General features: G+C 40.2%; 3 protein-coding genes across 5 annotated transcripts; all 3 read right to left on the bottom strand.

Moving 5' to 3' along the window:
• Positions 1-22,041: 22,041 nt before the first annotated feature.
• Positions 22,042-60,444, bottom strand: LOC100566564 (hexokinase HKDC1). 2 transcript variants are annotated; one of them, XM_008115198.3, is made up of 18 exons: positions 60,151-60,443; positions 46,581-46,743; positions 46,154-46,302; positions 43,238-43,357; positions 42,704-42,799; positions 41,713-41,812; positions 37,504-37,687; positions 36,474-36,629; positions 34,713-34,946; positions 33,040-33,344; positions 31,334-31,482; positions 31,103-31,222; positions 29,368-29,463; positions 28,377-28,476; positions 26,986-27,169; positions 26,503-26,658; positions 24,666-24,899; positions 22,042-22,716 (listed from the first exon to the last, which is right to left on the bottom strand). In XM_008115198.3, the coding sequence occupies exons 1-18, from the start codon at positions 60,211-60,213 to the stop codon at positions 22,572-22,574; spliced, it is 2,754 nt and encodes a 917-aa protein (XP_008113405.2). In that variant the 5' UTR covers positions 60,214-60,443; the 3' UTR covers positions 22,042-22,571. The 2 variants fall into 2 exon arrangements, with proteins under 2 accessions (XP_008113405.2, XP_062832320.1); XM_062976250.1 differs by lacking the exon at positions 22,042-22,716 and having other exon boundaries at positions 24,741-24,904; positions 60,151-60,444.
• An 8,436-nt stretch (positions 60,445-68,880) lies between these two features.
• Positions 68,881-92,726, bottom strand: supv3l1 (Suv3 like RNA helicase). 2 transcript variants are annotated; one of them, XM_003223701.4, is made up of 15 exons: positions 92,406-92,726; positions 88,954-89,031; positions 88,518-88,625; positions 87,551-87,665; positions 84,596-84,764; positions 82,722-82,833; positions 81,494-81,571; positions 81,160-81,251; positions 79,332-79,512; positions 77,615-77,708; positions 76,614-76,833; positions 75,540-75,620; positions 74,050-74,226; positions 72,441-72,589; positions 68,881-69,493 (listed from the first exon to the last, which is right to left on the bottom strand). In XM_003223701.4, the coding sequence occupies exons 1-15, from the start codon at positions 92,659-92,661 to the stop codon at positions 69,016-69,018; spliced, it is 2,388 nt and encodes a 795-aa protein (XP_003223749.2). In that variant the 5' UTR covers positions 92,662-92,726; the 3' UTR covers positions 68,881-69,015. The 2 variants fall into 2 exon arrangements, with proteins under 2 accessions (XP_003223749.2, XP_062832321.1); XM_062976251.1 differs by lacking the exons at positions 87,551-87,665; positions 92,406-92,726.
• A 3,603-nt stretch (positions 92,727-96,329) lies between these two features.
• Positions 96,330-115,025, bottom strand: vps26a (VPS26 retromer complex component A). The gene is made up of 9 exons (XM_003223686.4): positions 114,870-115,025; positions 108,344-108,493; positions 106,821-106,896; positions 105,874-106,030; positions 104,510-104,674; positions 102,852-102,958; positions 102,048-102,116; positions 99,528-99,670; positions 96,330-98,026 (listed from the first exon to the last, which is right to left on the bottom strand). The coding sequence occupies exons 1-9, from the start codon at positions 114,870-114,872 to the stop codon at positions 97,913-97,915; spliced, it is 984 nt and encodes a 327-aa protein (XP_003223734.3). The 5' UTR covers positions 114,873-115,025; the 3' UTR covers positions 96,330-97,912.
• Between the last annotated feature and the right edge of the window lie 6,871 nt (positions 115,026-121,896).

The raw sequence follows: 121,896 nt of genomic DNA, 5'->3' as shown, positions 1-121,896 counted from the left end.
TTCTTCCTTTAGCAATTGTAACCATGATTATGATGCTTTTCATTTTAAGCTCTAAACCAGTGGTTCTCATCCTATGGGTACCCAGATGTTATAGTCTTCAACTCCCAGAAATCCTAACAGCTGGTAAACTGGCTGGGATTTGGGAGAGTTGTAAGCCAACCCACAGGTTGAGAATCACTTCTCTAAATCATGTATTTACTCACACTCTGATAAGTAGAAGAAAGATCAAAGGGGAGTTACTTGCCTATGAGATAGGAATCTGTCACTATATACATCTTCCAGATCTCTTCATTAAAATTGCTTATGCTGAAAATGCAGAGACCAGATTTAGTGCTTCTTTGTTCATGGTTCCCTTTTCCACCCTATGCCCTAATGAGGCGAGCAGGGGGAAAGCAGGAGAAAGTTCTCTTCCGTCTTTCCCCATCCCACAACCTTATCCATTTTTCCTCCATTTTCTCTCATCTTAAGGCTGTTTGGAGTCAGGTAACAGCTGAGTCTTGATGACGGGTGTAGGGCTCTGTTTCCATGCACTGTGGAACTGGAGCCCCACGGAGTCCCACCAGAAGTGCCCTTATGTCATGTGATGGCTTCTGTGGGACTTCTGTGGGGCTCTTTTTCCACAGTGCATGGAAACAGAGCCCTACACGCATCTGATGAGGTCCTTAATGCTGTGCTAAAGGCAGGATATAGAACCTTGGTGAGCCATCTCCATATTCCCAATTCCAGGGGACAATTTTCTCCAGTCCCGCAGAATTGGTGTATTCTCCAAGTGGTGGCTTTCTCCTCTCGAGCCTTCTGATGGAGCTATCAGCACAACTGCATTAGCCTGATGAAAAGTTCTGAAGAACTCGCAGGTTTGCAGAACTGTTTGTGATCTTTAAGTTGGCACACAAAGTCATAATGCAAATTAGAATCCTAGTGTTATTCCTTTAGCCAACTTTGCTATCTTTTCATTCAAAAGGGAGACAGCAGAAGGGAGAAGTGCAGGTAAAAAGGTGGAAAACCTAAACCAAGCATCCCTGGGAATTCTGTTTTATCTGCCAGTTCTAGCTATTTGCCTCAGTCAAATACCTCTTGCTTCTAATGTACATAAGTAGTCTGTTATTCCCCGCTTATCTCGCAGGGTGTGAAATACTGTACAGTGTTTGTTTAAGCCACAGTTATAGCTCTCTACTCTGAGCCATGGCAGGAAATAATGACAGGAGGAAAACATGGGATCATTGTATTTGGAGACAAAATACAACTTGAATCAGTTGTTCGGGTTGTATTCGCCCAACTTACTATTGTACACTGAGCTTGCTAAAGTTGGCACGTGGGAACTCCAAGCTTCTGACAACAACCAAAACAAAAAGTAAATTCAGAGATGATCAAAAAGCTTAGCAAAGCCTGACACTTTTCATATCGGGTTTTGTAATACAATACGAGCTCTGTATCCGTGAAGAAACAGGAAACCGTTAACATTAAATTTAAATTTACATTTCTTCACACAGATCACAAATACAGTATATCTAAACAAGTTTTTACAAAAATCACTCTGCCTTTCCCATTTGAAGACCACATAAAATGAAGAAAAGGTCTGTCTGGAAGATTAAACATGTCTAAGTTCATGTGAAACATATTATTCACTATTAAATGCCGACCTTAACTTCTAAATTCAAAACACGTGAACAGGAAAATAACACTAACAGTTATCTTATTCAGAAGTACAAAACACTGAGGGCCATATGAATCTGTGTATCGCCCGTTCTTTTGTTTTTGAATTAACCATCAAAAATTTAAAAACTAAAATATGTTATTTGATTTTGGATCAGATATAAAAAGCGAAAAAGGCTGTGTTTTTCGTTATTTCAATTTTAGTCTTGGATAAAAAAATACAAAATGGAAAAACGGGTTTGGAAAAACCAAATTTAATTTTAATATTTAATTTGTCGGGTTTACAAGATCTGGTTTGATTGTCAATTGAAAAGCAAAATAACAAATGATACATGGATTGAAAAGACTTAGTGCATATTCAAAACTATGGTTTTGATCATCTTCTGGTAAAATATAAAATAGCTTTTTTGTATGTTTTGTATTTATTCTGCGGTCAACAATGCTGGCGAGCCGCATATTATTGATTTTTATGACAGAGGCTGCGGGCCAGTGAAAATTCAAACATGGGCCGCAATTGGCCCCCAGGCTAGACTTTGGACATACCTGCTCTATGGTAATTTCCAGCGGAAACATACCATATAGTTACCTGGAGGAACCAGAAAAGTCCTAGGGAAGACATAAACTCCATCTACATTGCCATATAATACAGATTTAGAATGCAGATTAACTGTACTGAATTGGATTATCTGACAGCGTAAACTCATATCTTCTTTTTCTTCAGCATTTGTCCTGCTTGATGGCGGAGTCCGCTTTACTGATTTGTCGGTGCCATTTCACCCAGTTGTGCGCCTGATTACGGTTTATGTCTTCAGATAGTTGCGCAGTATGTTCAGCCAGCATTGTTTCGGTCATCCCTTTGGCCTATTGCCAGGCACTTCTATATAAAGAGCAATGTTACGAATGGACTCTTCTTCACCTCGGAAAGTATGAGAATACAATCTGAGGTGTGATTCTCATAATTTCTCAGCAATTGGAGCAACGCCAAAGCATTGCCAGATGTCATCATTCTGGATGTGGTCAAGGCGTGTGACACTGGCTGTAAGTTGTAGCGTAGACTCATATAATCCAGTTCAGTGCAGTTCAGTCTGCATTATATGAGTCTACACTGGCCATGATAATGCAGTTTAAACTGCATTATATGGCAGTGTAGATGAGGCCATAGTTTGTTGGATGCAGGTTGGTGAAACCTTGGGTATCAGTGTCATTTGTTACACTGCAAATCACAAATTTCCTATAATATGACCTCTCATCTACTAGCCGTGCTTCTATCTCCTTTTTCCTATGCTGTTTTGATTAAATTTTGCACTTGTGAAAAAAATTATTGATAAAAATATTTTTTTAAAAAAATTAAACCAGGGCATTCGAAGGCACTGTTCTATTATCCGGGCAAAGGCCACTAGGAAGTGCTAGAGAGAGAAGGATAATCCATTTTAAGAAGGGAAGGAGGTTGAAGGAGTAAAACCATTTTCCACCTGTTTTCCTATTATTCCTCCCATGCCATAGAAACAACCCTCATTTATGATATGCCAAGGAGGGGGGCGGAAACCAGCAAAAATGGGGGAAATGGTTTTCCTCCTTTAACTCCCCACCCCCAATGAAATTGACTATCCTTCTCTTTCTAGGCTCCCTTTTGGAGTCCGCCCAGATAATGGAACAGTATCCATTCAAATTCTATGAGAAGGAATCCAGCAGGATATAGACATGGTGCTCTTTTAGAGGTGCTCTCTAGCAGCAATAGTATGCCGTTTCAATTGTTGGTAAATCATCCAGCACTGACTAAGGCCCCATCTACACTAGCATATAATGCAGTTTAATGCAGATAAACTGCATTATGAAATGGCAATGTATGTCAGTGTAGGCAGAGCCCAAGCCATCTGGAACTGATGCATGCTGCAATCCAATCATATCACGAAATATGGAAGTCAGCTAGTCATTGGAACAGGGGCTAAAAAGCTGGCTATGCTCATTATCTAGTCACCTAGAACAGTGGTTCCCAACCTTTTTTTTTTTGACAAAAACACACTTTGATCAGGGGCCACTTGACCAGAGACCACTTGAACAGGCCCACTTGACCAGGGCCCATTTTGACCATTCTCCAACATTAGTACCAAAAGGGTTACCAATCAGTTTTTGGTCAACTTTAGATTTGATTTGGTTATTTGGGGCACTGATTCAGAAAATTGCATTAGATAGACCTCATCAGCTCTAGTTTCTGATACAGAACATATGCCATCCAGTAGTCACCATCTGCTTACCCACAGAAAACCATATTTAATCATCTAGAGCTGATGTGGTCTATCCAATGCAATGGTCAGCTCTGCAAAAAGGAATGGAAATAAAATAAATACAATAAAATAATAAAATAAAATAAAGAGGAAGGAGGTTCACGAACCGGATTTTTGTTCTTGCGGCCCACTGCTGGGCCACAGCCCACAGGTTGGGAACCTCTGACCTAGAAACTACTGGTGGAGGTAATATGGTTTGGGGATTCACAGGGCCCTTCCACACAGCCATATAACCCAGAATATCATGGCAGAAAGTCCCACAATATATACTTTGAACTGGGTTATCTGAGTCCATACTGCCATATATTCCGGTTCAAAGCAGATAATATGGGATTTTATTCAGCTGTGTGAAATGGGCCTCAGTGAAGTGTAAATGAGGAAGTGCCCATATAGATTTATGACAAAGAGATGAGAGTTCTACTGTTGTGACCACAGAATATTCTGGGGGGTTTTTTTCTTATTTTTCCATAAAACCTACTTGATTGCCATAGCCACATGTGTGTCTGCACATATGCACCTTTTTTTTAAAAAAAGGAACTTTTAATGTAGCACCGCCCTGGTAGTATGGTGTCACTTATTCATAGTACTAATACTGTAATGACAATAGAAATGAATCACTTTTATGTCAAGGGTATCATCTAACTGCTTAAATAGGTTTAGCCCACATCATTGAATTTGCAAACTAGTAACTGTAACACTCAATTAAAACAGATTTAGTGAATTGCTGGAAAGGAAACACCCTAGGATGCAGCCAAAGATTTGGAAACAGCACTTGTGCACCAGCATCCTCTAGTGGTCATAAGAAAGCAGCAGTGGGAGGGAAATTAGTGTTTTCAATAACACTATGTAACAAAATTTGAAAGAAAATTATGTTCCTGGTTTGAAAGTGTTATTTTCTATTTAATTGTGTGGTACTTACTTTGAAAGTAGTTGTTATACTCCAGAAACTTGGTTTTTGTGGCTGCCACAAACCATGTGGGATTGGTTGAGACTCAGTGAGCTATTCATTGAAAAACTATAGAAAAATGTGCTACAGGATGTCCGGCCAAAACAAAGTTTTGGCAGTTTAATCAACTTTTTCCATATTTTGAATGACATTTATAACCCAGGAATAAAAATCGTGTTACATAGTTCAATGTAATGAAACACAAGTAGTTTTTCTTTTACATTTCTGGACCAGCCACTTACTTTGTATCCTGAAGAGCTGTAGTCAGATCCACAAAGCTGCTCTTCTGTGGCCATGCCAGGAGTATTTCTTGCTTTGCTACATCATAGTCCCAGCGGTCTGTAAAATGCAAGAAGAATGAAGTATAAGTATGATGCATATTAATCAATGTTAATTATAAATATGGCAGTTTATCACTCACATATTTTTTGTCATTGACTTCTAAATGAAAATATATACAGTCTGACAGACAAAAAAGCTGTAACATAATCTTGCAAAGTCTTTCTGCTTAGTGTTTGAGTCAGTTTTGCCTTCCTCCAGTACATTCTTTTCAGTACCCCCACATAAACACATACTTTTTGTTTTTCTGTATCCTCCCCCAAACATTAGTCAGCATACTGTGGCCATTGAGCATGTTCTGGGTTTGTTTGTTTGTCCCATTGGGGCCTTTCCCATCAAATGGAGAAATTGTTCTCTGCTGAGCCTATGGAGCCTGCGCCCCTTTACTTGTAGGCAGTGTCACCGGGCTACATACAGTAGAGTCTCACTTATCCAAGCCTCGCTTATCCAAGCCTCTGGATAATCCAAGCCATTTTTGTAGTCAAGGTTTTCAATATATCGTGATATTTTGGTGCTAAATTCGTAAATACAGTAATTACGACATAACATTACTGCGTATTGAACTACTTTTTCTGTCCAATTTGTTGTATAACATGACGTTTTGGTGCTTAATTTGTAAAATCATAACCAAATTTGATGTTTAATAGGCTTTTCCTTAATCCCTCCTTATTATCCAAGATATTCGCTTATCCAAGCTTCTGCCGGCCCGTTTAGCTTGGATAAGTGAGACTCTACTGTACATCTTAGCCTTCACGAAAGAACATTATCAGAGAATTATAGAGTCGGAAGAGACCACATGGGCCATCTAGTTCAACCCCCTGCCATGCAGGAAAAGCACAACCAAAGCATCCCCTGATAGATGGCCATCCAGCCTCTGTTTAAAAGCCTCCAATAAAAGAGTTTCCACCACACTCCGAGGCAGAGAGTTCCATTGCTGAACAGTTCTTATGGTCAGGAATTTATTCCTAATGTTCAGGTGGTATCTCATTTCCTGTAGTTCGAACCCAATTTTTAATTTGAATTAAAAATAGAACAAATTGTAGCTCATATAAGTCAGAATTTGTAAAGTAAAGTTGTTCGTTTTCTGATAACAGGGGAACCACTGAAATCTATGTGGGGGAAATGTTATGTCCCATGTCTACTGTTTAGAATGAATCCAAGAACAGCTGCAAACACATAGACATGGATACACAGTGAATGCTTATCTTAAAACTGAGGTGAAGTAAATTCCTAGGCTTCTAATGATTCACCATCATTATTCTATTATAATAGTCAAGAGACTACTATTTTGGCATCTGATAAGGCTAGCTAACCTAATATGTATTAAGGTACATCCACACCAGTAGTTTTTAACCTGTGGGCTGCAGCCCACCAGTGGCCTGCGAGAACGAAAATCCGGTCCACAAACGTCCTTCCTCTTTATTTATTTTATTTTATTTATATTATTTCTGCTCCTTTCTGCAGAGCTGACCATTGCATTGGATAGACCACATCAGCTCTAGATTATTAAATATGTTTTTCTGTGGGCAAGCTGATGGCGACTACTGGATGGCATTATGCGGTGAATCAGAAACTAGAGCTGATGTGGTCTATCCAATGCAATTTTCTGAATTAGCACCCCAAATAGCCAAACCAAATCGAAAGTTCGCCAAAAACTGATTTGTAACCCTTTTGGTAAAAATGTTGGAGAGTGGTCCCTGCTCAAACTGCTATCAAAAATACTGAGGCCCCTTCCACACAGCTGTATAAAATCCACATTGATTTGGATTATATGGTTGATAATCCAGTTCAAATCAGATATTGTGGATTATCTGCCTTGATATTCTGGGTTATATGGCTGTGTGGAAGGGCCCTGAGTATCCTCAAAATAGCTACATCGTCTTGGATAGCTCTTTTAAAGTTTGGGTTAAATCCCATTCCACTGATAAGGGTCACTTACTATTGTAACTGTGGTGTGAATGTGCCCTATGACAAGGGAAAGAAAGATAAAACTTTAGCTGCCATAAAGCAGGATGGGGGAGAATTCCACATTTACCAAAACAAAAAAAGAATAGGAAAAATACAACGTTGGGTGCTTTGACCCTCAGATTGACCTGTGCACTAAATGCGGCTAAAGCCTCAAACAAAATTGGAGACTTCCTTCTGAGTCTCTACAGACAGAATCTTGATTGATGCTCAAATATTTCCATCTGCGTTCCAATTGGGTCGGCTAGGACAGCAGTTTTGTCAATTTTCGGGCACCAGAACATCAACTACTAGTAGCCTTAACCAACATGGGATATCGTAAAAAAACTCTGGGAGATGAAATCCAAAACATCTGGAGATACAAAGGTTAAGTATTACTTTGTTAGAGCATTTATGTCTATTTGTACCTTCCTGTTAAGAACAAGGCCCATGTGTGATTGCCTAAACCAATAGTTCTCAACCTTCCTAATGCCGTGACTCCTTAATACAGTTCCTCATGTTGTGGTGACCCCACACCATAAAATTATTTTGGTTGCTACTTCATAGCAGTCATTTTGCTACTGTCATGAATCATAATCTAAATATCTGATATGCAGGATGTATTTTCAATCACTGGACCAAATTTGGCACAAATACCCGATATACCCAAATTTGAATACTGGTGCGATTGGGAGGGGATTGATTTGGTCATTTGGGAGTTGTAGTTGCTGGGATTTATAGTTCACCTGAAATCAAAGAGCATTCTGAACTCCACCAATGATGGAATTGAACCAATCTTGGCACATAGAACTCCAGAAACACAGAAAACACTGGAAGGGTTTGGTGGGCATTGGCCTTGAGTTTTGGAGTTGTAGTTCACCTACATCCAGAGAGTACTGTGGACTCTAAACAATGATCGAGCTGGACCAAACTTGGCACAGATACTCAATGTGCCCAAATGTGAACACTGGTGGAGTCTGGGGAAAATAGTTCACCTACCATCAAAGAGCCTCTTGAACCCCACCAATGATAGACTTGGACCAAACTTCCCACACAGACCCCCCCCCCCATGACCAACAGAAAATACTGGAGGGATTTGGGTTCCTAAGACCATCAAAAATATGTGCTTTCTGATGGTCTTTGGCGACCCCTCTGAAACCTCCGTCTGAGACCTCAAGGGTCCTGACCCCTAGGTTGAGAAACTCTGGCCTCAACAATCAACACTCACCAAAAAATTCTGAGTTACTGAGAGAAAAACGTTTGTAGCATAAACTTTCATACATTCAGTTGACTCCATCCTTCTTTCACTCTCAATACATATAACTCATACAGTCTTTTGATTAATACTGTCAGTACAGATTGAGTGTCCCTACTCCAAAATAATCCAAATTATCCATTGTGCAGTACTTACTTACTTACAGTAACTTCATTTTTGTGGGTGCCACAAACAAAACTATAGCAAAATGTGCTGCAACACATCCCGCAAAATAATACTTTTACAGTTTACTAAACCTTTTCCATGTTTTTATGATAGAACCAATTAGGATATGACATTTACAATCCAGGTAAAACTAAAATAGCAACTTTCCTAACCATCACCTGATTCTTGTTCAATAAGAAATTTGTAAAACAAATTTGGGCAACACATAGATAATACCTGTTTTTGCTGCTGGTTGATGGGTATCCTCCTGAAGGGTCCTTGGTGGAGGCCCAAGCTCACAAATTGTGGATTTCGATTTATCTGCAAGAGAAACAAGCCAAGGCAATGTGGTTGACCCAAAGGATGCTTTCTCAAAGAGTGCTGAACTTAAATAGTCCTACATGTGTCCCCATGCTCAAAATGTTATCGCATCTGATTCTCGGCCATTAAGGTGTAACCTTGACTCTCTTGGGGAGAGATCAGCTGTGGATTTCTAGCTTCTGTATCCAAAAATCCTGCTCTGGTGAAAAAAAGCTTTGTTGGATAAAAACGTTACTTACTGCACACTCCCATCTGCTTTGCTGAATTAAAACCTCTTTGTCTGAAAACACATTCTTCTTAATCATTCAGGGACAAAGAAAAAAGACATTATAATTGTGAATTATGTTCTTCAGCAATGTAACTTTGCTGTGATGAATGAAGGCTTTGCTTTTGCTCTGATCGTGATAACATAGCAGCTGCTTTTTTAGAGTCAATTCCGTTTTTGTATAAAATTTAATGACCGTGCAATTATTTAAATTTCAGACTAACTGCCTGGGCTTTAGAAACAATGCTGCTCTGAAAATAACTCACTTGAAAGCAATGGAAAAGTTCCTGAAATGTCAGTAGTAAATAAATTTGATATAAATATACTGCATTTTTTTCTAAACCTGAGTAGTGTCTACAAACATTAAGGCTTCCCATAAATTTAAGTTTAAAGCAATTGATGTAAACAATCGTTCTCATGCAGCCACTTACTGCACAAAAGAAGTTACATCAATCAGTCACATGTGGGCAAAGCATCATCCGGGAAACATCATCCCCATCCTGTACACTGAAAGAAACCACTCTGGTTTCTAGATAATAATAATAATAATAATAATAATAATAATAATAATAATAATAATAATAATAATAATAATGGGATCTGCACGCATCATCCGAAAATACATCACACAGTCCTAGACACTTGGGAAGTGTTCGACTTGTGATTTTGTGAAACGAAATCCAGCATATCTATCTTGTTTGCTGTGTCATAATAAAATAATAATAATAATAAACTTTATTCTTATATCACGCCCCATCTCCCTGAAGGGACTAGGGGCAGCTCAAATGGGGACTAAGCTCAGCAATACACAATAAAATACAATCACATAAATATATTTAAAACATATAAACATAAAATCATAAAACATATAATACATTAAAACATACTAAAACATATTCCACTGGGGGCAAAGCAAATGTTGTCTGTGTCCAATATCTTATAAACCTCTACTGAATGGACCCGAAGGAGAGCAGTAACTGGGTCTAGGTGGAGGTAAGGCACAGTCATCAATTTATGCCAATTTATAGATTATAGATATTTTTGCCTGTCTAGATCTGTTGTCACATTAAACTATATGAGTACATGTTTACTGGCTTCTCCTTAGGCAGCATTTCTCAACCTGGGGATCGGGACCCCTGGGGGCATCGCGAGGGGGGTTCAGAGGGGTCCCCAAAGACCAGTATTTTCTGTTGGTCATGGGTGTTCTGTGTGGGAAGTTTTGCCCAATTCTATCATTGGTGGGGTTCAAGGGGCTCTGATTGTAGGTGAATCCCAGCACTACAACTGCCAAATGTCAAGGTCTATTTTCCCCAAACGCTACCAGTGTTCAAATGTGTGCATAATGAGTATTTGTGCTAAGTTTGGTCCAGATCCATCATTGTCTGGAGTCCACAGTGTTCCCTGGATGTAGGTGAGCTACAACTCCAGAACTCAAGGTCAATGCCCACCAAACCTTTCCAGTATTTTCTGTTAGTCGTGGGAGTTCTGTGTGCCAAGTTTGGTTCAGTTCCATCATTGGAGTTCAGAATGTTCTTTGATTGTAGGTGAACTATAAATCCCAGCAACTACAACTCCCAAATGACAAAATCACCCCCCCCCCCCCACCTCACCAGTATTTAAATTTGGGCATATCAGGTATTTATGCCAAATTTGGTCCAGTGAATGAAAATACATCATGCATATCAAATATTTACATTACGATTCATAACAGTAGCAAAATTACAGTTATAAAGTAGCAACGGAAGAAAAATGGGGGTCACCACAACATGAGGAACTGTATTAAGGGGTCATTAGGAAGGGTGAGAACCACTGTCCTAAGGCATGCTTGACTGTGACTAAATAGTGGTGGACTTCTTATACCTTAATCGTCTTCTCATTATCTCTCTCTTCAATCCTATTCCCTCCTTTCCAACACCTCCTTGACTTCCATGCCCTCCAGCCTTAAGCCTGACCATTATACATGCTTGATGAAAACCAAGTGAAACTCAGTGAAATGCAGACACTAAAATTGTTTGATAAAAGATGTATTATTCATAAGAAAAAGTTAATAAAATTGCATGTGGACACTGATGTTCCAACATGCTTTTGAACAATAAATCGGTGGTAATCACTACCGCCTAGTCCTTATTGCTTACTGCTCTGATCTCCGCACCCTGCTCCCTCCCTAATTCTTCTGTCTTGCGTTTTGCACATATCCCTCTCTTGCAATCTCTAATTGTCCCACTTTTAGCCATGATGCCTGCTGATGTTTTATGTTGTTTATTGTACTGTTTAACTGTTTTAATTATATTGTTGTGGTTTTAATTTTTATCTGTTGACCCCTAGGCTTGGTCCCCATGTAAGCTGCCCCGAGTCCCCTCGGGGAGATGGAGGTGGGTTATAAAAATAAAATTATTATTATTATTATTATTATTATTATTATTATTATTATTATTATTATTATTACTATATGTGTGTACATGTAGAAAATTGATCAGAAACAATATGTGAGTTATTGGCTTGGTCTATATAATCTGGGGAAAATATAAGGAAAAAGGAAGAGAGGCCGACCAAGGGCAAAATGGATGGATGGTATCCTTGAAGTGACTGGCTTGACCTTGAAGGAGCTGGGGGCGGTGACAGCTGACAGGGAGCTCTGGCGTGGACTGGTCCATGAGGTTACAAAGAGTCGGAAGCGTCTGTGTGATTGAAGAAGAAATATAATCTGCCATATAATCCAGATTATCAAAGCGGATAACCCACAGTATTTGCTTTGAACTGGATTATATGAGTCCACACTGCCATATAATCCAGTACAAAGCAGATAATCTGGATTTTATATGGCAGTGTAGTAAGGGCCATGGTTTCATGCACTATACCACAGTCCGATGTGCAAGGTGTAGGAACAAATTATTTCATCTAAAATAAAATAAAATAAAATACCAAGCACTTACATACCTGAACCCTATTGGTAATCCCATGGCAGTTCTACACAGACATTATAATCCAGTTTGGAAATGGATTAAAATGAACTGGTTTCACTATACAGCACCTACAAAAACACCCCAAGAACTGGTTTGAGGCTGGGATGGTGGCCACAATATCTCCTGAGTACAATTGGAACCAAATCCAGGGAAAACAGTATCTGTTGCTAGACAGCCACAGGAAAATGTGGTTCTTTTCCCTCACCCAGTTCACTGAGATGCACTGAGGTGCTTGGGATCAGCGCTGCACTATGGCAGGGCACAGGAAATTAGAAGAAAGGGGCAGAAAGCGAAAGTTCCTTTGTGTATGATAACTTTCCAGCGGGAATAGTTGTTTCTCTTCTGGTTAGCTCTGCATTTTCCCATCTCGATTTTGAGCCCGACATGAAATATATTATCTTGATTGGAGATGGAGAGGAGGAGGAGGTTGGATCTTGTTCTTCCCAGTAGATACAGGCAATAGGGGCTGCAGTTGCACAACAGGTTAAACCAGGGGTCCTCAAACTTTTAAAGCAGAGGGCCGGTCCACAATCTTTCAGACTGTGGAGGGGCTGAATTATCATTGGGGGAAAAAACCCGAACAAATTCCTATGCACACTGCACATGTCTTATTTGTAGGGCAAAACAACAACAACAATGAAAGAACAATACAATATTTAAAAATGAAAACAACTGTAACCAACATAAACCTATCAGGATTTCAATGGGAAGTGTGGGCTTGCTTCTGCCCAATGAGATAGTCAAGTTAATTAGGATTGTTGTTGTTGTGTGCCTTCAAGTCATTTCAGACTTTGTGTGAGCCTAAGTTTAAAATTATTTATTTAGTCATTTACTACATTTATTTATTACATTTATATTCCGCCCTTCTCACCCTGAAGGGGACTCAGAGCAGTTGTATGTACATCTATATATATATAAAAGAGTGATGGCATCAGGGCAGCAGACAAAACAACAAAACTACAGGCCCCCCAACCTCGAAATTTGACAACACAACCCATCATCCACGCCTCTAAGTTGATACAACAAAAAGAAAAGAAAAATAAAGTCCTAATTACAGGGAGAGGAATAATAGTTTTTATCCAATTGCTGCCAGTTTGAAGGCTAAGCTCCGCCCACTTGGTCTCCTAGCAACCTACTCAGCCCAGGGGACAGGCACAGTTAGGCCTCACTTAGGCCTCTTCCACAGATTATCAGATTTTAACTGGATTATATGGCAGTGTAGACTCAAGGCCCTTCCACACAGCTATATAACCATTTAGTATCTTATATTATCTGCTTTGAACTGGATTATCTTGACTCCACACTGCCATATAATCCACTTCAGTGTGCATACTAAACATAAAGACAACCATACAACAGACATTCAATACCACCACTACCTCAACAATTTCTCACCAACACCACCAAACAACGCCACAGCAACGCGTGGCCAGGCACAGCTAGTACAATATATTATATTATTAGCATAGCACAATTATATATTACTATATTGAACTATACCACTATACTGTAATATTATATGTAATATATAACATATAATTAATATTATTATATGGTATTATTATTAGTATTATATGTATATACAATATATTATATTATTAGCATTGCACAATATTAGCATTATATATTACTATATTGAACCATACCACTATACTGTAATATTATATGTAATATATAACATATAATTAATATTATTATATGGTATTATTATTAGTATTATATTGTATAAAATGATAATATTATCAATGTCATATGTATATACAATATATTATATTATTAAAACTGATATAAAAATATTATATTATAAATGAGGGCGGGGGCCAGGTAAATGACCTTGGAGGGCCGCATCCGGCCCCCGGGCCTTAGTTTGGGGACCCCTGGGTTAAACCATTGAATTGCTGAATCTGCTGACCTAAAGCTGGTAGTTTGAGCTCCCGCTGTTAACCCTAGCTCCTGCCAACCGAGCAGTCCGAAAACATGCAAATGTGAGAAGATCAATAGGTACCACTTCGACAGGAAGGTAATAAGGTGCCCATGCAGCCATGCTGACAACACAACTAGGAGGTGTCTATGGACAACAGGCTCCTCAGCTTGGAAATGGAACAAGAACACCTTGGCTCAACTCTGAGCACCGCCTCCAGAAAGCCGGAGATGAAAGAGGAAGCCTTTCCCTTTGTTCTGTGTATTTGTGTGTCATTGTTATTCCATGGTATTAAAGGCATTGAATGTTTGCCTATCTGTGTATGTTGTAATCCACTCTGAGTCCCTTCAGGGAGATAGAGTGGAATATAAATAAAGTGTATTATTATTATTATTATTATTATTATTATTATTATTATTATTATTATTACTATTATTATTAGAAAACTGCTGCCACCTCTCCTAATTTATGGGTCCTTCCTCTTTAAAAATATTTGCCATGTTGAACACTGTATATTGCTTGGCCACACATGTCCCAGTGTTTCATCTATGAAACATTAGGGGGTATGATTCAATAGGTGTAGCAAATGGATTTGGGACTTAGTTCCCTAGAACAGCTATGGACAGAAGGCAAATTGGACTCTAAAGACATACCAATCCCAGAGTGATTGGCAGTCAATGTTTCCATATTTCTGATTCCCAATTGTTTACAAATAGCAACCACTTTAAAGCTTTCCACAGTGCTGAAAAAGAACACTAGAAGAAAAAGTAGGAATGGATTTCTGCATGAAATATGTCTGAGTGTCATTTGGTGCTGGTCTGATTTCCAGGCTGAATATGTGCTCAGAAACCCTCACTAATTCTTAAACATGCCCCCCCCCCCCACATACACACACACCTTAGTCACTGTTTTGCACTTAGCATGTTAGTAGAAAACGGAGTATATTCCAGAATATAACCTGCTGCTCTCTTATAATTCTCATTTTACCAAGGCTCCCTTACCAGTCCACATGCCATGGCTACTAAGTTCTCCCTGTTCTGTATGTACTATGCAATTTTCCCCTTCAAATCAATGTTCATCTTCCTCCATAGACATCTTCCTACTGAATTATTTTGAATAGCCTAAACGGTCCATGGCATCCTTGCAGCTTATATGAAAGGCAGAGGAGTAGCTACATTTAGCATTTTTATCTTCATGAGTTTCTTATGCTTAATGGGATTTATGTAATACACACATTTACTTAAGCTGAAGGGATTTGAGGTGATTTCATCTTCTTGTAAGACAGTATTATTCGGCATTGATCCCACTTTATCCAGAGAAGTGACAGGGATACTGTTATGGTTGAGCCTTCGGGCTCCGATAATAGAAGAAGGGGGCATAAGACTCCTCGAGAGTCAGACTCTTTCGAGGAGCGTGAACGAAAACGGCTCCGGGATTTGTTTACAGACCCGACAGATGAGGACTCATTTGAGGGTTTTTCTGAGGGTTTGGAGGAAGAGATGGCCAGCTCGGAGGAGGATGACATGGAATGGACTCGTGTGAGGGAGGATTTGGGTGTTGGGGAAACAGGCAATGAAAGCATGGGAGGTGAGTGGCGGGTTGCAGGATCAGACCCATGGACTGGCTGGAGGGATGGAGCGGGATCCACAGCTGGGGATGCTGTGGGGCGTAGTCAAAGGTGCTTTAGCTCTGATGAGGATGATGAGTTTGGGGCGCCTGGAATTGGGATGGCAGCTGACAGCGATGATGAGCTTGAACTGGGATAAATTGGGGTTTGGAATCAATGTCTAATTGCGTTGGGCAAGGTAATCTGGACGGACGCTTGGGCTTTTGTTGGGGAACTTCCTGAAGACGGGTGTGATTCGTTGCTGGATACCTTGGACCTCCGTCGTCTTTTTGACGGGCAATACCTACTCACACTGGATTGACGCTGGACTGACTGACTTCGATTCTGGATTATCCCTTCTGCTGCTTATCGGTGAGACCTTGGGATTCCTAGACGACTACGTTTGGCTATTGACCTCTGGACCGGATTGGGACCCTGCTGACTGCCGTTTCCCTGACTGCTGAGCCTGGACCTGGATATCGTTGGCTGTTGAACCTTAAATTGAATCCTGACTACGACCACGTTTTCCTTCACTGCAGGGAGGAATAAACAAGCCTGGTTTAGTCTCCTGCTGTTTCTGAGTAGCAGAGAGGAATCTGCTACCAGTCTGTTGTTTACATTCTGACTCCTGTTGATCCTCCTTTGTTTGCATTGTTTGCCAGGCTGAAGTAAGCACTTTTGATTTAATCCGGATTATACTTCTGTTTAACCCGGTTTTTCCCTTTGAGTTGTTTAAGCTCAATCTGAGTTGTTTTTTGTTACCTATCACACTGAAGTCAAGTGTTTGCCCTGTTTTTTGTCTCCTACGGGCATTTTTAGTTCTGTAATCTCAATAAACTGAGTTTTGCTTTGCTCACTGGCGTTCTGTCTCTGACAGATACATTAAGATTATGTCGCAAGTTACACAACTTACAGTATACTATGTCAAATGTGGACTTGTACATTCTTAAATATTTTTCTTCTTAATTTCTTTTGGTTTTAGAGCTCTCTTGTGGTGAAGTGTGTTAAAGCACTGAACTGCTGAACTTGCAGACCGAAAGGCCCCAGGTTCAAACCCCGGGAGCGGCGTGAGCAGCAGCTGTTAGCTCCAGCTCCTGCCAACCTAGCAGTTCGAAAACATGCCAATGTGAGTAGATCAATAGGTACCGCTCCGGCGGGAAGGTCATGCCAGCCACATGACCTTGGAGGTGTCTATGGACAATGCTGGCTCTTCGGCTTAGCAATGGAGATGAGCACCAACCCCCAGAGTCGGACATGACTGGACTTAACGTCAAGGGAAACCTTTACCTTTACCTTGTAATAATCAGGCAACCTAAACTGGGCAGGGGGTTGTGAATGCCCACAAAGTACAATTTACCCCTTGACTCCTCCCAGTATCCTCAACCCAACTTCTAATTTGTCCAGCTAAAGATACATTAAACTGAGGCACATGTCAAATTATGATGCTGTTCGAAGATAAAGCTCCTCATAGCAGAAAAGCCCACAAAGTGACCAAGGATGACATAGCATTGCTTGTGGGCATCCCAATAATAATAATTATTATTATTATTATTATTATTATTATTATTATTATTATTATTCCCGGAGGGACTCAGAGCAGATTACAGTGCACATATAAGGCAAACATTCAATGCCTTTTTTACACAACAACAACATACAACACACATACATAAACAAAGGTAAGGGCCTTTCCCTTTTTCATCTCCGGCGCCTGGAGGCGACGCTCAACTCCAGCTATGGGGAAGTGCTCTTGTTTTTCCATGCCAAGGAGCCTGTTGTCCCTAGACATCTCCATTTTTCCATGCCAAGGAGCCTGTTGTCCCTAGACATCTCTAATCATGTTTTGCCTGCATGTCTACCAGGGGTGCCCTTTTCACCTTCCTGCCGACGCAGTACCTGTTGATCTACTCTCATGGCATGCTTTCGAACTGCTAGATTGTCAAAAGCTAGGGCTAACAGTCGGGAACTCACCCCAACTCGTGGCTTCGAACTGCCAACCCTCCTGTCAGCAGATTTCCTGCTGCTAGCAGTTTAACCCATTGCGCTACCGCAGCCCCTTATCCCAAATAGAGATAAAAGAAACCCAGTCCTCTGGAGTTTCTAAAGAGCCCTGAATTGTGTGGTGAAGCACTTTGAACCTGGAACCCTGAGCCCCATCTCTGTCCTAAACTGTATAGATGACCTGACTTGCACAAAAATCAAGCATTAGACAGTGGAAACATTCATTTTGTATACCTATTCTCAGTCACCATAATGTAATTGTATCTGTTTATTTTCAGATTTATGTGTGTTGGCATCAAATTGTTGCCTGCTGTAAAGCTGCCCTGAGTCCCCTTCGGGGTGAGAAGGGCAGGGTACAAATGTGGGGAATAAATAAATAAATAAATAAACAAATAAATAAACAAAATACTTAGCTAAGAAGCAAAGAAGTTAAGAAACCCTGTTAGTGAATTGCATAGATATTTATTATAATACTAGGGCCAAGTGAGCATCAATGCCCAATGTGCCACAGTCTTGTTACTTTGCCGGCTCTGCTACATGGTAACATAACAGTTGAGTCTACACTGCCATATCATCCAGTTCAAAGCAGATAATCTGCATTTTATATGGCAGTGTAGGAGGGGCCATATAACCCAGTTCAAAGCAGATAATGTGGATTATCTGCTTTGATAATCCGGATTATATGATAGTGTAGAAAGGGCTTGAGTCATCATCTGATTTCTTGACTGCAGTCTCCATTCTGATTAATAACTGAGCCAACATATTAAAAATCTTGAATGATTTCGATAGCAGTATGATCCCTGGTGCCTCTTCCTATTCTGAACCCAGCTTGAACATCTGGACTGGATGATCATTGTGATCTTTTCCAAATCTATGATTCCAAGAAGTCCTGTTTAGTATGAGACCCATTTCCTCCTGAACTCCGGCACAGAATCTTCCTCTTCTGTTTCTGTAGATGGAGCATAAGAATGCATTATGGTTAAATGGGTGGGTTTTCCGTGAAGTCTCATTGACATGATTCAGTCAGATTTTCATGTACATCATTTGATGGCTTTTGCTGTTAATTCCATAATTAATGTCTTCTTAGATTTTCATTTTTTAAGCAAAACACTGTGCCGTTATCTGATTCAAAATGTCCCATTCATATCCAGCTCAGTTCACCTACCCCAATGTTTATACATTTCATATTTTGTTTAGTTTCCCCTGATTCATGCTTCTCTCACTGATATGTGCTATGCAGTTTTAGACTTTTCTTTCACCTCTGAGCATGTGCCCTTTTGACTGTTGCATCATCATTAAACATAGTGCTATTCATATTTGTCCTCTGCTATATCCCGATAGCTTATTGAGCACCTTCTCACCTGGGAGTTTCTTCATCTGGCACTGTTCTTTGTTTCATTTTGGATTATCTCGTCATAGGGCTTTCATAGTAAAAGACATTCAAAAGAATTGTATTATGCCTCTTTCTGCACAGTACTAACAAGTTTTTGTTGTGGTGCCTTTGATGTTGTCTCAGAGAGATCCTCCGCCAGCACTATGCTACTGCCTAGCAGCTGTTTGGCACATTTAGACTGGCTTCTCAGCAAAAGCCTGTCCAACAAGGGCGAACCTACTAGCAGCACTGCTGATGCCAGCATAGCCTCTTGCCTCACAGGAGCATACAGTCCTACAACTATTGAAAGGTAGTGCCGTGGTGAGATAGTACAAAGGCCACAGCAACAGTGGAGGGGACTCAACTGGGAAGTCTAATGGGGATTGTCAAGGCGTTCAAACCATTTTGATGACCTAGGAATAGGCAAAGGGCACCTCTTCCCCCACTCACATGATGTAGTACTCAAAGCCAATCTACTTATTTGTGTGCCTGAGGAAGAAAATCCCATTTTTTATCATGTCAGAAGCCCCGACACGATAAATGCGCTGTTGTTTATACTTACATCATTGTATTTATACTTGTGTATTGTTGTTTATATACGGCACTTGGGGTGTTTCTGTGAGCCACCCCAAGTCCCTTCAGGGAGATGGTGGTAGGGTACAAATAAAGATTATTATTATTATTATTATTATTATTATTATTATTATTTATTTATTATTATTATTATTATTATTATAGAAGCCACTTCTGGTGTGAGAGACTTGGTCGTCTACAGAGACCTTGCCCAGGGGACGCCTGGATGTGTAAGCTGAGAGGCTTTTCTCATGTCCCCGCAAGCTAGAGCTGACAGACGGGAGCTCACCCTGTCTTGCAGATTCGAATCAGCAACCTTCAGGTCAGCAACCCAACCTTCAGTTTAGCAGTTCAGCCAGCACAAAGATTTAACCCACTGTGCCACCTCGACTCCACTAGAAAATATTATTTATTTTTTATTATAAATATTATTTATTTTTTATTATAAATATTATTTATTTTTTATTAAATAAATATTATTTATTTTTATTACAGCATTTCTATCCCGCCCTTCTCACTCCCTACTGAGTATACACCCCAACCAAGTATAAAAACAAGTGTATAAAAACCACTGCAATTACATTCAACAATAATAATAATTAAAATTAATTAAGTTAAAACATCCATATAAATATACATTCAGAGGCTCATGCAAAATCCCATAAGCTCCTCACTTCCCCACTGTAGAAAATAATTAATAGAGGCAGACACGAAGGATTACATGAATGTTTTTGGCCTTCAACTACCAGAAATCCTATCAGCTGATAAACTGCCTGGGATTTCTGGGAGTTGTAGGTCAAAAACATCTGGGGACCCCAGGTTGAGAACCACAGGGTTAGATGATCCCTCTTATCCCTCATGGCATCTGTTGAATTTTCTTGGTCGGTCTATAGATGGTTTGTAGATTGTGTTTCTTCATCAAGTGGTCCCCTTGATTTATGGTTAAAACACTTTTCCTCTAGGTGGATCTTTGTCTTTACTCTCATGGCTCATTCTTGGTTTTGCAGCTCTTCTGATGTCTGTTGTAGACTACCCATTGGCCTGTAGAGCCCAGTTTAGGTGGTTCGGTTCACTTAGAGGAGGTGGGGTTCACAGATCTGGTTTGCACAATCTACCATGGCTTTAACTGTGCTTCTTTTTTTACCTGGGTTATGGTTGGAGTTTTTATGTAGGTATCTATCAGTGTGCATGGGTTGCAGACTAGGACGCGGAACAACGGCTTCAAACTACAGGAAAGGAGATTCCACCTGAACATCAGGAAGAACTTCCTCACTGTGAGAGCTGTTCGGCAGTGGAACTCTCTGCCCCAGACTGTGGTGGAGGCTCCTTCTTTGGAGGCTTTTAAGCAGAGGCTGGATGGCCATCTGTCAGGGGTGCTTTGAATGAGATTTTCCTGCTTCTTGCAGGGGGTTGGACTGGATGGCCCATGAGGTCTCTTCCAACTCTACTATTCTATGATTCTATGATTCTATGAATCTGTACACTGTGTGCCCCAATTGTTGATTTGGTTTGTGGATGACTAGGACATCTAGAAATGGCAATTTTTCTTCGTTTTCCTTTTCCATGGTAAATTGGATGTTTGGGTGGATGTTGTTGAGGTGGTACAGGAACTTGTTTGGTTCTTCTTCTCCATGGCTCCAAATGGCGAAGGTGTCATCTACAAATCTGAACCAAAAAGTGGGCTTTTTGTTGCTGTTTCCAGGGCTTGTTTATCAAAGTGTTCCATGTAGAAATTTACTATGACCAGGCTAAGTGGGCTCCCCATGGCTACTCCATCTTTCTGCTCATAAAATTCATTGTCCCACTGGAAGTAGCCAGGCTGTGATGTCTTCTGGAAAATCCAACCAGTCCATACTCCAGGAAATAAGGCCCGACTGCTCACTTGAGGGAAGGATATTAGAGGCAAAGATGAAGTACTTTGTCCACATAATGAGAAGACAGGAAAGCTTGGAGAAGTCAACGATGCTGTGGTAAATGGAAGGAAAAAGGAAGAGGGGCCAACCAAGGGCAAGATGGATGGATGGTATTCTTGAAGTGACTGACTTGACCTTGAAGGAGCTGGGGGTAGTGATGGCTGACAGGGAGCTCTGGCGTGAGTTGGTCCATGAAGTCACGAAGAGTCGGAAGCAACGGAATGAATAAACAACAAACAAACTCTAGAAGTATCCATTCATTTTGAATCAAATAAGCTAATTTTTGAGGAGTATTATTAAACTTAATCATTTGAAACTGTCCCACTGGCATGGCCAGTAACTGACACCGGTTCTCCAGGAATCCAAGTAGAAATATTTATTAGCCCTACCAGGGAATACCAGGGACTGAATCTGTAGCATTCAGAGACAAGACATTTCCTTTACCACTGAGCTAATACCCTTTCCTGATATCCAGCATCAAATAAACTGAAAGAAAATAAAACTAAAGACACTAAAGACAACGTTTTGTTGGGAAAAGACCCCATTAATTTATTATTATGTGTTCTTTTCTTTAAAAAAACAATTACAGTTTTTAAAAAGTGTGTCTTAGCACTGATCTAACCAAGGAGGTACAGGAATATTAGACCTACGTCTAGTAGTATGGAAACATGATGCCTACATCCAAGTTACATGTCTAGTTCAAATGTATGAGAAAGTATTAAACAGTAGTACATTAGGGACAGATTGTCATATAAATACTTTTTTAAAAATAACTGATTTTTAAAACAATAGCTAATACTATATGACTTGACTGTTTCGTGTTATCAACAACATGAGGCACAGTGCAGATGTATCAAGTATATAAGGCAACTCAGGTCAAATGAAAATAAAAAAAACTTGCATGTTTTGGCAAAACCTCCTTTCTGTTCATGTAGCTAGCAAAAACCATGGAACTGACTGCCTCTTCTGAGCAGCTATCTTGCATGGGTTTTATGAGACCTTTCACAATATATTGTTACTGCACACACATGCCTGTATGTTGGATCCACTTAGTTTTCAGAGCCTGTATGCATCCTTTTTGCAACAGCAGTAATCAAGGCAGCTCCCTTTCCACTCCCATCTTCGGACAGGATGAATGAGACATCGCACTGAGGAGCCAGCTCCTTCACTGTTTTTTGCAAGATCCTAGAAAAACTAAATATACAGGAGGCAGACACAAAGGATTACAAGGATATAAGGTTTTAAATAGGAAGAAAAAAAATACCATTCTTATACTATGCAAAAGGTGTTTCAGACACAGGAAACCTATGAAGAACTCTTCCATTTCTGTTCTGTTGGCTTGTATAGCTGGTGCGCCTGTATAAAATTACACAGCTGTATAAAATCCACACTGAATTGGATTATATGGCAGTGTGGACTCAGATAACCCAGTTCAAAACAGATATTGTGAATTATCTGCCTTGATATTCTGAGTTATATGGCTGTGTGAAAGGCCTTAAGACTGATGGTACCTAGAGTCCAGAAAACCACAGGTTTTCCAGTATGGACTAAGGAGAGGGGGGAGATGGATCCTATCACAGTACTCTCTGCACATAAAGGCACATTGAACTCAGTGAAAGTCAGTTGTCTGACACCCTTTGCTGAGTTCAATGTATCTTCATGTGCAGATTGCAATTCCTAATATCCCAGCTGCTGTACTCACTGAAAATGCAGGGGTTTGCAGTCCAGTGCACCTGGTAGGGGGCAGGTTGGGAAATGCTATCTTAGGACTTCATCACATGCAATAAAATCAGTGTTTCTACACAGTTAAGAAACGGTTACCTATGAAGCCCATCACATGACGCAAACTCATACTGTGTGTTCCACAGATAATTTCTTCAAGTAAAAGAAAATGGAGGCGACAGTAGGAGGAGGAGAAGGTCTTCCATGTGACAGGAAGGCAAATGGATAATTTGCAAAGAAAGCTGAACAAAGGAAAACATGTGATGGGGGTAGGAAAATAGTTTGTTTAATTTCCAAACAGGGCGTTGAGAAGCTTAAGGGAAAAACAATAATCCCCAATGCTTTACTTATTGCATGAGATGAAGTCCTTACTCTGCCAGGGATAAGAAGATAGAATCTGATTTCACCAACCCTTAAAAGTGAATAGTTTTGTCAATGTAAAGTTTTTATTTAAAAAGTGGAGAAGGGATAGAGTTGGAAACACCATCGGGATAGTCCTTAACATGCTTTGCGCCACTGGTGATTGCAACGTACATAATCATTTAATAGCAGTAGTAATAGTAGTAGTACCCCACCTGTCTTCAGGAGTGGGACCCAAAGCAGCCTTAAAAACTATAGGTAAAGGTAAAGGTTTCCCCTGACATTAAGTCGAGTCATGTCTGACTCTGAGGGTTGGTGCTCATCTCCATTTCTAAGCTGAAGAGCTGGCGTTGTCCATAGACACCTCCAAGGTCATGTGGCCGGCATGACTGCATGGAGCGCCGTTACCTTCCCACCGGAGCGGTACCTATTGATCTACTCACATTGGCATGTTTCGAACTGCTAGGTTGGCAGGAGCTGGAGCTAACAGTGGCCACTCACGCAGCTCCTGGGGTTTGAACCTGGGACCTTTCAGTTTCCAGCTCAGTGCTTTAACACATTCGCCGCCGGGGCTCCTTCTTAAAAACTATACATGGCCTTTAAACTGGGCTACGAGCTCCCGCTGGAGGAAAATGAAGGCACAGGGGTATTTTGATTTATACCAAGGGTTCTTGGGGAAAGATGTCAGGGGGTCCGTGAGCATGAATGGGAAAAAAATCAACTTATTGTCATTATTTTCTAAGACTTCTAACTGAAATCTAGTATTCCCTTCCTGATGCCCCTTCTACACTGCCATACAAAACCCAGATTATCTGCTTTGAACTGGATTATATGACAGTGTGGACTCATATAATCCAAAGCAGATAATGTGGATTAGCAGATTTGATAATCTGGATTATATAGCCTAACTACATATAATGGGCAACTGGGACAGTGCAATGCAAATTTCTTGCTTTTCATACTTTTTGTCCCTATCAATTAAGGCAAAGATATTTCATTAATATTTTTGTTTAGTCAAATATTTCTGTTTGGAAAATTAAAAAGTTATGATAGGAACTCACTGTGGATGCAGTTTGTATAAGGTGCCATCCACACCAACAGTGGTTTTGAGGTGCTCGAGGTTTCTGTTGGTGCGTATCTTCTCAACTATAGCAGCCAGTCCTGCTCCACAGAGTTGGGCTGCTCTCCTAGAAACAGAGCCACACACCTGCTTCACAATGATACTGTCATCACAAGTGCTGTCAAGACCAAGCTGTTGCAGGATCCGTCTCACTTGAAGCAGAGCAAGCCGGTCACTGTACTTCGCCAAAACACAACAGAGAGTTCTGGTCAGAGTGGGGTCAAAAGGGAAAGCAACCCAATGGCAAAAATGCAGTATTTCCCTAACTGGTTTGGGTTTTTGTTTTGTTTGTTTGTTTGTTTTTTTACCATGCATGGCAGATGAATGAAACTTAGCAGTGGTGTTTAAAATCCTTAAAGTGATAATAGTTATGTCCACTCTTACCCAAATATGCTAGGTGGAAGTTCTCTGGAGCATCCCCAGAGTCCCTTGGATATCTAAACGTCCAGCCCAGCTGAGGATGCATCCGGGCTGCTGTCATACCACATCACTGCCAGCAAACATCTCCCTGCAGAGGCTTGTTGACTATATCACATTTTTGGTCACATGGGGTTGGGCACCCTGGTGTTATATCACCAGAAGTGTGATGTCATCAGCAAGCCTCTTGCAGGGAGCTGTTTGCTGGTGGCAAGGCAGTTGTCAATCAGTTATTTACACCATTTATATTTTGACCTTCTCATCCTGAAGGGGACTCAAGGTGGACCACAGAGCATATACACGGCAAACATTCAAAGCCGTTAGACATACAGGACAGACAACAGATAGAGGTATTATGTTGGCATTTTTCCAACTTCAGCATCCTGGAGGTTGTGATCGATTCTGGCCACAGGGGGATGCCGTTGCTTCAACCGCTATGACAACAAGCCCTTGATCACAAACTTGCCTCTTGTTCTTTGATTGCTGGCATTTCTGGTATTTCTTGTTATGGTGCCGTAAAATAACTCCCTGCTTAAGCAGTGCCTAATTTCTTTACTCACAGCTGTTTTCAAATTGTTTAGATGGACAGTGAGCTGGGCTGAAAGTCGAGTGCTCACCCCAATCTAGGCTTTGAACTGCCAACCTTTCGGTCAGTAGAGATTTATTGCTGCTGGTGATTAGCTAGGTGTACTAAAGCCCGGCCCAATTGTTCCAGTGACTGCCATAATGGCTGGATGTAAAGGTTACTGCTGCAAATCCAGCTACACATTACATGGGCTGCCACAGTAACTGAGCAGTGAGTCCACTTACTTTGACCACTAGACACAGACCAAGTACATGGTTAGTGTACAGTGGGAGGCCAGACAGGCATTTGGTGTGGGGAGGGGGGGACAGGCGGGCAATTGGAGCAGGAAGAGGGTTTCATAAACGGCTGCCCAGAGTTCTCAGGAGAGCCCTGAACAGTTGCATGGGCTTGCCACGTCCACCAGCCGAGAGGAGGACTTTACAAGTAGCACCCCCATGCTGAGAGGGCAGGGAGACAGAGGAGGGCTGGAGGAAAGAGCCCATGGGAAAGGGTTTGCCTATACCTGATTTAGTAGGATGAGAATTTTTGAAAGTAGGTTTTTTTTACAAAGAAAAAAATTCCTGAGCATATAGAGAGTGTCTTTTCACTGGTAATCTATAGCCCCATACAGAAATATAAGGAAAAGAACAAGTATCTAGCGCAGACAGCAGCTCTCCTATATCATGTTTTACCATCACATACAGTGTGTTAAAACAACCGTCAGACATTCATCATCTCAACAGGTTTATAAAAAAAGACATGATATGCCTAGAATTCGTGCATTGTATGACGTTACCTTTCAATTTGAGACAGGAATTTGGTTTCAAATATTCCTCTTCTTCTCAATGATTCTGAAATCTGACCTCTGAAGAGAAGTCCTTTCTTAGTCAAGTCTATCAAGATTTGTCTTACTATTTCTCCCAAATACATGCCACTGGTCATTTTTTCATACCTTTTACACAAAAGAAAAAATAGGATGTTTTCATATATTTCATATTTGGTATTGCTGTATCCCTATTGCTATGCTGATGATACCCAACTCTACTTCTTTCCATCAAATTCCAAGAAAGCTGCTTCAGTGTTAAACCCAAGTGCTGTTCAGAAAAGTGTAGAATACAATATGGTAGCACTAAATCTATGCCATGTTTTGAAAAGATGATTGCTATTAACACCTGCGAAGTGAAATAGTGGAGGTGACCTCTAGATAGAAAGAGACATCAAAAGTTCATGCATTGTTCTGAAAACATTACAACAGCAGCACTAAAACACTCATTCTTGCCTCTGTTTCCCAGGATTCAGGGAGCCCTCATCCACATCTTCATCATACGTTGTTCTGAGATCATCTAGGCAGCCGTTGTCACCAAATCCTCCCCATTCAGTATTGATGCACATCCTGCCTTCATCGCCTTCTACAATTTCTATATTCTTCATCTCTTCCATGTAGCACACATTACTGCCTGTTCCTGGAACAAAACAAGGGTCATATATACTTTATTTTGATCGAACTGTATTTAAAACTGGAAGAAAACCATGAAGCCTAGAAAAGAAAGACTGCTTTCTTTTAAGAAAGAAAGAACATTAGAATGGCAATCGTAATACAAACAAGCAAGATTTTGCGATATGTAATACCAAAAAAAATACAGCTACATTTTACTTATTACTGCTAACTATGAATCTATATCAAAATATAAAAACAAGATGCACACATACACACTCACATACACACAAACTAAAAAACAAGAAAGCAGTTCTATGAATTTCAAAGTCACTATCTGATAGTCTTTAATCCCTTTTTACACTCCCTTTATTTATTTATTTATTTATTTATTTGCAATATTTTTACCCCGCCTTTCTCACCTGAAGGTTTTTATTACTATGGTTATGATTACGTTTATGTTTATTTATTTCTTGTTTTTTCTCTCCATAAGGAGACTCAAACTGGCTAACATTAAAAAGCATTATAATACAATTTAAAATATACAAATATACAACTATTAAAACAGTATTAAACATCATTGGTACTAAAAACAATTCAGTTAAATCAATGGTTCTCAGCCTTCCTAATGCCGCGACCCCTTAATACAGTTCCTCATGTTGTAGTGACCCCCAACCATAAAATTATTTTCGTTACTATTTCATAACTGTAATTTTGCTATTATTATGAATCATAATGTAAATATCTGATATGCAGGAGGTATTTTCATTCACTGGATCAAATTTAGCACAAATATTTGATACGCCCAAATTTCACTACTTTTTGGTGAGAGGATTCGTCATCTGTTTCCAAAAAGGAAGCGAAGGAGAGGTGGAGAGCTCTTTAGCCTTCTCTGCCAAAGTGGTTCCTAAGGCCATCAGAAATATATGTTTTCTGGTGGTCTTTGGCGACCCCTCTGACACCTCCGTCGCAACCCCCCAGGTTGAGAAACGCTGATTTAAATCCATAGAAACATTTTTAAAAACCACAGTAGCCTCTGACAACATCTTTAGACCTTCTTGCCCATTTGGGGAAAAAATATCCCCAAACGGGCAAGAAAATAATATTTAAGAGATGAGAAGTTTTAGGAAAAGCAAATACGGCACACTTATTGCATTTTAGGATGAGATTTCCTGGTTAGTTATGGATTTTATTCTATTGCCTATTTGAACAACCAGGGCCATTATTATTCTTACCTGCAATGAGACCAATTTCACAATTCGGATCTTCGTAGCCACAGGTCATCATTGTCCCAACAGTGTCATTCACCACAGCTACAATATCCAAATCAAATTCCTGCAACAGGAAGATCCTTAAGTTAATAAACATACATACAGTTTTATTACGGTCCATAGACCCATCAGTGAAAAAACAGTCATTAATAAACAAGAATGTGCTGTAATGTAATATAAGTTGAAGGTTAGCTATATTTAAAAGGAAAAGATTAAATAACTGAAATCACATTTCAGACCATTATATTTTGATTATGGAACGGCTAGATTTAACAACATTAGCATCAGACACATTGCTTAAATAACAAGAAGATGGCAAATCCCTGATTTATAATCTGAAATTGAACACTAAGGCCCCAACTACACCGCCATGTAAAAATCCAGATTATCTGATTTGAACTGGATTATATTAGTCTACACTGCCATATAATCCAGATCAAAGCAGATAATCTGGATTTTATTTAGCTGTGTAGATGGGGCCTTAAAGGGAAGAGATGGAGGTCTAGGTAAATGAATAAAGATAAATACAGATCAGCTACTTGTATTGTGACCTTGTTTGCATAGGGTTTAAGCATCTTTTGTGTTATAAATATTGTTTGATGCAAGGAGTTTGACACAAAATATGCTGGGAAAGACTTCCAGGCATATGGGGCAATGGAGGTGGGGCTGTAGAGGGCAAAGGAACATCAAAATTATGTAAACATTTAATGGGCTCTTCCAAATGTTTGAGCTCTTGAGGATGTTAAATTTTGTTTCATTTAGGGGTGGGGTTGGGCTCGTTCTATACTGCCATATAAAATCCAGATTGTCTGCTTTGAACTGGATTATGTGACAGTGTAGACTCATATAATCCAGTTAAAGCAGATGATGTGGATTGTCTGCTTTGATAATCTAGGTAATATGGCAGTGTAGATGGCGCCTGAGATTCCCATAATGGGACTTCTGCCATACTTACATTCCTCCGTTTAATAGCTTCCCTCAACATGTCAACAACATCTTCTCCTTCGCAGTCAGTTGCCTTGAAACCTTTGGTCCACCCAACAAGTGTTCCCTAGAGAGGGAAAGTGGTTAAAGGGTGATGAAAGAAACATATTCACCAAGATCAGATAAAATAGCATAGAACAGAATAGCTTTATTGCCGTTGCACATTGCACCAGCACACATCCCAAAAACAACGCATCCATTCCTCCACACCCTGACCATCATCGCACACCTAAACCTGGATTATACTTTCAAAAAGAGCTTGCTTTATCTTATTACATTTTAAAACAACATGTTTCAACACATGCTTTTTACATTTGACAGTAGATGTGCATCCTGGACTTCAGGGTTGGTGTCCCAGGAAAACAGAACATTGTGGAGAGATTCGTGGAGGTGTCTACGGAATTTGTTTTGCCTCATGTACCAAAATAACAAGAATAGGTTCAAACTAATGGTGAATATGTGTTACGCTGCCTCTGTAAATGAACCTTCAGTGTGTGGGAAACTCCTGCCTGGCAATCATAGCATCCTCCCATGTAGGGGTGTGCAACACAACAAAGAAAAAAGCTGTTATGGGTCCCATTTTCAGCTGGGAGATTCCGTTTTCATTTCAGTAAAAATCAGTTCATTGGCACCAATGGCGAAATGTTTTTCCATCATTTTTAGGCCTATCAACATGAAACTTGCCTCACTTGCAGGCCACATTTACGGCTGCAACCTGACGAGTTTCAGAACATTTCAACAATCCACTGATTTTTGGGATTTTTTAAAAGTTTTTACCATAACATTTTTGGGGGGAAACACCACAAAAGGGGGTTCTGGGAATGGAAGCCCCAAAAAGCACGCACCCCAAGTGGAGCTGAGAATAGACACTGTCGACCAGGCCTCTGATTGGCTAAGAAAGAAAGTGAGAAACATACAGAGAAAAAAACTTCAACTCCTATCATGCCCTAGGAGGGAGCATAGAGACTCCTTCAATGCCCACAACACAAAGTGCTGCTGGGAAGTGAGTTCCCATTTGCTTCAAGTGGGTTTTGTAGGAGAGCCTTCAAAAAGGGATGGAGGAAGGTGTCAGGGAAGAAAGTATTGGAGCCGCAACTTGCCTGATTTGTGAGGCTGCCCTGCCCACATACTGCCTCTGCCTCAGGTGGGGTGCTGCTCAGTCCCATTAGCCCCCATTAGTTCCCATTAGCTGAAAAGATCTGACTGCTGTGATCCGTATCAGCTAAAGCTTTGGCTGCTCCCTGCCAGGTCTGTTTTCAAGGATTTCCTAGCCAGAACGCCTGAATCCTCTGAATACGATACACTGAAATGATACTGTGCACACCCCTACTACAACTAAAATGCAGGTTGTATGTGTCAGTTTTGTTACTGCATGAATATGAAGTGGTTTTTCTCTAGTTTTGGAGTGTCGCTTTCAGACAGTCTGTGTGCACCAGGAGAGCAAAAAAGTCTGCCTTGTTCAAAGAAAAAAAGTGCAGAGTGATGCAACAACACAACTGTTTCTATCTAACCCAATGCTGCTTATATATCCAATAAGAACTAACTAAACACCTCCAGCGTAAACCCTGTGTAAGAAGGAATCAGGTAGCACTGGGAAAGGCAAGTAAATAAAAACAGTAAGAATTTCTATACTGAGATTAAGACAAATTCAAAGTGGCAACAAAACAACATGCCAAAATCCCAGCACCATCCATGCCCCCCCTTACCTTGTCAATTTTTGCTTGTCTGCAAGGGAAAGAAAATGTAAAGCCAAGAGAGAGCCGTGCACCCTTTATGCCCATGTACTCCAGGAAGTCTGCAATACATTGGACAATGTGATCAAACAGCTAGAAAACAGAGGAAAGAAAATGAGACATTTCTATTTTTACTGTATATTTGAAGCAACAAAAAGAATTATTTTGGTGGTGGTGGTTGTGGTTGCTTTTATTTTACTTTACCTCTTCTCCTGTTCCTTGCATGATTTCCAAAGGTATGGCAAAGATTTTGTTGTACATTCGGACTGACCTGTTCCTTCCGCTTCTAATTTTTACAAGCAAAACTCTGAAATTTGTTCCCCCAAGATCAAGGGCTAGATATTTTCCCTTTTCTGCAACAGAAAAAGATATTACTTTTTGTTGGGTCATCCTGGACTCCACAAGTCTCTAGTCCCCAATGAGTAGTTAGACTAAGAAAGCAGGATTAGTGTGTGGGATACCTTTCTCTATTCCTATGCATGCCTTCCTAGAAGGGGCTTTCTGTCTCTACTCCACTCTTCTGTTTGCTACTATCTCTCTCTCTCCCCCCCCCCCCCCATTTGAAGTTGTAGAAATGAGATCTCTTTGAGGTATGAGGTAACTTCCTCCCTATTGCCATCTTGTTTGGGCCTAGGCCTCGACCACATGGTCGGCCTCCATTTCTCTCTGTCTTCTGCCTTTTGTCTCCTGGGAGGACGTATCTTGCCATCCTCTAGGCAAGATGTAGCTGAATGCATATTTTTCTGATATCTTTACCTTTTACCTTCCTTAGCATATGAGATTTAGAAATTTAGTTGGCTGCAAGAACTTTCCTATCCAGAATGTATTTCTTTTACTTCAATAAATACTTTTGAACTTATATTTTGGCTCTGCAATCCTGTGCCATCCTAAGCAACAGAAGTTTATCCCAGCTCACCACATGTACATTCCTGCTGGTTGTGAAGTGTGCTTCTAAGAACTCTGCTATATTTTTGGTGGAATCACCCCAAGAGAGGGTTATTTTTTTGAGTCTAACCACTTTACAGATTCCCAACATTTTTTTCCCAAACATTCTTCTCATGCTGAACAACCATTGGACTCTTCTGTGGTTACCACTAAAATAGAAGTGAACAATGGCAAGCAGGAACAAAATGTTACTATGCTTCTATGTTGTTTATTTTGGGAATCAAATTTAGTTTGTGTCCCCGTACTTCACTTCTCTTGAACTTTATGCAGTCCATATGACAGGCAGCAACAAAGATTGCCAAGATTCAATGGCAATTCTTTCAGTTCATTTCATACCTTCTTTTATATTTTGCACAACAACACCAAACTTAATGAAGTTGCCAGGCAGATATGTCTACTATGTTGTTTGCACTAAGAACTAGTTAACTTGTTGCATACGGTTTGATTTTTCCCTTGCGATACAGAGTAAAGACATTGATGTCTGAGGTTTTTTTTATGCTTTTCTTTTCCCTCCCCACTCCTTTTATCCTTCAGGCCATGTCTTTTTAAATTGTAAGCCTGGAGGAAGGAATAGAGTTGATGTTTTTTATCAGTGGGTAACTCTGGGAGACTTTCTAGCTTACATAATTTACACAATTTAAATCAGGGACATGTCCACAGGCTACATTTGCCTGTCCCAGATTCCAAATACCAAATTTGCCATTGTATTAGGGGAAAGTTACCATGTTCATGTAAAATAGGATGTTTTGTGGAAGTATGTGCCCCTTTGTAAACCAGATGTATAGGAAGAGCCAAGCTAGTTTCAAAAGGGGAGGGGAAGGTTGCTACTACAACTACAAGGACAAATACATGTATTTGGGGGTGCCCATGCAACCTCACACCTTCTTCTTCAAACAAATAAATGGGCAAAATGGAAACCAGGTTTGGGCAGAGATTTTGTGGCAATCCTTTTAATAGGTTCCTACCTGTTCCATCTGGAGTTCCATAAACAAATGTTGGCAGCATTTTCACAGTAGATGTGGGGTTTGTTTCCTTCTTTAACCCACGTTCCAGTTCAGCTCTCATTAGGTTCTTCACATTTATGAGGTTTTCTTTGGTTAGCTTGAAATTTGCCAAGGCTGCATCAATCTGTTTGTGTTGGGATAACAATCTAGCTGCAACTGCAGTTACCATTGCAGCTCCCTTTCCGCTGCCACTCTCAGAAAGCAGAAACCGAACATCACAATTGGGAACCAGCCTTCTAACCACCTTATGGAGGCGTTTGGCATACCTGGGAGGAAGGTAGGTAGGTTATTGCAAATGCCACATGTGTACCTGTAATCACTTTGCAATATATTAGATGACCTAGAATTTACTTCTTTGTAGACATATACTGAGTAATGCATGATAAATCTATGTTGCATCTCTAATTTACTGCTAAAATGGTGATGCTAATCATACCCAGTGTTGTCATTCTCTGCATCCAATTTAACACTGTTCCTATCTTACACAACACATGCATATGTACTAGAGGTGTGCAATTCGGCCAAAAGCCATGCCGTTTCAGAATCCATTCTCGGCTGACCCCTCATTCTGTTTACCAGGAAGTTACTTAAATCGAGAGGGGTGTTGTTGTTTTCATTTGGCAAAGATTCAGCCCATTGGCTGCAATGGAAAACTTTAAAGGCTCAATCCTCAGTCATTTTAAGACCTATCTGCATGAAACTTACCTCAGTTTTAGACCTCATTTACAACTGCAGGCCTGTCAAGTTTAATTCACCAATCTACTGATTATCTTAGAATTATTTAAAGTTTTTACCATAACATTTTTTTTAAATAAGACAAACCGCAAGAGAAGGTTCTGGGAATTGTAGTCGCTGGTTGTGTCCATTCTCAGCCAATCACAGCATGGACACAACCTGGCTTTTTATTGGCTGAGAAACAGAGAGAGAGAAAGAGAGAGAGAGGGAAGGAGGGAGAAACTTCAACTCACATCATGCTCTGAGAGGAACTCAGAGCTTTTTCAATGCCTGCCCCATGCAAGTGCTGCTGGGAAAGTGAGTTCCCAGCAGGACCCTCTCTGGAGGAGGCACCTAAAGACACTTTCCAAAAAGAATTGGATGAACGTTACTGCTGGGGGAAGGAGAAAAAGACATTGCAATAATCTCATCTTCTCCAGGAGCCCCACAGCAGCCCCTGCCTAAAGTATATTGCAGACTTAACTCTATCTTCTCCAGTAACCGATAGAATCTGGCTCTCTTAATCCGTTTTGCTGGGCTTTTTGGCTCCCTTCTTCCCATTCTGTTTTCTGAGATTATATGAAACAGACCATTGAATATTACAAATTATTTTCGTTCAAACTGATTTGGGCCCAAGCTTTATATATTCTTGAATAGAGTACACCATGAATATAATGAATGGGATGATAATCAATGAAAATTCAGCCTAAAATAAATCTGTTACGTCTTAGTGTTTCCTCATTTAAAAATTGTATTGATAGAGTATGCATTGTTATAATGCCATTTCAAAACCATTGCTGCAGGTTGTGATTACTGTCTTTGCATACATATAAATGATTACAACATGCAGATGAGCAATGGTTCCCTTCTCCCACTGGGTGACAATCAGGCCTGTTCTTCTGAATTACTAAGTCACTTACTGAGGGTGCGTCTTGTACAGCATGCCATCCATTCCAACAGTGGTTCGGAGCCTTGTCAATTTTTTGTTTTCACGCAGGCGGGTCAGTATTGCTGCCAAAGCTGCAGCACAGAGGTTGGCTGAACGAAATGAAACAATCGTGCAGACGTGCTGAACGGCAATGCAGTCATCTTCAGATGGAGTCAGGCCCAATTCAGTGAGAATCTCTTTAGTGTTGCTCAGACCTTCTTTATACCTAACCAAAACAAACAAATTCACCAGGAGAAGGAGGCAACCGATAGGATCTTTGAGGGCAGAACTAGGGTGTAGGGCAAAATGTTTCCTGAAACCTTATCGTACATCACCTAAAGTATGGAGACAGAGGAAAATAGGTATTTTCTCTGGTCAACCTAAATGGCATTCCAGGGTTTCCCTTCTGTTCATCTTCATGCTTTGTGTCTTCTTTCTATGATTGCGGTAGCAGCAGCTAAAGCTGAAAACAGATCCAAAGAGCTTGAGGTGCTCTAAGAATTATCCTGGTTTACAAAGTTTCAGGGCCAAAACTTTGGATTTAGTAACACCACCTCAGCATATTAGAGGAGTAACCCTTGGTAGTACTAAAAGGGTGATGTTAAGAGGTCCAGATGCTGATAATATCACAAACCAATCTCAACAGCAGGGAGTATTGGAAGATTAAAAACTCCAAGATGAACAAATGGAGACAATATATACATACTTTTCAAAGCAGTGCCTTCAGCTGAGGACCAGAGAATGAGATATGGTTTAGGAAGCTGAGAGCCAGGCCCAGATACCGGACAACTCTAAATTGCCCCAAATCAGTCTTAGAACTAAACCAAAACATTTTTGTCTGACACAAAGTAGAAAACTACACTGCTCAGAATGCATAGTACCCAAGGCCAGCTACATCATTTTGTCAGCTCAAGGAAGATATTACGATGATAATTACATACCTTCCAACTTAACTGACAGGTAAGGGACTAGGTCACTAACAGAAAATGGAATCTGGTGAAAAGTGGATCCCAGTTTTTAAGCTTGTCAATGCAAGAACAAATACTAGATAGTGCTGTCAGCTGAAAGGGGAAAACTGTGCCAAAAAACTATCATTAGTGGTGGAAACAGAAGACCAGGGCTTGAAAGTATAGAACATGACTATAATTTAGATCTGTCAAAACAGCAGTACATCCAAAAACAAATCCCTGAAAAGCGAGGGATGCTTGTATCCCAATTTGGCAAGGACAATCCCAAATAATCCTCTGACATGCTACCTTTTCAGCTGCTTTAAATATGTCTTCATTTATTTTTCCTTTCCCTCATTTATAATTTTTGCCATGCTAACTACACTTTTATGTTGATTCACCACACATGTCCCAGTTTTCACCTGTGAGATGTTGGAAGATCTGTAACAAGTCAAATCAAATTGTTTTCCTTCTATAATACACATAATAATAATAAAACTTTATTTCTATTCCATCACATCTCCCCAAAGGGACTCTGGGCGGATTCCAACAAACAACGGCATACATTCAATGCCTTCAAAAAACAGATAAATATTGGCATAAAATACCAGCAAGACCCCAAATATGAATACAGCATTAAAAACTTAACATCAAATTAAAATTAATATCAGTGAATTGAGTATAGCTGCGTGACTTAGTCAAATAGTAAGGCCAGACATGCCTGAGCAGATTGTTACAGAACGGAAACAAGCTAATTACAGCTGTAGAAACGTACAGTATCTGACTAACAAACTAAGAACTCTTACTGTTCCATGGCAGCTACATGTTTTGTCTCGATCTTGCCCTTGGTGCAGAGAGCAGTGGACAACTTCCCATTGAAAAGCAGTCCTTCCCTTGCCATTTTCACAAGAATAAGCCTGACAAGTTCTCCTATATACAATCCACTAATCATTTTCTCAAACCTGTCAATAGAAAGCAGTTGTTAGACTTTGACAAAATACAGAACCATTTCTAGTTACATTAATATATTACTATGCGGCTAAATATAATTTTTCATATGGCTCCAGGTATTTTCATGTGATCTCTTCCTTCTTCTCCACTCCTTGTTTGCCCATACATATTTCCCCTTTCCTTTCCTCAACCCACACTCTCCCTTCCTCCTCCTCCTCCTCCATCATCCATATGAATATCGTTTTATTGAAAAAAAATCCACCTAAAAGGTAAGAAAATAGCCTAATATTTAAGAAGAACCTCAGAATGCCCAACCAAGCATTTCTTCCTTCTCCTTAAAGTAATGTGAAAAAGTAATGGGTATTTACAACTAATTACACTTAAAGTAATGGTAAAGGTTTTCCCCTGACATTAAGTCTAGTTGTGTCCAACTCTGGGGGTTGGTGTTCATCTCCATTTCTAAGCCAAAGAGCCAGCGTTGTCCATAGACACCTCCAAGGTCATGTGGCCAGCATGACTGCATGGCGCGCCATTACCTTTCCGCCAGAGAGGTACCTATTGATCTACTCACACTGGCATGTTTTCAAACTGCTAGGTTGACAGAAGCTGGGGATTATTCTGTGGGAAATGCCATTATTTTTCAGGGTTTAAAAATAATTCTTATCAGCTGCAACTTCTCCCTGGAATTTAGGACTATCAAATTTTCTGCCCAAAAGCTATCTCCATGTTGGACTACAGCGCTCCAGAAATGATATTAATCCCATACAGTCTATGTTGGCAGCCAAACATACCAAAGCTACTTTTGTTCCAAATTAAATATTTAAATATTCCTCATTGCTTCATTGTTAGAAAGAAACCTTATACCAAACTGGTGACCCAAATTACAATTGTTTCCGAGGGTTGATGGAGCCCAGGTCATTCTCCTTGTCAAATTCTGTCCTGATGTCCTCCAGTGACCCATCATCTCCAAAGGCTCCCCATTCTGTGTTAATGCACATCCTTCCTTCATCTCCTTCCACGAGGTCAATATTGCTCATTTCTTCCATGTAGCAAGCATTTGTCCCTGTTCCTGAGTCCAGCAGATTGATTTTGGAGAGGGAGAAAAATACACAGAAATGTGAAAACCACATCATTCCAAAATTGTGTAGACTGTGGTCTGAATCCTACTGATAGACCCAACTTAGAGAGAGAAAAAACTATTGAATCAATGGAATTTGCTTCCATGTTAACTAACCATTCAACAATTGGTTCAATGGGTGTATTGGGACTAACCAATAGCATTTGAGTCTATATCTTATTTATTTATATATTTTATTCAAGTGATTTCATACCCAACCACATGAAACAAAAGACATTATCAAAACACCCATATACACTTTCATTGTGTATTCAAGGCAGTCATAGAATCATAGAATCATAGAATAGTAGAGTTGGAAGAGACCACATGGGCCATCTAGTCCAACCCCCTGCTAAGAAGCAGGAAATCTCATTCAAAGCACCCCCGACAGATGGCCATCCAGCCTCTGCTTAAAAGCCTCCAAGGAAGGAGCGTCCACCACGGCCCCGGGGAGAGAGTTCCACTGTCGAACAGCTCTCACAGTGAGGAAGTTCTTCCTGATGTTCAAGTGGAATCTCCTTTCCTGTAGTTTGAAGCCATTGTTCCGTGTCCTAGTCTGCAGGGCAGCAGAAAACAAGCTTGCTCCCTCTTCCCTATGACTTCCCTTCACGTATTTGTACATGGCTATCATGTCTCCTCTCAGCCTTCTCTTCTGCAGGCTAAACATGCCCAGCTCTTTAAGCCGCTCCTCATAGGGCTTGTTCTCCAGACCCTTAATCATTTTAGTCGCCCTCCTCTGGACGCTTTCCAGCTTGTCAACATCTCCCTTCAACTGTGGTGCCCAAAATTGGACACAGTATTCCAGGTGTGGTCTGACCAAGGCAGAATAGAGGGGGAGCATAACTTCCCTGGATCTAGACGCTATTCCCCTATTGATGCAGGCCAGAATCCCATTGGCTTTTTTAGCAGCCGCATCACATTGTTGGCTCATGTTTAACTTGTTGTCCACAAGGACTCCAAGGTCTTTTTCGCACACACTGCTGTCAAGCCAGGCGTCCCCCATTCTGTATCTTTGATTTCCATTTTTTCTGCCGAAGTGAAGTATCTTGCATTTGTCCCTGTTGAACTTCATTTTGTTAGTTTTGGCCCATCTCTCTAGTCTGTCAAGATCGTTTTGAATTCTGCTCCTGTCTTCTGGAGTGTTAGCTATCCCTCCCAGTTTGGTGTCGTCTGCAAACTTGATGATCGTGCCTTCTAACCCTTCGTCTAAGTCGTTAATAAAGATGTTGAACAGAACCGGGCCCAGGACGGAGCCCTGCGGCACTCTACTTGTCACTTCTTTCCATGATGAAGACGACGCATTGGTGAGCACCCTTTGGGTTCGTTCGCTTAGCCAATTACAGATCCACCTAACCGTAGTTTTGTCTAGCCCACATTTTACTAGTTTGTTTGCCAGAAGGTCGTGGGGGACTTTGTCGAAGGCCTTACTGAAATCCAGGTACGCTACATCCACAGCATTCCCTGTATCGACCCAACTCGTAACTCTATCGAAAAAAGAGATCAGATTAGTCTGGCATGACTTGTTTTTGGTAAATCCGTGTTGACTATTAGCAATGACCGCATTTGTTTCTAAGTGTTCGCAGACCACTTCCTTAATGATCTTTTCCAGAATTTTGCCTGGTATTGATGTGAGGCTGACCGGACGGTAATTGTTTGGGTCGTTCTTTTTTCCCTTCTTGAAGATAGGGACCACATTCGCCCTCCTCCAATCTGCTGGGACTTCTCCCGTTCTCCAAGAACTCTCGAAGATAATTGCCAGTGGTTCTGAAATAACTTCCGCTAGTTCCTTCAGTACTCTTGGGTGTAGCTGATCTGGCCCTGGGGACTTGAATTCGTTTAGAGAGGCCAGGTGTTCCTGGACAACGTGTCTCCCTATTTGGGGTTGGATTTCCCCCAATCCTTCGTCCATTCCGTGTTGCTGAGGTTGAAGATGGCTATCTTTTTCTGAGAAGACCGAGGCAAAGAAGGCATTGAGCAGTTCTGCCTTTTCCCTGTCCCCTGTCGCCATCACCCCATCTTCTCCTTGCAATGGCCCTATCGCCTCCTTTTTCTTCCTTTTTCTACCAACGTAAGCAAAAAAGCCTTTTTTGTTGTTTTTTATGCCCCTGGCAAGCCTGAGCTCATTTTGCGCTTTAGCCTTGCGAACCTTTTCCCTACAGGAAAACATGAAACAGTCTTCACAAAGCTAAAAAATAGTGCAATATATTCCCCATATCCATGGAGGATAGATTCCCGGATTTCGCATCTATAAGAGAAACCACAAATAATAGTAAACCCATGGAGGTATTACGAAGAGGGTTTAGTTTGTACAGGAGACCCTAAGTGAATAAGTGAAACTGTGTATATCAGTTCTACAGATACAGGATTCATTCTGTACAAGACTGCTTTTCAACTGAACTCTAAAAAAGACTGAGAAAATAAAATGAACTCTGTGATGGGGAGGGTCTTCAGAATTTTGTTCTCATTCCTTTGTGAAATCCAACAAAGTGGATTTCATGAAGTTCTCTTCCAGACCAGTACAAAGAAGTGAGAGCCCTCCGAAAAGAGAGTGTTACATATTGCCTCTTATTTCTTAGTGCTGGTTTAACATCCATTCGGAGCCTTTACTCCCCTTAAAACATTGTTTCTCAACCTAGGGGTTGGGACCCCTGTGGAGGTTGCGAGGGGGGTTTCAAAGGGGTCACCAAAGACCATCAGAAAACACATATTTCTGATGGTCTTAGGAACCCAAATCCCTCCAGTATTTTCTGTTGGTCATGGTCATGGGGGTTCTATGTGGGAAGTTTGGCCCAATTCTATCATTGATTGGGGTTCAAGGGGCTCACTTGATTGTAGGCAAACTCTAAATCCCAGCAACTACAACTCTCAAATGTCAAGGCCTGTTTTGCCCAAAGTCCACCAGTGTTCACATTTGGGCATATTGATATTCGTGCCCAGTTTGGTCCAGATCCATCATTGTTTGGAGTCCACAGTGCTCTCTGGATGTAGGTGAACTACAACCCCAAAGCTCAAGATCAATGCCCATCAAACCCTTCCAGTATTTTCTGTTGGTCATGGGAGTTCTGTGTGCCAAGTTTGGTTCAATTCCATCGTTGGTGGAGTTCAGAATGCTATTTGATTATAGGTGAACTATAAATCCCAGCAACTACAAGTCCCAAATGACAATATCAATCCCCCAACTCCCTCAGTATTCAAATTTGGGTGTATCCGGTATTTATGCCAAATTTGGTCCAGTAAATGAAAATGCATCCTGCATATCGGATATTTACATTATGATTCATAACCAAATAATTTTATGGTTAGGGGTCACCACAACATGAGGAACTGTATTAAGGGGTCGCGGCTTTAGGAAGGTTGAGAACCACTGCCGTAAAAGCTGGGAGGGAGGGGAGGAGGAGGATTAAGTAACCAATATATGATTGACAGTTTGGCAAATTGATATTTCATGTGATTATAGGCAATTCTAACCTATCATTATTCAGATCTTTGTTTATTGTTGGATCAAAATTATATGAGACCTGCGTTCTTTTGTAAAGGAACAGTGTTCTGAAAACCTTAATTATTTCCCCTTGCATCCCCTTGCAAAGGAATAATCACTAATCCTGTAGTGAATCACTAGCATTGACCATACAAGTCCTTTGGGGCAGGTTTCCTGCAGTATGTCTTGGAATTAAAAACAAAAACAAAACACACACACACACATCCTCTATGCTGGAATAAAATGTTGCTTCTTGTACTGAGAATTGCCACCGAATGCTCCCAGAAAACCAAAATCTCATCTGGTTGTTTTAAAAGAAACAAAACTATTGGTGATTTCAGCCATGAAAGCCTTCAACAATACAACCAAAACAATTAATACATTGGCCAGCAGCAAAGTTTACTCTATCGGGAAATGTTCACAAACTTAAGTCACATTCTTTTGCACTCATTTCCAGTTCAGTCAAGTTGTCCGCTACATTAACATGATAAATAATTACCAACAATAACTCCAACTTCGCATCGTTGGTCATCATATCCACAGGTCATCATTGTTCCCACTGTGTCATTTACCATCGCCAAGACATCGACATCCATGTCCTAATGGGACAAATACAACACATTAGTAATAAGATCTGTTCATATTCCTACAATCACTGAGTCCAATATCACTGTGTTTTTAAACAGATTCAACTTAACCCATGGAGTTGGGTATTCAACAATGGGAAAGAGGATGGTTAATTTTTTAAAAAATCGTGTCAGAAGTGACTTGGGAATATACTGCAGTCAAGGCAGTCATGAAACAATCTTCAGAAAGCTAAAAAATAGTGCAATACATTCCCCTACATTAACATGATAAATAAGTCGTTTCTGGTGTAAGAGAATTGGCCATCTACAGAGACATTGCCCAGGGGATGTCCAAATGTGTTACCATCCTGCTGGGAAGCTTCTCTCATGTCCCCGCAAGCTAGAGCTGACAGATGGGAGCTCACCCCATCTTGTGGATTTGAACCATCAATCTTCAGGTCAGCAACCCAACCTTCAGGTCAGCAGTCCAGCTGGCCCAAGGGTTTAACCCATTGAGCCACTGTGGCTCCATGCATTTTAATAGACAGATCTTTAAATCACTAGGAAATGTTTGAAAAGTTTGAGTCAATTTATTTTAGCATAGGAGAATGTTGCACAAAAACAATATTCTAAAATAATAAATTCAGCAATTTCTGATTGTGTACGGCTGTATATATCAGAAAATGTGATACTCCAGACACTGTTAGACTTTAATTTTCATTATCCATCCTCACTTGCTGTGTTGACTACAGCTGATGGGAGCTGTAGTCCAAAAATAGAGAGCCACACATCCCCATCCCAGATGTATACCATATCTATAAAGGGACCTCTGCTAGGCTGTTTCTTTTTTTTTTTTAAGCACTTCATTCCTATTGCTATTAGGAGTAATTGTAGTTATAGTAGTAGTAATAATTCTGAACTTGCCTGGTGTTTCCTGAGGGCTTTGCGAAGAGATTGTACTACATCTGTTTGCTGTACTCCGCGGGCTTTAAAATGTTTCGTCCAAGAAATTAGCACACCCTAAAAAATACAGCAATTATTTATTATTCTTATAAATAACAACAGCAACAACAACAACAACAACAACAACAACAACAATAATTCACTTTATTTATATTCCGCTTTATCTCCCTGGAGGGACTTAGAACTGATTACAAAATACACATATAAGGCAAACATGCAATGCCTTTTCTAAACAGTGAAGAACAATAACATACCCACAAACAATCCACAGACTTGACATATATACAGAAATAGCATAGCAATATTCTATGCACCCTGTTATCCAGTCTTTTCGTATCCTTTCCAAAAGTCATTATTCAATCATTTCTTTCTAGCACAAACAATCAGCCATCTAGCTCTTGCCATCACTACAGTACCTCTTCTAATTCAAACTCCTCATTAAGAAGCCTGCTAAAGGTTTGGTGAAGTTAAGAAACTACAAATAGTGTTACTTACCTCTGCTAATTTACTTTGTTTACAAGGAAATGAAAAAGTAAACCCAATGGGCAATTTCTTATGTTTTATGTCCTTGGTCTCCATAAAGTCTGCGATGCAATCAGTTATATATCCAAAGAGCTGCATCAAACCAAGGGAAACATATGCTGGTTATTATCATTATCAGTGAATGCACACACAAGCACACAAAATGTGCACTCCATACAACCCGTTCTGCATTCCCTCCCCAAGATAAAGGTTCTCTAGAGCTCAAGCAGAATATTCCCTGTGCAATTCAGAGTCTTTCTATGCTGGTTATAATGCTGTTCAGTACTAGGACATTAAAGACTTGGGTTCTAGTTCTTAGACCAGGCATGGGCAAACTAAGGCCTGGGAGCCGGATGCGGGCCCTCTGAGTGCTTACCTCAGGCCCTCCTCATTTTCCTTGTCTTCTCAGCATAGGATGCGGTAGCCCAGCTCCTTATGCAGTAGCTGAGAGCCCTCAGGAGTGCTCTCAGCCACTGCATGTTTCGCCCTCCTCCCAGCATAAAGACAGTGTGAGAAGCCCCATCCTTATGCAGAGAGGCTGGTCCAAGGAAAGCACATAGTGGCTGAGATCCCTCCGGAGTGCTCTCGGCCATCGCGTGTCTCTCCCTCCTCCCGGCATAATGCCGAGAAGACATCCCAAAGACTGAGAAAGGAGAATCGAGAAGGAGGATCGGGGCAGTTGCCACATGTCTTGTTTTGCTCCCAGCATAACAATATGGTGAGCAGTCCCATCCTAATGCCAGGAGGACATCCTGAGGATGACCCGAGCCCTACCCCACCCCCTCCTGGCCCTGCTGTTTCCCGGGCCCTCCCCCTCCCAGGCCCATTTCACCCAGTACGTGCCTAACCTCCCTCCCTTCTAGCCCGGCCCTCCCAACCCGGCCCACAATGCAGCCCCAAGGCAAAAAAGTTTGCCCATGCCTGTCTTAGACTGACCTACAGCATCGGTTTGCTGAAACAATGAAAATGTGGGTGAGTAGAGAACCATGGAAATGACTCCACACTACTTCAATGCATTAAAATAAGAAATAGAGGAAATAAATTATTGAATGATGGTGGAGCCGTGGGCCAAATCATTCCAAAGACATGTGCCAAATAGAATTGGTTACTGAGGAGTTAAATTACTCAGACCATGGAAGGGCCAGACCAAGAAAGACATGTCTAGTCAGCTGGAGGTCATGTCCAGAGGTGTCACCAAAAGATTAGCAGAGGAGGGGCAATGAAACTATATAAGAGGAGACTATGTGTTCAATCTTTCTCTTTCTCCATGATCTGTGTTGGACATGTGTTCATACTTGTATTCAGTTTAAGAACTGAAACAAGATATAAATGATTGCCATCCAGGATTCTTGACAGATTAAAAACAGTTCCTGTGAATTTGATTTAAACACAGTGGCAGGGAAGAGCAGATAAGGAACAACAGCATGCATGCCACAGATAACATTCATTTCTGGAGGCTGCAAATCCAGGGGTCGGTTTGAATCCCAAGTGCCTTTTTGGGGACCCCTGACATAAGTAACTTTCACAAAGTCAACACAACTGTTAACACTAGTGTGTTCCTTTCATATATATTCATTCTCATTATTCTCTAAGGATGTTATCTCACCAGTGCAAGGGAAGGAAAGCAACTTGAAGAGTGGAGACTCGTCTTAACCTGTCAACGTCTGTCTTTGGGGATGGTCAGTCATCCCACATTTCCCCATCTTCTTCTCACTTTCCTCCACTTCACACTGCCTTCTTCAATCAGGAATCGGTGAACACCCGACTCCTGGAAGTGGAGTCCGCTCTCCGTCTTCACACACTGGCAAGACAGATTCCCACAGGCAGCCATCAGAAGTGACTGTGCATCATGGGATGGCCTCAGTGGGGCTCCGTTTTGCCAGCATATGAAGATGGTAAGCAAACAGGAAAAAATTAAGGTGGGATAATGTAAGACTGACGCAGGTTTTAAAAAACTAAACCATGTTATTTCTAGATGGCACTGTCATACATTGAACTACCTTGAACCGCTGTTCCTTAAGAAGAGGGTAGTTTACTTATTGGACCTATATACAAGGATACAGTTCATGACAGCTTGTTGTCCGATAGGAAGAACAAGATAGCATCTCTTCTCATTCAATGTACAAGACAAAAAGGGTAGTGCAGAGCTTGGAAAAGTTACTTATTAGATAAGAAATATCAGAATCTCCCAGTCAATATGGTTATTGGAAAATGTACTCTAAAGCAGTTGGCTTTTCAAGCTCTGAGAGCTTAGGAAGTTCAGAGTAAGATTGGTGACATGCAGTGATCCCCCTCCAATGTCTTGGAGCTGTCCCAATGGCAGGCTCACCTCTGCTTGCAAATATTAAAATTAGATTGGACCAATAATTGGTGACTTTCTACCTCTGTGGTATAGAGAGTGTTCTAACCTACTGCATCCGTGCGTGGTTTGGTAACAGATAGGAAGGCGCTCCAAAGAGCCACCACTACTACACAGAGAATCACTGGTTGCCCTCTCCCCTCTTTGGAAGAACTTTATAGGTCCCACAGCCTTAGGAAAGGTCAGACCAATCTCGGGGATCCATCTCACCCGGCACATTCTTTTTCTGAATTATTGCCATCTGGCAGATGGTACAGGGTGACAAAAGCAAGGACAACCAGACTGAGAGCTTTTATTTTAGAGTTGTGGCTATGTTGAACTCCATGGTTTTGCATTGATGTGGCTTTGGGGACTGTGTGGTGGTGGTTGGGTTGGGTGGTGTGTACTGGGGAAGGCATTGAATTTTACTGTGCAATGGCACAATGACAATAAAGCTATTCTAGCTTAAAAGAAAAGATTTATGCTTATTTTATAGCTCATTAGATATTCAACTACTGCGTGTAAGGCCCAGAAGAAAACAGGCTACTTACATCATTTCCACTGCCTTGTATAATTTCTTTAGGTATTGGGTAGAATTGACTTTCCATTTGAACATTTTGCTTTCCATCTTCAGATACTTTGACCCTCAGAACACGAAATTTGGAGCCTCCAAGGTCTAAAGCGAGAAAGTCGCCCTTTTCTGTAACACAGTGGGAAAAATGGTAGAGTCTTCCGCACTTTGCTTAAATCACATACAGAAAGCAGAGTCTGAGAAGGAAATTAGACACGGATGCTGGATTTCTATTATTCTCAACATAATACTTTGTATACTACCTAAAACCTTCACAGATTTCTCTTTTCCCTCACAACTCTTGACTTTCAAATGCAAGATCTTTGGGAAACTTCAATGTAGTAATTCCTGATATAAGGTTCATATTATAATGATAGTGACAGAAGAAACTTCAGATTGCTGCTTACCTGAGCCATCAGGAAGTGATCGCACAAGTGTGGGGAGCATTTTTACTACAGCTGTTGGATTGGTGTCTCTTCCCAAACCTTTCACCATCTCTGACCGGAAACGGGTCATCACATCGAGGAGGACGTCATCCGAAAGCCGCATGTGGTAGAGGTATCGATCAACCTGTGGCAGAAGCACATAGAGCAGTGGTTCTCAACCTGTGGGCCACGGCCCAGCAGTGGGCCGCAAGAATGAAAATGTGGTCCATGAACCTCCTTATTCTCTATTTATTTTATTTTATTTATTTTCGTGCCTTTCCACAGAGCTCACCATTGCCTTGGATAGACCACATCAGCTCTAGATTATTCAATATAGTTTTCTGTGGGCGAGCAAATGTTGACTACTGGATGGCATATGTTCTGTATCATAAACTAGAGCTGATGTGGTCTACCCATTGCAATTTTCTGAATTAGCCCCAAACTACCAAACCTAATCTAAAGTTGACCAAAATACTGATTCGTAACCCTTTTGGTACTTATGTTGGAGAATGGTCCCTGGTCAAAGTGGGTCCTAGTCAAAAAAAGGTTGGGAACCACTGACAGAGGATCCTCATTATTGTTGTTGTAGCTGAGGATATGACTGATCAATATCGACCTATCACAGGGTTTTCTTGGCAAGATTTGTTCAGAAAAGGTTTGCCATTGCCTTCCTCTGAGGCAGGGAGAGGGCATGGGGGGAGGGGGGGGATAAAACAAAATCTACTTAAGTAGATAGAAGATAGATAGAAGATTGTAACAGGATTATAAGCATATGTTTTAAGTGGGGAGAGTTCTAATAATAACTTTTAATAATAACTTTATTTTTATATCTCACCACCATCTCACCATATTCCACCACCAACTCAGGGCGGCTTACAAGAGAGACCAAGCCCAGCACAACAAAGTTTACAAACTAAAAACATATTTAAAACATAATAAACATATAACAATATGATTTAGCAACTAAAAAACAGCAGAATATAAAAACAAACATAAAAAATTTAAAAAAACTAAACTAGATGGGAAGCATCTTACTATCATGCATATTGTTATTTTAGATTAGCAACTATGTAAAACGTTAACATTCTGAAAAAAAATCATATAAGCTGCATTAAGACCATTTCTTTTTTCTTTTTAAAAAATACAGTGTACTTTCCCGACTTAGATACCATTTTCAAAATGGTTAATTGTATATTCTGTTGGGAAAAAGTATACTGGAAATATAGTGTATTGCCCCAGAAAAGTAATCATATTTGCACTGGTTAGTAATGATCTGACCCAAAAATACGAATAGCTACAATAGCCTTTTACATACTATTGACACAGATTAATCTTACAGTCTTCTTGGCATTCCCATACAACCTGGGGGGAGCAGCATTAGAAGAAAAAACCCAAGGTAATCCATTTGTCAATCAGCAAGAAGTCACACAAAAGTTAGTAAACTTGTTCAACTGGATATTGAAAGCATGGGAGGATTTTTTTTCAGAATGTAAAGTATGCCACACTCCAGAATTAAAACAATGTTTTCAAGAGTTCAAATTCTATATATAGAATAATGAGTTGTAGTGTCACACATTTGTGCTCAGCTCAAAAATCATGCTTGGGCCCTTGATAGCAGAGACAAGGAATTGTATCTGTTTGTTGTGTTTTTGACTTATAGTAACCTTAGAGCTATCACTGGGTTTTCTTGGCAAGATTTGTTCAGAGGAGTTTGCCTTTGCCTGCCTCTGCGGTTGAGAGACTGTGACTTGACCAGGTTCACCCAGTGAGTTTGTGAGTTATTCATTAGAATAAGAATAGAAATAAAGTTTTGGACAGATATCAGTCACCTTAGAAAACCTGCTGTGACCCAAGATACTGATTAATGGAATGGGAGGAGTATATAGGCTGTAGTAATACTGAGTAAGTTACTCAGTAACTGGAATTGCTATGGGGAGCCCTCTCGACTCTGTCATAGCAAATTTTTACATGGAACACTTTGAGAAACAAATCCTGGAAACAAACAAAAAAGCCCACTATATAGTTCAGATATGTGGAGCTATGGAGAAGAAGAACTAGACAAGTTCCTGGACCACCTCAACAGGCATCCACCCAAACATCACAATGGAAAAAGAAAATGAAGGAAAACTGGCATTTCTATATGTTCTAGTCATCTGCAAACCCAATCAAAACCTGGGCCACACAGTTTACAGAAAACCTACACACACTGATAGATATTTACATTAAAAACTCCAACCACCACCCAAGTCAAAAAAAGAAGCACAATCAAAGCCCTGGCAGACCGTGCAAAAAAAAAAAATCTGCGAACCCCACCTCCTCCAAGGTGAACTGAACCACCTAAACTGGGCTCTACAAGCCAATGAATGCTCCACCACAGACATCAGAAGAGCTGCAAGACCAAGAACAAGCCACGAGAGAAAAGACAAAGATCCACCCAGAGGAAATGTGTTCTTCCCATACATCAAGCGAACCACTGACCACATAGGCAAGCTGATGAAGAAACACAACCTACAAACTATCTACAGACCCACCAAGGAAGTCCAACAAATGCTACATTCAGGGAAGGACAGGAGGGATCCTCTCACCTCTGCAGGAGTCTTCCGTATACCATGCAGCTGTGGACAAATCTATAGGGACCACCAAACGCAGCAGCATTGCCCAAACATGAGTCAAGGAACATGAAAGGGACTGCAGACTAACTCAACCAGAGCAGTCAGCCAGAGCAGAGCACTTGATGAACCAACCTGGACACAGCATATTATTTGAGAACACAGAAATGCTGGAACACTCTATCATATCAATAGTACACAGAGAAGCCATTGAAATCCACAAACATGTGGAAAATTTCAACAGAAAGAAGGAAACTAGGAAAATGAACAAACTCTGGCTACCAGTATTAAAAAACTCTAAAATCAGAACAGTAAATAAGGAACAACACTGAAAACAGAGGAATTCCAGACATGAATCTGGAACACCTCCCAACAAAGGATTACCCAGGCCGGAAGCAACCAGGCCTTGAAGCCGCAGGGCCATCAAGGGCTAATCAAGGTGATTAATTACAACATTCACACTGGACTCCAACAGATAAGAGTTGTTTTTCCCACCCTGGACCTTCCACAGATATATAAACCTCCCTTGCCTAATTTCCAACATACCTCACAACCTCTGAGGATGCTTGCCATAGATGTGGATGAAATGTCAGGAGAGAATGCTTCTGGAACATGGCAATACAGCCCAAAAAACTCACAACAACCCAGTGATTCCGGCCATGAAAGCCTTCGACAATACATTATACTGAGTAAGTTTGATGAGAGTTCTTGAGGGATGGATGGTGTTTTGGAGAGTGTGTTGGAGAATTGCTGCTGTGAGTAGAGGTTGTGAAGTTTGTATATTTTGTATATATTGCTGCAACAAAGGAGAAAGAAAAGTATTCCCACTTATTTGGGAAAGAACAAAAGTCTCTGTGTGTGTTATTGTTCGCAAAAAAAATCACTACAACTGTCCCTTTGGATACCGGAACTGATAAAGTCACTTCTGCAAGAACAGGAGTTTTATGACTTCATAGAACCTCTAACAGACTGTCAAAAAGAAAATCAAGCCTGGACTCTCCCTAGGTCCCAAGGTAACTAAAATGACATATCATGAGAAAACATGACTCACTAGAAAAGACAATAATGTTTGGTAAGATAATAGGAAAAGATGAAGACCACATCCCAGATGGATAGATTCAATCAAGGAAACCACAGCCCCAAATCTGCAAGATCTGATCAGGGCTGCTGATGACAGCAGAACTTGAAGATCTCTCATTTGTAGCATTGTTCAAAGAAGAAAGCTGACTTGACAGCAGTTAATAACAAGAAGAAGAATAGATTTTAGAAGCTGTCGTCTGGGATCGGTGGAGAGCGGGGCAAAGTCAGCCATGTAGGTGACCTAATGGGAAGGGAATTTCCATTTACAAAGGTGTTGAACAAATAGGTCTGCCCTGTACTCAGTCAGACATAAACATGGACTCATGGGACACATTCGGGTATATATTGCCCATTCTTGATCTCATTTGAAATCAAATGAGCAGAAATGATCCACTGCACTTCCGTGTAAACATAGATAACCATCACTGGAAAGCAAGTGGACACTGCCAGAAGCCTGGGTGAGTTGTCATTATTGATGTACCAGGGAGAAAAGAGGCATATGTTTTTCTGGGGCATTTCCCTTCCACAGGATGGTGTCCTGTTGCACCACAAGTCCAGGAAGGGACCAACTGATGAAGTGCGTTATGACAGTAGAGCTGAAAGATTAGGCAAAGAGTATGCATCCCACCTGAAATCCTGTGGCTGCCTCCTGCAGAATTCTGGGGCTTGCAGTTTAGGTGAGGGGTCTTTAAAATGCTCAGCCAGAGGGGTCCTGGGCCTCACTAAACTACAAGCCCCAGAATTCTGCAGAAATAAGGCAACCACAGGTTTGCGATGAATCAAAGACTCCCCATGGGTGGCAGATAAGCCTGTGATGCTTCAATATAAACATGTCATGTATCCAGTTCATTTTTGGAAGCCATTCAGGAAATTAGTAGTAAGAATGAGTAGGATTTTTAAAATAAAAAAATAAAAATTCTCAAAGATAAGCATACATTTGATTTTTTAAAAATCAATATGAGAATAGGCAATACTGGGAGCATCACTCTTCTAGACAGAGTGCTCTAAGATCCCTTCTACACTGCCACATAATCCAGATTATAAAAGCAAATAATCCACATTATCTGCTTTGAACTGGATTATAGGAGTCTACACTGCCATATGTGGTGGCACAGTGGGTTAAACTGCTGAGCTGCTGAAGTTGCTGACCGAAAGGTCAGCGGTTCAAATCCGGGGAGCAGAGTGAGCTCCTGCTGTCAGCCCCAGCTTCTGCCAACCTAGCAGTTCAAAAACATTCAAATGCAAGTAGATCAATAGGTACCGCTCTGGCAGGAAGGTAACGGCACTCCAATCAGTCATGCCGGCCACATGACCTTGGAGGTGTTTACAGACAACGCTGGTTCTTCGGCTTAGAAATGGAGATGAGCACCAACCCCCAGAGTCGGACATGACTAGACTTAATGTCAGGGGGAAAACTTTACCTTTATCTTTACACTGCCATATAATCCAGTTCAAAGCAAATAATTTGGATTTTATATGGCAGTGTGATCAGCTTCATTAAAAGTCTTCTTTGAATCACTGTTCATTCAACCATGGCCCGTTCTACACAGCTGTATAAAATCTAGATTATCTGCTTTGAACTGGTTTATATGGCAGTGTAGATTCAGATAATCCAGTTTGAAGTAGAGAATGTGGATTATCTGTCTTGATATTCTGGATTATGTATTTGTGGTGCTTCTGATGCCTCCTTTTTTGTCCAACAGCTACATGGCAAGGAGCTACAACACGACATTTTTCCATACTGGAGAACAACTGGGGCCCCTTCCACACAGTTAAACAAAACCCTACACTATCTGTTTTGAACGGGAATATATGGTAGTGTGGACTCAGATAACCCAGTTCAATGCAGATATTGTAGGCTATTCTGCCCACATGTATCTTTAAAAATATGATAAGCAATTTAAAAAAAGAAACGTGAGAGGAAACAACAATGCTCCCTAAGCCATGAATATTTGTAGAGCATCTTGCATTTAGTACAAACTTATTTTGAGAATATTGCTTTGCACATATTATGGAAATGTAAGCTTCCTCAGTGGTGGCACCCCTTGCTCTGAAACTGTCTTCCTTTGGAAATTTCCGCTTTCAAGCAATTTCCCCAACCTCTTGCCATTTATGTGCAAGTTAAAAACTAATATTTTGGGGTGTAAGGAAATGTTTGTCTCCTTGTTGCTTACATTGTTGATGTTCTTGTGCTTCTGTTAGGTATGCAAGGCTTAGGGTTTTAGATATTTATCATGGACTTCCTGGAGGAAAGGGAAGATATAGAATTAAAATTTTAAAAATACTGTGCTTCCAATAACAAGCAGGAAGAAACCTACTTATGCACATCACAGGCTGTCTTTTCACCAGATAGGACGTCATCGCTATTATCAAAAAGCTAACATTTGCCAATATGTCTTTTGAGGACATGACCTGACCTTTGCTGCCTCACATTAAGAAGAGATGGTGTGATTCCATTTTCCCTGCCTGACATTGCTTTCTTGCCAGGTTAAATAGTAAACAACTGTGAGTATAGTACCTGTTGGTAGACTAAAAATAAACAAGTAAAATGGAAATACCAAAACCCTAAAGTCGAGATTAAGAAACTTTGCTTTTGAACTACTACATTTTATTGTTCTTTCTAGACCACTGCCATATACCTGTCTTTCTCAACCTGGATATTTTATACAACTACTACCAAATACAGCCAAAAGGATCAATAGTCATCATATATAAAGGGCAGCAGTTGTGCCTGCATGCCACACACACATGCAATTTCTTTCCGAGGCAAGTTCTCATTCTTACTCTAGAAGAGGCCCTCGGCTGGAGACAGGCGTGCACTTTCTGGGCCTGTACCCCCCTCCCCAACACACACTCTCTTTCCAAGGAAAGGCGACAAGTTTTCATTCTTACTCTAGAGGAGGTGCTCAGCTTTCCCGTTACATGCTCCTGAAGGTACCGAAAGTAATGAAAAAATGGATAAAATGAAGGAAAACGGTTTCGTACACAACTCTAATTGCTGAATTACCCAAATCTAATGCACACCCTAATATTGGCAAGGTATTTTAGCCAAAAAGGTGAGAATTATATTCAAGTAAATTGGTATATGTGCTACTAAAGAGGCCAGGTCCTTCACAACATGCGCCTTAATCATATCATGGAAATATTCATGAAATGGAGATGAGCACCGACCCCCAGAGTCAGACATGACTGAACTTAATGTCAAGGGGAAACCTTTACCTTTACCTTAACTGCTCCTCAGTAGCACAGACTATTTTTTATTGTCAGTGCCCAAAGTCTACTAGTAGGCAATAATTAATCCTTGTGAAGATATCAGAGATTACCGATTACCTCCCATTCTGTGAACTATTCTGCTGAGTTATCCAGAATGGGTGTGTGGTTTTTAATGTATCATTCATCACTGATGTGCTGCCAGGAAAAAAATAAATATCAAGCAACCCATCACAACACTTGTGTTTGCCCCAGGCAGTGTGTGGGGTGGTTAGTGCATGTGAACATGTGCGTGTAAATGAAAGGCAGAGAGAAATGAGAATACAATCGTCTTGCACCAGACAGGAAAGCAGAGCTAAGCCTAACCATGCTCAATGATAACTTCCCTTTAGCTTCTTCTTTGAAAACATTTTTTTTCTACCTGCCAGGTTTACTTCCAGCAATTCAACTGGCATCAGTGGTATTCTCTTCCACTCCAAACAGGATTTCCTGCCATTTAAAAAAAGCTAACAACCACAGGAGGAGTTCATGATTTAGACTATTAGGATGTTGAAACTGGAGTAGAGGGGTCATTCTCTCTCCTTTCACTGGGTAAATCCATGTTTCTATATGGATTTATGGATGGATGGATGGATGGATGGATTGATGGCTAGATAGATAGATAGATAGATAGATAGATAGATAGATAGATAGATAGATAGATAGATAGATAGATAGATAGATAGATAGATAGATCACTAACAAACATGCATGCCCTTAAGTGTAAAACTGCAAGTACCCATAGGACAGTGCATTCTGTACTGTACAGAACAAAAAACAACTTGCTAGCCTTCCTATGAGGAAGTATGAATCGCCCAGCTCAGATGGAAGACCAAGAGCATTGGATGAATTGCATGCCCTCCATCGAGTGAGATGTCACAGCAGGTGAGAGATTACAAAGCCACCATGTTCTTATTTTATGGAAGACAATTTTCTGCTTGAAGAACTAGAAGAGGACAGTACTTTGGTAGGGAGAGTAAGCTTTGCTGTCATCCAAAGCATATTTTTAAGCCATATTATTCCAAAATTTGCAGTATAGCAAGAGGCTTTTGAAATTCTTGTGCAAGGAGCTCTGTTGCTCATCAACTATAAATCCCTGGACTCTGTAAGTTCTGTTTTCATTTATACTGTGAGCCACTTTGAATCCTATTCAGAAGAAAAGAAATGCATAAATAATAATGCAACCATAGCTGTTAATGTGAAATCAAAGTGCAATTGTGCAGTGTGGGGAAAAAACAAAGTCTGGCTTGATGCTAAGCAGCCTAATGGACAGAGATCTGAGATTGTGAAATTGCCTATCCATTATTAGCACCAGGATAGCAGACGTAACAAGCACACAGTTTACTTGTCCATAGTCTCTGCCCATTTTTGGTAAATTAGATATATCTATATAGATATATATCTAGATATCTATATATGTATACATCATGCAACTTGATGAATCCAAGGCTGGAGTTAAAATTACTGGAAGAAACATTAACAACCTTAGATATGCAGATGATACCGCTTTGATGGCTGAAAGCGAGGAGAAGCTGAGGAGCCTTTTAACCAAGGTGAAAGAAGAAAGGGCAAAAGCTGGGTTGCAGTTAAATATCAAGAAAACCAAGATTATGGCAACCAGAGTGATTGATAACTGGCAAACAGAGGAAGAAAATGTGGAGGCAGTGGTAGACTTTGTGTTTCTAGGCGCGAAGATTACTGCAGACGCAGACTGCAGCCAGGAAATTAGAAGACATTTACTTCTTGGGAGGAGAACAATGATCAATTTCGATAAAATAGTGAAGAGCAGAGACATCACACTGTCAACGAAGGTCCACATAGTTAAAGTAATGGTATTTCCCATGGTAACCTATGGATGCGAGAGCTGGACCAGAAGGAAGGCTGAGCGAAGGAAGATAGACGCATTTGAACTGTGGTGTTGGAGGAAAATTCTGAGAGTGCCTTGGACTGCAAGAAGATCCAACAGTCCAGGAAATTATGCCCAACTGCTCACTGGAGGGAAGGATATTAGAGGCAAAGATGAAGTACTTTGGCCACATCATGAGAAGACAGGAAAGCTTGGAGAAGAGAATTATACTGGGGAAAATGGAAGGAAAAAAGACGAGAGGCCAACCAAGGACAAGATGGATGGATGGTATCCTTGAATTGACTGGCTTGACTTTGAAGGAGCTGGGAGCGGCAACGACCAACAGGGAGCTCTGGCGTGGGCTGGTCAATGAGGTCACGAAGAGTCAGAAGCAACTGAAGGAATAAACAACAACATATATGAATCTGTATGTCTGTCTGTGTATGTGTAACCTGGTCAGATTCCAAGTGCTCTGAGGATAAGGAAGGGGATGCTGGGATATAATCTGAATGCCCAAAATAGGATAGAAGTGGCCTGGAGAGAGTTGTTTTCAAATCTCCTGGCAGTTCCCATGAGACTGGAGAAAGCAATATCAATTCTCATGAGAACCTGCCAAAAGTGCAGTCTCAGAGAAAGGTGGGAGACAAATGTTTGTCCAGATCAAGGAGCTTGAAATTTCAGAGGCAGAGCGTACAACGGACAGACTCACTTTTCTCAGCAGCTTAGAGATAAGGAGAGGAAAAGTAGGTGTGTGAGAAATGATGTAATGGGAGGGATTGAGGTCTTTAAAGTGATTTCTGCTGGTACAATTCTTTGTGAGAGCAATATTGAATTCAAGGGGGAAACAGCTCTCAGTTCCTGTTCTTATGTTTTGTTTCATAGAACAATGGGCCTTTCTTCTTCTTCATTTGATTGACTAGCTTAATGATAAAAATTCAGTCTTAGATTTGTTGCCTGTGTTTTAAAAAATAATTGGGAAGAGAGACTTGTCCTCCTTGTGCAACTTGTTTTAACATTTGAAGAAATAATAAATGCAAATTAAAAATGTGTACGTGATATTACCTTAGTGACATTTTTCTAATCTTCTATGTACTTTCTCAGAGGATGGGTCCCAGAATTCCCCAGCTACCATGGTCAGTGACATTGTAACCTGGTAGTATCTGGGATATGTAATATTGGAGGTTCTGCCACTGCATATATTTGCCCATTAAAACACACATATACATCTGCATATTGAATCCCCATAATATCTTTGGTATTATTACTGGGGCAATTCGAGAAATTAATACGTTGTCTTTGAGATGTTTAGTATTCATGTAGGGTTTTGAGGTTGGTGATAACTACCGTCAGAAACTCCTTATCCACCCGCTACACCACCCCTACTAGAAGCCATCCCAACATTTATGTAATAAAGATATCAGTAACATACAAATGTCAGGCTTCAAATGGGGAACTCATCTCAATTCCCAAAAATTTGCTCCATGCTGGTGAGAAGGCGTTATTTCAATCTAAACTACAATCTAAACTACATAACAAGGCTGACTCAAATACAATTATGTTACACTTTATAATTTGAATATAATGGAATACTGAGGATTTAAAAAGACAGATACTTGGGACTGGGGGCAAAGGCTTTTTAAAACAAGGACTTTAAGAACACAATCTTTCTTGTGACAGACTCAGTTCCTTTAACTAATCTGTTCTCATTTTTCAAGATGGTGAAATTGCTTCACGTAATTGTCATCCCCTGTAGAGGTTAGGAAGGTTGCGTGACAGTCTACGCATATGTGTGGAATTCCACTCTGACAATGGAGAAATTGCCAGGGGTAGGTGAGCAGAGGAGGAGGAGAGACAAGTTTTACAGTAAGAATAGAATCCTGCATTGGAAGACACTCATGCAAAAGCCATTCCTAATTTCATTAAATTATATTACATTTCATAAAAAGATTTAGATTAAAGCATATTTAACAATAAAAGGTGCTATTGCATCCCATCTTTTTCATAATGAAGTTTTCGCTGTTTACCCTTGGAAAGCTCTTCTAAATATTGGTAATGTGTATGTGTGTGAATTCAAGTCACCTGTTGATCCCACAGATTTTATAGGGATTTCCTAAACAAGGAATACTCAGACCTAGTTTTGCTAGTTCCTGCCTCTAAAATGCAGTCCAAAACACTGGATTTGTGGGTACTTTTCCATCCAAGTACTAACCAGGGCAGACCCAGCTTAGCTTCCAAAATCAGATAGGATCTAGTGCAGTGGTTCTCAACCTGGGATCCCCAGATGTTTTTAGCCTTCAACTCCCAGAAATCCTAACAGCTGGTAAACTGGCTGGGATTTCTGGGAGTTGTAGGCCAAAAACATCTGCGGACCTCAGGTTGAGAACCACTGATCTAGTGCCATTGTGGTATTTCGCTCCTTAAATAATAGTAGACTCATTTAAATAGAAAGTTGCAAACATGACTAAGGAAGCTGTATATAAATATTCCCTTCTCCATCCTCAAAGATTTTAATAATATATGTAGCTATTCTCCATTCATCCACACAATTCTCCTTACGGTAAAAAGTTTTTGATCAGATGGACAAGACCAGTTCTTACTGGTGCCGGTTATTCCAACTTTGATAGGGATTCATTGCTGGTGAGCAAATTATTCCATCAGACTGAACATACCATTTAGATTCAAAACATCTCATGGTTTTAATAACACTATGTAACACAGTTTTTGTTCCTGGGTTATAAATGTCATTTCCTAATTGGTTCTATCATAAAAACATGGAAAAAGTTTATTCAACTGCAAAAACTTTATTTTTGCAGGACATCCTACAGCACATTTTGCTATAGTTTTTCGATGAATATCTTGTAGTCTCAACCAATTCAACATAGGTTGTGGCACAAAAATGAAGTTTCTAGAGTATAATTTTCAAAGTAGGTAAAGGTAAAGGTTTTCCCCTGACATTAAGTCCAGTCGTGTCCGACTCTGGGGGGTTGGTGCTCATCTCCATCTCTTGGCCGAAGAGCCAGCGTTGTCTGTAGACACCTCCGAAGTCATGTGGCTGGCATGACTGCATGGAGTGCCATTACCTTTCCGCAGGTGTTGTACCTATTGATCTACTCCCATTTGCATGTTTTCGAACTACAGGTTGGCAGAAGCTGGGGCTAACAGCGGGAGCTCACTCTGCTCCCCAGAGTCGAAATGCCAACCTTTCAGTCAGAAAGTTCAGCAGAAGTACTACACAATTAAACAGGAAATAATACTTTAAAAACAGGAACAGTTTTTTTTTTCAAATCTTGTTATCTAGTGTAATCCCATCAATTTCTTTCATTGTTCCTTGCTCATGGTAGATTATTAACTTTACACTCAACTTCTACCAAGATGTCTCTCCTTGACCCTCGGGATTTTCTGTATACAAAAGGATAAACACTCTTGTTACATTCCAAATAGATTACTGCAACACGCTCTACATGGGGTTGCCTTTGAAGACTGTTCGGAAGCTTCAATTAGTCCAATGGGCGGCAGCCAGATTGCTCACTGGAGCGGCATACAGGGAGCATACCACCCCGCTGTTACGTCATCTCCACTGCCTGTCAGTCTGCTACCAAGAACAATTCAAAGTGCTGGCTTTAGCCTATAAAGCCCTAAACGTTTCTGGCTCAGCTTACCTGTCTGAATGTATCTCCAACTATGATCTACCTCGAAGGTTAAGATTGTCAGGGAGGCTCTGGTCTCTATCCCACCACCCTCATACGCGCAATTGAAGAGGAGAGGCAGGGCCTTGTCAATGGTGGCCCCCGTCTGTGGAACTCCCTCCCTAATGAAATCATGTTGGCCCCCTCCCTCCTGTCCCGTAGGAAAAAAACTCATAACATGGCTCTGGGACCAAGCGTTTGAGCAGGATATGCAGCAATAATTAACAAGAATGATTTCTGTGATCGACAATGGACAGACTCTGGATTATGACATTGAAGTGGTGTAATTTTTTAAAATGATGTTTTATAATGGATATTTTTAACCAATTGTTTTAATTGTTCTTGTTATTATTGTTGTGTTGGCATCTAATTGTTGCCAGTTGTAAGGCTGCCCTGAGTCTTCCTCTGGAGGTGAGAAGGAAAAGGATATAAATGTATGAAATAATAATAATAATAATAATAATAATAATAATAATAATAATAATAATGTAAAGGTTCCCCCTGACATTAAGTTCAGTTGTGTCCGACGCTGGAGGTTGGTGCTCATCTCCATTTCTAAGCTGAAAAGCCGACATTGTCCGTAGACACCTTCAAGGTCATGTGGTAGGCATGACTGCATGGAACGCCATTACTTTTCCGCAGGTGTGGTACCTATTGATCTACTCACATTTGCATGTTTTCAAAATGCTAGGTTGGCAGAAGCTGGGGCTAATAGCAGGAGCTCACTCTGCTCCCCGGACTCGAACCTGCCAACCTTTCAGTTAGCAAGTTCAGCAGCTCAGTGATTTAACCTACTGCGCTATTGTGGGCTCCAATAATAATAATAATAATATATATATTCTGCCTCCATCTCCCTGAAGGGACTCAGGGTGACTTCCATGGAGACAAGCCCGATCCAACAAAAATTAAAACCAAACACAAATTAAAACATATCTCAATAATAATAATAACAATAATAAATCTGATGTAAATATTCAGTTTTGTTCACCTTTCCTAAGGAAATGCTAACTCTTTTAGAACAAGACCTCATATTCTCGTTTTCAGCCCTTAAACAAATGTAATCCAGCACAATCAAAGCTTACCTTTTTGATCTGATCTTCTTTTAGCTTTGTAAAATAGAAGGCTACCAAGTGTACAGCGAACATTTTCCCAGGTTCTTTGATGCAGACTGAATTAGTGTGTTGTAGAACTAATAACTCCTGGTCTTCTTCACTCAGTAAGATGGCTCTGACAGGATGCCTTCAGCAGCCGTGCCATTTCCCAAGCGATTTCTGAGAATCCCGTGGAGCAGCAACCCCTGAACCAAATCTATACAGTGTGATCGGTTCAATGATTAAACCTCAGCCGCCTGCTCTCCAGCCCGGCAGTCCCTCCCTCCACTTGGTACAGTCTCATACTGAGCAGGTGGCCAGCTGCCAAATGTGGAGAAAAGAAATGATTAGTTACTGGCCCAACTTTGGGTTTAAAAAAAAAAAACCTCTGAACAATCCAGTTGCTATGGTGCTTTCTTTGTGCAACCGAAGCCCAGCATGAATTTCCACATCATGGCACACTTCCAGTAGGGGAAAAAATGCTATAAAAACAACCCGCTTCAATAGGAATTATATCTCACTTACAGCTTTTACTTAGGGGATTATGGGAATGAGGGCACTTCTGTCTTCCCCTATTTTCTGGTTGCTACTGTAAGGCTCAACACGTCCTTCCATGTGTTTTCTCAGTCAAGGATGTCACACACACTCACACTTGCGCCTATTCCCCATGCATGTCCCATCTCACTGGCTCTTCACAATGGTTCTTTGCCCAATGCTACCACCACAAAGCAAATCCCTCACTTCAAAGCTTTCAGATCTCTCCACGAACTGTAAGTCCATACCACACACTTTTAGCAGTCTGATCCTTTCACTGCCCTGGCTCCAGACTATGAGATCCTAAGATCAGTAGTTTGTGGAGACACTTTAGGGTTCATACAGAGTGATTGCAAATGCCAGATTTTGTTCCTATTCATTCTGATTTTACATCGTGTTAGAATAAACAGACCTAGGAAGCTGGTGTTAAAAAAAATTCTGGCCACACTGGGCGCTGACCAAAAAACTTCTGTGATGAACGTACTATAAATGTGTTTAGATCTCCAAACCAAAGTCAGGAGGAACGCAAACAAATTTAGGGACTTTCTGGTCTTTTTAATCTGTCTGTCTGGATACATGCCCATTAGGGTCTTTGAGAACACTCCCCTGAATTGCATTCTTCAAACTTTCTGACAGAAAATTCTAAATATCTCATGAAACTACAAATCCCAGTATTCTCAGTAATGGAATAGCAGCAGTTAAATGGGATCATTGTGCAGTGCAGATGCACCCAGAATCAGGGAAGTGAAGTAATACAGAGGAAAATATTGTATACTCTCATTGTGCATAATAGTATGGAATAGCAATCAAATTCAGTGTGATTTATACCCAACCAGTTTGGTGGAGTGGTTAAAGCACTGGACAATGACTTTGCCAACTATTTCCAATCATGGAAACCCAATGGGTGACACATTCTCAGCCTCAGAACACCCTGTGATAAGTTTCCCTTAGTGTCATCATAAATTGGAAATAACTTGGGCCCCTTTTACATAGTCCTATATTACAGGATCTGACCCCAGGATTATCTTCTTTGAACTGGATTATATGAGTCTACACTGCCAATTAATCTGGGATAAGAAATTAATCTGGGATCAGATCCTGGGCAGTGTACATCCAGCCTTGAGGGCACAATACAAGGATTTATAGGTTTCGGAAACCTGGTGTTGAGCAGGGGTGGAGAACCTCATACTCTGGACCTGAATCTGGTCCTCTGGGATTCCTTAGACATCCCTACTCTCTTCATTGACACTGGTGGTTTTTTAGTTTCTATGCAAGGCTTTCCCCCCTGAGTCTAAAGGTCAAATACCTCCCCCAAGGCTTAGTTGGCAAAAATCTCTTTAATCCACTTCCCCTTATTTATTTACTTAAGAGAAGATATGTGTGATTACTTGCATTCAAACAATGACATGAAGTCAAAGTTCAAAAAAAAAAAAAGGAATGCTTGAAGATTCTGTTGTTCAAGTAGTTTCTGACTTACAGCGACCCTAAGGAGACCCTTTTAGGTTTTCTGAAACTGAGAATGTGCGACTTCTCCAAGGTTGCCCATGATCAAGTGGAGATTCAAACTCTGGAGTTGTAATCCAACACTCAAATCAGTACACCACATTGGAAACAAATATGTGCCCCTAAATCAAAACAGTGCGGAGAACTGTTTTAGATCATATTATCTGGAGCTACATGCATGATTCCCAAAATCTCATCTCAACGTATGGTGACCCTATGAATTTCATAGTCTTTTCTTAGGCGAGGAATGCTCCAAAACTAATTCCTTTCTCTGAAATATAGCTCAAAGCACTTAAGTTATAGTCCCAGCCTGCAACATAAATATGACACAATATGATCCTCACATCCTGGAATTACCATGGAAGTGTGGAACCATGGATAATGAACTCCATTGAAATTAATAACTTCTGGCAGAAGCATACCATAGAATTGTGTTGGAGAATCTAGAAAATGCCTAGAGGAACACCTCTCTAAGCATTGCTAGGCCCTCCAGCACGGCTTTTTGGAAACCTTCTGGTAGAAGCATACTATAAAATTATTCTGGAGGATCTAGCTATGCGACGATAGAACATCTCTCTAGGTCCTCCAGCATGACTCCTTGGTCAACCATAGAATTGCACAAGAACCCAAAACATGCATAGAGAAAACATAAATTTTCTGTTGTATGTAAATGAAACCTCAAGTACTGGTCCCACAGATAGAAATGTTGTACTGTTATAAAATGTTTTATAATAAACAGTTTGATGGCCTTTTGTAATATCTGCCAGAGGGGACTATCTTATTCCACCTCTCCCAGGCCAGCTCTAGGAGACAACAAACATTAATTCAAGCACAGAGAGTTGCAATGCAATGCAAACAAAGGTTTCACTCACACCATGTGATTCTGTACATCTCTCCTTGGTCCAAGATTCTCACTCTGTAGAAATCTAGGGCACACAAAATGGTCCTTACATTGCTTCAGAACAACATAGACATGGGCCAACTAGTCTCCCCCTTCTTTACACCTCAGTCAAAAAGCTTCTGCCATCCCCTTGCACATAAAAAGGAAAACAATGGACTAATTGTGTCCTGGTGACATCATTACTTACCCTCAATTAAAGAGCAGCAGTTACAGAGTACAATACAATAGTAATGCAATGACACACTATTCACATGAATCCTTGGAAGAATCGGGAGATGGAAGTTTCCCACCTTCCAAGCTATGACCTAGATATGGCCTAAGGTGGCTTGGAACAAGAGTAGCACCATCATCATGAAAATATACAGTGGAAATGAAGAGGAAGGTTCCCACACACAGATCTGGGTTAATGATGGCCCCTGACCTGAATCAATTGAAAAATACTGCAAAAACTGACCCTCGGTCTATTGACCTTGGCAACAGCCTGGCCAGCCTTACCATTGGCAATGAAGTGGCTGCTGTATCGGGGTATTGGGTGGCAACCTCTGCTTGATGGGGTTACACTCCCCTAAAGTTGCAGGTCCACAGTTTGGGTGTCCTCCTGGACTCAGCGCTGACACTTGAAGCTCAGGTGTCGGTGGTGGCTGGAAGGGCCTTTGCACAGTTAAAGCTTGTGCGCCAACTGCGACCATACCTCGAGAAGCCTGAATGCTGGGAGTTGCAGTTCAACATGTGGAGGGCTTTCCCACTTTTTTTTCAACGCTAGGACTGTAGGCTGACATGGGCGTAATTCTTACTGTGGGCAATCAGAACAGTTAATTTTAGTACTGGCAGAAAAGGCTTATAAAGCGTATATAGTTTAAGCAACAAGTTGATATATGTAGAATGGACTTTCATGAGTAAAAAACTTGGATAAGGTTTTGAAAATCTTTCCTAACAGTTTTTCTGTAGCAGTATCCTAACTATGTAACTCCCTTCCTTGAGAAATCAAGTTGGCTATAGCTCATTTGAGCTTTGTTGTTATTTGTTCAGTCACTTCTGACTCTTTGTGACCTCATGGACCTCACGGACCAGCCCACACCAGAGCTCCCTGTTGGCCGTGGCCACCCCCAGTTCCTTCAAGGTCAAGCCAGTCACTTCACGGATACCATCCATCCATCCATCCTTGGTCGGCCCCTCTTCCCTTTTCCTTCCATTTTCCCCAGTATCATTCTCTTCTCCAAGCTTTCCTGTCTTCTCATGATGTGGCCAAAGTACTTCATCTTTGCCTCTAATATCCTTCCTCTAGTGAGCAGTCAGGCTTTGTTTCCTGGAGTATGGACTGGTTGGATCTTCTTGCAGTCCAAGGCACTCTCAGAGTTTTAGATTGGCATTAAAACCAAAACTGTTTTGCCAAGCAACTAACGTGTTGCTTTTTAACACACTTTAAATCACATTCTGTCCTTGTTTTTGTATTGCAGTTGCAATTTGGTGATTTTTGTCCTATAGCTGTTTCAAAAGGTATATTGCTTTGATAACCCCAAAAGTAGTTTATAAAAACTTCCAAATCATAATATGTACTTCTTGGCTAGCCTTCTATACACATTTTGATGCATTTCACACACTGCCTCACATAGTAAACTCGTGGTCCAAAAACTCTTGTATTCTGTATTCCTCTCACACAACTACCTTACTGAAACCTACTGAATCTTAAATGGTGCAATTCAGGCTCCTAACAGAAGAATTTTGTTCTGTGCCAGCGAGCTCCAGAACAGTGTCACAGGGTATTCGTATAGTAATATGCCCTTTTCCGTGAGATCATGTGAAATTGGCATTCTTCGCCAAGTTAATTCAGTCCACACCATTAGGCTGGAGGAAAACGTTCCTCTAAATGAGCTTTCAAAATGGATGAACTAACTTCAGGGAGCTTACAACTGTTACTGTGGAGACACCATGGGAACATGCAAAGAATTAAAGAATATGCTGATCTCAGCAATATCCCAAAGAATGTCATAGAGTTAATACGGTATTTTTAATCCTTAAGACTTCAAGGATCAAAAATGTATTAACATTAACCCTTCAAAACTCACATTACACAGAATAGATTCCTGTACCTCCTGTGTGCTCAGGTGTTTCTGTGTCAAATTATTATGTGCCAGGAAATTCCATTTTCTTTATCTTTCTTTCTTTCTTTTCTTTTTTTTGGGGGGGAGGAGGGAAAGGACTAACTCCCAGAATATGTCAGCTAATATGACCATGAAGATCAGACGAGTTAGTCCTAGAAGTTGTAGTCCCAAAGGGAACCTTTCCCAGAGCAAATCATAGAATCATAGAGTTGAAAGAGACCTCACGGGCCATCCAGTCCAACCCCCTGCTAAGAAGCAGGAAGATGGCATTCAAAGCACCCCTGACAGATGGCCATCCAGCCTCTGCTTAAAAGCCTCCAAAGAAGGTGCCTCAACCACACTCCGGGGCAGAGAGTTCCACTGCCAAACCACTCTCACAGTCAGGAAATTTTTCCTAATGTTCAGGTGGAATCTCCTTTCCTGTAGTTTGAAGCCATTATTCTGCGTCCTAGCCTCCAGGGCAGCAGAAAACAAACTTTCTCCCTCCTCCCTATGACTTCCCCTCACATATTTATACATGGCTATCATGTCTCCTCTCAGCCTTCTCTTCTGCAGGCTGAACATAGCCAGCTCTTTAAGCCACTCCTCATAGGGCTTGTTCTCCAGACCCTTGATCATTTTAGTCACCCTTCTCTGGACACATTCCAGCTTGTCAACATCTCCCTTCAATTGTGGTGCCCAGAATTGGACACGGTATTCCAGGTGTGGTCTGACCAAGGCAGAATAGAGGGGCAGCATGACTTCCCTGGATCTAGACACTAGACTCCAATTGATGCTGGCCAAGATCCCATTGGCTTTTTTTGCCACCTCATCACATTGTTGGCTCATGTTTAACTTGTTGCCCAAGAGGACTCAAAGATCTTTTTCAAACATACTGCTGTCAAGCCAGGTGTCCCCCATTCTGTGTCTTTGAATTTTATTTTTTTCTGCCTAAGTGGAGTATCTTGCATTTGTCCCTGTTGAACTTCCTTTTGTTAGTTTCGGCCCATCACTCTAATCTGTTAAGATCATTTTGGAGTATTAGCTATCCCTCCCTGTTTGGTGTCATCTGCAAACTTGATGATCATGCCTTCCAACCCTTCATCTTAAGTCATTAATAAAGATGTTGAACAGTACCGGGCCCAGGACGGAGCCCTGCAGCACTCCACTCGTGACTTCTTTCCAAGATGAAGACGCATTGGTGAGCACCCTTTGGGTTCGTTCACTTGGCCAATTACAGATCCACCTAACTGTAGTTTTGCCTAGCCCATATTTAACTAGCTTGTTTGTCAGAAGGTGATGGGGGAGTCAATCAATCTTATTGAGAGCAATTATTAATTCACATAGTCATAACATAAGTTTTGATTTATGCATAGGAGGGGCTACAGGTTGTCCTGACCAGGGAGGATGCTTGAACAAGAAAGCTTTGCAAAACACATTAACCACTTCCTCACCTTGTATTTTTAGACATATGCCTATAAGGATATGAAATGCTGAAAATGGTACAAAACCAAAAAATATACTCCTTTTTTTCTTCTAAAGGTGCAATTATGTGGCCGTGGAGGCACAGAGGGTTAAACCATTAAGCTGCAGAACTTGCATACCAGAAGGCTGGCAGTTTAAATCCGCGGGCCGGGGTGAGCTCCCACAGTTAGCCCCAGCTTCGGCCAACCTAGCAGTTCAAAAACATGCAAATGTGAGTAGAGCAAGAGGTACCACTCCGGCGGGAAGGTAATGGCACTCCATACAGTCATATCAGCCACATGACCTAGGTGTCTACAGACAACGCCAGCTCTTCAGCTTAGAAATGGAGATGAGCAACGCTGTAATAACAGTGAGGCCGTGGACCATATTTTAATTCTTGGGGATCATTGGTGGTCCATGGTCCACAGGTTGGGAACCACTGGTAAAGGTCAATTCCCATGCCATCTGTCACACTGCACATAGCTATCTATCAACTGTAAAATGCTCTATCTCAGTCTCACCATATTTTATTTAAAAGCATACACCCAAGATACCTAGTGAACTGTATTACCAGCATTAAAAGCTACACTAATACAGATGGTAAACTCTTTTTGTTATTGTGATTTGCTTCCAAATCAGCCTCAATTTATGGTGATCTTATGGATGAGAGATCTCTAAGGACCCTGGTCAGCAAGTCTGGTTTTTCAAGATCAGGGCCATGCCTTCCTTAACTGAATCAACCAACCCCTGTAGCGCAGTCTCTCTCTTTTGTTCTTGGCCTCAGTTTCACTAAACATCTTCTTTTCCAATGGTTCATGTCATTTCATGTCCGCCCAAAAGACAATAGCCCCAGTTTAGTCATTTTGGCTGCCCTCTTCTCTTGTTGGAAAAACTTTATAATTCCTGCTGCCTTAAGAAAGCTCAGAGCATTCTTGAGGATCCACCTCATATTCTTTTTTTTAATTATTGCCACCTGGCAGCTGGTACAGGGTGACAAAGACAAGGACAAACAGACTGAAGGATAATTTTTATCCTAGAGCTGTGGCTATGTTGAAGTCTGTGACTTTGCACTGAAGTGGCACTGGGGGGCATGTGGTAGTGGTGGGGCTGTGGAGGGATAGGTGTGTTGTTTTGTGATGTCTGGGGGGGAAGGCAGGTGATTTTGTTGTACAATAGTACAATGACAAATAAGTCTATTCTATTCGAGTTGTCTGGAGAATTCAGACTTAATTTCTGGTCAGACCTATTTGACTTTTTGACAGTCCAGGATATCCATAAAACTCTCCTTCAACACATTTTTAATACATTCTCTTCCTGGTTAGCATGCTTCACTGTCCAGCTTTCATAACCATAGGAAATAGGAAATATTATACGTTCGGAAAATGGTTATGATAAGCAATTTCTCACTGGAATCAGTGCTGTACTACTCCACTCTATCAAACTTCTTTGAAGCAGAATCTTCCCCTCCTCTCTGTAACATATGACTGTCACAGCTACATGGATGTGGCCTTGTAGGTTTTCCTCACTGCTCTGGAGAGCAGGGATTGGGGGATTTCATTGCTAGCAAACGATATGAACATATACCTGTGAAAACTCTTACATCTGACTGGCGGTTTTCCATTAAATATTGTTGGCCACATTGAAAGAAATGCAGGGTCATTCAGAAATTTAAAGATCATTCAGAAATTTTAAAAAAAACACCTTCATTAAGTAGAACCTTGGCCTTTCCTCCACTACACTTTTCCTTTCAAAAGCGACAATAAACTTTCCTACTGTGCACGTTAATTCAACTATTCTGGCTCTAATTCAACAATATACAGCAAATTAATTGGCCAGTGTCGTAATCAGATTTCCTGTGAAGTAATATATTACAATTAATATTATATTAATCTGTTGAACTATGTACCTTGAAGAATGAGATGACTGACAAACTACATGTATTGTCAGGGAATCATGCCTGCACTTTGTGCCATGACTCACTGTGTGTTGACATATTTGACATTCAAAGGTTAAGTGCTGATTTATAATCTCTTTGAATCGAATGTATAGTTTGCAGAAGAATATTATTAATGGAATTGTAGCTGCTATAGCATTGATGCTCTCACTGTTTTTGCCCGATGCAAATGTGTAATCTGCATTTGCTTACTTTCATCTCTTGCAAGCCTTCCTGTTCCTCTTTCTAAGATTTGTAATTCGCACCACATTGCCTTTGTTACTGGAATAGAATACTACAGGTAGTGTAGAAAACAATAATTAATATATTTCAAATTCAGCTTTGTTTGTAGCATTGTTTGTAATGATAATTATTTTTCAAATCTACATGTACATGATAAAAAACATGACTTAAACGATTTTGATTTGGCAAAGAAATAACTACTTTCCCTTTTTCCCTTTGAATTTGCCTGGCCCTGTGTTTTCAGAAGAATCACTGGTGTCCCCATTGTGTTGAGCCAGCCACTCGTCCTCCAACTGTGTCAGCATCTCCTGGGTGAGGAGTCCTTGTTGTATTAGTCGAGCAGCCAGAGCACCCTTGATTCGACCCATCTGAACCTCTCCAGGCCTAGAGTTCATTGATTTAGATCCCCTTGCTCGTCGCTGCCCTTGGGTCTTCATGCCGCTAGGGAGAGGTGCTCTGGGCGCTTGTGGGAGATCTTCTGCATTTAACATCCCTTCAGTAATGGTCGCCCTCTGCAGAGGAAAATCATCTGGAACAGTAACAGTCCCAGAAGTGGCTTGTGAAGCCCTAATCAGCCTGGTAATGTTAAGCACTCCTATTTGTATAATGTCGTCCAGCTCCTTCTGAATGTCCCTCACAAGCGCAGCATCTGGAAACATATCCATGAACCGGTAGCTGCAAGAAAGCACAAAAGGATAGTCAAGAAGGCTTGAAGGGTTAACAGCACTCCCTATTTCTACAAAATATTAGATCATGCCTTCTATCAATTCTCTCACTTCTCTCATATTCAATTGTACCTTTTGTCAATTCTTTCACTTCAAGTGGCTTTGCTTCACTTTTGCATTAACTGGATATCCAACAAGGACAAAAGAAAATCCATAGACTGATGAAAGGAGTTGTTGTTGCACACTTTTAAGTCATTTCAAGTCATCACGGAATTTTCTTGGCAATATTTATTTAGGGTGTATGCCATTAATTCTAAGGTTGAGGAAGTATGATTTGCCCCAATCATTCAATGGCTGAGTAGTGATTTGAACCCTGGTTTCCAAGAATTCGAATTCAACGCTCAAACAACCACACCATGCTGGCTTTCCTGAGTAGTACTACTATATGGCTTACGGTCTCACATTTATCTCAACTGGGCCTCTGAAAACCTTGATATTATTGGAGGAGTGTTTCCAGCCACTGGCAAGATCTGCCTCCCTCCCAAAGAAAACACATAATTTCACACAGTTTGTTAAAGGCTTGATTAATTATTCCTTGTGTAATTGTCATGGTGAACCAGAGGAACAACTAGAACAGGGGAAAAGAAGAGACAGATCCCAAAAGTCCCCACATATGTGCCACCATCTCATCCCTTGAAATCACACTCAACATAACCTGGAAAAAAGCAGTGGCAAGATGGCTAAGAAGTCCCCAGAAAGTTGCACAAAGAGGGACAGTAAGATATCTACTGAGCAAGAGAAATGAAGAGGGGAATGAAAAATCCAGTGGAACCGGCTGACTTACTAGGGTAGTGGCAGGAAAAGTAGAAAAAGAGGAGAGAGAGAGAGAGAGAGAGAGAGAGAGAGAGAGAGAGAGAGAGAGAGAACATAACTCCATCCTCCTTTGACTATTGCTCCCAAATTGTATATTCGTACTTTTCTTTATAGAAAAAAACCCTCTTCTTGCAGCACACATATATCTGTGCAGTTTCAACTTAAAGCTGATCCAAGCATGCAGATTCTAAAACAACTGAGTCCTCCTGGGACCTCCTCAAAACCTATGGATTCACAAGTTTCAGAATGTTCCACATAATTTTTTTTCTAACTTTGGACATTTAACATGTAAGAGATTTACTGGGCAAGTCTAATGGAAGACAGCCCACCATAGCTCAGGGAATGCTGTGAAGGAAGGCTGCAGATGACAATAATATAATTAAAACAAAGGCTTGTCTGTGTGAAAGACAGATAGGATTCAGATTAGACAGAAATAGGAAAGAGCTAGAATAGAGATAAGTGAGCAATAGAAATTTGGAGTTCCTTTTCCTGTTAGCAAAAAAAAAAAAGAATTTAATATTCACAGACTCTGTATCCACAGATTCCCCCATTCACGATTTTAATAACAAACAGCCAGATCTATTTTCTTCTTTTTCCTCTAAGAAATAAGTCCTGCTGTATCCAGAAAGGATTATTACAAAATACAGCCAGTCACAGGCTTACAAACAAGATATGTTCTGTAGGTTAGTTCTTAAGTTGAATCTGTATGTAAATCGGAACAGGTACAAATGTGTGTTATCAAAGGCTTTCATGGCCGGGATCACAGGGTTGTTGTTTGTTTTTCGGGCTGTATGACCATATTCCAGAAGTATTCTCTCCTGAAGTTTCGCCCACATCTATGGCAAGCATCCTCAGAGGTTGTGAGGTACCTCACAACCTCTGAGGATGCCTGCCATAGATGTCAGCGAAACGTCAGGAAAGAATACTTCTGGAACATGGCCATACAGCCCGAAAAACAAACAACAACCCAGGTACAAATTTGATTGATTTGGATTGATTATGTTCTATTTAACTATTTGAATATCTTGTTTTGTTGTTATAAGTTGTTATATTGTTTTGTTTGTTTGTTTTAGTTTGGTTGTTTATTGCTTTTGGTTCATCTTTGGCATTGAATGTTTGGCATTTTTCTGTTGGAAGCCGCCCTGAGTCCCTTTGGGGAGATACGACGGGTTACAAATACAATTGTTGTTGTTGTTGTTGTTGTTGTTAGACATTCAGTGAGAGGAAAGAGCTGACTATGGTTTTTAGGGAGCTATGACTGATTGAAAGTTCGAGTGTTAATACTTTAATTGCATATGATTTAATAAACTTATACCTGGTTGTTTGTTTATACCACTGCCTGTTTGATGGCAGTGGGTAACACTAGCCACAGTGAACTGGCCACCACAGCACAACCACAGGCCCAGATATAAGGGGTCACCCAAGGCCCAAGTACCCAAACAATAAAGGGATTAAAAAGGTTAAGGTTTTCCCCTGACGTTAAGTCCAGTTGTGACCGACTCTGGGGGTTGGTGCTCATCTCCATTTCTAAGACGAAGAGCCGGCGTTGTCCGTAGACACCTCCAAGGTCATGTGGCCGGCATGACTGCATGGGCGCCATTACTTTCCCGCCGGAGTGGTACCTATTGATCTACTCACATTTGCATGTTTTTGAACTGCTAGGTTGGTAGGAGCTGGGGCTAACAGCAGGCGCTCATTCCGCTCCCCAGGATTTGAACCTAGGACCTTTCGGTCTGCAAGTTCAGAAGCTCAGCTCTTTAACACACTGCGCCACCACCAGGGGATTAAAGTGGATTAAGTGGGGAGAAAGGGCAGAGTAACTGGATTACTAAAGTTGGAAGTGCAGGATCAGTCTGGAAAGATCTGTCACATAACCCATCAAATGGGAGATAAAATTAAATAACACCTCCTCCTGGTATGCTTTCCATCAGGAGAGAAAGAAACTTTCATGCAAGACTTCTTTGCAGCCTTCTCAAAGTCCTGTGAGAGAATTGCAGTATGCTATAAAGGTGCTGCTAAGAGCAGCAGAGTCCATTGTTCCTAATCTCTCTACGTTAAGGCAAGAAGAAAGGTGGCTCTGATACCTCAGCCAAAGATAGAGATCAAGGACGTCATGAACCGCTTCTAGATGTACAAGGTCCTTTATGTTCCTGGGTGGGGTCAGGGGCCAATGAATATGCCGACACAGCCAGTCAAACGTCAGAGGTTCATTTCTGCTGAACTGCCGGGCAAACTAGAAAATGAAGAAACATGTTAAGCAATCAACGTTCCTGCAGGAATAATACTACTGTTAATCTCCACACTGTCCACTATGCTTTACAACCTTTTCCCCACTTCCCAAGCACAAGTAGTAAAGCAATTTCAGTAATTTATAAGAGTTTCACAATGCTTTGAAGTTCAATCCAGAAGCGGAGATATTGCAATAAGCAACACATTTATTTATTTTTTTAAAAACATGGGCACACAGCAAAATATCTAAAGGTCCTCTGCTTGAGAGCTGAAAAGAAGAATGAGTCCGAACCAAAGAAAGTTCTAATATTTTCATAGGTATGAAATAATCTTCCTTTTTTGCCCTCCAGCAAAATGTCCAGCAAAATTGAGTTTTTGGGGAAACTATCAGCAAAATATCAAAAGGTCCTCTGCTTGAGAGTTGGAAAGAAGAATGAAGAAAGGACTTCCTCAAAATGTCTCATGTTCTGGAACTCAGCTACTGAATGAGACGCCTCCCCTCCTTAAACCTCATTAGTAGGGCTTTATCTGGGCCTTTCAAACAATAGCCAAACTGGTTGATTAACAGAGCTGGCCCTCGGCCAACCATCCACTTCCCTTTGCTCTGCAAAGATGAGAGGGAGGGAAGGTCAAACTCCTATGATCTCTCCAGGAATTTCTCTCCTCATTACGCACAAGGACCATAGCAAATCTCTCACCCAGCTAGGGACAGGAAGTGCTATTGATTCATTTGAATATTTATACCCTGCTTCTAAGTCAAAGATCTCAACATACCAAAAGAAAAATACATTTGAACAGTGTAAAACATTTTAGAATACTATCAATAATAGACAAAATGAATATCAAGTAAGATGACAAACTAAATCTCTTTAAAACTCATTAGAAGACAAGTTTAAACCACATACATGTGCAAATTTGGATGAAATCAATTAGGCCTCAAAAGTGCTAGTAAAAAGCCATGCTTTTACTTAGCATGAGAATTAAGCCAGTGGTCATGCCAATCAGGCAAATAGGAAGGTATTTCATGGCTGGAATCACTGGGTGGCTGTGAGTCTTTTGGGCTGTATGGCCATGTTCCAGAAGCTTCCTCTCCTGACGTTTCGCCCACATCTGTGGCAGGCATCCTCAAAGATTATGAGGTATGTTGGAAACTAGGCAAGGGAGGTTTATATATCGGTGTAAGGTCCAGGGTGGGAGAAAGAGCAACACTCTGAAAATAGAGAAATTCCAGACATGAAACAATCAGGGACAGCTAACACCTCCAAACAAAGGATTCTCCCAAACAGGAAAAGGCCAGGCCTTGAGGCCACAGGGCCATCAAATGCTAATCATGGTGTTTAATTACAATATCCACACCTAGAGGAGAACCCTTAGAGTACAACTCAACCTATTCCCATAAAATGTACACAGATTCAGACATACAAATACATGTCAGGGATCATGACAGAGATGTGAGTCCTTTACCTTTAAGAGCGAGGTACACACATAGGGCTGCTTTTTGTTGATGGGTGCTGTGCAAAACACATACCGCGCTCTCAGGTTCAGGGGAATGTGCTGGATCATGTCAGCGAGAAATTTGAAGTCATCAACATTGCACACAAAATAGAGGCCATCAACTTGGGAGAGGCTCACAAAAATATCCTAATTTAAAAGACAAATATTCTTTATTAAATATATCATCCAGGCTGTTTCCAATTATGTACATATTGTGTGTGCAATACAAGTGAATTTCTGACAAATTTCACACTGTGTACCTAGCAAATTTGAAAATGTCTCCACAGCTCCTCTGCAGTCCATCTTAACTGCAGCACTGCCAAATTATGAGTTAATTGTGTCACTGAATTTCAGCAGCAAACAAAAAAAATGTTTTAAGCAATCAAGGCATTATTGTTTTAAAGTAATGGTTCTCAACCTGTGGTCCCCAGATGTTTTGGCCTTCAACTCCCAGAAATCCTAACAGCTGGTAAACTGGCTGGGATTTCTGGGAGTTGGAGGCCAAAACACTTGGGGACCCACAGGTTGAGAACCACTGTTTCCAAGCACCACAAAAGAGTTTATTTTGTTCCCTTTTGGGGGGCAATTTGACTCCAAAATTTGTCAGCAAATCATGAAAAAACTTTCTTTAAAAAGGTCTTGCTTGCTTATTTTAAAGGCCTTTTACTAGTTTGCTGATACATTTCAATTATACAGACTTGAGGGCCATAATCTAGTTTGGAATGCACAAGGCCTGCCCATTCCTGTTCTAAGTAAACAGATGAAGAATATAGGCAATATTGTACATTGAGCCCTTGTTATTTGTTGGGATTTGGTTCTAGGATCTTCTGTGGATAGTAACATTCTGTTACATACAATGGTGAAGTAACATGATGTTCCTTATATAAAATGGCAAAATTAAGGGTTACTTTTTGGAGAACATTTTGGAATATTTTAAAGCTATGGATAGTGAAATCCATGGATACAGAATCCAAGGATATGGAGATCTTACTGCATTATTCAAAAGAATAATTTACACAGAAGCAAACGACGGCTAGCATTTTTCTTGACCAAATTCTCACAGCCCAGCCAGTTAATCAAGGCCTCAGAACTTTCAAAAGCTTTGCCATTTATCAGATACAGAAACAAAAACTGCAAATCTAATTTGTGTAGATTGTTTCTGCATGAAACAGATGTTCAGGATATTATTATTATTATTATTAATAATAATAATAATAATAATAATGGTTTTATTCTTGTATTGTGCCACCATCTCTACGAAGGGACTCAGGGAGGCTTACACAAGGCACAAGATGCCTAAAAAGCAGAACATAAATAAACACAATACAAAATACAATTGAATAAAATATATAAGCATGTAAATAACAACTTAAAACTCAGATTAAAATAACAGTGTGGCCTCCCTAGAGCAATGCAAGATGTGAATTACACTGAAGTTCAACAGCCTTTCTGATTCTTACTATTAGATTTGAGAGGGTGGCATCAGGAAGGTGATATGCAAACATTTCAATCTGCTCAGCAGTGGGATGCAAGCCTGCAGTCTGGAAAGAGAAGAAGAATGTTTAATTTTTCACCACAATTATGTATAAGCATGAGACCATATAACCCAAACGTGTTGGAAATAATGTGATCCAGGATGCTCATAACATATACAATATTTACAGTCACTATCAAGAGAACCAGCTTGAAGACTGTATTCTTTGTTTACAAACCTGACCACTTGAAATAAAATAGGCAGCAAGGATACCTTTCATTTGGGCAAAGACTTTGTACTCAGCTCATTGAAACTGCTAATGCATGTTCTGCAAATATTCTAAATTTCTGACAAACAAGATTAATTTAGAAGCTATTTCTACAAGTGAGCCAACATATGAAAGTCTTTTCCAGTTTGATGCCTCAGGTGCCCTAGAGTCTAGGGCCTAGACCAAGCCTGACATCTGTAGCCCTCCAGGTGTTTGGGACTCCGACTCCCAGAAATCTTAGCCAGCTTGTCCAATGGTCAGAAATTCTGGGGGATGAAGTCTAAAACATCTGGAGAGCCACAGGTTGTGCAGGCCTAGCCTAGACAATAATACCCAGTCTTGAACACTATGGCAGATGGTCAGGAATGTAGTGTTTTAGTTGTAGAGATCGGAAAGCCTTGATGAGTGCCCCAATCACCAAGGTTATTCAAAATGCATATCTGCAATGTCAGACTGTGACTTAGTAGATCACCTCTCCTGCTTGCAGAAGTTTCCAAATTCAGGCTCTGACACCTCCAGCAGCCAGTAATGGGAAACCCCGAAGCCTGAGACCCAGGAAAACTGCTGTCAGTTGAAGGAGACAATTCTGTCTTAGATGAATACCTGGAACAATCAGTAGAACCCTAGGCAGAAAAACTAATAATGAGGGATGGTAGTAATTTAAGTCCACAACATCTGGAAAGCCAAAGTGGCCCACCTATGTAGTAGAAAATAGCTTCTGATGTTACCTAAGTCAAGGTAATGTGATCTAACACAGCTCTAGCATCAAGTTTATAATACTTAAGATCCTACCAGTATGGGATCCACTGATTTACTCAAAATTTCCTTCAGCAAAGGAAGGTCATCTCGATGCATAGTAGTAACTTCCCCCTCTTTGAAAACAGTACTAAATCTTCCAGCTCGGCCTGAAATTTGTAGTGCTTGTGAAGTTGTAATTGTATCCATTTCTTTTTCACCCTTCTCATTCACAGTCGGCTTCACCAAGGAGTTAAAAATGATCCTTTTAATGCTCCTAGAACAAAAGCACAGATGACGGATTGATGACAGAGAAAACTGCTACATATGTTACATCAGATCACAGTTTCTTCAGAAGACCCTACTCATGCCAGCCCAAAACACAATTAGAAGTCCAAATATAGGTCAGGAAAGGTGCTAGATGCCCAATGCTGAAAGCTCTCTAGAAACTCTCAAGTGATGAACATAAGCAGTTAACAACTAGAGCTTGGAGGTAATGTGTTAAATAATGTTGCTCATTGTTTTGTTTCAATGACAAGGGCCAACAATATAAACCCAATGGTCTCCGAAATTCCAGAATTGGAAAGACAAAGTGTGAAAGACCAAAGCCTGATGGCCTTCATTAACATGAAGGCAGACTATTTGAACAGTTGTAGCTTACCAACCTAAAAGTATGTGTATCAGTTGAACTTGGCTTATAAAAGGGGCACATGTTTTGAAATGCCCTTCTTATGTTTAAAAACTAAATATCAGTGTATGCATTTGTGTGCATTTAAATCATTTCCAACTTATGGCAATCTTAAGGTGAACCCATCATGGGGGTTTCTTGGCAAAGCCACTGAGAGAATATGAGTTGCCCAAGTTTTCCCAGTGGATATGTTTCATGGTAAAGAGGGGAATTAAACTCTGGCCTCCTAAAGTCCCAGCCCAAACTCAAACCAGTACATCACACTGGCTCATGGAAAGCATACCATTTAAAAAAATATTCTGGAAAAGCTAAGGACCACCATCACCTGCACCTCATTGAGATATAAAATTTAATAAATCAGTATACTTACAAATTGAGGCCCATCCCAATTGCATCTGTAGCAACCATGATTTTACATGGATCACCAGGATCATTGAATTTCTTTGCCTGGGTAAGTTTTGTACCTGAAATAAACAAAAGCATAGACTGTGTCCCAAATATAGATACAATTCTATTCTTTGGTTTTACATTAGCTTGAAATGAAAGCATCACTTTTTTTATTCCCATTCACAGTGGCATTTTCCAGTGAACTGCATTAAATATAGACTCAAGAACTGCTCAAGACCATTTCAGAAACATCGTTGGCTCACTGAGATTCCTTTGGCAACATGCAGCCTGTGCTCAGCGCTATTTGAGTAAACTAATGGATTAATATGGAGTTGTCCATTTACAGTACAACTGCTTTGTATATGGATCTGATAGCCACAGTTTTACTTATCCACATTCCTGAAAATATTCCCCCCAGAAGTGTTTGTGGGTCTGTCTAGATCCTCCAGTGCAATATATGGTATGTTTCCAGGCCAAGTAGTCAAAATATAGGGCTCACTATTTCAGGCACCCACCCAGGTCTTGGAATATATCCTCCATAGATATGCGGATTGTAATGTATGCGGATTGTAATGTATCATCACACAAATTTCCCATTACAGCAGAAGGTTGAGAAAATACTATAGAGGCTGTGTATATACTTTCTTACTTGGACTTGCAAGTTCACACCATGTTTTGATTTCCAGGACAAACTCCAAGGAAAAAGGAACTCAATAAACATGAGAAAGAACTTCCTGTTATCACAGGTTGTCTTTGAAGCTACTCTCCTTTGTTAAAGGTTTCTAAGTAGAGAGCTGATTTTCTCCAATAAGGAACACTAATTTCCTGCATCAATAGGGGTTCTGTGTGTGTGTGTGTGTGTGTGTGTGTGTGTGTGTAAGCTATTCACAAAAAGTGATCCCTAGATCAGTGGTTCTCAACCTGAGGTCCCCAGATGTTTTTGGCCTTCAACTCCCAGAAATCCTAACAGCTGGTAAACTGGCTGGGATTTCTGGGAGTTGTAGGCCAAAAACATCTGGGGACCTCGGGTTGAGAACCACTGGCCTAGATTAATATTTCTGCTGACTTTCCATCTTACAAAACACCTGTGTTCCCTCGCACTGCTCACAATAGTTTAAAATGTGCAAAAAAAAAAAAACCAGAAAGTATTTTCTCAGGAAATACAAACTTAGAAACAACACCATAGACATAGTGACCTCCACATCATTCGACGATATTAATGTGGTTTGGCTACATATCACCACTATACAAGCAACTCTTTATTATGAATTAAGTGAGCAAAACAGATTTAAAAGTTGTTTTTCACAAAACATGACAAGACAGATAGATGCCTAACCCAAAACCAAATCACAGGAAATGTTAACAGAGTAATCGTAACAGTTTGTTTCATACTAATTCAATAGCTAGAAACCAAGGATATACAGTGGTCCCTCTCAATCTGCAGCATCCAGACCTGTGATTTCTAGTGACCGTGAATGGTCACATTCCATATTAATAAACAGAGGTGATGCACATTCACGTGACCACAAATTAATAATATGAGGCACAATGGTCTGTGTTTTGCGTATCCATGTCAGATACTGGCAATTAATCCGAATGGGTAATGCAGGCTACCGTAACAGTCACTTTTTTCAGAAGTTGATAGCCAGGTCTCACAGACCCCCCCCCCCCCCCAATCAATTGCATTTGAGAATATTTACCAGGGGGCAGACTTCCATAGATGACAGCACATTCCAGGCCCCTTGCTTCAATCTGCCGACTCACTGAATAAATGTCGTTTTTACTGAAACAGACAATGCAGTCTCCAGGACAAAGTTTATCTAGAGATTCAAGTGCCTCATCCAGCACCTTGATAGGGGTCAGTCTCTTGTAGTTTCTCACCTAGAGACAGACAGCAATTGTAACACAACAGTCATCAACAAAGAAATCTTTGAGAGCAATTAAGCATCCATATTGGCTTAACAAGGCCTTGAATGTGTGCAATAACTCCAACGATGGAATTGAACCAAACTTGGCACACAGACCTCCCATGGCCAAGAGAAAATACTAGAAGGGCTTGGTGGGCACTGATCTTGAGTTTTGGGAGTTGTAGTTCATCTACATCCAGAGAGCACTGTGAACTCAAACAATGATAGATCTGGAACAAATTTGGCATGCATACTCAATATGCCCAAATGTAAACAATGGTGGAGTTTAGGGAAAATAGACCTTGACATTTGGGAGTTGTAGTTGCTAGGATTTATAGTTCACCTACAATCAAAGAGCTCCTTGAACGCCACCAATGATCGAATTGGGCAAACTGGGCTTTTGGTGGGAGGATTTGCCATCTGTTTCCAAAAAGGAAGAGAAAGACAGGTTGAGAGATCTTCAGCATTCTCTGCCAAAGGGGTTCCTAACACTATCTGAAATATGTTTCTGATGGGTCTTTGGCGACCCCTCTGACACCCCCTTGCGACTCTACTGTATGTACTTTATCTAGATCACATAGTTCTGGAAAAAGCAAATATGGGAAGGAAATAGGGTCCTAAAATTGTGCAATGGCGTTTTCTTTTCAAAGTTTTCTGGAAGCAGGAACCAACTGAAGTCAAATTCTGCACTGCAATGAATTCTGTGATATGGAGGGGGGGATTACTGTGAGGATGAAATATTACAAAATAGACACTTGTCTCTGACACAGCTGACACAGAGAATGGGTTGGATTTCACATAAAAAGAGTGACAGCAAGGGCTGTAACAGGATAGTCAGTCAGAGATGAGACTGGTTTTGGGGACCGCTGAATAAACAGAATGTTCAGAGGTCAACAGGTTGTCTTCTTGTTTAATAAATATCTGTGTGTTTTTTTTTAAACTGTCTTTATCAGTCTAATTTCAGCCTGTTAATCAGGTCATGCCCACCACAAGGAAGCCCATCCATAGGGGGAAAGGGCAGAGTGAGCAACAGAAGTGCAAGGGCTGGGACTGCAGGATCAGCCTGGAAAAAAAGGCCAAGTGTCTTCTCATCCTGCTCCGGAGCTTCCTAGAGGACTCCCAGCAGTCGTTACTGTGTATTTTAAAGTTGTTTCTGACCTATGGCACACCTATCGCTGAATTTTCTTGACAAGATTTGTTTAGAAGGGTTTTTCCTTCCCCTTCCTCTGAAACTGAGAGAGTCTGACTTGTCTCTCACAGTGGGTTTCTATAGCTAAATGGAGATTCAAATCCTGGCCTCCAGAGTCATCGCTGAATACTCAAATCACTACACAATGATGATTTTATGAGGGCAACATATCCCTATCCACAAAAAACAATATATTTGACATGATAGGCATTTTCCCTCTAATCCAGAAGGAAACCTAAGAGTACAAATTAGGGGGCTTCCACTACAAAAACACTAGTTGCAGGTAATATAGCCATGCCAAAACATCACTTACGAAGGTCAGACCTTAAAAAATTAACTCCTAATATAAAAATAGTGATTTTAACCAACAGGAACTCATGAATATTTTAAATAAAAGGCATGAACATATAAGAGCAAAGTTGTGAAACATACCTCCACCTCCTCCCCTGTAGTATACATCAGTTCTGTCACCAAATTAATAGCAGCAGCTTCACCGCAAACATGGATTTCTTCTGCACATAGTCCTGAACATATCCATACATACAGGAAAGAAAAGAATTTCAAACTGTTGTCCAATGCAAACCCATAATTAACATAAGTCCTTTCAAAATGGTGCATAGCGACTGGAGTTTCAGAGAAAATTAATATTCAGGGTATTAATATCAGTATAATAGAATAGCTACGCAATACACATTTAATGGAAGCCATACAAGCCTATGCCTCTGGATAAGACGTTTCAGAAATAGCAAACTCACATAAGACATACCCAGGAGAGCTCGTGTCCAGGCCCAACCTCGAGAAGGATCTTTAATCATCTGAATTTCATCAATCACAGCCACTTCATCTGGAAAAAAACACATAGTGGGATATGCAGTGAAAGACATATAGAATATAAAGGCACAATGTAACAGTGATTCTTTAGTATGAGCTCTTCAAAGTGGTCATTCATTTTAAAAGTGTTTCCAAGTTCTGATTTTTCCAGATTGTCAATACATCATAACCAGTGCTCGGAAAAGTTGGGCATCCCTTATTCTGAATGCCAAGATACTCCAAATCCAAAACTGTCCATGTTGATGGCTAAGATAGTGACATCTTTGCTTCCTGGTAGTTAAATGTATACAGATTTTATTTCATAGACAAAACTATTAAGAATACTGTTTATGAAATTATTTTCAGGGTATGTGTATAAGATATACATGAAAAATACATAACTGTTATTTTATATTTTAAACAAAAATTTATTGTGTAAAGGTGGTATACAGAACGAAAAGGCAAGAAAGAAAGTTCCAATACACATAATACAGATACATCTGTCCACCAAACCCAACCCCCTTCCCCCACCCGTAAACCACCACCCTCTCACTCAGTGTAAAACTAATATCTCATAAAAACTGAGCCTTATCTTTATATTAATAAATTCCTGTTTAAGCTACTTTAAAGTCTACATTTGTCTTCCTTTCTGAATATTCAAATGCAGGCCTCCATTTTCTAAGAAATATTTCATTATTTCCTCCCCGAATACCATTGGATGTGTCTCTTAGGTTTATTTTGTGAAAGAATTAGTAAAGAAGATGTAGAAATCTGTCACTACAGTTTTGTTGCTGCAAGATTAATAATAGCAAAATCATGGAAGGGGGGGAAAGAGTTACTTATAAAGGACTGGATAGGAAAATTATTAGACTATATTCAAATGGCCAAGCTCTCCAAAATATATAATATTTGTTTAGACTTGGCTTTGAGCTCCAATATATTTCATTATGTACATATAATGAAATATGTACATAAATGCAAATACAGATATTTCAAAAAAATCTGAAATCCCAAGTATTTTCAAATAAGGAATACTCAACTTATACACTCCCCCAAGGTTTGCATCTAGCAAAACCAGGAACAGGTTTTAAGTTAAAATATTCCTCAAATTTAAAAAAAAATCAAATATGACTATAGTTCAAAAATCTTGAAAAACATTTCAAACCTAAAAAGAGCATACATACAGGGTGTATTGACACTGCACATTTCAATGGTACAAGCAACGTGGGCAGCTGGTCGACCTTCAGGATCAACTAAGACACGTTCTTCTCCAGTCACCAAGTCACAGGGCACATTCTGCAAAGAAGAAAAAGGCAGTCGATACAAACAAAATGATGGTCAGAAAGTGTCATCTCAAGATACTACACTGAAAACTTTGAGGGGACAACATATAAGCAAACAAAACAAAAAACTCCCAGCATTCCAATTTGCTTTTCACAATAGATCGGAAGAGAATGGAAACTATATTCTTCGGGCAGATGGGAAGGAAATCCAATTTCTGTAAGGAAGACAGAAACATGGGAGCTTTCTATCAAGTACTCAAAATCTTTTTTCTCCTTTAGTTAACACTTTCTGAGGGGCTTATCAGGTGATGGAATACACACATTATAGGTGGAATCCAGATTAATACCAACCACTGACAGAAGACTATTATCAGGGGCAAGTCAGAAGCGACTGAAAAAATAAACAACAAGGAAAAGGCCTTAGTTATAGCCATTTCCTATTTTAATGATAGCCCCTTCAAATCTTCCCTAGAGGCTTTTGGAAAACTGGCCGTTGATAGAAATGAAATGAAAGTGTTGGAAACTGCAACCCTCCTTCTTCCACTCTTGGAAGTCTTCTCTAAGAAAATGGCATCGGATGGATCCTATTGTATCTTTCTACAGAATGACCCAACTACGGGTTTTTTTCTTCCTCAGAGCATTCCTTCAAGAGCTTCTTTCACACCAGATTCAGCTCCCCTCATTCTCCCCAGTCAGCAACCCAGAATCTTAGGATTTCCAGGCTGACTTCCGAGAGATAAAGATAAATATCCAGTCTGGCTTTTGAGAGATGTCAAAAGTAAATTCCCAAATATAGTTGAAACATTAAAACTCTTAAGAATGTATATTCTAAAGCACATTTCCTTTAGATTCAACAAGTAATATCGAATTTGTTTCACTTCCATGGAAATCTATCTTAAATATGGGCTGATCTAACTCAATATTACCTACAGCAGTGGTTCTCAACCTGTGGGTCCCCAGATGTTTTGGCCTTCAACTCCCAGAAATCCTAACAGCTGGTAAACTGGCTGGGATTTCTGGGCGTTGCAGACAAAACACCTGGGGACCCACAGGTTGAGAACCACTGACCTACAGGGTGATAGATGAGGCTCTTCCCAGAGCTGACTGGGAAATGCACCAAGAAAATTAAGAGTTTTTGGATATACTATTGAACTGTAGCCCTTCCAGTCTTGAAAATAACTATCATACTGTGGATAAAACATTACTGGCTGTTGCATTTACAGAGACACATAAGATGCAAGATAAACACAGAGAGATATAAAATGTTGCAAGGCTCCTTTACTGGCAAAAGATAGTAAAAGCAGTCTAAGCGTCATTTCCTTCTTGCACTTTGGCTTAGTTTTCTTTCTAAGGGAGGGGGAAAAGCCCACACAAAATTCTGCAATAATGTGGGCCTTCAAGCAGCTCAATTATTCCAGAATCCTTAAATTGAAACCATTTCAGAACATGCAATAACAGTTACAGAACTACACATTTCCATCCTTCATAAAATCTAGTACTGTAATCTTATTCATAAAGTCCATAATACTCTCATTCTGTCTTATTTTTCTCTTTCTGCTCTCATCTCCTCTGACTTTTTTTCTAATTTCTGTTATACTCGTCCACAGTAAAAAAATATAGGTCATGGAGTTCTAGGTGTACTTATTTATACAATAAAGAAAAAAACATCATATAAACTTGGCACTCTTATCTCATTTATCATCATCAATTACTTGTTATCATAGCATAAACTACAACATGGCCATAACAGCATTAAAATACACTGACATACTGACAGCATCGTTACTCTTTTGGAAGATCTCATGTGCCAGAAGCTTTAAAGGGCCACAATAGATTCCTGATTTTGCTGCTAAATATCTCTGGATTGCATGATAGGTTTTTCCACTATTCGTAGGGCCAGCGTGGAACACAATTTTCCTCTGAATAGCCCTTGCTTCCGGATACCTAGAACACACAAACACAACAACATATGGAAATGCATAGTTGGTTAAGGCAACCTAGATTCACTTTTGAATTAATCCCCCTTTCCTATTAGGTGGCACGTGGCATCTCACCTATTTTAAATACTAATCCTGATTTGTCTGAGTTGTTCATCAAAGAAAGATTACTGTCAGCACAAAAACTTTTCTGATATTTCAGTTTATCTTAACCATACTTTCACTATAAAACAAGTCTCTATTCAGGGTGCAGAACAGATGGACAGAAATTCTATACACACTGGTTTAGGGGAATATCTCAGGAAACAGGAAAGAACTTAGTCCCAAGTAAAAATAAGATGGAATAAGAATGTCAGAGTGCAATGCTGAACTAGTGAAATGTATTCAAAATATCACTGAAGTCCAATAAACTAGCAATACATCTTTATATTATTTTAGAGCGTGTGATCAGATAGTCGGTAGCAAATTTACATAACCTAACCTGTCAAGTAATTGAATAAAGATAGCAGGACAAGTCACTAATGTTAAACCACACAGAAGCTGGCACCCTGTTAGCAGGTTATGATGACACAGATCCAACTTACACCATCATAACCCACTTTTTTAGTACTGAAAAGATCAGAATTCTGTTCCCCTCAAAGCATCTTATTTTCCATTAAATTTGTCCCATGGACATTTCCCTGTTGTTAGAGGGAGGGCCAGCAGAGATTAGTCCAGCTAGATTCCTTTATCTGGGAGATGAAGAAATGGGAATATCTGTGGAAAAGAGGATTTAAATTTTCAATAGCTAGATCTATTAGAGAAAATATGTATAAAATGTTCTATAGATGTTATATACCTCCAGAGATATTAGTTAAAATGGATAAATTTCATCAAGGGAAAGGTTGGAGATGTAAGACACAGAAGGGCATCTTTAGGGATCATGTAGGATGGAATAATAATAATAATAATAATAATAATAATAATAATAATAATAATAAATCTTTATTTGTATCCCACTTTCCTCCCACAAAGGGACCCAAAGTGGCTTACAACATATTAAAAGCAATACAAATCCAAAACAATAAGCATTTATAACACATACAACAAGATTTTTGGAAAAGTCTGGTTAAGGAAACAAACAAAATGATTGTGTTGTTGGAGGACTTTCAGGGCCAGAATCACCAGGTTACTGTGCATTTTCCGGGCTGTATGGCCATGACAGAATGCCTCTGGAACATGGCCATACAGCCTGGAAAACCCACAGCAAACCAAATAAAATAATTAACCATAAGATTTTAAAAAACCAGAAATGTGTTTTTTAGGATTATTTAGGGAAGGAATTAATAAAGTGGATGAAGAAATTTGTTAAGATGGCTTTTTAGCAGCCAGACTGATAACAGCAAAATTTTGGAGAGGGAAAAAATAATTATCTAAAAATGATTGGAGTGAAGCTATTAAATTACATAATAATAATAATAATAATAATAATAATAATAAAAAACTTTATTTATACCCCGCCACCATCTCCCCAACGGGGACTCAGGGCGGCTTACATGGGGCCATGCCCAGAACAGTACAATATAGCAAAATATAAAAACAACATATCATAATACAATTAAACAATACAATAAATAATCATGTACAGTGCAACATACAAATGGCTAAGCTATCTAATGGTATTCAAAAAGGAAATAATGAAGAGTTTTTTTAAAAAATGGAGGTTGGCATTTGCATATCTGGAAAGGAAGACAAATGTAGATTTTAAAGTAGTGGCAAGGGGACTTTATTAAAGAATTTATAAGGGTTGTTATCATTAGGTATAAGATTCACATTAAGCAGTGATGGAGGTCATAGGAGGTGGGTTCACAGGTGTAGAGAAGTAGTGAAAGGGTTTGTTAGGATGTGGTAATGTGTCTAGTTTGTTAGCTACTGTAGTATCTGTATTTGTTTGTCTTTTGTATACAATGAAAATATTTTAATGTCCTGAGTTGTTTAGGGTTATCACCCACACCCTGAAAAAAAGAAAATAAATAATGTCATAATCAGAGACCTCCAAAGTACACCCTGAGGTCCCTGAAGATATCCATCACATTACATCCAGCTGAAGGAAAAGAACAGGGCATACCCCTGCTGTTTCCCCTTCACCCTCTCCAATCAAAATAGCAGAGAAAATGTGGATGGTTGCATTAGGACACATATCGTTAATATATCTGAAAAATACATCTCCTAATGTAAGCCAAAAATTAAAAACTTAAGTAGAGCATGATATGAATACTGAAATCAGAAGATCAGGACAAATGTAAGGGAACTGGGCAAGATCCTGAAGTGTACAGATATATAATTGAATACAAAAAATGGGATTCTCCATGCTGTCATCGTCCTTATTTATGTGTGGATGTGAAAGCTGAACAGTGAAGAAAGTGGGTGGGAAGAGAATCAACTCATTGGGAATGTGGTAATGGTGAGCAGTTCTATAGAGACTGTGGACTGCTAAAATTGACAAATAAAAGAGTTGTAAAGCAAATCAAGCCTGAACTCTCCCTTGAAGCCAAAATGGCTAAACTGAGACTGTTACGCTTTGGCCGTGTCATGAGAAGACATAACCCACTAGAAAAACATGAAGACCACATTCCAGATGGAGAGGCTTAATCAAGAAAGCCACATCCTGCATCTGCAAGACCTGTTGATGATACGGAGACTCTGAAGTCTCCCATTCATAGGGTTGCCATAAGTCAAAACCAATTTAATGGCAATTAACAACAGCATATAGTTACAATGTGGAAAACGTGTTAGTGATTTTTAAAAGCTAACCAGTTGGGTGGCAATCTTAAGTCACTGATTTTACGCAGATCATCCATGCACTCCAACATAGGAAAGATCTGCTTAGCATGTCTCATGAAAAATGGAAATAGGTCATCGACATGGCCTGCAGGAGGAAAAGAGAGAAAGGATAAAACAAACAATAACTTATTAGCAGATCATCACACAATGCTGTATTCAGAACAAGTGTAGTCTTGTTAAATGTGAAGAACTGATTTTACCAGTACATAATTATTCAAGTAAAGGTAAAGGTTTTCCCCTGACGTTAAGTCCAGTCATGACCAACTCTGGGGGTTGGTGCTCATATCCATTTCTAAGCTGAAGAGCCGGCGTTGTCCATAGACACCTCCAAGGTCATGTGGCCAGCATGACTGCATGGAGCGCCGTTACCTTCCCGCTGGAAAGATATCTATTGATCTACTCACATTTGCATGTTTTTGAACTGCTAGGTTGGCAGGAGCTGGGGCTAACAGCGGGCGCTCATTCCACTCCCGGGATTTGAACCTGGCACCTTTTGGTCCCCAAGTTCAGCAGCTCAGCGCTTTGACACACTGTGCCACCAGGGGCCCCTATTCAGATATTTCAAAAATTAGCTGGGAGAGCTGTTCTGCATTACCGTCTTATCCCAACATGAGAGCTCTGAATTAAATTTATTATTTCCCTCAAAATATAAAAAGAACATTTAAAATAAATAAAAACTTTCTTTCAGAAAATATGTAATTTCTGATATAGATTTTGTACAATAGTCTCAATTTAGTCTTCTTTGCTTCTAGTGAGAATTCAGGCTTAACTTGCTGTAAGATTAATTTATCTTTTTAAAAGATCACAGTATCCATCTCACTACATACTCAGTAATCTAATTCCTAATAGACACTCCTGAGCAAGGTCAAGATCAATAACCTTAACTAGCTATTGTATTAAAAACAAGTTTATAAAATACTCTTTTCTCCATGCTTACCTGCACCACAGCATATATCATTTAGAATAATGTGAATATCAGGACTCAGATAACTGGACTCCATAATGTATTTCCTAAAGCTTATAAATGCTTGATGAAAAAGGCGAGCTGAAGAGAAAGAAAGAAAAGAAGGTTCAGAAATACTTATAAAGTTCCATGTCCTAAAATATTAATCAAAATCAAATACACTAAGAAGTCATTTTATGAAATGTGCATAGTCCTGTTAACATTTCAAGGTTCTTCATAGATACTTGATACTCTTAAAACATTATTTTATTGGGCACTAATATTTTAACATAATGTAAGTCTTAAGCAGCTAGCTTTTCAAATAGAATTTCCTCAGAGTGGTTCATGATTCTAAAAAAAGATCATGTTGTAGGAGAACCATATCTCAGAAGAAATATCCAATAATATCCAAGAAGTATACATTTCATACCGTCTAGTCCATTTTCAGCTCCAAGTTTCTGTATTTCTTTCCTCTTGTAAAATTTATTTAATATTTTCAGTGCTTCACCTAGAAGACAAAATAAAAATTATATCACACTAATCAATACAAGAAATGTTAATAGAAACATATACAGCTATTTACAAACTTTTGCTAACAGCGTTTAATTAATAAATTATATATATTCAGAGAGAAGCAACTGTCACCAGATACACAATGAAATCCATTTTCTTTAAATCTGCTTCAAACTATTTTCTTCTCAGAACATAATGCAATCCAAAATAAGATGACAGCCCATTCAGATCAGGGATATTTATAGAAACCAGTCAATGACTCTGGGAATGGGGCTCTCAGTCGCACCACTGGTGGTCAGGATTTAAAATGAAATTAGAACAATCTACAAAGAACTTCACTTTGAAGTAAACATTCAGATGATATGAGGCCACTTACTGAAGGTGAATGGGAAAACACGCTTATTGAAAGATTTCCTCAATACTGTTATGAATAACTTTTCAATAACTTTAAAGCATAGATTCTTTTTATTGCAATTTCTGTCTGAGAGGTATAGCAGAACTTTTACAGAACAACAAAGAATAACATTTAGACATACAGACATAAGATTCTATGTAACTACATTGGATTCACAAACAACATAGTTACATTGGCTAACAATGGGGTTACATTTTCACTCAGCAATCACACACATCTACATGCATCCATCTTCATACACACAAATATTACCATATCCTTTCTCCCTCCTTGGAGAAGCACCTGCTTAGGCCAGACCCAGCTTCCACTGCTGCCTGCCAACACATATTTCCAAAATGCCAAAACTTCAAAACTCCAAAAAGAACTTCTCCAAAATGCACTCCTTTCTCTTCCCTTGAGAAAAGAAGGCCCCAAAAGTGAACAGAATCCTGCTTTCCCATAGCAGATCTGACACTCCCATACACCATCTCCCTCCTTCCCAATGGAGCAGAGCATGGCAGGTGAACAGCGTTGCTGTTAGTCATTGTAGGTCTTAGTCTACAGACTGGTGTCACCAAAATTATTAACTCTCATTCATTCATCTCTTCCATTCATACCCACATATCATATATACATTTGATCTTCTTACAATAGTACATAGCCTTTTGCCTTCCATAAAGGACATGCTATACATATTAATGTATATCATTGCTCTTATTCCACAGATAAAAATATTGAGAATCTTCCTCTTATCATCTATCAATTAAAATTTAGAAAGTCCAAGCAAAATTGCTGTGTGGAGGGGTTGCCCATAAATTCCCTGCCAGATCTATTTACATTATAGAAAAATCAAAGAAACCATAATATGGGCAAAGCCAGGATAATCCAGCTATAACATTGCCTCGGGTGTAGTATGCGTTCTCCAAAGCCACAGAACCTTTATCAAATAAGGAAAGCTCCATTGCTATAATAATGCCAGCACATTGATCAAAAAAGTGGCTATAAACCTAATGGCTGGCATCCTATTGGGAAGTTATGATTGTGTAAAGCTGAAATGTACTGTTTGCTTGTTTAATGAATGTATACCCCAACTTTCTCCCAAAATGAAATACAAAGCAGTTTTGCACAACTGAACTCATTTTCAGGAGGAAGCACTAAGACTTCTGCACAAATTGAGCCATCAGTTGGGCCCCTGTGCCATGGTCCTGATGTACAACGGGGTCTTTTGCTGTACAAAAGGGGATCCTGTGCCATGCCTTGTTGTGCATCATCATGGTTCACTGGCCTGGTGATTTATTCTGTCAGCACAGTAGCTCCATCATCCTGGAGCAATGCATACTCCTCTTACACAGGATCTTGGCCAGTTTTTTTAGTGTTCATTTCTCCTTTTTATTTTTTAAATTCTAAAATAATAAAATCACAAAAGAGTTTATACTACTGCTTTGCCAAAGCACACAAGGAGAAAAATAAGTATTCCTCAACACTTCACCATCTGTAATATTTTGTTGCAGGCAGAGTTGGCCAATAGTATCACTGGAATAGCTCCTTCCCCTTACTCCAGTGTGATAAACTCCACTGCTTGGAAAATGGGTTGTTCATACTCTTAGAAAAGTGAATGTAAACAAACCAAATACTCAGTTGCAGCTCTATTATATAGATCAGTAATAGGCATGTGTAAGATGTTGCTGGAATGCAGATTCCAGCATCCTTCCCTACTATGCTAAGTAGGGCTAATGGGAGTGACAGTCCAACAGCTTCTGCAAAAACACAAGTTGACAACCCCAGCATGAGCTTGTCTTTGCCAGCTCCCTAAGGCATGTGGCTGCCATCAGTTTCATCCCATCTAGGCCCCTTCCACACAACTGTATAAAATCCACATTGAACCGGATTATATGGCAGTGCAAATATCCAGTTCAAAGCAGAAATTGTGGATTATCTGCCTTGATATTCTGGGTTATATGGCTGTGTGAAATGGCTCATAATCCGTACTACCAGATAATCTGGGATAAACAAAAAACCTGGGCACAGCTAGGTTCAACACAGCTATATAAACTCCCACATTATCTGCTTTGAACTGGGATATATGACAATGTGGACTAAGATACTCCAGTTCAAAGCAGATATTGTGAATTATCTGCCTTGATATTCTGGGTTATATGGCTGTGCAGAAAGGCTCATAGTCTGTACTACCAGATAATCTGGGATAAACAAAAAAAAAACCCTGAGCCCTCTTCCACTCAGCTATATAAAATCCCACATTATCTGCTTTGAACTTGGATATATGGCAGTGTGGACTCTGATACCCTGGTTCAAAGCACATATTGCAGATTATCTGTCTTGATATTCTGGGTTATATGGATGTGTGGAAGGGCCCTAGGATCAGATCCTAGGATATGTCTGGAAGGACCCTACATTATATGACTACAGTAGAGTCTCACTTATCCAACATAAACGGGCCGGCAGAACGTTGGCTAAGCGAATATGTTGGATAATAAAGGGGGAGTAAGGAAAAGCCTATTAAACATCAAATTTGGTTATGATTTTACAAATTAAGCACCAAAACATCATGTTGTACAACAAATTTGACAGAAAAGTAGTTCAATACGCAGTAATGCTATGTAGTAATTACTGTATTTACGAATTTAGCACCAAAAGATCATCCACAATATCTGCTTTTGACTGGGTTATCTGAGAGTTTTTCCACACAGCTTTGAAATTGAGGCCCCTTCCATACAGCTGTATAAAATCCACATTGAACTGGGTTATATGGCAGTGTGGACTCAGATAATCCAGTTCGAAGCAGATATTGTGGATGACCTGCCTTGATATTCTGGGTGATATGACTGTGTGGAGGGGTTTGTAACGAGTGCAAGAAAAGCGAAGTAGTGAGGAGGAATTCTTATTTGGGAGGGGAAGGCTTTCCTTTTGTGGGACCCCAGCGCCTTGGGCCCGCTTTCCTCCGCCTGAGGCCTTACTCTTATTGAGGGGGCGGGTAAGCTCGGCCCCGATGTCGCCTTCAGGGCCCGGCGTCGCAGGAGAGACGGGAAGCGGCACGAACAAGGAAGTGTCCGGAGCACGGGGCCCGCCGCCGCCACTGTCTGAGGAGGAGGAGGAAGCCGAGGCGGTCGCTCTGGCCCCCGTAGGGCCTCCCCGCCGCTTCCCGAGAGCAGCGAAGGCGCCGCCATAGCGGAACGAGCCCGCCAGGAGCCGAGCGTAGCAGCGGACGGACATCGAAGAGGACGACGCCGTCAGGGAGAAACCAGCGTGAGACGCCGGCGCACTGCCGTGTCGTCATCAGCACGCGAAGCAGGCCCCTGAGGTGACTACTGAGATGCCTGAAACAGCGGAGGAAAACAGAATGCCTCAAGGCAATCTAAGGGAGACTCTGATCTACGGCAGGGCTTCCAACTCTCCCGCAAAGGACCTTGGCAAAGCGATAGCCTACTAGGAAGGCATGGGGGTTAGTCATGTGCCCTTCTAAAGTTGGATCGGCATTGGTAAGTGTTGTCGAAGGCTTTCATGGCGGGAATCACTGGGTTGCTGTGCGTTTTCCGGGCTGTATGGCTATGTTCCAGAATCATTTTCTTCTGACGTTTCGCCCACATCTATGGCAGGTATCCTCAAAGGTTGTGAGGTATATTGGAAACTGTGTAAGTAAGGTTTATAAATCTGTGGAACGTCCAGGATGGGAGAAAGAACTCGTCTGTTGGAGGCAAGCGTGAATATTGCAATTGGCCAGCTTGATTAGCATTGAATAGCCTTATTCTTATTATTATTATTATTATTATTATTATTATTATTTATTTGTTCATTTCTATCCCGCCTCCCGCTGGAATTCAAAGCGGCGTACAACATATAAAATTCACACAAATACATTGAACAGCAATACATAATCAATTAAAGCATATCCTGATTAAAATCCAATTAAGATATCAAATAAAACCATTTTAAAACTTACAAGCACCATATTAAAGATATCCATAACCTTCAAAGCCTGGCTGCTTCCTTCCTGGGGGAATCCTTTGTTGCCAAGAGCACTCGATGAACCAACCTGGACAGGCATTTTATTTGAGAACACAGAAATGCTGGACCACTATAACAACTATCGGGTCAGACTACATGGAGAAGGGACTGAAATCCACAAGCATGTGGACAATTGCAACAGACAGAAGGAAACCTTGAAAATGAACAACATCTGGCTACCAGTATTTTTTTAAAAAAACCCTAAAATCAGGATAGTAAATAAAGAACAACACTGTAAATAAAGAACAGGGAAATTCCAGACAGGAAACAATCAGGGCCAGCTAACACCTACCAACAAAGAATTCCCTTGGGAAAGAAGCAGGCAGGCTTTGAAGCTGCAAGGCTATTCAATGCTAATCAAGTTGGCCAGTTGTAACATTCACACTTGCCTCAAGAAGACAAGACATTCCACAGATATATAAACATCTCTTGCCTAATTTCCAACAGACTTCACAACCTCTGAGCATGCCTGCCATAGATGTGGTTGAAACGTCAGGAGAGAATTCTTCTGGAGCATGGCCATACAGTCTGGAAAACTCACAGCAACCCAGTATTGGTAAAGTTTGCTCTCACTCAGTCAAAGCATAATGGCAACACCTTGACTTGTAACCCAATTGAGGCCCTTTCTACACTGCCATATAATCTAGATTATCAAATCTGATAATCCACATTATCTACTTGGAACTGGATTATATTAGTCTACACTGCCATATAATCCAGTTCAAATCAGATAATCTGGATTTTATATGGCAGTGTAGGGCTTCATTCACACAGCTGTATAAAATTCACATTAAACTGGATTATATGGCAGTGTAGACACAGGAGCCTTCCATACAGCCATATAACCAGAATATCAAGGCAGAAAATCCTAAGCCCTTTCCACACAGCTGAATAAAGTCCCATATTGTCTGTTGAACTGGAATATATGGCAGTGTGGATTCAGGGCCCTTCCAGATAGGCCCGATATCCCAGGATCTGATCCCAGATTTTCTGCTTTAAACTGGATTATATGAGTCTGCACTGCCAGATAATCTGAGATAAACAGAAAACCTGGGATCAGATCCTGGGATATAGGGCCTGTCTGGAAGGGCCCTCCGCCATGAAAATCCACAAGGTGGCCCTGGGCAAGTCACATTCTTTCAGCCTCAGCGGGAGGCCAAGGCTAACTCCGTCTGAGCAAATCTTGCCAAGAAAAAGCAGTGATAGGTTTGCCGTATGAGGAAATTTAGGGCCCTTCTACACAGCCATAGAATCCAGAATATCAAGGCCGATAATCCACAGTATCTGCTTTGAACTGGATTATCTGAGTCTCCATTGCCATATAATCCAGTTCAATGTGAATGTTATACAGCTGTGTGCAAGGGGCCTAAGATACAAAAAAAAAAAAGTCTGTCATGACAAACTTTGTTTCTTTAGATACATTTCTACACAAGCCTGTAGCACACTCACATGGCTAAATAGGATTTGGGTTGTTAAAATCCAAAGGATTTGGAGGCCAAAGATTCTCCAGTCCCAGTGCACACTTCTACTGCGTAAGGATAAGCTGTTAAGCAAAACAATGAAACACACACGACACAGACACCTTGTCAGTAAAGCCAGACTATCCTGTTTGGGCTCCACTTTTGCATGAAGCGAATGCAGATAACAAGCCAGTTCAGAGCTGCTTAGCTAGACTAAATAATTACCTTATACTTAATATGCACTTGAGTCTACACAGTTAACATATTTGGATGTTCTCACTTGATCAAACGTACATTGCCTTAAACCATATCAGGTAGCTCTATGCAAACAAACCTAGAGACAAATGGCATTACACTAGAAATTTGAAAGAGCAGCCCCTGTAGGATTTGTATGGAGTGGGCCGCAAACTAAAGAAATTAACCTTTTACTGCTGAATTAAGTAGGTCCTCAAAACACTCTCTAGCTAAAACAAGACATTAGTAATAAATAAATTTCCCTGTGACTTTTATGCACCATAGCCCATATCCTAAAGCAATGTATTTAAGTGCTGTTGTTGAAGTGTTGAAAACTATTCTAACCCAGAGCTGTATAAATACTCCAATAAGAGTGACCTAAAGCAATAGAAGCTCATCTATATATACAAGAAGAAATGCACACTGAGACAAATGGGCAATAGACATTATCTATGTAAAAGTACACCTGACATCAAGGGGATATAGTAAATCATAGAATCATAGAGTTGGAAGAGACCACCCTGCCATGCAGGAAAAGTATAACCAAAGCACCCTCACAAGATGGCCGGCTAGTCAAAGTGTTAGGCATGGAAATCCAAATAAACTACTCATTACTGTCAGAAATATGCTTTTACTGGTCTTTTTCTTGCTATGTGAAGATGTTTATGATAAAATGGGGCTTCTACTGAAAATCATAATCTGCTCATTAAGTTTTTGGATTTTTTCGTGTCAGGAGCGACTTGAGAAACTACAAGTTGCTTCTGGTGTGAGAATTGGCCATCTGCAAGGATGTTGCCCAGGGGATGCCCAGGTGTTTTGATGTTTTTACCATCCTTGTGTGAGGCTTCTCTCATGTCCCCGCATAGAGCTGGAGCTGATAGAGGGAGCTCATCCGCACTCTCCCCTGGGTTGTATTCAAACCGGCAACCTTCAGGTCAGCAACCTAACCTTCAAGTCATCAGTCCTGCCAGCATAAGGGTTTAATCCACTGCGCCACCAAGGGCTCCAAGTATTTAGGTATAATAACTCAACTAATGAGAAAAGTATAATTCCTCTCCATTCCCAGAGCTCCATACTTTGAACCCAAGTCTGACTTCAAGAGGTCTACTTAATCTATGTGGCTAACTCTGAATGACAGGCATCGGCATACAGTGCCATGTACAATTAAAGACAATCAAAATGTTTTAGTGAGAATACAACTATTTTTAATAATTCAAATAGCAGTTCATTATGTCTATTATACACAGATGCACAATTTGAGGCTGGTTAAATACAATCAGTTTTCAAAATTTCTTGGAATAGTTTTCAGATTGCTATATGCAAGTGTTCATGAAAATATTTGGCATTTTTTTTTGTTTGAAATTCTGAACAGGCACTTACATGAGGGGATTAAGTTCTCTCAGTCCCAGGCATCCATATTAAGAGAAATAACCCAGCACGCAGCATCTTTGACTGTTTTATCAAAATGCCATAGTAATAAAACAGTTCTTACCGATGTGTAATTTTGCTTACTCATAAAGTAAGGTAACCAATAACACTTGCACTGAAGTTCAGAAACATTATCTGTAGATAGGCCAAGTGAATTATAAAGGTGAGTAGCCTTCTATTCAGCAGGTTCCAAGTTGTGCCCAAAACAAGCACTGTGTTTGTGAACAACATGCTTAATTGTGGACAGATGGCGGCTTTCCAAAGATGCTAAATTCACCCGATGAATGAATTTATAAAAATAAAAAAGCTATATCAGAAATTTCATCACACCAACATCCAATACCCATTTAGAATTCAGATGGTTTCCATCCATGTAGACTTAGCTAAGGACAGAGCAGAAAATATGGATTTTTTCAATATTTGGGCATGTTTGGAAGATAGTGAAAGGGTGCAATATGAGTACGACAAGAATAAAGTTATGTATATGTGACCCAGATTTCAACAGTGTTACCAATAAAATTGCATTAAAACGTGGTTTCTTTCTCACATGTGCCCTCTCCACTGAAATAGGGAAGGATGCAAAAAGTATTTAGTTTAGACAGGGCATATGATCTCCAATAGTGTTAGAACCTGATAACAGACTCATTGGGATTGAAATGCTAAGGGGAAAAGAATTAGAAGTGTAATCACTCCTTTTATAAAGCAAGTTTGAGGATAGAACAAATTTATACATATTCCTCAAAGATGCAAAGATCTGAGACCATGATACAGTCCTAGACCTATCTTAAGCACATCATCTTTTGTACATGTCACCTATTTCCCTGTGGTAAGGACTGATGTACTTATTAGAGTAAAATCCTATTTTAAACCCTGAATGTGTCATTTTAGGACAACATATTTTATTACATTTTCAAGGATACAGGTAACAGACACTGAGAAAATATGTATGATATGAAATGTGGCATTGAAGAGGAAATGCTTTCGTTTACCATCAATGATTAGCAAAACTTAAATGCGCCAGCCTACATGCATGGAAACGTATAGCTAGACTTTTTTGTAAGCTTTATGTATATCTGAGTGCATCATATCAGACAAAAGTAAAATGTGCAGTACAAAATAGCTTAAGAAAGTTCCAGTGTTTGAGAAAGCACTTGTTTTAAATGTATATACACATTTGAATGTTTACTTGAAGAATGTTTTAGTAGTGTGGGAAATGCAGTACTGTAAGATGAGGAAGACTGTTGGTAATGCAAGTTTTGGTCTTCTTCTTCCCTACAGCCCATTGCCTTCTTAACCTGCTGATGCTATCAACAGTTCTTTCACTCCCTACACCTGGCTCACATTTCAGGTTGCTCTGCAGAGGCTTGTGGTTCTGGGCTTTCAAATCGTTGGTGAAAGTTAGTTCGCTGTTTCCTCAGTTTCTCAGGAGCTTTTCTCCAAAGAATGATCTCCTGTTTAACAACAAGATAAAATACACAATTTAGAAGTTTGATAGCTGAACAGATAGGTTACAGACAGAAACAGCTGAACTAGAAACTGAGTTCTTTGCATAAGCTGTATCTGATAAAATGCAACATAATTTATTTCTTTGACAATGTTTTTATCCTGCATTTACTATTCCCCATATGGTAGGGGAAAGTACAAAACTATTCTCTCACATTAAGGTGGATAAAACAAAGTAAATGATAACCATAACAAAAGGAAAAAAACCCACAAACTTGTTTGAATGTAAGAGTTGAAATATAACACCATATTTAAACAGTGTAAGAAGCATCTGCTGTTTAGTATCTAAAAGTTAAGCAAGAAGCTCATGTAATTGTTTCAAGACCAAAAATGGGATGCAATTTGCTGTTCAACTGATATGTTAAAAAGTTTTCAAAGAAATAGACACATTTTTCTGTTGCAGCATAAAAAGGAAGGAGGCAGGATAACGGCACTTTCAAAAATGATATATTTTAGCATGAGTTTTCATTGATATCAATACACTTCTTTGGATACCATGAAAAGAGCGATATAGAAACCTTGTTTTATTAAACAAATTCATACAATTCAATGCAAATCCTACCTCAATAAGGCCTGTTTTGCTTCTACCCTTGAAAGTTTGTCCTAAGCACATAAATATACTGCCTGTTTGGTAGGCCAGAGATCTAGAGAACCCTTCATCCAATATATTCACATTTGTTTGGTTTTTCTTTCAAATATATCTAATTAAACAAAATCAGGAATTGTAAAAATTAAACAAATGATAGTTTATAACCTTATTTAAGGATAAAGAAAGTGAACAAAGTTTTGGATGACACTAGAGGGATAAACCAAGCCTGATTTCTTCAGAACTGTATTTCAAACGTGGTTTCTTCAAAATTGTGAGCAGAAATAGCCATTAACTCAGAAAAAGAAGTGAATGAAATCATTGTTTTAGTTAACAAAATGTAATGAGAACTTTCTATTGCTGCTGTTTTGATTGAATAATTTTAATGGAATCTATTCTATTGTTTAATATTTTAATTATGACTTCACTGGCTGTTGTTTTTAGCATTTTAAATACAGCGTTCCCTCACTACTTCGCGGTTCACTTTTAGCGGATTCACTGTTTTGCGGTTTTTCAATAAACTCTAAAAAAACTATTATAAATCATAAAAAATTACAATTTGCAGCCTAAGGAAGGGAGGAAGGAGAAGCCAAAGGGAGAGAAAAGGAGCCCAAGCAGCAACAGGAGGAGAAAGAGGTGATTTATCAACACACAATTGGTTAATAAAGACTTAAAATAGTGTATAACTACTAAAATAATGTATAAATATTAAAATAAATATAGCGTCCCTACTTCGCGGATTTTCACTTATTGCGGGTGGCACTGGAACCTAACCCCAGTGATAAGTGAGGGAACACTGTACAACAGAAATGGCAAAAGAGATTAAACCATCTCATTAAAATGCTACAGTTTACAGAATGTACCTGCTGCTTGAAATACCGTCTGTCCTCTTCATCAACTAACACTAGATTCAAGAAGTATCTCACTGAAAACTTTTTATTCACATCCCTCATTGTAGCAGTAGGGTCATAGCCAGCCAAAAAGAGCCTTATAGGAATAGATTCACCTTAAATAACAGAAGAAATTATTAGTTTTGTAGGAAAAAGCAATAGATTAGAATATCACCTATATTTATGTACTTACTTATTTGAACTTATTTGAACATAGTAGTTAAAACAAAGCATATGTAAAACAATGTATAGTACAAACATATCTTCCTGCAATAGCCAATTTAAAATTAAAGCCCTGTCTAAATAAATATCCTGGCAAAAAGAGCAGAGAAGAGAGCCAGATGTGAAAGGGAGTACCATAGTTTAGGAGCAACTATCAAGATTTTTCTCTCCCATTTCCTCACCAAATGAAATATAAGAAGGGTGGCACCACGGGAAAGGTTGCTGGGACTTGAGAAGGCTCATACAGGGAGGTACAATCTGTCAGATAGCCTTGACCCAAGCTCTATAGAGCCTTATAGTTCATAACCAATACTCTAAATTGTGTCCAGAAAGGGAGCAAGAACCTGTAGAGCTGTTTCAACTAGAGTTGCATGTTTCTATAACTAATTCTGCTCAGCAGGACCTACTCAAGTTTGCTACAGTTTGCAAAGCCAGCCCACACACTGTGCATCTCAGAAACCCAAGTGGGATATTATGAAAACATGTGTAAACATGGCCAAATTTGACATCTCCTGTAATGGATGCTTTCACACAGATGTGAAATGGTGCCAATGCAGTCCTTGCCACTGCTGGGCTGAACCCGGAAATACTGCCAACCAACAAATCTATTTGTAATCCAGCCCAGCACAAGATAAATCTCGGGGAAGGGTTTAGGGGAAGTTATTTAATATACACACAAATTGTTTTCTATCACATTCTTAAGGTGTCCACTATTTTCAAACAGCAGTATGGTGATTTGGCATAAGACAACTTTTAAGACATGAGGAAGGAATTTCTTTTTGATCTAGTTACACCAGATCACAATACACCATTCTGAATTTACAAAGGTCTAACGAGAGATTTGGGGATTCTGTGGGGATAGCCTCCAAGAAGGAAACAAAATATATGAAAATGTATGACACTGGAAGATGATCCAGAGTACAAACAAAAGTATGCAGGCTCAGCAGTTAGGAAAGGCTATATGTTTTCGGCATTCCCATCCACCCACAAGCTAGGACATTATACAAGAAAGACTCTGTCTCTATGTGCACCATTTCAATTAGTGAAACCCAAAGCAAGATGAAAACCTAAAAGAGAGACAAAAAACCCCTTTCATTTCCCAGAAAAAAGGAAGCACCGTCAATAGCAACCAAAGGCAAGTAAGAAGGCCCATGCGTCACATTTGTCTGACTCATACAAAAAAAGGTTCACAAGCTAAGTGGTACTGAAGCCAGACATCTGGGTAATAAATCCCCACTCCATTGCTCTCTTGGTCCACCATGGCTAGTTACAAAGTTATTGGGGTGTCCAGGTACAATCCTACAATATGACTTCTATTTCCAGTTTTGTTTTGTCAACATCTCACTGCACTGTTTTCTTCCTAATCTTCTTGCTCCTTCTAAATGAACCATTGTGTGACTCTTTCAGTAACTTGCTCACTCCTTTGCCTCATGTGCCTTTATTATCCTATGAGAGAATGGAGGATATGACACAGGCTACCAAAGAGACATGGAGCAAGCAGGAACAAGCAAAAAAAGGCTTGTGTTTGCCTTGGCAGATATATTTCAACTAGCAGGTTGAAAACTGGGGAACCACTTCTGTAATAGGATCCTGTTTATCATTGTAAAGCATGCTATTTAATTACTGTACTTCATCACATAATAATCAGACCCACTTTTAAGGGTCCCGATTTTGGTATTTTTGATTCCTCACATAATATTCGCATCTCCACCCACGCACCTGCCCATTGGAGCAGCCCCCATAGCTCAGAGGGCTGGGCACATGGAGGCATGAGAGCTAAGAGCCTTCCCTCAGCTGCTGGCCCCAGAGGGAGCTCCTATAGCTAGGACTGGGAGGCGCGCAGTCAGATGACCCTTCACCCATCTATCCACCTACCAGGGAGAACTATATGGTCTCCCTTGGGGGCAAGCAGCCAAAGCAGGCCCCGTAGCTCTTGCTCGCCCACGAGCACCAGCAGGGAAGTCCTTCAGAGTCTCTCTCGACTAGTAGGTGAAGGTCCCATAGACCTTGCTTACCCATGTGTACCAGGGATTGAGATCTAGGAGTTCTTTTTCTTAGGCCTCATTCGTGCACACGCACCAATGGGCGAGGCCTACAGGACCTCCTTTGGCTGCCAGTCAGGACCCTGCAGGCTTCCCATATGCCAACAATTAATAGTTACACTACCCACCCTTTTTTTAAGGGGAAAAAAGGGGGCAAATGTGACTATTATGAAGTAAAAGATGTTGTAATATAAAAGTACTCCACAGATTTTGACATGCAGGGACTCACCTTTAACTGGAGCACCATCCATGATTTCATATTTTGCAATAGTCTCTGTCTCTGTTGTAGTACTGGGTCCTAGAATAACAATGATCAGGCTGTTCATTTGCATTTTTCTAAATTTATTTTGTTTCCAATTTTCCATGTATAATTGAACACAATTACTATGGACAACACCTCCCCTTCACCCTACATTTTTCAAAAAGCCTCCTTTGTGTAGTATTTTCAAAGAAAAGACAAGGCAGGAAAGTATGCCTCTGCCAGCCCAGTCTTTTATGATAAAAGTTGGATTCAACTCAACACTTCTACCAAGCCCTTTTTAAAGGCCATTTTGAAGCATTATTTCAGAACCTATCACTGTGAACAAATCTACAGATATGTGTCAGACAAACTAGAAATTATAACAATTATGCACCACAAATAATGGGAGGAAATGTTAGAAAAAGCTATACTATGAATTGGAGCCCTCATTGGCGCAGCGGATTAAACCGCTGAACTTGCTGACTGAAAGGTTGGCCATTTGAACCTGGAAAGCAGAGTGAGCTCACACTGTTAGCCCCAGCTTCTGCCAACCTAGCAGTTCGAAAACATGCAAAGATGAGTAAATCAATAGGTACTGCCCCAGCAGGAAGGTAACGGTGCTCCATGCAGTCATGCTGGCCATATGACCTTGGAGGCGTCTACGGACAACGCCAGCTCTTCAGCTTAGAAATGGAGATGAGCACCAACCCCCAGAGTCGGACACGACTAGACTTAATGTCAGGGGAAACCTTTACCTTATACTATGAATGACAATCTTTTCTCTCATCTTACCAATTCCAGTGATCTCCTTTTTGATCAGTTGCAATTCCATGTGCTGTATTTTTATTCTTACTAAAAGGAAGTAAATTTTTCCAACAATCACGTCCTTTAAATGATACCTTAATGTAAAGGAAGAGAGCATGTAAATATGTTGAATTTGTACATTGTGTGTGCATAGAAAGTTATAGTACATGCTTGTTAACAATATTCATGACTGAACTGGATTGTTTCACTCATGGATAGTGTAATCACTGAAAAAGTTCAGCTACAATGTAGTTTTGACACAGCACTGAGATTCTGCATGCAACTCATGGGGTACACGTTCCTCACACCTAGTCCATTCTTTTCACCAGAAAACAAGTGTCTCTCCTAGGGAAAGCAGTTCCAAAAATTAAGTAAAGCTATTCAGATGGTATTCTTTGGCATATCCACCAAATCAGCCTGCAGCTGTGGTGGGACACAGCACGACGTCTTTTTCAATTCTCTGAGCAGGCAGGCAAAAATATTCCCAAATTTATTAAGAGCATTAGAAGCAATGATAAGAACTTAAAAACCCAACGGAGCCAAAAGACCAAACTGAAGCATTTAAAATAGAACTGGCCATGATCAAAACTCTAGCCACAGTTTTTGTGCAAGCTGAAACTCAAAGACTCCAAGCATTCATCAATGGTAATCCCACACAGATTGGTAACTACAATATAAATTATAATTTATAATAAACATGTGTAACTGTGGACAAATCCTCTTCTCAAAGCATGGTGGCACACTATTCCTTACTTATTACAACCATTATCTTACTCTCCAAAAGCAAAGCCAGCACCATATTATCTCCAAACTCCAGACCAGTACAGATGTGTAGCAGATGGAATAAGAACTAAGATAATCTAGAGAAGCCTAATGATGTCTCTGAATGCTTCCCAGGTAAATAGCCCTACAAATAAGAAACCAGCACACTGGAGAGGGAAATGCGAGTACAGCCTAATTCTTGCTGGGCCAGTTCTCTATTTTGTATTCAATTACATTTTAATACAGTAGAGTCTCACTTATCCAAGATAAACGAGCCGGCAGGACCTTGGATAAGCAAAAATGTTGGATAATAAAGAGGGATTAAGAAAAAAGCCTATTAAACATAAAATTACATTATGATTTTGCAAATTAAGCACCAAAACATCATGTTTTACAACAAACTGACAGAAAAAGCAGTTCAATACGTAGTAATGTTATGTAGTAATTACTGTATTTACGAATTTAGCACCAAAACATTGCAACATTTACTACAAAAACATTGACTACTAAAAGGCAGACTGCCTTGGATAATACAGAACATTGGATAAGTGAAGCTTGGATAAGTGAGACTCTACTGTACATATGAAACATTAAACATCATTTCTGCTCTGGAATCCATGTATCATTCCAAGAACTGAATATTCAACACATGTAAATAAAGCTTTATTGTGGAAAGTGGAGAAACTGGAGAAGCTACATGAACAGTTGCTTCAAGGCAAAAAGAATTTTTCAGAATTGTGACAACTTTGGATGGAAACCCCGCATATCCTGATGAACAATCTAAAAGCAACCTCTTGCTTATCACTGCTAGGTTTCATTAAAAAGTCCTTTACTGATTGCCTTTCTCAAGACCACGTGTTTGGCTTATTCAGAGACATACATACTTGGATTTGTTGTATTCAAATTCTATATGCAGACAATCTTCAATGCCTACTTCCATTTTAATAGAGTTGTTAACATCTGGGTATGTTGCAAGTTGGTGAACAATAAGGTCATATTCTTTTATCAAGTCTGATAATCTTCTTACTATTGTCACCTTAAGGAAATACCTGTAAAATAATTTAATGGAGATTCTGTATATATATTTTCATATATTTAGGACTATATATTTTGCTACCTTTTTCAACTAAGCTAATACTATAAGATTACTGTATATTGAGGTTAATAAATTGCATTAGCCCACAGTTCTAGTCTTTGTTTTGCAAAGGTACCATAAATTCATAGAAGCTAGTCATCATCTCCAAAATGGGAGAAACCTACCTGTTTCTACTAATGGGATTATAATTGTAATTTGTTATATTTCTTTGTAAATCTAAGGACGAAGTAGAATCTATTTTGGAAACCAACTTGAAGATTTGTATCTTGAAAACCAATCTCAGTTTCTTTCTTTTAAAGCCACATGTTGTTGGAAATGACAACCTTCTTCAAGGCTTCTCTAGTAATGTTTATCTATGATCCTGTTGCTTGCCGTTTCCTGTTCTGAAGCACTGCTGTATTTTATACATTAGCAAAATCTCTGTTTTCCTAACAGATCAGAGATAACAGGTTATTCAGTCTAACAACTAAAATCATTGCCTTAACATAATTACATCTGGTTGTATGCCACAAGAGAAGAGTCTACTCTAAAGAGTTTTTGGTTCTTCTCTGGAAGGTCATGCTTTTCTAAAAGGTTATAATCTCCAAAAGGTGTTTGTTCCAAAAGGTTATAAAGCTACATGTAGCCAAATTCAAACTTTCGATGTTTCAAAAGTATTGGAAAAGAGATACTGTCTCCTGTGAGTCTGTTTTTTTTAATGCTACCATTTATGGCATTGGAGAATTATAGTATAAAAAGAATGGATTACCTTATTTTTTATGTAAGATAGTTTTCCTGTTTGCTGCATCTTTAGTTTTTCTATATTTCTAAAATTAAACAATATGCTATTGAAGTGTTTCTTTAATCTCTAAAAGTTACTTGGACTGACATTTATAGTCTGAATTTCACTAACAGCCTCTTCCTTCTGCAATTCTTAGATTCTTAGATCAATTTTTCCAAAAAGCATGAGTTGCTGTGGAGGATCTAGCAAAAACCCCTTCCATCCTTCCTTTTTATAAATTACCCTTTAGTCAAACCCACTTCTCACAAGTTGACCTTTCTGATATCTTTTTTAAAATGTATATATACCAATATCCCATTACAGATAAGCTAGTCAGACTACTGTAATGGCAGCTGCAACGGGAGGAGGGTAGAGCTTATCAATTTCCATACCTCAATCTGACATTGGCACCAATGTAGGATTCATATGGCTTCTCAACTTGCATAAATTCAAAGTCGTAACTTCTACTTTGTGTTAATTCACCAGGTAAGGCCAACTCTTTTACTAGGTTTACAAATTCATGAGTATTACTCTTGTCATTGAAAAGTTCTACAAAATTAAGAAACACAATTAGAAAGCAAGTAGAGCAGAAGCTTTTCTGAAGAACATACAATACTTTTTTTAATTGCTAGGCACTTGAAATGCTAGAAGCAGTGGGTAAGACCTGAGGGGAGCAAAAGATAAAACGTACAAAGAATCTAGCTTTTTTAAAGTTTAAAGAGTACATTTGCTCTTTCAGTGTATTAATTCAGCAGTCATTCAAGTTCCTTATAAATCCTAAATTCATTTAAAAAAATAACTGTTTTCTTTAGTGTGCTCCACAAAAGGCAACCTTCTTTTAATCACAGACAGCTCGACTAACAAGCAATTTTATACACTAAATGTGAGAAATCAGGGGAAATCTATTCTTGTCTAAAATATATGGATTTTTAGATTTTTCATAGTATAACCAGGGATACATTTTGATGTACTTTCGCTAATGAAACAAAACAGACAACCTTTTAAAAGTCTCCCTCCAAAAAATGGAACAAAATTGGGAAGTTCAAGAAAAACCACTTAAATAAATTACACTGTTCTTACTTATTGAATGTCACTCAGCCTAGGACCGAGAAGGCAACTATTCCCTAGGTAGTTCACAGTCATAAAAGGATGGTGATACCTTGTTCTTGTAACTGGTGCTTGACACAGAACAGCAAAAATCATTGAGTTTATTTAAGTTCTCACTCTGCAAAGCTTACTATAAAGCAGACACATTAATATATTAACTTTCTCTGACCAATCCAGATGCTGATTTCTGTACATCAAGGTTATACAAATCAGTACAATTTTTGTAACTCACCAATTTGTCCTACAAATTCAATTCTAATTCCTTGGTGTTCTAACCTCTTTCCATGTTGTTTAAAGACTATGTTCACCTGCAAAAATCAAGACAATGTTGAAATACTCTTTCCTCTCTGCATAAATGCACCAAATCATTATCATTACAAGGACTCAAATGGGATTACTTGTTAAATTTATTTTCATATCATTCTTTTATGGTAAGCTCAACATTCAGTGCATCTCACAATAATTTATAACCAGGAAAAATCAAACAGGAAATTAACTGAGACAGTTTCAGTCAATGAAAATGGAATTTGTTAAAATCAGGGCTATTCACAATTTGCTCCTACCCCATGTTAAATGGTGGATTATATGACATTTTGATGCCGTTCAAGTTCTTTTGCTGATAAATCTATAGGAAAATTACTACAAAAGAGCAACCCTTTTCCACAAAATGTCCAATTCCTCCTTATTCAATCACTTATCAAGTTAAAGAAATAAGGAACTCATGACTGTGGGAAGAAAAACTGGTGAAACAGCTATTAAGCAATGAATTATGAAGAATTGAGATAAAAAAGAGAACTAGGAAGTGACAGGCATTTGAAGGTGAAAGACTGTGAGAAACACAGACTTCTCACCACCCATTTTCCTAACATTTGAAAAGAGTTGACAGGACAGAAGAATACAGAGCTCCAGATTGGGCGCCAACAGAAACTACCTTTTCTTTCTATGAGATGCCCACACAACACAAATGATTTAATTCTTCACACATGAAGATTGAGCAATTCTGACCCTTATAAATGTTATCTGTACCTGTAGGAGTGCAACTGTGGAGCCAGCTTTAGTTACCTCCCCCTCACTTTTACTCTTAAGCATTCACCATAATTTGACAGAAAAACCATCCTGACGCTTTTTGTTTCATAAAAGAAACAGAAAGACAGAATATTTACAGTGCCTACAAAACAGGATGCCTTCCAGTATTGTAGTCCCAACAATATTGAGCTAAACACAAAGAAGTTTCATTTCAATTACATGAATGCATTTTGTTGAAATCAATGATGAGTAGCCCCTTCTTTAATGGATCTAATTGTAAGCACTATCCAAAACAGTAAAAATGTCCTTCAGTTTTGTTTGTCCCCAAAACTATTTATTACTAGTTCTGAAAACAAACAAGAGACAGAGAAAATAATCTTTAGTTTGAGGTGATGAATATTCCTTAGCCCAACTTTTCTCAACATGGAACCCTCACAATATCTGCAACTATAACTCTCAGTATTTTAACTGATAATCCATGTTTATAGGGACTGATTGAAGCTGAAGTTTAAAACATCTAAGGACAACAAGTTATGGAAACCTGCTTTAACTGTTTCAATTCACTTCTAAATAACTAAACTTAGGACTCATGATCTATCTTATCTTATACTGTAGGATCTGAATAAAATAAAATAAAATAAACAACAGTTAACTAGAATTTCATTAGCATATATTTCTGGCTGTTGTGTTTTCTAAAGTAGATTTCGGGAGATAGGAAAATGAGCTTACCTTTCCTGAAACTGATTCACCATCATAAAACAGATAATGCTTTTCTGTTTTACCATCCTCTGTTTTGATTTCGGCTGTTTTTCGCGATTCTGCATCATTAAGAACAACATCAATCTCACAAATGGGACCAAACAATCCTCCAAGAAAACTCTGCAATAAAAAACATATGAATTTAGATAGAATAAACAGGAAATAAACAGAACGGTATTGTAACCTCAGAGGATCTCAGAAGCTAAGTAATTAGAACAAAGTTCTATGGTTTAGTACAATTGTTCTTTAATACAAAAACAAAAATGATGTTCTAGTTAAACTTTTAGCAGGAAGAGGAATTTGAAATAATGAGGAGACTGCAGAAGCCTACTAGAGATCGGTATCCATATGGAAAAGTAAAGATAGGGCCAAAATAGATCACCCCATCAGCACTATCATCCTACACCAAATATAAAATTTCACAACCACCATATAACTTTTAAAGAAAAATAGAAAATAATTCAGTAAAGTGACACAGACATTTAATTTAAATCACAGTAACACAATCCTTCTATTGACAGGAAAAATACTTTTAAGGCTACAGACATGAACGCTTGGGGAAAATGGAAAACATTCAGTTGGTTCATCCTTCTGACTCCCAAAACAAATTGCTAGTTTCTTTCCTGAACGTTTTCAGGACTTCACATCTCTATATAAAATAGAGTACATCTGCTCGATAGAACCCTAATCTATGATGGGTTTTGCTCAAATGCCAATATTAGTGGTACAGTACTAAGGAAATGTTCTATGCCCCACGTTCAAAAATAGCCCATTGCCTAGTCAAACTGCGAAATTATGTTCATGTACACATTTATTTTCTCTCCCCAATCTAGCAAACTCTCAACTATTTGGGAATTATTTGGCCCTCTATTATGGAGTTTGACTGTTAAGTGCAACTCACTATCCATTCCTGTGGCTCCAAGACCTCCAAACTCCTCAATGTCTCCCAGAGAGAGCAATTTCATTGCATATGACATTTGAGTCATTTCCTACTGGGGAAAAACACCTTTCCTGGACTAAAACATGGCAAAATTTGCTCTCTGTCCTCTGAGGTAGCATTTTGGAGCCTCTTGGGATATTTTTTGAAATATGTTTTCAACAGGTTCAGAACTCCAAGGTCTTTTGGGAGGCCAGTTGGCACCCCAGCAGCTTGCAACTCATACATGGATTCCACCCTACAAAAAAGAAATTAGTCATTATGACATTCAGGGTGTGAAGAGAATTTAATGCAGCCCACCACACACTGAAAAACTGCCACTCACAGCCCAACTATAGCCAGCGTAAACAATGGTGAGGAATGCTGGTCTAGAATGAATTTCAATCCAACATCTGAAGGACCACCTCATTTCCATCTGGGGCCCACAGCTTGAAAAGCATGCAGACAGGATACAGCTTATGTGCTTTCTGCCCCATTTCTTCACAGATCCTCTTTTCTATTTATTTCTTCTTTTGCCAGAAGGACACAAAAAATTTTTTTGTGTATAAAGCCAGAATGAAAAATCACCAGAGAGGCTTGTGGAGGAATAAATGGAAACACAGAACACCTGTATCCTGTTTTATTGCTTCAAAGCATTTTGAAGGAAACCTTGAAGGCATTCTGGCTCAACCTGACTGCCAACACAAGCCCTTTTATAAAAATAAACCTGTTAATTCTGTCAGCAAAAACTATGCTAACTATTTTTTAAAAATAAGCAAAACGGAAGACGAAACATCAAAGAAATCACAGAAGCATTCAATAAGGACAACTAAAGACAAAACAAAACCTTTTCTGACAGAATGGGGAAGGAACCTGATACACTGTACATTTTTATGAAAACTTTGCTCTCAAATAAAGGAATTCTATAAGGAAAATGAATTTGCTTGCAATACCACTGTATTACAGTTTCTGAATCCCGTTCAGTCTAAATTATACAATTTGTTTCTCCTATTTTTATTCCTAGAGATGACACCTAGAAATTCCTAGAGAATGCTCTCTGAGGTAAAATAAAAACTGCTTTTTATCCACATTTTCCCCACTTTTGCAGGTGCGCTGTGCCCCTAGCCCCAGCGAATGTGGAGGCTGACTCTAAATAAATGATGAAATCAATTCTAAATACATTTAAAACCAAATCCCAGATAGCAATGAAATAACTATCCAAGATTTTCATTCATTATAAAATGTTTCATTTACACATTCATATGTGTGTGTGTTTAGTCAAGACTAGCTGTTTAACTGTGTGAACTGCGCAATTAAAACAATAGTTTCAATCCAGCTCTCTCAAAGATACAGCCCCTTGAAGATTTTCTAGAGGGCATAAAGAGCCCTATTTTCCCCCTCTGCATGCTCAAACACTGTGCCAGGGTATGATAGTGAATGCACCTATAGGCACTGCACAATGCCTATAGCACTAGCATGCATACACACCAATGGACTGGGGAAGGGTAGATTTCTGGTTTGTAGAGGAATTTCTTTATACGTTAATGCTCTACTCACGGTGTCAAGCTCAAAGAAAGTATACTCTAATGGTGCGTTTTCAACGACATATCTATACACATAATAAAAGTGAAAAATATGTATGTGTGTATGTGGAGGTGTCCACTTACACAGAAAGCCTCTTGCCTCCAAACAGTTATAGTTCCCACTGAGCAGAAGACACCAAAGGCCTACCTCCACTAGGTGAGCATCATGAACATGTAACCCAAAACCTGCCAGTGTCCTCCACAAACACCATTCTGCCCCCACTTAAGTGAAGGATTTCATGTGGGGACAATTTCATCCTAGATGTTCTGTTTTTCCTCAAGAATGGCATGACCCTGCCCATTGCCTCTACCATAACCCTTTCCTATGGCACATAGGTAACAGATGAATTGATCAGCAACTGAACAAGAGGTTTGGGGAGAATTCACCATGATTTACAAGAGCTGTTACTTGACCTACATCCAGAGAGCACTGTTCACCCAACCAACGAGGGATCTGGACCAAATTTGCCATGGATAATGGGACTTGCAGTACCTTCACTGATACTGTGACCCCCACCAACAATGGACTGGGACCAAACTTGGCACAGAGAAGCCCCATGACCAACTGAACATACCGTATGCAGGGATTAGTGGGAATAGATCTTGATTTTAGGAGTTATAGTTCACCCTTATCCAGAGATCCCTGAACCCAGCCGATGACGGATCTGGACTAAACTTGGCACACAGACCCAACATGGCCAACTGCAAATACTGGCAGGGTTTGGGGGTGATTTCCCTGGGAATCTGGGAGTTGTAGTTCACCCTTATCCAGACAGCACTGAACCCAACCAACGATGGATCTGGACAAAACTTCGGTGATATTACCTAACATCCCAAAACAATTCATGCCTTCTTCTAATTACCCGGACACCACCGGGTCCCCAAGCTTGTAAAAGAATATACAAAACAGGAAAGCAGGATTGTCCATAGATGCCTAACACATATTCAAAGAAGGAAAAATGAAAGAACATGAAAAGTAACCCTAGACCTGTACATGTGGGCATTTGATAGTGCATTGTAATTACTAGTCCCTGTAGTTTGTGTTTTCTTGGCTAAAAATAAACGTACATACTACATTTTGTACTTTTTCTACATGGAAAGAGCAAATAATAATTTCCAGTTTTAATTTGCCGACCAAGAACAGGCACACAACTGTCCAGTCAAAACTGATCAAGATGAGAGAGAATCACTGCATGGTGAGAAAAATGCATTACCAATTTCCTATGGTTTCACTAGTATAATTACAAGAAGTAGAAAATATTAGTCACAGAATGATGAAGTCAAGAGGAAGGCACAACCAGCTCCAAACCATCTATGCCTTGTCTGGCTTCAGAAGTGGATACAGGCAATTTTCCAAGGCACTGTTCCCATACTACTATGGCTTCAAGGACCCCCACCTCCCCCAAACCAGGAATTCATGAAATAAATGGCTTGGAGTGGGGTTGTATCCTCTACCACTGCCACTTCCGCCCTCCCCATCTTTTCAAATTAGGAAACCCAAACCATCTGCAGAATGGTTCACTTGGTGTAACATTTGCACCAATAGATTCCTGACCCTTGAAATCAAAGGTCCTGGGAGGCTCATTCACATATTGCCAAAATGTTACATTAAATCCAAAACATTTAAATGGGCTTCTGCTGAACGTAGACATGGCAATGAATAGGTTGCCTCTAAAGAGACATTCTAACATCTATCAGTGGACCATAACCTGTGATGGCTTTTACAGATAACATCCTAATATAAATTCTGCATCCATGAAAATGCGATTTCCTGCTTCTTGGCAGGGGGTTGGACTGGATGGCCCATGAGGTCTCTTCCAACTCTACTATTCTATGATTCTATGAAAAGATAATCATGTCACTCTCCAGTGACGTGCTGGGGATCCAGAAGGATTGTGATTGGAAGCTGCTTTGGGTTCCACTCCAGTAGAAAGCCAGCATATAAAATAAATGAACTCTTTCATCTTTCTTGGCTGCAAGATCAAATGGAATTTACCTGGTTCCCATCTCCATTGGTAGATAGTCATGGCAAGCTCTCTGTGCATCATCCCAAAATAATAACCTAAAGTTACACATGCATATGTCACTAAGAAGACTCCAGACAATGGCTTCATACAAATCTGTGAAGTGGCCTTTTGAATACTGTGCACATTTCTGGCTGCCATATTTACAGAATATTTTGTAGAGCTAGAAGAAGTGTTGAGAAAAGAACAAGCCAGATGGTCTGGGAGCTACAACAACTTCAAGGAGGATTACAAGGCTTGATGGTGCATCTAATTCTACACTGTAGAATCAATGCAGTTTGATTCAAAGTGCAGGTGAAAGCCCTAAACTGTTCGGGTCCTGCCAATCTTTGCGATCGCATCTTCCCCTATGAACCATCGTGGACCCTAAGATCTGCCAGGGAGGCCCTTCTCTCGCTCCCACCACTGTCATAAACATGGTTGTTGAGGATAAGAGAGAAGGCCTTCTTGGTGGTAGCACCTTGGCTCTGAAATTCTCACCCCAGGGAGATTAGGCTAGAGCCCACTCTGTCCACCTTCCACAGGGACCTCAAAACCTGGATGTTCCAGTGAGCTTTTGATAATGGTTAGGCCCCTGTCCATGAATGCCCAGCCCTAATTAACCATTGATTCAACTCGGAACTTTACCCCCAGCCCTGGCCCCATAAACTGTTTGTTTCTTGTTGGGGTTTTTTTTTGGTTTTTATTTTTATTTTTTTGCACAATCCCATGCCCAGCCATCTCTAATTTTTTTATCTTACCCACCATATTCCTGGTTCTGGTTACTGATGTTTGTTTTAATTCAATGATGTTTTTATACTTTACTGTTTTAATTGTTTAATTAGATTGTCATATGTTTATTATGTTTATAAATGCATTTTTAGCTTATATAATCTGTTGTTGCTGGGCTTGGTCCTGCTTGTAAGCCGCCTCAAGTCCCTCCAGGAAGATAGTGGTGGGATATAAAAATAATCATCATTATTACTACATATGTTATATTACATTATTTATATTACATATATTAGTACTACTACATTACAATGTTATTATTTCTATATATTGTTATATTACATATATTGAGGGGCTCTCAAGTGATGTTGCAGGAGATAGGATGGAGCTGTGTTTTCTGGCTGCCCCCCTTCACTCTGTGGATCCATGGCCCTTCCACACAGCCCTATACCAAACAATATCAAGGCAGAAAATTACATTATCTGATTTGATCACAAATATTGTGGGATTTTCTGCCTTGATATTCTGGGATATAAGGCTGTGTGAAAGGACCCATAGAGAGGTTGTTAGTGTTAGGGGGGAGGGGCTTAAACAATTTTAAGAGGCAGGCAGGAGCACGCTTTATCAGAGAAGGCTGAAGGCCTTGCACTGCGAGAACTCCCAGGGCCCTTCCACACAGATATAACCCAGAATATCACGGCAGAAGATCACACAATATCTGGGTTATCCGAGACCACACTTCCATATATTCCAGTTCGAAGCTGACAATGTGGGATTTTACTCAGATGTGGAAAAAGGGCCCCAGGATTCCATAGCACTGAGTTATGGTGGTTAAAGTGGGGTCCAATTGCATTCATTCAGCAGCGTAGAGACACCATTTGCACCACTGCTTCCCCGAAGGGAGACCTAAACTATCTGCCCGCTATAAAGTCCCACCCCGACTCCCACCCCGGACGCGCGCTGCTCTCCGTGACGTTACTTAAGGAGGCGGGGCGAGCGCGTGGAAGGAAGAGAAAGGGGGACCAATGGCAGCCCCTCGCGCGCGCCCAGAAAGAGCCGTTGGCAGGGAAAGGAGAGGGAGTCGAGGGTTGAGGCGCGAGGGGGTCCCGTATCCATGGAAACGGGCGGCCGAAGACAAGGCCCGGCTCGCCTGACAGAGGAAGCCAGGGGAAAGGAGGAAGCCTTCGCCCGACAGCAGGCCTCCACGGCCTCAGCGCGGCGATAAGAGCCTCCTCAGCCTCTCCACACCCCGCAGGTTCCCTTACCATTGTGAATGCGTCGGTCAGTCAGACTTCGGGCCCTCTCCCCGAGCGGTGGCGGCAGGAACCCGGGCCCGCGCCCCTGTCATGTGACCTTAGAGTCCGGGGCTTCTCTCCACGCCCCCGGCACGTGACCGCCCCTCCCTGAGGGAGGAGGCCGGAAAGGAGGCGGCAGTGGAAGGTACCCGACGCTAGAGGGCACAGGACGCCGGAAGTCCCTCCCTACCCCAGCTCCCTTTCCGCTTTGGTTCTTTCCTGACGGGACGGTTAGTGAGAGATGCTACGGCGCGTGTCGTTTCGAGGAAGCCCCCTGGCCCTTCCCTGGACTCTTGGGCATTTGTGCATTGAAGAACGAATGCAGTCCCACGCAGCTTTAAATGACTGCCACAAGTCAGTGCTGTGAGAATCCTGAGAGTTCTAGTTTTACAAGGTCTTGAGCATTCACTGCCGGAGAGTGCTGGCCTCGCCAGATTTCAAATCCCACGGTGCCATAGCTCCGCTAAAGTGGTGGAATATACTCATATATTATGTACTAGCTGTGCCCGGCCACGCGTTGCTGTGGCGAAACATGGTGGTATGGGAAATAAACTATTAAGGAATTGGTGGTAGTTAAGGTAAAGGGTAAAGGTTTTCCCCAGACATTAAGTCCAGTCGTGTCTTACTCTGGAGGTTGGTGCTCATCTCCATTTCTAAGCCGAAGAGCCGGCGTTGTCCGTAGACTCCTCCAAAGTCATGTGGGATGACTGCATGGAGTGGCGTTACCTTCCCGCCGGAGCAGTACCTATTGATGCACTCACATTTGCATGTTTCCGAACTTCTGGGTTGGCAGAAGCTGGGGCTAACAGTGGGGGCTCTCTCCGCTCCCCCAATTCAAACCTGTGGCCTTTCGGTCCAGAAGTTCAGCAGCTCAGCGCTTTAACACGCTGCGCCATCAGGGGATATTATTTCCTAAAGGTTGTGAATATACAATATTTCTGATTGGGTTTTTTTTGTTTGTTGGAGGCAAGTATGAATGCTGCAGTTAGGAAAAATGATTAGGATGTAATGGCATTGCAGCTTTAAAGCCTGGCTGTTTCCTCCCTGAGTGAATTTTTTATTGGGAGGTGTTAGCTGGCCCTGATTGTTTCCTGTCTGGAATTCCCTTGTTTTCGGAGTGGTATTGTTTGCGATATTTTATGTGCTTCTACTGTCTGTGGCCCTGAGAAAACAGAGGATTTTCCAGACTTTGATGATGGGAATACTTTGTTGGGAGGTGTTAGCTGGCCCTGATTGTTTCCTGTGTGGAATTCCCCTGTTTATTTACTGTCCTGGTTTTAGAGATTATATTGTTCTGCATTATTCTATCCCAGTAATTATTTCATATTAAAGAAGAATCTCACTTATCCAACATTTGCTTATACAATGTTCTGGATTATCCAACGCAGTCTGCCTTTTCATAATCAATGTTTTTGTAGTCAGTGTTTTAAATTCATTGTGATATTTTAGTGGTAAATTTGTAAATACAGTACAGTAGAGTCTCACTTATCCAACATAAATGTGCCGGCAGAACGTTGGATAAGCGAATATGTTGGATAATGAGGAATTAAGGATAACCCTATTAAACATCAAATTAAGTTATGATTTTACAAATTAAGCACCAAAACATCATGTTCAACAACAAATTTGTCAGAAAAAGTAGTTCAGTACACAGTAATGCTATATAGTAATTACTGTATTTATGAATTTAGCACCAAAATATCACGATATATTGAAAGCATTGACTACAAAAATGCGTTGGATAATCCAGAACGTTGGATAAGCGAGTGTTGGATAAGTGAGACTCTACTGTAATTACTACATAGCATTACTGCGCATGGAACTACTTTTTCTGTCAAATTTGTTGTATAATATGATGTTTTGGTGCTTAATTTGTATAACGATTACCTAATTTGATGTTTAATTGGCTTTTCCTGAATCCCTTCTTATTATCCAACATATTCACTTATCCTGCCGGCCTGTTTACGTTGGATAAGTGAGACTCTACTGTATATTTCTAATCTTATATTATCTGCTCAGAACTGGATTATATGAGGCTCCTTCTTCACAGCTGTATAAAATGCACACTGAAGTGGATTATATGGTAGTGTGGAGTCAAGATTATCCAGTGCAAAGCAGATAATATAAGATTATAAATGGGTTATATAGCTGTGTTGAAGGGCCTTGAGTCTACACTGCCATATAATCCAGTGCAAATTAGATGATCTGTGGAAGAAGTCTAAGTGAGGCCTAAATCTGCCTGTCCCCTAACTGAAACCTGGCTGTCCCTTGGTTGCTAGGCAACCAAGTGGGCAGAGATTAGCCCTCTAAACTGGCAGCAATTGGATAAAAAAAGTATTGCTCTCCCTCTAATTAGGACTTTATTTTTCTTTTCTTTTTGTTGTATCAACCTTGAGGCGTGGATGATGGGTTGTGTTGTCAAATTTTGAGGTTGGGGGGCCTGTACTTTTGTTGTTTTGTGAATTGCCGTGATGCCATCACTCTTTTATATATATAGATAATATTAATAATGTTGTAGTAGAGTCGGTGCCCCCAGTGGCGCAGCGCGCTAAAACGCTGAGCTGCTGAACTTTCTGACTGAAAGGTTGGCGATTCAAATCCAGGGAGCGGGGTGAGCCCCTGCTGTTTTCCCCAGCTTCTGCCAACCGAGCAGTTGGAAAACATGCAAATGTGAGTAGATCAATAGTTACCACTTCGAGAAGGTAATGGCCGCCATGTAATCATGCCGGCCACATGACCTTGGAGGTCTCTATAGATAATGCCAGCCCTTCGGCTTAGAAATTGAGATGAACACCAAGCCCCAGAGTCGGATGCAACTAGACTTAATGTCAGAGGAAAACCTTTACCTTACAGTAGAGTTTCGGTAATCCAACATAAACAGGCAGCAGAATGTTGGATAATAGGGAGGGATCACTCGCTCACTCAGGCGGTGAGTTTGTTTACTAACAAAAAAACAAAGAAGAAAAGGTGGTGGCGGCAGGAGCCTGGCCTCCCCTTCCTGCCTCCTCCAGGTCCCAGGTTCCTTACCCTGCTCATCCCGGTGGTAAAGGCAGTGGCAGCAGCCATCTTTGCCTCGCTCGTTCACTCACTGGGCCGGGTTCTGCCGCTGCCGCCTTTGCCACTAAGACCCCCACCAAGTGAGTGAGCAAGGGAGGGAGGGCGGCCAAGGCAGCGGCGGCAGGAGCAGGAGCCTGGCCGCCTCTTCCAGGCTCCTACTGTCGGCCCCATTTTAGGAGGCAACCCCTGGCAGTGAGACCAGGGAGATGCCTGTTGGCAGAAACCTAGGCAAGTGATCAGCCTGAGCAGCCCATTTTGAGTGACTCTCTACTTTGGCGAGCATACAGAATACAGGCCCAATTAAAATTAGCCAACAAGCAAGGAGAGAAGGTGATTTTCAGCCAAGGAAGATTTTATTATCTGCAGATAAGATGCTAGCTAGTGATTCATTCACAAAGTAGATAGCACACAGAATACAGTTTCACAGCCCCTTTTATGCACAAGCTGGCAGGCTGCGCTGAAGCCTCTAATTCTGACCAGTCACAGAGAGGAGCTTGGCTTACTGGCCAGCATGGGCTGGGACACAGGATGCTTAAGTGATGATAAATGAGGTTCCTTTTATTGAACAGGAAAAATAACAGATTGAGGACATCTATGGCCCTACCCAGACTATTGTTCTATGAAATGAACATGACATAGCCCATTAAGAGGGCAGACCCCAGAGAAACAAAACATCATATATTAATACAACCATGCAAAAATAACAGAGGATGGGTTTTGGCTGTAGAAATGCTGATTCCTTCCAATGCGAGCGGTCCCGTTCATCAAAGGTGCAGAGTGGTGGAATTGGTTCTTCCACAAGGGGGCAGGGAGAGGTGATTGCCCTGCCCGAGTAAGCTATTGTGTTACAATGTCCAGATGAAGTCCAAGAGATGGGTGAGGCTGGAAATTGCTGAGAAAATCCCCAGCTTGGTTTCGTTCCCCCAGGTTATACAATTGTGTGGGATGCAAGGCACCTTTTTGTTCAGGAACAAGGTTTCCCTTAAAGGGAAGGAATGGGGATCTCAGGAGTATAAAACATTAGGTTAACACAACGTATAGGCAAAATAGGAACACATAGGAAAAAACATAGAGCATTTAGGGCAAATTATATACATGAGATACATAGTTTTCCAAAGTACCTTTAACAAGCCAGGCTTCCCAGAGGAAAAAGGGGAAGGAAAGCAGGCAGAGTGGAAGAAAAGAGGGAAAGGAAAAAAGAGTGAGGAAGGCAGAAAAGGGGGAGGAAAGGAAGGAAGGAAAAGAGGAACGAAGAAAAAGGGAAAGGAAAGAAAAGAGGGAGGAAAGGAGAAAGAAAGAAAGGGAAGGAGGAAGAAAGGAAGGAAAGTAGGGGGAAGGAGGAAGCAAAAAGAAAAAAAAGGCGACTTTAGTGAGTGGGGACCTGGCCCAGGTAAACTAGATGTCCCAAGGGGCTGGTTTTCTCATGCAACATTACTTCTGCCGCCTTATTATACCACAATATATATAAAACTACCAGTATATTTAGAGCCCCTGGTGGCGCAGCGGATTAAACCGCTGAGCTGCTGAACTTGCTGACCGGAAGGTTGGCAATTCAAATTTGTGGTGAGGTGAGTTCCCACTGTTAGCCCCAGCTTCTGCCAACCTATCAATTCGAAAACATTCAAATGTGAATAGATTGATAGGTACCGCTTCTGTGGGAAGGTAGTCTGCGCTCCATGCAGTCATGCCGGCCACATAACCTAGAAAGTGTCTACAGACAATGCAGGCTCTTCGGCTTAGAAATAGAGATGAACACCACCCCCAGAGCCGGAGATTAAGGGGGAAGCATTTACCTTTATCTGCATATCTATGTTTTGTTGTTTCTAGACATTGAATGTTTTCTTTTATATCTGTATATGCTGGAATCGGCCCAGAGTCCCCTCAGGGAGATAGGATGGAATACAAATAAAGTATCATTATACTGTAATATTATTATTACAGTAGAGTCTCACTTATCCAAGCTAAACGGGCCAGCAGAAGCTTGGATAAGCGAATATCTTGTATAATAAGGAGGGATTAAGGAAAAGCCTATTAAACATAAATTAGGTTATGATTTTACAAATTAAGCACCAAAACATCATGTTATACAACAAATTTGACAGAAAAAGTAGTTCAATACGCAGTAATGTTATGTTGTAATTACTGCATTTACTAATTTAGCACCAAAATATCACGATATATTGAAAACATTGACAACAAAAATGGCTTGGATAATCCAGAAACTTGGATAAGCGAGGCTTGGATAAGTGAGACTCTACTATATTATTATTTACAACACCTTTCTGTTTTAGGATGTAAGTAGAAATAAAGATGCATACAAGAATACAGATTTGTCACTGCATCTTTCTGTTTGTTCACTTAAAAAGTAAATTTCCAGGGAGGCACTGAGTAATTTCTTTTCTGAATAGGGGACAATAGACAATTTGGGAACCTCTGGTTTAACATATGTACAAAGCAGGTTGAAAAGGAAGTAATTACTCTTCCTTCTAGAGGAAATGTTGGTTGGAGATGAGTGTTTGTTTTTCTGGTAGTGTAGACATTGCTATCGGGAAGGCTTTGATTGTGCTTATCCTGCATGGCAGGGGGTTGGACTGAATGGCCCTTGTGGCCTCTTCCAACTCTCGCTTTACCTAGGCCTTACCTAGGCCTTGGCCATTCCATGCACGTTATTTCCTTTAGTCGTTCTCATCCCCATTCACCAAAGAATATGCACTTTCAGGTTTCCATTTCCCTTTAAAATGGCCCATGTCCGTTGATACTTGACTACTGATTGGGATTACTGTTTATGTTTTACGTTATTTTAACTTTTGTAAGATGTGTTATTATATTGTGATTTTATTGTGTTGTTGTTTTTATTGATGTAATACTGTTTTGAGCTTGTCCCAGTGTAAGCAGCCCCGAGTCCTTCGGGAGATGAAGCGGTATATAAATAAAGTTTTATTTATTATTATTATTATTATTATTATTTACTGAAATGAGCCCACGTTCTGCTTTTAAAATGTAGATGTCTTATTTGTGTATCGTAACCAATGGAACACAGCCTAATTTTTGCACTGAGAAGGCAAAAAAGTTCTCCAAAAGAGATTTTGATTATGGATAGGTTAGCATGCCATAGTGCAACAGAGTTTTAAGATACATCAACATACAATATAGATGCCACATGCTATGATACAGCAATTGTGTCATTTTTTTCCCCGAACAAGCCTGAAATAAAGCCCATATTAAGTAGTGCAATTAGATAATTTTGTATCTTGTTTTTGAGTAGGGGCTTTAAATGCCCATATAGTCAAATGACACATTTTTCTTCCCTTCCTATCCCAAGCTTTACAATTGCTTGCGCACGTTTACTTTTAAAATTAGCTAATTAAGAGAAAAATTCACTGCAGTTTGTTTTATTCCCAAGGTGCTAAACACATTTGCATAGTAATTAACATTTTGTAGAAAGGGAGATTCTTTAAAAAGAAACTATTTTAAATAGGCATTTCTAACTATGTACATCCCCAGATATCTGCCCCCTTAACAATAAGTGTTTTAAAAAAAAAAAAAGACAAAAAGGAAATTCTTGACATTCACATATCAGCCAACTGCTGATGCTAGTTTGTTTTATCTGTTCCTCCACCACTTGCTGCTCTCTGTTTGATATTTTTATGGTCTCCTGGTCTTTAGAGTTCAAGACCTATCCTCTGAAGTTGTGTCCTAGCTGCACCATATTATAAACATTTGTGTGCAAGGCAGAAGAGCAGATTAGAAATTTGATCAAGGTTGCTTCTGGAAGAGAATTGCCGATAACTTGCCGGATCTTAGCACAGCTGGCTAATCACCAGCAGCAAGAGATCTCTACTGATCGAAAGGTTGGTAGTTCAAAGCCCGGGTTGGGGTGAGCCACCCGACCTTCAGCCCAACTCACTGTCCACCTAAGAAGTTTGAAAACAGCTGTGAT

Source organism: Anolis carolinensis, chromosome 3, assembly GCF_035594765.1.
Source record: "Anolis carolinensis isolate JA03-04 chromosome 3, rAnoCar3.1.pri, whole genome shotgun sequence".
NCBI lineage: Eukaryota > Metazoa > Chordata > Lepidosauria > Squamata > Dactyloidae > Anolis > Anolis carolinensis.
The sequence above is the reverse complement of the archived record's forward strand: the minus strand, read 5'-3'. Positions and strand labels throughout refer to the sequence as shown.

Excerpts from the sequence above, each read along its gene's own strand:
- vps26a (XM_003223686.4), bottom strand. Across the intron at positions 99,671-102,047 it reads GGATGGTGCTCCAGTTAAAG|GTGAATCTATTCCTATAAGG; the intron begins GTGAGTCCCTGC and ends CTGTTATTTAAG. Across the intron at positions 98,027-99,527 it reads GACGGTATTTCAAGCAGCAG|GAGATCATTCTTTGGAGAAA; the intron begins GTACATTCTGTA and ends GTTGTTAAACAG.
- supv3l1 (XM_003223701.4), bottom strand. The coding sequence starts at position 92,661 with ATGTCCGTCCGCTGCTACGCTCGGCTCCTGGCGGGCTCGTTCCGCTAT. Across the intron at positions 79,513-81,159 it reads CTACAGGGGAGGAGGTGGAG|GTGAGAAACTACAAGAGACT; the intron begins GTATGTTTCACA and ends GTCTGTCTCTAG. Across the intron at positions 75,621-76,613 it reads AATCAGTGGATCCCATACTG|ACTGCAGGCTTGCATCCCAC; the intron begins GTAGGATCTTAA and ends TTCTCTTTCCAG.
- LOC100566564 (XM_008115198.3), bottom strand. The coding sequence starts at position 60,213 with ATGTTCGCTGTACACTTGGTAGCCTTCTATTTTACAAAGCTAAAAGAA. Across the intron at positions 28,477-29,367 it reads AAGCTATTAAACGGAGGAAT|GAATTTGATTTGGATATTGT; the intron begins GTAAGTATGGCA and ends TTCCTGTTGCAG. Across the intron at positions 22,717-24,665 it reads TTATACAAACTGCATCCACA|TTTTTCTAGGATCTTGCAAA; the intron begins GTGAGTTCCTAT and ends CTGTATATTTAG.